Source organism: Corythoichthys intestinalis, chromosome 2 (genome assembly GCF_030265065.1).
Source record: "Corythoichthys intestinalis isolate RoL2023-P3 chromosome 2, ASM3026506v1, whole genome shotgun sequence".
In the NCBI taxonomy this organism is placed as follows: Eukaryota; Metazoa; Chordata; class Actinopteri; order Syngnathiformes; family Syngnathidae; genus Corythoichthys; species Corythoichthys intestinalis.
The window spans coordinates 9,552,555-9,674,450 of NC_080396.1; the positions used below are offsets into that span (position 1 = coordinate 9,552,555).

Sequence of the window (121,896 nt, forward strand, 5' to 3'; positions counted from 1 at the left end):
TTTTTGTATCCAAATCCGGCTTTAAACTTCTCCACAACAGTATCTCGGACCTGCCTGGTGTGTTCCTTGGTTTTCATAATGCTCTCTGCACTTTAAACAGAACCCTGAGACTATCACAGAGCAGGTGCATTTATACGGAGACTTGATTACACACAGGTGGATTCTATTTATCATCATCGGTCATTTAGGACAACATTGGATCATTCAGAGATCCTCACTGAACTTCTGGAGTGAGTTTGCTGCACTGAAAGTAAAGGGGCCGAATAATATTGCACGCCCCACTTTTCAGTTTTTTATTTGTTAAAAAAGTTTAAATTATCCAATAAATGTTGTTCCACTTCACGATTGTGTCCCACTTGTTGTTGATTCTTGACAAAAAAATTAAATTGCATATCTTTATGTTTGAAGCCTGAAATGTGGCGAAAGGTTGCAAGATTCAAGGGGGCCGAATACTTTTGCAAGGCACTGTATATACCTTTGATAAGGTGACGGGTACAATACCTAACTTCAAAAAGAGATATCCTCCAAACCCTTTTCGTGTTGGATGATATATATAAAAAAAATTTCTCACTATTTTGCACCTGTTTTGACCATAGTTTGTGTAAAGGCCAAAAACGCCTATGACCATACCTGCTACTTGTGTTGAATTGTCAAACCTAAAACTATTCAATCTTATTTTTGTCTATTGAATGTTTATCCTAGCAAGTTAAATAAATATTACCAAGCTTCAAAACGGTTGGTCGAGCACGTTTGGTTGTCAGTGGGGCATCAACATTACAAATTTTGAAAAAAGATTTTGGGATTTTTTTGTCTTTTTGGGTCCAAAATGTGGATTAAAATTGGTCAGTGAAGAAAACAAACAGTTTGGACATGTAGTTCAAGGTATCCTGAAAAAAAGGGACTCAACTCGGCCATTGTGAACAATTTTTTCTTTGAAATATAAAGGCTGCATCAAAGGCATGCAAATTCGGCCAAAATAGGCTTAGATGTTAAAGGGTTATAATAAACTGCTGTATTTTAAGGCAAAAGAACTGTTGCATTTGATAGAACAATATGTCCAGGGGTTAATTTGAGCCGGATCTTGTTCCGGCAAGATCCGGCACCTCTTGATTTTGGCTTCGCTGTGTTCCAGGACTTATTTGGAAAGATCTGGCACCTCTCGTGCATCTAAAATAATAATAAAATAAAAACGTTGGGGGGGGAGTCGTTGATGGCTTTCTCCACTTTATTGTGGCAACAATAAGAAAACAATAAGCAAAATAACAGTGGACTGCCGCCACATTCGACCGCGAACGCTTGCTTCTCGCCCGTCTCCCTCTCGCTTCCTACCACTCACAGCTCTCCAGTCCCAGCGTCTCAAACGGACTGTGCATAGTGTCTTGTTTTGAACTTTTCTTTTTTTGACAAAGGTATCGAACATACAACATGCTGACAACTTTGTTTCTTTATTAACACATGGAGCTAACAGCAGGTACACAGCTTGGGGCTCTCGGCAGGCTGTGCCTCTCTATCTCACTCCTGCATCACGTGACCAAAACAACAGTAACACTTCATGGTGCCTCGGACAACATAATATCAGAATATTACACTTAGTTACGGATATTTCAGTATAAAATAAATAATATGCATACATTCATTTACAGAACATATTAAAACATTAACACATTGAACACTATAAAAATTTAACGTTATTTGAAAGAGTCGGAGATTTGTTGATCCACTGAAAAGTTGGACCAACAAATCACGCCCCTGACATAAAAAAAAAAAAACCTTTTGAAGTTTGCGTTATCTGGAGAGCAAGCAGCCAGGATCAAACGGTAGTTCAACAAGCCAAAAAGACAATTGCATTTACTGTCTTTTTTCAAAAAGAAGGAAGATGTTTCAAAACGTGAAAAAAAAAAAAAGTCCCACTGCATGGCAAGTGGGCATTTGCGTTTTGTTTTCAGCACCATTTTCTGCGTATGTTCCGGGACCTGGGTCCATGTCGTCATCCCCGCGCTTTCATATGTACTTTGCGTTCCGGCACCTTATGATTTACAAACTAAGCACTGAATATGTCTATATGCTGCCATAGCAGATTCATGGAGCATTTAGTCCCCAAACTATTTTTAATTTGTCAGTTTTATCCTGGAAACCCCTGTTTACAGACGTCACGCAAACGCTTTTGTTTCAACCCAGCCATAAAAAGAAGGTAAGTAAATTTATTTTTGTTACTCAAAATGCCTGTCATTTTTAGCTTAGAATCACTGAGGTCTAATATTTAAAAAAAAAAAAAAAAAAACGACTTTATAAAAACTATTCGCTCGCATTTTTTAAACTTTTAAACAAATTACGTAGCAGATGAAAAAAGTGGTGTCTGTAAAAAGGTCACGGATATCTACCTCATAACTATTGCTTGATTGTATTTTTTTGTTACCGTCGCATTTTCACCAATATTTTAGATGATAAATGATCGATCCAAACAAAGAAATAAAAAGAAGTAATCGTATTTATTCCTCAAAATGTCTGACATTTTTAGCTTAGAATCATTAATTGATTATTAAATGATTATTATTAGTGCTCAGACCATACGCCGCACTTTACCTCAAATTGGTATGCATGACTGCCACCCCAGGAGGAAGCCTCTTCTGAAGACGGTACAAGAAAGCCCGCAAACAGTATCCTAAGACATGTCAACAAAGCACATGAATTACTGGAACCATGTCCTATGGTCTGATGAGACAGGCGGAATAACGATAACCTCACCATATGGCGATATAACAATTACAGTGTATGACAAAAGTGAGTACACCCCTCGCATTTCTGCAGATATTTAAGTATATCTTTTCATGGGACAACACTGACAAAATGACACTTTTACACAATGAAAAGTAGTCTGTGTGCAGCTTATATAATAGTTAATTTATTTTCCCCTCAAAATAACTATATAAATATAGCCATTATTATCTAAACCCCTGGCAACAAAAGTGAGTACACCCCTTAGTGAAAGTTGTCAATATTAACATACAGTACAACATGTCAACTGTCAATATTTTGTGTGTCCACCATTATCCAGAACTGCCTTTACTCTCCTGGGCATGGAGTTGACCAAAGCTTCACAGGTTGCCACTGGAATGCTCTTCCACTCCTCCATGACGACGTTGCGGAGCTGCCGGATATTGGAGACTTTGCGCACCTCCACCTTCCGCTTGAGGATCCCCCAAACATGTTTTATTGGGTTCAAGTCTGGAGGCATGCTTGGCCAGTCCATCACCGTTACCCTCAGCCTCTTCAGTAAAGCAGTGGTCATCTTGGAGGTGTGTTTGGAGTCATTGTCATGCTGGAACACTGCCCTGCAACCCAGTTTCTGGATCGAGGGGATCATGCTCTGCTGCAGTACATGTTGAGTTTATGTTTCCCTCAATGGAATGTAACTCTCTTGCATCTTCGTTCCAGGTCCGGCAAAAACTAACGCCGCAGTCAATCGTTCCCATTATATCCTATTGTTCAACGTGTACCGGCCGCGTCAGTCCTCCGGAGTGACTGTGGACCATCTATGGCGCGCCGGTGTTGTTGACGTGTGGGCGCTCCCGTCAGAAGTGACATTTCACGCGGGGCGGCTATTTTTCGGTACAACGCCGGATATTTACAACGAAGTCCCCCAAAACATTGTTACCGACTTGGCTGCTACGAACAACCTCGCTTTGACGATGAACAGCTGCTTCAAACTCGTCCTGTTTATGAAAGTCGATTGTCATATATGCTTGTGTCGTGTAGTAATGAGCAGACGTGACTTCAGCGGCGCTTGCTAACTTTTTTATTGAGCGCACACAGTAGATATCATGAAATGGCAAACTAGATGTGCTACGTCCCATGCCATTGGCTACGTGAGCCCAGAGTGATTATGGGACACGTAGTCCATATACTACATTGATGAATTCTAAACTGTCGTGACTGAATGGAAGTTAACCCTTGAGAGTCGAAGGACGCGCCGGCGCGTCCTCAGCGCACGTCGTCTTTGAAGCGCCCTCACGTTTTAATTACGTCACCCACATGCCGTTGGTTGGTCTCGTTTTAAAGTGCGGAAGTTGCGGTTTACTCTCGTTATTATTTGAAGTCAATCGACCAACTAAAACGTGAGCTATTGTCATTTAAGTTTTATAGTTTTATTGTCCTCTCAAAAAAACATTAAAACTCTGCATGGATCATTTGTTTATGTCTATATGTCCATCATTTCTTGTCCTTTTTCAAAACGGAAGCTCCATGAAAAAAACACAAATCAAACGAACCCTTTCGAAGTCACAGTGGAAGCACAAAATGCGTTTTTTTTTTAATAAATATAACTGCCGTGCGAGGTTCCACCGAACAAGAGGGAGGAGTGTTCTGAAGCAGCGAGGTGGCGAGCGACGCCCGTTTGGATCGAGCAGCGACTTTGTGTGACTTTGAGAATGAACGGAAAACTTAAGTTTTGCGCAAGCAATTGTGCTTTTTGATCAACTTGAGGAAGAGGATGGTCCAAATTCGTCATCATCGTCTTCTTCAGAAGAGTCCTCGAGTGAAGAAAGTGACAGATTTGAACACGTGGGTGACGCCATTGACGAGCAGAGGTAAGCCAACTCACTTTTTTTTTTTTTAATGCTGAAAAAGTTTTTTGAAAGTTTCTTTTGATATTGCAAGACAAAATAAATTTTGATGCAATATAAGTGTGTGTTTGTGTATATAATAATAAAATGTGCATATCAGATCAAAGTCGTACGTGCACTGTGTGTATCCCAGGCAGGAATTTATAGTTTGTGGTGTTATTCTTTCTATATGAAGATTAGGGATGTAGCACATATTCAGCTATGGTATTCTTTCTATTGTCAAACATATAGATTTCCATTATTATTTATTGCTGTATATATTTTTATTTTATACTTTATTATTTTCATAAATACTGACTTTTTTCATGTACATTTATAGTGACAATGAAAGTAAAGTGAAATGAAAATGGAAGGGTGGAAAGAGGACCGACACCCCATGGAAGTGTGGGCTGTGTGATGCAGCCCTGTGTCTAATTCCAGGACGAAACTGCTTTTCGGAGTGGCATGCCTGAAAAAAATTTAACTTGTTTATTGTAAATATTTTTGAAAATACTTTTTTCCCCAATGTTATATATATTTTTTTCTCCCACAATCAGTCTTCTCAATTTGTGTATATAAATGTGTGTTCAAGAAGCTTGATTGTGTGTACGTAGTTTTCATCAGGTGATGGGCCGCAATACCTAAACTCATTAAGAGATGGCCTCTAAACAATTTTTGTGTTAGATGGTATATATTTTTTCACTGTTCTTCACTGTTTGGTCTGCTGTATATAACCTGTTTTGACTAGAGCATATATAAAGGCAAAAAACGCCTATGGCTATACCTGTTGTTTATGTTGAATTGTCAAATATAAGACTATTTATTCTAAATGATTTTGGTTGAATGTTCATCCTAACATGTTGAATAAATATTACAAAGTTTCAAAACGGTTCGTTACGCATGTTTGGTTGTCAACTGCACATCAATATTAAAAAATTTGACAAAACGATTTTGGAATTTTTGGTCTGTTTGGGCCCAAAATGATGATTTATAATTGGTCAGTGAAGGAAACAACCGTTTGGACATGAAGTTCAAGGTGTCACAAAAAAAGGGACCAAACCAGGCCATCGTAAACAATTCTTTCTTTGAAAAATAAAGGCAACTTCAAAGGCATGCAAAATCAGACAAAATAGGCCCAGACCTTAAAGGGTTAAGAAGGCCAAATCAATCCATACCAGTGACCAGGGGCGGACTGGTAATCTGTAGTTTCTGGAGGATCACAGAACGGCCGGTGCTCTGGACGGCCGGCTGCCGCAATACATACATCACTGTTTTTATCCCCTCTATACTCTGTGATTATCTACAGTTCGCATCCAATCCGACAGGTGGCAGCAATGCGCCTGGCTGAAAGACTTGGTGTGGCCCATGAAAGGGAAGGTGTAGTGGACCAAACATACACGTGGACACTGGTGTTTCAACTTAGGTAAAAATTCAATTTAATAAAGTCACAAAACAACAGTTTAACAAAATATCTTGGGCCCAACATAAAAAAAGGCCAACATGACAAAATGCTTCAACCAAACTGACCTGACCTCCAGACACCTCTCTGTGGCCGTTTAAATCAGGGTGGACTCTACTAACGAACACCTGAAGGAGGTATGACAAATTAGCCAAACATTGTAACTTAATAAAACAATGACAGATGGAAATGTACATATAATCAAACAATAACTAATGTGCATTTAAACGGTGAAAACTTTACTCTAAAACAATCATAATTAACTTAACTTAAATAACCCCCCTTCAGAATGGTAGGTGCCAGATCTTACACAGCTGTGGTCGTTACCTCAAATTGGCAAATAAAATCTAGTAAGCATTCAGACAAATATTAACTAAAGTGTGCACCCATTAGAAAATACATGTCCAAAAAAATATCACATAAATAATTAACTAAATCTTGAAACACTAAATAGTGGTGGTAGTGGTAGCCACCACAGAATGATAGAGCGATAAGAGCTTTGACGGACTTTCTAGTTGCCACCGGGCTGATGGAATGAAGAGGGTTATTTGCTAGGTATATTGGCAATTGTTATCCACCAGGTAGCTACAATTTAAATGAAATAAAGGGCTAGTGCCAGCAAAAAACATTTTAGCTGTAAAACAACGTATGCACACGCAGCAGCAATATTAATTAAGAAATATAACAAAATATTAATAAAATGAATGGTTTTACTTTAAAGTTTAGGTAGTTAAATTGATATATATTTTTAATCATTTATATATCGTTTTGTTTTCTGGTTAATACTTTCCAATAAAGGTTATGTATACAGGATTTGTCTTGAAATGTTTATTGTATTTTCATTTAAAATTTATTATTGGTGTGGCAAGATTGATTATGGCATAAACAATTAAGTCATTTTATAGACACAGGGGATAGGTGTTATTATAATCAATTGAATACATAAAACCTGCTTTCAAAAATAAATTCTTTTATTTGTTTATTCAGGTTGATTATAGAGCTAGGGCAGAAAGATGAATCCAACTCCAGTTCAGCCTTGCAGTACTTTGAGCGCCCCAAGTCAGACAGTCACAGTCTAGACACATTTTCTTCATTTTTCTCTCAATGTGGACGAAATTGATCCATTTTACAATAAAATATTTTTTTAAATTCTCCGGGGGGGGGGCATGCCCCCGGACCCCCCTAGAGGGTCTGTGTACAGCGATTCTTGTGGGCTGGGCTGAGTCAAAGTCCAGGGCTGCTTTTTAGTCCCAGTCCGCCCCTGCCAGTGACTATAGATAATGTTGCAAATATTGTTAATTCAGTACATGACACAGATAGATTCGGACCACAAATAGGATGTCTTGCTCATGTAGTAAACTTAGCTACTAAGAGAGCTGTAGCAATCAACAGTGTGCCCTGCCTCACTTTACAAACAGTAAAGATTGTTCTCAGCACTTTTATACAAATTTTTTTCAGATCAGTAAGAAGTAAGCACGCAAATATTATGCACTAAAATGCATGTTTATATGATGGCAATTTAATTTTTACTCGTTAGCAAAAAAAGAAAAAATAATGTTGAGGTAATTATCGAGGTTTGATTGATTAAATATTTGCTTGATTGATTGATTGAATATTTCCTTGTGCTCATATATACCATAAATAATACATATTGCCATATTTTCTTACTAATATAACCAGTAAATGATTATTGCTTGCTATACCAGGTTGTAGTATAATGCTTAAGTGTTACAAAGAGTAAAAGAGGGTCGGGATGACAACTGCCTTGCTTCATGGCCGCATCATTGCATAACTAGACCTTCCGAGGCATCTTCAGCACCTGGCGTCTGGACTTTTGTCTAGACCTTCGAGGACAATTTTCCATCCGAGGACATCTTCCATGGCCGCAGCGTTGCATAACTGAAGTGTCTGGGTCATTTTGACTGTTTACATGATTGTTTTGACTGTTTACATGATTGTTTACATGAGCCCTTGCTTACACCCGTGTATTTACTTAGTTCCACCTACATGCACACACATATCCAATCGAAAACCACATGGGTGTCTCCAGCTTGCTCTCCACCTCCCTCAGGGCGGCATCCATTTTTTAGGACAAACCCCTAAATAAAATACCGAGGACGATTTTTTTTCTTTAGATCAATTTTGGTGACTGTCACTAGTCACGCTTTTGCTCTCCTTGGCCAAGAAAACTGAGTGTCTTCTCTCCTTGTTTTGGGGTAATTTTACAATGTCTACCTAAGGATCTATTTTTGAACTTGACACAAAACAACAACAACAACAACAAAAAAAACGAAACAAAAAATATAATCGTTTTTTTTTTGTTCTGCTTTGTTTTTTTACAGAGCATTAAATGTATTGAATCGGATCGAAAATCATGTCCCCTGTATTAAAAAATTGTACTTAACCATGACTTAACTGTATCGTTGCATCCCTATGGAACACCATTGCAGAAGCTATGATGGGAAAAGTTTTCGTTTGCCTAAATGCTTAAGTTATTAAGTGCAATTTTTTTTTTTTTTTTTTTAAACACATTTTATTTATTCTGTGTTTCTGTGCGGTATTAATATTGTTGTTTTTTACTTAAGAGCCATGGGCTATTGTTTTTAGTTGTGATTTCTTAAAAAGTATTTTTGAATTTAAGAGTAAATATTTATCGCGTTTAAATGGGTGTACTTGATCTATTAATATATACTGTATTCTCACCGTGTTATTGTAAATTGATTTTAAAAAATTGTGGGGGGGGGGCACGATAATATCGCATATCGCAATAATTTATGAGAATAATTATCGCACACTAAAATTTGTTATCGCGACAGGCCTACTCCTCGCCTGGTCGCTGCCACACATGCTTGAGACCATCGGAGCCAAACAAATTAATCTTTGTCTCATCAGACCATAGGACATGGTTCCAGTAATCCATGTGCTTTGTTAACATGTCTTCAGCAAACTGTTTGCGGACTTTCTTGTGTACCGTCCTCAGAAGAGGCTTCCGCCTGGGGTGACAGCCATGCACACCAATTTGATGTAGAGTGCGGCGTATGGTCTGAACACTAACAGGCTGACCCCCCAGCTCTTCGATCTCTGCAGCAATCCTGACAGGAATGTTCCCTGAGAAGCAATCGCGCACTACTTTTACGTACTCTGCGCACAAGATAATCTATGCTGCGCACAAAAAAAATTCCAACAGAAACATATTAGTTGCGTTGTAACTCGGGGAGTGACAGATGTCCAGCCAATGACACGATAAGGTTTACTTCCGCTACGCAGCCAATCATAGCATTGACATTGCGTGTGTATTGCCCAGCCTATAGGCACCGTGCAGGTTAGCAACCTGACAACAGTGCGTGAGTGCGGCGGAGTTAAGAGACGCAAAGGCCAACCCCTTATCATGGCGAAACGAACGAGCAGCGACACATCCATTCACCAAGCCAAAGTAAAAAAGAAATGCGGTTCATTTAAGATGGAGTGGTTGTCAGAGCACGTGCAAATAGACGAACAAGCGGTGAAACTGGGTGATATTTTTTCTTTTTCGAATGAGAAAGGTCTGCTCTGCAAAACATGCAGCGAAGCCAAAGTACCAAGTGAGTTTTCAGAGGGAAAATTGTGGACTGATTGGAAGTTGGACTAACTCAAGCGTCATATTCAGCAGAAAAGTCATTTGAAAGCTGTTGAAAATGTACAAAGACTAAAGTTGGGACAGGGCATTGGTACATTATTGCGGGAGAATGCAAAAGACCGACAGAAGAGAAACGAGCTATCACACAAAATCAAATCTGACCCGGAGCAAGTTAAAGTTCTCATTGACAATATTTTACTTGCCATCAAAATGAATGCATCAATGCTGTCCGTTCAACAAATCCACGATCACATGGAAAAGTATGTGCGTATAGAGCCTACCCACGTACCACGTGCACGCTGTATGGTTCCGCCCACTTGTCCGTCATTTTGACTCTGTATTAGCATTGTTTTCAATTGATGGCAGAATTTAAAATGCATTTCATGGAAGACCCGGTGCTTTCTGATGCCGCAAACTCACTGGATCTGTTGCATAAAAGGCGTTATGAGGAAAAGCTTCGTTCTATACAGTCGCCAGATCCATATTTGATGCCCAAATCGATGTTTTTCGACCCACTGTCTTCGCCCTGTCTGCCTGACATCTGCTACGCAGATATTTACAATTATCTTGTCCACACTAAATCAGCCTATTCTCACGAAAATATGAAAAACTTCAAGAGCTTGGAGGCTTATAAATACTTCGTTGCTGGTTGGGTGAAACAGGTCCTCGTCCACGAAAATTCGGCAGGAATCTATCTTGTGCTTGGAAAGGTGAGTTACGAAATTTTCAATTCAAAATCTTTTGTTATTGCTAACATCCACTGTCAAGTCTAATGTATTTCATGTCGTTTGTCAATGGAGTTAAGGCTTTTAATGTTTATATGGTTTAGCGATAGCACTCTCACTACATACATACGTGTATGTTGTCGGCGATTAGCCTAGCAATGATCTTAATTGTGGTTATTTGTCAGCCCCGTAGACGAGGCCAGTTTCTTTCACTTGGTACCAGCTAAATATTATTCAAAAAATAACGATGGTGGAAGAAAGGGAAGTCACAAACATCTTGAATTTGAAACTATGTCGTACTACGTCGTATGTTGTCGGCGATTAGCCTCGCAATGATCTTAATTGTGGTTATTTGTCAGCCCCGTAGACGAGGCCAGTTTCTTTCACTTGGTACCAGCTAAATATTATTCAAAAAATAACGATGGTGGAAGAAAGGGAAGTCACAAACATCTTGAATTTGAAACTATGTCGTACTACGTCGTATGTTGTCGGCGATTAGCCTAGCAATGATCTTAATTGTGGTTGTCAGGCCAAAACCCTCTAAATATATATTAAATGTCGAATTGCAGCCGTCCATTTCGCTCTCCTCTTTGGATCCCTCGGAATACAGTAAAACTTCAAGTCTCTCCTTCCATCTTCTCTGTTAGTGCAACCAACAGCCACACACGCCTTCACCATTTTGATTATTAATGTTAAGGAGCAGAAAAACACGCCGTAAATAGGAGAAATGTACGTAGCCGTAACAGGTTAACACTATGTTTTGACGGACAAGTGGGCGGAACCATACAGCGAGCACGTGGTACGTGGGTAGGCTCTATACCAGAAAGCTGGCGATGCAAAAAATATGCCTTTGAATTTGTAAACTCAATCAATGAGATAGTGGAGAATGAGACAATGTGCAGTGTTAAAAATGCACCCTGGTATACACTGATAGTAGATGAGAGCACTGACATAACACTACACAAAATGCTAGTCCTATATATTAACTATAGGCAGGAAAATGATGTTAACTATAAAACTGTGTTCGGTGGCATCATCCAGCTGACAGCATGCACTGCTCAAGATATTGTGCAGGCAATAACTCAGTTTTACTCCAAACATGGACTGGACATGCAAAAAATGGTGATGCTGACCTCTGATGGTGCCTCAGTAATGCTAGGAAAACACAACGGAGTTGCAGCTTTGTTAAAGCACCAAATACCACACCCAACTGAACAACATTGTGTTGCCCATAGAGAGGACTTGGGTATTGACGATGCCTGAAAAGAAGTACCTTTGATGCGAGATGTGGAAACTCTTCCTAGAGCTGTGTATTCCACTTTTTCTTGGTCCACTGTGAAGAGGGGGAAAATGGAGGACCTAGCAAAGATTCTCAATGAAGATACAGTATCATTCAGGCCTCCGAATGAAGTGCGACGGCTGTCGTGGCACCAAGCTGTCAATGCTGTTCTGAGGAACTACAATTTGCTTCAAGAATTCTGCAAAAGAGAATTCACTGAAAACAGATTCAGTGGCAAAGTACTGCTACAAAAAGCTGAGTGGTTCAAAGTTTAAGGTTACTGTCACTGCTCTGGCAGATGTTTTGGGTGAGCCAGTGGCGCCTCCAGAAATTTTTCATAGCGTTGGCCAGATGGGGCCACTCAAAATCTTGGGGTGGCCAAAACTAAAAGCCATAATTTCAGGTTTTCATTATATTATTGCAGTAAAAAGTTCAGGGGGAAAACTATAAGACTTAAGGACACGGCTACTGATATACTTTGGTGTATTATGTAATATTTGATGTTACTAATAGGGCTAACAAAATTATCGCATTAACGGGCGGTAATTATTTTTTTTAAATTAATCACGTTAAAATATTTGACGCAATTAACGCACATGCCCCGCTCAAACATTAAAATGACAGCACAGTGAAATGTGTACTTGTTGTGTTTTTCGGAGTTTTGTCACCCTCTGCTGGCGCTTGGGTGCGACTGATTTTATAGGCTTCAGCACCCATGAGCATTGTGTAAGTAATTATTAGCATTAACAATGGCGGGCTACCAGTTTATTTTTTTCATTGAAAATTTTACAAATTTTATTATCTTTTAAGGATTACAAGTCTTTCTATCCATGGATCGCTTTAACAGAATGTTAATAATGGTAATGCCATCTTGTTGATGTATTGTTATAACAAACAAATATAGTACTTATGTACCATATGTTGAATGTGTATATCCATCTTGTGTCTCATCTTTCCATTCCAACAATAATTTACAGAAAAATATGGCATATTTTATAGATGGTTTGAATTGCGATTAATTACCTCGATTAAAAATTTTAATTGTTTGACACTCCTAGTTACTAATGATTTAATGTGCATAGTCCATAACTGTCCAGTCAACATTTTGAGTTCCACAACAATTTTGTTTTATTGGGTTATGTATATATTAGGCAGAAGGTGTACATTTAACAAAACAAAATAATTACTGGGGGAAAAACAGATGCTAGCAGATTTGAATTTGGGATGAAATGCATTATTGATGCTACAACAATCTACGATTTAGTGGCTAGCAGGGTGGCCAGTGGGGTGGCCAACAAATTTATAGGGGTGGCCGTGGCCACCCCTGGGGGCGCCACTGGGGTGAGCTAGCACAACTCTGCCTCACTTTACAAAGGTATAACCTAACTGTGATGGAAGGACACTGCTTTGCTAGAGCAAAGATTGAGAAGTTGCGTTCCCAATACTTGAAGGAGAAGGATGTACAGTTGAGTGACCATGTCAAAGAGGCAATGGGGATCTCCTCAGATGATGGCAGAAATACTGGTGAGAATTCTCTTTTCATAAGTTAGCTATGTGATCACATGGATGCTCGTTTTCCAGAGGATGAGTTAAAAGAGTGGTCTGCGTTTGACATTGAAGCACTGAGCTCAGACGTCAGTTTTGACAATGGAATCGCAGATGTTGCCAGATTGGCGAAGAAGTATGAGGCCATTCTCCACCACCCACAGTCTATGGAGGCCATTAACAGTCAATACGCCGAATTCAAGTACATATTGAAGCAAAAACTTAAACAAGGGTCAATCAGCACATTCTCAGATATGGTTGATGCAACACTTTGATGCGAGGAGCTAAAAAAGATCTCACAGCTTGTGGATATTTGTGCTACTTTTCAAGCTTCCAGTGCAGATTCTGAAAGAGGATTTAGTTTAATGAGTCACATCAGAACAGCATCCAGAAATCGTCTTGAAGTGGCACACCTGGACCAGCTGATGCACATAAAGTCAAAGCAAGAAGCAGACGAAGCCATCAACCTGGACAAAGTGTACAGCCATTGGAGAAGTGAGAAGGCCAGACGTGAAAAATAAGGTACAAATTAAGTCAGATTTGTGTGTATTCTAGTGACATTTATTAAGCTTTTTAAATTATGGATATTAATCATTAAATGCTGTTACTACTAGATAATTTCGGGCAGTAGAAATTCTAATAGGCGTGAATAGGCGTGATACTGGTGTGTGGCCGCCATGTACACATCTGATGTTGCTCACCGTGGTCTGCAGTGTGCTCAGGGAGCTTGTGTGTTTGCTCAGACACATGAAAAATTAGAGGGAACATTGACTGACAGCACTCCTGTGACGATCTTTCAAAGAAAGCATTTGGATCTGACGCTCAGCACGTGCGCTCAGCTTCTTTGGATGACCAACCCGAGGCCTGTTTTGAGTGGACCCTGTTCTTTTAAAACGCTGGATGATCTTAGCCACTGTGCTGCAGCTCAGTTTCAGGGTGTTGTCAATCTTCTTGTAGCCTTGGCCATCTTCATTTAGCACAACAATACGTCTTTTAAGATCCTCAGAGACTTCTTTGCCATGTGGTGCAATGTTGGAACTTTCAGTGACCGGTATGAGAGAATGTGAGAGCTGCACTACAAATTTGAACACACCTGCTCCCTATGCACACCTGGGCCTAGTAACACTAACGAGTCACATGACATTTTGGAGGGAAAATTACAAGCAGTACTCAATTGGGAAATTTAGGGATGTGGTTTCTAAGGGGTATACTCACTTTTGTTGCCAGGGGTTTAGATATTAATGGCTATATTTTGAGTTATTTTGAGGGGGAAATAAATTAACCCTATTATATAAGCTGCACAAAGACTACTTTTCATTGTGTCAAAAGTGTCATTTTGTCAGTGTGGTCCCATGAAAAGATATACTTAAATTACTGGAGAAATGCGAGGGGTGTACTCACTTTTGTGATACACTTTCAATACATGGGTCAGGAAATCATTCTCCAATATTTTACTATGTGTACGTATCATATTGAATTGAGTTTATCACTAGCACACATCCAATTCGTATTGAACTCCAACTTCAAACCGAATGGACATCTATGGCGGGCAATGGCAACCAAAGAGTTTAATTTTAGGGCATTTCAGGTCATTTGCTGTTGATTTAGGGGCATTTATGGGTCACCTTCTGTTGACTTTGGGTTACAGAACAGGAAGTGACCTTGGAATCTCCCCAAATAAATAGGCACTGACTCAAAATCAACAGAAAGTGACCTGTAAATCCCCCGAAGGAAAAAAAAAAATTGGCTGTGAATGCGCTGGTTTCAGATGAACGAACAGTCGTTCAAAATTCATTCCGTCTAAATGGATTGGACGTCTATCGTCGTCAATGGCAGCCATTGAGATAACCGGGACAATATTCTCGTGGAAGATTTTGGTAGCAACTAGTTTTTTTTTTGTTGTTGTTTTTAACAGTGACATTTTTTTAAATGATGTATCGATTCTTTCCAGGAGTGTATGGATAACCTTTTGGTGTTATCATTTATATTTATATATCGTTGATTCTCACCTTCCAGCACCAACGTGTGCTATTTTGGTCTCCACCACACCGAGAATGGGCAGAAGACAAGCCTTAGTGAGTACTGCCCTCTTCTGGCGGTACTTGATTTTACAATTGTGGCTAAGCGGAAGAAGTCACCGAATAACTAAAAATTGTTGATCAAAAATTGATATCAAACATTGTTCTTACATAGTTTGGGGTGCTGAATCCGAATCTGACCTCATTTTTTTATGTAATCTCTTGTTTTGTTTTTTCCAACGCAAGATTTAGTTGTGTGCGTGGATGAGCGTGTGGGGGGCAGTGGTGAAATGTAACAAAGTAAAAGTACTTCGTTACTGTATTTAACTACAATTTAGTGTATCTGCACTTTATTTGAGTAGAAATATGAAGCAGTACTTTTTACTTTTACTTCATTACATTGTACAGCACCTATCTGCATTTTTTACTTCACTACTATTTAAATTGTCGCCTGTGTTAAACTTTTTTTTTTTCATTGTGGATTGATAGTTTCATTTTCATGCCTCCAGCGCATAGATAAACCCCGCAAAACTACTGTATACCGAAATTGAAGACTAGAGGCAGCAACATGAGCACAAACTAGATTAGGCAGGTGAACATGATATGGACTAATAAAACGTCAGATGAGTGCTGCACACTCTTGTACAGTAGGTGGGGGTATGCACCTGATAGTTAATTGCAATCCGCCATTAAGATAAATGTTGGGGTTTTTGAGCTTGTTAAGCTTCTGTTTACAGTGCAGTCAATTTTATTGCTTGTTTTTTTCATTCTGCTAAGTGAATTTTTTGGTTCTTTCCTTCAATACGGACTCAGATATCTGCATGTATGTATGGATGCATGTTGTGCTGTAATGATTAATCGATTAACTCAAGTAATTCGATTGAAAAAAAATCAAACTTTGCTGCTTTGAGTATTCGTTTAATTAAAATGGCTTAGTAATGGTTTGTTTTGAAATGGTTTGCATTTAGTTTTATTGATTTGGGTGGATACACTGCCCTCTAGTGGCAACAGTGAATATGACATAACTCATTTAACATGGCTGAATCCAGCTGCTCCCTGTTAAGACCAAGGTAGGTTTTTGTTTAAGATAATGTTTTTAATGCATTCGTAATTTAGTTTATAGGTATATTTAGCCGTTTTTTTTTTTTTTTTTTTTTTTTTTTTTAATGGGAATATGTGTTTGAATGATTTGTTAAGAGCATTGTAAAAAAAAAAAAAAAAAAAGTTAGCATTTTTAAGCTAGCGGACTTTTGGTGTGCAAGTTAGCCTGTTGTTCTTTTGTTTTTGTTATACCTAGTTCCTCATTTATTTATTTTTCATACCGTTTGAGGCTAAGCTCAGGTATTTTAATTTATTTTTAAATGAAAGTGCAATCCTGCATAGTTTGAATTTTATTTTGTATCCGCATTTAATGCTCTTTTGAAAGTGCAATCTTAGCAAGCCTATGTTTTATATCTCCAAAAATTGATTCTGCAACGCATTCAGTGTTCCTAATCTGATTACTTGAACATTCAAACTAACTAGTTGATAGATTAATCGACTACTAAAATAATTGATAGCTGCAGACCTTTATGTATATATGGACTATAAGCTGCAGCTGTCCTCACTGTATTATGGGATATTTACATCAAAAGATATTAACCGGTAACACTTTAATTGATAGCAGTATCATAAGACTGTCATAATACCAAATGAACCACCATGAAGCTTGGAACCAAATGGCTGCAAAGCTTCATTGTTTCAAGAAGCTTCATTTGGCCATCACCGCTCCCTTGGGAGACAGTCATCCTGCTGTCAACACTGTTGTCAACCAAAATGCCTTCTAGTATCCATTGCAGTGCTACAGATGTAAAAACCAATCAAAATTCATTTTCCGTACTATGATTTCTTCAGTTACTGTTCCGGTTGTTTCATTAATTGCTAGTTATGGTATTTGGTAACACTTTATTTGACAGCGGCGTCATGAGACTGCAATAAGACCGTCATAACTATGACATGACACTATCATGGGCATTAATGAATGCTTATGACAGATGTCATTTAATTTAATAAGGTACATTATCTAACTTTTGAGTGGATGTAAAAAATCTGAGCTGGACATAAATGGAGTGAGTGACATAATTTGCCAGATGACACTTAATGGCATCTGTCATAAGCATTTATAAATGCCTATGACAGTGTTATGTCATAATTATAACGGTCTTATGTCAGTCTTATGACGCCGCTGTCAAATAATGTGTTTCCTATTTACCCAAATAAATCAACATATAAGCCGCACTAGACTATTAGCCGCAGGATTCAAAATGAGGGAAAAAAGTAGCAGCTTATAGTCCGAAAATTACGGTACACACTGTACACAGCGATAGCATTGCTACATTAAGGCTAAAAGCAAAAGACAATGTATAGTCCCTGACGAAAGTCTTGTCGCTTATCCTTTTTGTAGAAACAATAGCTAATAATCCGACTTTTAATTATTCGATTGGTTTCAGAAATGGCTCATATGAAAGGTAAGACCCTCCCAAATGATGTTGAATGTTCAAAAATATATTTGTTTCACTGAAAAAATGATTGATCATTTAATGAAGAAATAAAGGTCCAATTTTGGCAAGAGAAAAGTTTGTCGCCTACAGAAAGTAGTGTGAAAATTGAACGAAAAATGTACTTCAAATACAAAAATATGTTACATAACATAAGCGAATTAAGTAGTGGTGCTGTGAGATCCAAATTGAATATTTTGTATGACTTCCATGGGCTTGAAGGACTGCATCCAACACCAAACTTCACTGTTTTCTGAGTGAATCTCGGATCCATGCGGGATCCAGTAGGTCTTCTGCAATATTTGCGGTGACTGTGGTATAATTCAATGGAAGATTCATCTGAAAAATCCACAAAAAAGTGAAGTTTGGTGGTGGCAAAATCATGGTCTGGGGTTATATCCAGTATGGGGGTGTACAAGAGATCTGCAGGGCGGAAGGCAACATAAATAGTCTGAAATATCAACACATCTTAGCTGCCTCTTACATTCCTAACCATAAAAAGGGACAAATTCTGCAGCGGGATGGTACTCATACTACAATCTCTATCTCACAGTTCCTCAAGGCAAAGAAGATCAAGATCCTCCAGGACTGGCCAGCCCAGTCACCAGACATGAACAGGATGAAAGAGGAAGCATGGAAGACGAAACCCAAGAATGTTGATTTAACTCTGAGAGGCATGCAAGACTGCTTTCTTTGATGTTTCTTATGAATTCATCGATAAATTGTATGAATCCTTGCCGTACCGCATGGATGCAGTCCGTCAAGCAAATGGAAGTCATACAAAATATTAAATTTGGATCTCAAAGCCCCACTACTTAATTCGCTTATGTTATGTAACATATTTTTGTATTTGAAGTACATTTTTTGTTCAATTTTCACACTACTTTCTATAGACGACAAAACTTTAGTCTTGCCAAAATTTGACCTTTATGTCTTTATGAAATTATAAATCTTTTTTTCAGTTATGACCATCATTGAGGATGTCTGGGGTAGGATGAAAGAGGAAGCATGGAAGACGAAACCCATGAAAGCTGATGAACTCTGGGAGGCATGCAAGACTGCTTTCTTTGATGTTCCTGATGACTTCATCAATAAATTGTATGAATCCTTGCCGAAGCCCATGGAAGTTATACAAAATACTATTATGTAACATATTTTTGTATTTGAAGTACATTTTTTGTTCAATTTTCACGCTACTCTCTGTAGGCGACAAAACTTTTGTCTTGCCAAAATTTGACCTTTGTGTCTTCATTAAATGATACATCTTTTTTCGGTGAAACATATATTTTTGTACATTCAACATAATTTAGGAGGGTCTTAACTTTCATATGAGCCATTTCTGAAACCACGAATATAAGAATATCAAAAATGCCTATTGCATGAAAGCTAAGCAACCAAAATTTGTATAGACTCAGTTAAATATATATATATAAATATATATAACAATAATAATAATAATAAAAAGGGACTTCTAACATGAAATGCAACTAATATTTTCAAAAGACTAAAGAGGTAATTTTTCTCAATTGTCGTCCAGTTCAGACTGGCGGTGAATGAACGTAATAAAAACAACAACAAGAGACGTATCAGAGACTGAATAGAACGTATCGCCATCATACTTACTGTGGAGGTACCGGAAATGTAAGGACATTATGCTTTTATCCTCCCCAAATTCATTATGGGAAAATGACAAAAGACGCCATTTTTGCTGTCGTCTCAATCGCCAACATTAGCAAAACAAAAGTAATGGAGGGGAGCAACGAGAACATAAGACATTAAAAATGTGGGGGAACTTTGGGCAAATTCGTCATATGATTTTACTTTGATGGTACCGGAAGTGTGGAGATTGTTTTTACCCACATTATGCCCACAATTCATCGGGAAAACCGTTGAAAAACTCGCGATGTAAGTTGTATTTCCATTACAAAGATCAGTAAAACTATGGACCTGTTTTTGGAAATAGTCACACATTCAAATGACTTGAAATTTAAACAGAATATAAAATGACCACTCCACTTAGCCAAATTCAGAAATGGCATTTTCCTAACTTGTCGTTTACACGAACGAAGACGAAGTTAATATAAGCACAGAGGTCGTTTTCTTTTCTTTTTTTTTTTTTTAAACGTTCCACGAATAGTTTTCCCTGTACACATTTCTCATGGGAAAAATGTTGAACACATTGTTTCTGAAATATGTTAACTTGAAATATGTTCACGTTTGATTGTAAATTTAATCTTCAAATCATCTGATTTATTTTGAAGGTACCGGATGTTAGTCCCTGAGTCACCCCGAAATTCTTCGGGTCAACGCAGGGAGAAACTTTTCCGAAGTCGTATAAATATTATTTAACGAAGACTACCCCGACTGTAAGTTTGTTTTACATTTATTATGTTTTAAAGATATTTTTTTAATATCATCTTTTCACGTTCGTTGCGATAATAGGCATTTTTAAGGTCTCGGTTGGTTTGTGTACGCTAACTAAAATCTGTGGGAACGAATTTTCCCTCTTAGAAATGGAAAAAACAACAATACGCTTTGTACTTTATGGTTTCTTACGAAATTACTGGCGCTTCTCTGACAAGTTTAAGCATGTTTAAGTCATGCGAACCCCGATTCCATCACCCATGCATTGTTCGTGGGATTAGCGGTACGAATTGAACAAACCCGACAACCATTTTCAAAAATTGTCCTCCTCGCGCTTTGCAGGTAAGCTAGCTGTTGCTAACGCGAAATGGTGGATTTCACATGTTTATGAAGCGGCATTTCTTTCCCACAGGACACAGTCTGAACGCTGCTTGTGTTGGGGAAGCATTGAGGTGATTACCTGCAGTGTTTGGATAACATTTGTCCCCTTCGGGAAGCTGGTTTCTGTTTCCACGGCAACGCGGCGTTTGTCCTCGTGGCTGCGAGAGGGCGGAACCACAGAGAGACGACGGCTCATCGGGAGTCCTGAATGATTCAAAGATGGTAAGGGATCCGGGCTAGAACAGGTAGATTCAAATTGACACGAAAATGCTACTGTCCAAAATGTAGGTCACTTTATTATGCGTGAATTGTTCAGGTTTGCGTGTCTAGTCACATGTAAATGGCAGGGTTTATTGTCTGTTGCAGCCATTTCAGGACGGCGTCTACTACCCCTACAGCAGTGACACCCAAGGGAACCATTCGTCAGCAGGGATCCCATCCCTCTTGAATTCCCCACTCAGCCAGCGCTCAGTAAAGGTCCAGTCTTTACTGGGAATGGCTCCATCCGGCGCGCCACCCGCCATTATGCCTTTTAGGTTCCGCCAGCGTCGGGAAAGTGTAGATTGGCGGCGGATCCACGCTGTAGATATTGACCAGGTGATCAGCCAGCTCGAGGTGGATGTCCTTCAGGAGCACATAAGCACCGTGACCTTCTGCAGCTTGGACGGGGAGCGGTGTCAGCGCTGTCAGAGCCCTGTGGACCGAGCGCTCATCAAGATCCTACAGCTGGCTCAGCTTACGGTGGAGTGGCTCCTCCATTGTCAGGAATGTCTCACAGTCAATCTGCAAGCAGCGGAGGAGAGGTTGGCGAGCGCCAACATGCAGCACGAGCAGCTACTGGCTCAGTTGAAGAAGCAGGACGACAGCATGATGGCGATGACGGCCGAGCTCAAGAACCGGAGGAAAATTATACGTAAACAGCAAAGCCTGTTCGCGCCACATATCACCAACAGCCAAAAGGTATTGCTGACTTGATATAGTCTCTTTATATTTATGTTGTAGTAAGGGTGTGACAAAATATCGAAATGGTGATATATTGTGATACTTTGTATTAAAGATGCCGATCGATCGGGTCCGATCACGTCATTTTCAAAGTATCGGAGTCGGCAAGAAAATATCGGACATGCCTTTTTTTAATATATATATATTTTTTAATTAAATCGTTTTCTAATTGTATTTCACGTTACAGACAAAATGTCTTACACTCATTCAGAGTCTTTAGTTTTGGCTTAGAGTAGGACAGTCAAATTTATCGCATTAACGGCGGTAATTAATTTTTTTAAAAATTAATCACGTTAAAATATTTAATGCAATTAACGCTTGCGCTGCACGACCCACTCACGCATTGTCGCGTTCAATCTATAAAGGCGCCGTTTTACCTATATATAGAGCTAAAAGGCAGTGTAAAATGAGTAGAGTGAATTTAGGCAGGCTTTGGAGCCTTTATTTAATTGGCTAAAGCATTAAAATCCCCCTCTCAACAATTATAAATATCGTGGGAAGCAATGTGGGGATGAAAGGTTGTAGTTGATCTTTTTCTTAATACCATATGTTATTTTTCAACGCAGAGAAGATATATCAGTTGGTGTCACTACGCACAGTCATGGTTACACTTCCCATCATGCATTTGGGCAGAACAGTTAAATGGCTAGAGTATAATTTACTGCAAGCTCAACAAATACACTAGATAGCAATATTTAGTCACAATATACAAAGTCACATTTATCCTTTAAGAATTACAAGTCTTTCTATCCGTGGATCCCTCTCACAGAAAGAATGTTAATAATGTAAATGCCATCTTGAGGATTTATTGTCATAATAAACAAATACAGTACTTATGTACTGTATGTTGAATGTATATATTCGGCCGAGTTTTATTCATTTTTTTTCTTAATGCATTGCCAAAATGTATATGATCGGGAAAAATTATCGGGAATGATTGGAATTGAATCGGGAGCCAAAAAAAAAAGCAATCGGATCGGGAAATATCCGGATCGGCAGATACTCAAACTAAAGCGATCGGGATCGGACCGGGAGCAAAAAATGATCGGAACAACCCTACTTTGTATCCCAAAAGGTTATCGATATGCTCCTGCCAAGAATCGAGATATCATTTTAAAAAGGTGTCAATGTTTAAAAAAAAAAAAAAAAAAAAATGGAACCAACAAGTTGCTACCAAAATCTTCCACCATAATAATGTCTCAGTTAGTGCTGCGATTAATCGATTAATTATTAATTCGAGTATTCCATTAGAAAAAAAAATCTAATTAAATTTTGTTGCTTCCAGTAGGCCTATTCGTTTAATTAAAGTGGTGTTGTAATGGTTAGTTTTGAAAGTGTTTGCATTTAGTTTTATTGATTTGCGTGGATACACTGCCCTCTAGTCTGCCTTATTTCACATTGCTGAATCCAGCTGCTCCCTGTTAAATCCAACATAAGCTAAGTTTTTGTTTTAACTAATGTTTTTTCATAATTTAGTTTATAGGTATTTTTAGCCGTTTTTTTTTTTTTTTTTTTTTTTTTTTTTTTTTTTTTGGTGGGAATATGTGTCCAAACCATTTGTTAAGAGAATTGTAAAATAAATAAACAAATAACTTTAGCATTTTATAGCATTTAAGCTAGCTGACTTTTGCTATGTAAGTTAGCCAATTGTTCATTTGTTGTACATAGATCCTCATTTATTTTTTATACCGTTTGAGACTCAGTTCAGGTTTTTAAATTTTTTTACGTTCCTTATCCAATTATTCGAACTAACTAGTTAATCGATTAATCGACTAGTAAAATAATCGACAGCTGCAGCCCTACTTTTAAGTGATGTGTTTTATCAAGCGTAATGACATTTTTAGGTAAGAAACAAGTTTTTTGTTGTTTTTTTTTATATATAAGAACTTAAGTTTATTGAGTGAAAGCAGTGAATTTGTTGTTTTATTTTTTTAGATGCAATTGTTGGCTGTTTTCAACAATGTACATCTAAAAGACTGATTGTCTAAAAATGGGTCAATATTAGGGGTAGTATCTTGTTTTCTCGTGTATTAATAATTGCTCCTTACCTTTAAAAATGTCTTATCCGATTACTCGATTATTCAATTGTATTTTCAGTAGAATACTCGATTACTAAAATATTCGATAGCTGCAGCCCTAGTCTCAGTTAACTCTAATGCTGCCATTGACGGTGCTCGACGCCCAATCCATTTAGACTGAGAACTTTTGTCCATTCAAAACCAGAGCATTCAAAGTAATTCGGTCCGATTTTCGGGGCATTTACAGGTCACTTGCTGTTCATTTTAGGGCATTTACAGGTAATTTCCAGTTGAGTTTGAGTCATTAAACGACCCAAAATTACCTCATTGCCTGGCATTGGATGCCACTGACGGCCGTCGACATTCAATCCGTTTGAAGTGGGAGGGATGGCAGCGAATGAACGAATGTTCATTCGCTGCCACCCTCCCAGTTCAAATGGATTGGACGTCTACTAGTGATAAACCGATTCACAGCAGAAGCTTGTTTTTCTGTTTATTAGTTGTTTGTAGAATATCCTAGAAAGATTTTCTGGCCAATGTATCGATAATCGTTGTATCGCCATATTGTCAGATCATCGATATATATTTGCGTTTGTATCGCAAATCGTATCGTGATGTACCAAGAGGTTCCCACTCCTATGTTCTAGTATATTTAATGAGTTGCATCACCCTAGAAATGAAAAGAAATCCAGTCAGATTTGCAGAACCTCCACTGACTTTATGTGTTTTTTGTTTTTTTTCAGCAATGATTAACAGAAAACCTTTGTTTTTAGACACTAGGGGTTAGATTTACAGCTGCCTAGCAGATGGTGAGTTCAATTGAGTTTTTAATCCACTTACAAAGGGGGGCCAAGTGCTATTGAATCTGGCTAGCTGTCTCCTGACACGCAAGCAATGACAATTCTATACTTAAAATTTTCCATGGCTTTTGTGTTTATGGTGTTCCCCTTTGCAATAGAGCAGTGCAGATTTCTTAAAGACTGTCTCTCAGACTGGGGCAAACAGTTGTCAAGGTGAAAGATTATGTGTCATGACAGGGTTGCTAGGTGTACACAAGCAGTTCACTAACAGTGACTGCTGAATAATTCATCGTAGGGATGTCCATGATCAGATCACAGGATCAGAAATGGGGCCTGATCACGTCCAGTATTGTTTTTGGGAGCCCTTTTAATTTTTGTTTAAGTTTTTGTCTTTTGGACCAAAGTACTTATTAGTCTCAGTCCTATTTTAGTCATTTTAAAATGTGTTCGTCTTCGTCTAGTTTTAGAAAGACAGTTACTCAAAATTAGGCATGTGCCGGTATGATATTCTGACGGGTTTCACGGTATCACGGTATTGCAGTTACAGCTGTAAAATATATTACTTTGAGTTATCTGGGTTTTAAAAAAAGGGCTGCAGCTATCGATTATTTTCGTAGTCAAATAATCAATGAACTAGTTAGTTCGAATAATCGAGTAATTGGATAAGGAACATGAAGTTCGCACGAAATTCGCACAGCCTAGCTTTAGACCAGTACTTCGCAATTATTTTATGTTACGCCCCCCCAGGAAGACTTAAACATTCCGCGCCCCCCCCCACCTCTCTGCCGCCTCTGTAAGTATTTACTGTAGTATCATTTCTATATAAAATTCTTGTAAGTACACCTCTGCATAACATTGTGAAAAAGGTAATATAGACCCTACCCACGTGACGTCACAACTCCGCTCTCCTGAATGGTACCGCCCAATTGTCCGTCAAAACATAGTGTTAACCTGTTACGGCTACATACATTCCTCCTATTTACGGCGTGTTTTTCTGCTCCTTAACATTAATAATCAAAATGGTGAAGGCGTGTGTGGCTGTTGGTTGCACTAACAGAGAAGATGGAAGGAGAGACTTGAAGTTTTACCGTATTCCGAGGGATCCAAAGAGGAGAGCGAAATGGACGGCTGCAATTCGACGTGAAAACTGGGCACCAAAAAATCACCACAGACTATGTAGTAGTCATTTTATATCTGGTAAGATGCATTTAAGATATACTTAGAGGGTTTTGGGCTGACAAATAACCACAATTAAGATCATTGCTAGGCTAATCGCCGACAACATACACGTATGTATGTAGTGAGAGTGCTATCGCTAAACCATATAAACATTAAAAGCCTTAACTCCATTGACAAACGACATGAAATACATTAGACTTGACAGTGGATGTTAGCAAGAACAAAAGATTTTGAATTGAAAATTTCGTAACTCACCTTTCCAAGCACAAGATAGATTCCTGCCGAATTTTCGTGGAAGAGGACCTGTTTCACCCAACCAGCAACGAAGTATTTATAAGCCTCCAAGCTCTTGAAGTTTTTCAAATTTTAGTGAGAATAGGCTGATTTTGTGTGGACAAGATAATATCAGCGTAGCAGATGTCAGGCAGACAGGGCGAAGACAGTGGGTCAAAAAACATCGATTTGGGCATCAAATATGGATCTGGCGACTGTATAGACCCTACTCACGTGACGTCACAGCCACGCCCCCGCGCCATGTTGTCCGGATACTAGTCATGTTAATGCATTAGCGCTTCGTAAATTCCTCCTATTATGGCGTGTTTTTCTGCTCGTTAACATTAATAATCAAAATGGTGAAGTCGTGTGTGGCGGTCGGTTGCAAAAACAGAGAAGATAGACGGAGAGACTTGAATTTTTACCGTATTCCGAGAGACCCGAAGAGGAGACCGAGATTGACTGCTGCAATTCGACGAGAAAACTGGGCTCCAAACGACTACCACAGATTATGTAGTAGTCATTTTATATCTGGTAAGATGCATTTAATATATATTTAGAGGGTTTTGGGCTGACAACCACAATTAAGATCATTGCTAGGCTAATCGCCGACAACATACACTCAGACGTTGTGAATGAACTACCTGAAAATATATAATTATAAGGGGATAATCAGACAGTTGTCATACAATTAATTTACAATTTCACTATTGAGGTCAAAAGCCAAAAAATAAATTCAACTAGGGACAATCTGGAGTAGTGCTATCGCACTTCATATTTATTACGTATTATATATGTATATAGTGAGAGTGCTATCGCTAAACCATATAAACATTAAAAGCCCTAGCTCCATTGACAAATGATATGAAATACATTAGACTTGACAGTGGATGTTAGCAAGAAAAAAAGATTTTGAATTGAAAATTTCGTAACTCACCTTCCGAGCACAAGATTCCTGCCGAATTTTCGTATACGAGGACATGTTTCACCCAACCAGCAACGTAGCATTTATAAGCCTCCAAGCTCTTAAAGTTTTTCAAACTTTCGTGAGAATAGGCTGATTTTGTGTGGACAAGATAGTTGTAAATATCAGGATATCAGATGTCAGGCGAAGCCAGCAGGTCGAAAAACATCGATTTAGGCATCAAATACGGATCTGGCGAATGGATAAACTGAAGCTTTTCCACGTAACGCCTTTTATGCAACGGATCCAATGAGTTTACAGCATCAGATAACACCGGGGCTTCCATGAATTGCTCTATAACTTGCTCGACTAATTGAAAACAATGAGAATAGGTCTGAAAAAGAGGTACAATATGGCGGCCGGAAACAGCGACACGCCCATTTTGTGACGTAGGTGAGTAGGGTCTATAGAACGAAGCTTTTCCACATAACGCCTTTTATGCAACACATCCAGTGAGTTTACGGCATCAGAAAGCACCGGGTCTTCCATGAAATGCATTTTAAATTCCTCGATCAATTGAAACCAATGCTAATACAGAGACAAAATGACGGACAAGTGGGCAGAACCATACAGCGAGCACGTGGTTTTGTGACGTCGGTGGGTAGGGTCTATAGATCAACTTACAATAAAGCGTAAAAAAAACATCCAATGAGAAAAATATACTCAAGATATTTTTGACCGTTTCATACTGAAAAATAAAAATTTAATAAAATCGATAAATAATAATAAATTCAAATTGATTAGCAACATTAACTCAGGAGGACAATATGTCGAACAATTAGACCGAGAAAACAAAAAATAATAGAACAAAACGACAGTTTCATTGGACAGAGGGACAGTTTTTATTTTTGCTGCTGGCAGTATCAGCTCCTTTGCTATGGTGTAGGGTTATTTTGCACAAAGCAACTTGGTATGCCACCTTATACGATGCTGACAGTGCTCCCTGGTTTACTGATGTAACATTGACAAACCAGGAGGATTTTTGGAATCCTGCTGTCAGCTGCGAACATTTTTAAACAAAGTAAATAGTCTGGTCTTTCCATGTCTCCCACTGTAATAAAAGTCAAAGCCAAAAGCTAGATGCTACATACGCTTAGTCACATTTCCCTGTCTAAGCTTTTCATATCTCCAGTGCTCTTCTGTGTGCTCTTGTTTGGTTCAAAAATACTGCGCACACGCTGAAAATGAAAGCGGCACTGCCACCCACACTTTATTCTAGTACGACAGTAAGTATGTTTCCCAAGGTCACATGCGCCACCCCCAGCATCTCTCTGCGCCCCCCTGGGGGGGCCCGCCTGTTTTACGAAATTTTTACGAAATTTCCGGATCACACTTTTATGAAAGAAATTTCGTTTCAGGTTCGCAGTGAGTCAGTAACAGGCACACTTTTGCGAAATAGACAATGTTTATTGATTAGAAATTGCAAATGAAACTTTGGTAGGAAAACGAAGAAAACAAATATAAAGCAAACAACAATAACGCTACGCGCTATGGTTAAAGAACAAAGCAAACACAACAACGCTAGATATAGATTGTCACTTCTAAGATCCCCGCGCTACACACACTTTTGTGAACGCTAGATATATAGATTGTCACTTCTAGATCCCCGCGCTACTGTTACAAGATATTCCTTTGAGAATAGCAATCAAAACCCTTAGCGTTTGATAAGCGGGCGGAGAGTTGACACCCCCGGCAGAGTTTACAAAGGAATACAGGACAGGCAACCGCAGGAACATCCATGGCCCCAACGACTCTAGCTACTCTAAAGACTCTAACGCGGCCCGAAAATGTCCGGCTATTTATTGGCGCATGTCACGTGGGAACAGAGGTGGACACACTGCCTGCAATCTTATTGGTTCACTTGTTGTTTGAATCTCGTGTCCAAATATGATTGGTTTACTTTAATACATAGCCTAAAGGCACTCTCTAAGGCTCTTTATTGTCAAAGGCAGTTGTTGTAATATATGTGAACTCGCTGTACTCCAATACACAGCTGTACTTTTATACATAGCCCAAAGGCACTTTGTTGTATATACAGTGCCTTGCAAAAGTATTCGGCCCCCTTGAACCTTGCAACCTTTCGCCACATTTCAGGCTTCAAACATAAAGATATAAAATTTTAATTTTTTGTCAAGAATCAACTCAATGGCTGCAATTGACCGCAGTAGACGTCCAATCCATTTTGGCTGGGAGGGTTGGCAGCGATTGTTCGATCACGCAACAAGATCACTCAATGACAGGTTTCCCTGTTCAAAGGAATTTAACGTCTATCTCTTTGAATGGCAGTGAATGAGTTAAGGGCTATAAGCAATAATCCAGCGGTGTGCCCTGCAGATTTATAACGTCTTAATCAGTTTATTTTTCTTAAATCTAGTCAAATCATTTTCTACATCTCGTTTTGATTGTTTAAATCCAGTTATCATATTAATGCATCAGATTATTCCATTTACGTTAAGTATTGCTATTTGTTCTTATTAAGACCATTCATCTAAAAGTTGGTCATTTTTCACCTAAATCAACAAAAAAAATGCTTTCAAATAATGTTTTGAACAATATCTATTCTTGAATTAAGAGCATTTTTGACACACAAGTTTTTTTAAGATTAAATATACAAATTTATTGTGTAAAAGAAGTATGTGAAGCTTATTTTCAGCTAGCTATTTTTCTTTCAAGAAATCTGAGTAAAATTTCTTGACTGGCAGATAATTTCACTTATTTGTAGTAGATTTACACTGAAAACAAGGGAATTTAGTTAGTTTTAAGGAGGTGTGTTTTTACGATTCGAGATGTCGCCAATCCGATCACGCGATTAGATATCGTGCCCAAGCACATCTGAATTGGGTGAAAAAGATTGGGATTTTTATGATTGTTTTTAAATTTAAGGGCTACAAACCAACAAAATAAGATTGTCTTTTTAATTTTTTTTTTTAAATGGCTAAACGGCATCAAAATAATCAATGATAATGTCAAAAAAACAAATGCATGTTTTGTAATAAATTAATAAATTGCCACGGTATCTGAGTATTCAGAAACGACTAACAATGACAAACATCAAACTTCAATGAGCTGTATTGTGCCTTATTAATACCCGTTTTTATTGTCTTTTAGTGTGCATTTTGTAACAAGAAGTTCCTCACCACTTCATTTCTTCAGAGTCACATGCAGAGGCGTCACCCTGACGAGAATGATATGCGTAAGTCATAGTCCTTTGAAAATCCTTTTGAATGTAAAACAATTCAGTTGCCCTGTAATTACCTTTTTTTTTTTTTTTGCTCTTGTGTTTTTTACTTTTTAAACCAGAGTTACAATCAAACAGTGAAGAGAAATCACAGATACACTACTTGAAATCGGAGATGAACAGCCTAAAAGAGCAGATTATTCAACAGCAACAGACACTGGAAGCCAAAACGGCTGAAGTAAGATGGCGCAAAATATGAAGCAGTGTGTTTTATTTGAGAAAAAAAAAAAAAAAAAAGTTAATGAAAACGAAATTTTTTTCCTCCACAGAATCAAAAGCTGCAACGACACATAGAAGAAAGTGAACTACGTGAGTCAGCTTGCAATTTGGCGATTTATTAGATATGAAGACCTACCATAAGGCTGCAACAACTAATTGATTAACTTGATAATAATCGATTAATAAATTTGTTGCCAACAAATTTGATGATCAATTATTGAAGGCAACTAACTGTGGGTGTACTCCATGTAGGCGCATGACCAGAGGCGTGCGAAATTTCCGATTCTTAGATTAATCGCAATTCGGCCCTGGAAGATGCGAGAACGATTCACAAATATCCAAATTCCGATTATTGAATTATACCAGGTAAAGCGGAAGTAAAACACAGTCAGCACGGTCTTTGAGACGCAATGACGAGAGTAAATATCATGTTCAACTCATGCCGGTAGATTAAAAAAACAATCATACCTGACTGCGGCCGACAGCCGCTACAAACAACACCCAGTTGCTAGTTGCTACAAACATACGGCTACAGTAGATATCATATATATATGTAGAACTAGATGCAAAATTACAGACGAAGTCTGTGTTAGAACATGTATTATTGAACAGAGATGCGAAATGACAGACTTTCCGGCGAAAGTAAACAGCCGCCATCTTAAAGCAGTAGACCTCTCGAGAAGACTGTTTTAGTGAACCTAATTAACTTTTTATCTAAAATACTCCTAAATCGGCAGAATCTTGTCTTGAATCTATCTTTAAATGATGAAATAGTGTTAAAACTTTGACAAACGTAGACAGAAGGGAAATTATGGAATAACGGGAGCAATTTTGAACAACTAACAGTTGATTCACAACATTAAATTAATTTAATGTAGTTTAAAGCTGCTGATACTGAATGGGGACTGGAGTTTTTTTATTTACTCTTATTTTTGTATATTTGTTTACTGTTATATGTTAACTTGATACTGAAATAGTTGTTTGGTTTAGCCTGAGAGGATTTTTGAACAATTTTGGAACTAATGTACAAAACATTAAAAAAAAAAAAAAAAAGGAGGGGGGTGCATCAATAATCGTTTTATAATCGAATCAAAGCCTCTGAATCGTAATCGAATCGTTAGGTGCCCAAAGATTCCCAGCTCTAGTACAGACTGTAAATTAATACAACAATGGCAGCGTCGAGTGACTCGAGGCACACGATCGTCCTAAAACATGGCAACATTTCACTTTAGATAAAGTGAAGCAAAGAATCACCTGGAATATTTGCCAAATGGACTTTGCTTGGCATGTATCATGTAATTTGCACTATAAAAACACGAACGTGGATGAAGTAGTACAATAATAATAGTAGCCCTCTAGTGGAGAAAATAGTTCCTAGTTTGAATAATGAAGTAGTATAATACTAATAATAATAATTAGAGCTGGGAATCTCTGGGCACCTAACGATTCGATTACGATTCAGAGGCTCCAATTCGATTATAAAATGATTATTGATGCACCCCCTCCTTTTTTTTCCTCTTTAAAAAATTTTTTTTTTTTTTTTTTAAATCTTTTGTAGATTAGTTCCAAAATTGTTCAAAAATACTCTCAGGCTAAACCACACTACTATTTCAGTATCAAGTAAACATAGAGCAGTAAACAAATCTACAAAAATAACATTAAATAAAAAACTCCAGTCCCCATTCTGTATCAGCCGCTTTAAACTACATTCAATTAATTTAATGTTGTGAATCAACCGTTAAATTTGTTAAAATTGCTCCCGTTTTTCCATAATTTCCCTTTTGTCTACTTTCGACATGTGAAAGTTTTAAAACTATTTTAAAGATAGATTCAAGTCAATATTTTACCGATTTAGGAGTATTTTAGATAAAAAGTTAATTAGGTTTGCTTGGAAGGTTCGCTACAACAGCCTTGCAGGGAAGTGTACTGCTTTAAGATGGCGGCCGTTTATAACGCTCGCATCTAGCTTTTTGTATATGTGCTGCTAACACTACCAAATTTGTATTGCATCTAGTCCTATATAAATGATATCCACCGTAACATTATATGGATGTACTTGTAGCAGCTTTTCGGCAGCAGTCAGGTATGTTTTTGTGTTTTTTTTATCTCGTTGCATGAGTTGAGCTAGAGCCGCGAGTTGAGCATTGGCATTACCCGAGGGGCCGGGTAATGGGAAGCATGATGTTTAGCTACTCTTGCTCCGTTCCGTCCCGAAGACCGCGCGGCGCGCTGAGTGTTGTGTACTTCCGCTTTACTTCGCATATTTCAATAATCGGAATTTGGATGTTTGTGAATTGTTCTCGAATCTTCCACGGCCGAATCGCGAATAATCTAAGAATCGGAAATTTTGCACACCTCTAATAATAATAGTAATAATGAATGTAGTAGTAGTAGTAGTTCATAGTTACTATTATGAAATTAAAAGGATCATATCTCCAGTTTTCCGTGTTCAATCGGTGCCAAATAAAAATTGGGAGACAGATTAAAATCCACGCTTTCAATTCATGTTGAAGGCAGCGCTCTATGTCAAATACTTTATTTGTTACGGTGCTTCAAAGACGCCATGTGATTGAACAGGCTGGCGTGATCATAGAACGGTAATATTGCGTCTGATTGGTGTAATGGAGTCATGTGATTATTGTTGCGACGTCTCGTTGGTGAAATTAGTAACGTAACTCTTAGCAATAGCATGGCTAGCAAAAAAAATAACGAATCCAATATGAAAAATAAAGAGGAAAAAAATACAACAACTCTTGTGTAGCCCAAAGTAGCGGTGTAAGAGTAGCGTTTTTTTTTTTTTTTTTTTTTACTTCACAAATTTACTCAAGTAAAAGTAAAAATAATGGTTTAGTAAAAGTTCTTTTAGAAGTTATTATTCTCCAAAAATTACCCAAGTAAATGTAACAGACTACATGTAACGCGTTACTACCCACCTCTGGGAATAACGTATCACATGGATGTATTGAACCGTTTTGATTTTGTTTTATGCATTATCTTCCTCATAAAATTTATTCATAGCTCGAGCTAAGCAGAACTGTAGTCCAGTAACAGTTTCTGCACCGACACCGTTAAGTGTCCACTAACCAGGGGCGGACTGTGCTGCGTGGCCTGGGAGTCATTGAAAGATCCACTTCATGGACGGTGTTGGACGCCATCCTGTTAGCAACACAAAGAGGTCCACTACTAATATTCACTAATCTTGACCAGAACTTATTCAGAACTGTGGATTTTCCACAAAAATGAGAACTGTAACCTGTAACAAGACTAAAAATTGCATAGTTTTGACTTGAGTATGGGAATAGTCAGAGAGGTCAACTACTAACATACATCAACCTTAGCCAGTACAGTACCTATTCAGATTTGTGGATTTACAGTATCCCAAAAAAGAGAACTGTAACCTACCATCTACTAAAACGACCCGTTGCTCAGGGGAATTGCATATTATTGTACTGACGTGATGGCACACGTAACGTACATGTAGATTGTAAATGATGACAATGGTGGCATTACATATTTTAGAGTGTTGAGTGTTGAGCTCGCTGCATTTACCGTAATGCTTGGATTACACAGGGGCGCTAATTTTAGGGTCTGCTCATATAACCACGGCCCCACCGAGAAAATCCACCCTTGAAACTTACTATATCATGTTTCAAAGACATCAATGTTTTGTTAATTATTTAATTAATGTTGGGAGTAAAAGTTAAGTTTTAAGTAGGGCTGTCAAACAATTAAAATTTTTAATCGTGTTAATCACAGCTTAATAATGAATTGTAATTAATTGCAATTCAAACCATCTCTAAAATATGCCATATTTTTCTGTAATTTAATTTTTAAATGGAAAGATAAGACACAAGACGGATGTATACATTCAACATACTGTAAATAAGTACTGTATTTGTTTATTATAAGAATAAATCCACAAGATGGCATTAACATTATTAACATTCTTTCTGTTAAAGGGATCCACGGATAGAAAGACTTGTAATTCTTAAAGGATAAATGTGACTTTGTATATTGTGACTAAATATTGTCATCTAGTGTATTTGTTGAGCTTTCAGTAAATGATACTGCAGCCATTTAACTTCTGCCCAAATGCATGACGGGAAGTGCACCCATGAATGTGCGTAAGGGCACCAATTGATATATCTTTATTTATAATAATTATATATATTTATAATTATTATTATTAATTATTATTATATATAATTATTTATATATATATATATATTTATAATAATTTATAGTAATTTTATATTAAAACCCCTCTTAATGTTTTCGTTTTAATAAAATTTTTCAAAATTTGATACTTATGTTTGTTGTGAAGGAGTTGCCGAAGTTTATGCCAATAAACGGCGCGGTCCAATGAACACCTGTGTCCACTCCACTCGCCTTTCTCTGCCTCTTAGCTCTCAATTTGCAAAAAAACGGCATCATTGTAATCTGTTTGAGGCAATACATGAGCGGGTCATTCTGCGCGTGCGTTAAATGCGTCAAATATTTTAACGTGATTAATTTAAAAAATTACTGCCCGTTAACGCGATAAATTTGACAGCACTAATTTTAAGTAAAAGAAATATATGTGAATTATTAATCATATAGTATTTGACTTCAATGGAAATGTGTTACTATTTAGCTTGACAAATGTTTGTCCATTTATAATCAAATGTATGTTGTTTAGTTTGTTTACAAAAAGTAATTGACACAATTTTGCCGACAGAGGAAAAATGTCAATCAACAGCACTTTTTTACTAACCGTAATTTTATATAAGCAGCGACTTTTTTCCCTCATTTCGAATCCCGCGGCTTTTAGTCCAGTGCGGCTTATTTGTTGTTGTTTTTTTTTTTTTTTTTTGATAGGTAACACTATATTTGACAGCGGCATCATAAGACTACTACTTATTTACTTTTTTCTTTCTAGCACTATCATGGGCATTAATGAATGCTTATGGCGGATATCATTAAGCGTCATCCGGCAAATTAGGTCACATACTCCATTTATGTCAAGCTCGGATCGTTTACATCCATTCAAAAGTGAGATAATTTGCTGGATGAGACAAAATGACATCTGTCATAAGCATTCATTAATGCTCATGGCAGTGTCATGTCGTAATTAGGATGTTTTTGTGACAGTCTTATAGGGCCACTGTCAAATGTGCTCCAAAAATACCATAACTAGCAATTAATGAAACAACTGGAACAGTAACTGAAGAAATAATTAGCACAGAACATGAATTTTGATTGTTGTTTACATCTGTAGCACTGCAATGCATGCTAGGAGGCATGTTGGACAACAACAGTGATCACAGCAGGTGGCAGCAGAGATTGACTGTCTCCCCCAAGGGAGCGGTGATGGCCAAAAACAGCTTCTTGAAGCAATGAAGCTTTGCAGCCAATTAGTTCAACGCTTCATAGTGGTTCAGTTGGTCTTATGACAGTCTTATGATGCCGCTGTCAAATAAAGTGTTCCCGGTTAACATCTTTTGGAGTAAATGTCCCATAAAACGGTGAGGACAGCTGCGCCTTATAGTCCAGTGCGGCTTATTTGTGAACAAATGCCGTTTTCGTGTCAAATTTGTTGGGTGGCGGCTTATAATCAGGTGCGCCTAATAGTCCAGAAATTACAGTAATTGAACAGGACTTTGCCTGATTTGTGTACTAAGGTTTTGTTTTATACTCGGAACCTATCAACAAATTTTAAATACTTAAAAGAGTATAGTAGCACAGTTAAGTCAGAGAGCGATAATAAAATATTTTTGAAGGAAGTAGTCATTCATTTTGTCTTCATTGTTACTTAGAACATGCCACAACTTCAACTTAAATTACGAAGGTAATTAATTGTCCGATTAATCATTTATGAAGGACTCGTTAGTTGCAGCCCTAACGTACGAGTATTAGTATCCAGAAATAACCAAGATATTTCATTCATATCTTTTCAGAGATACGAGAAAGTGAGAAGAAATCTCAGATTGAAAGCCTCAAACAGGAGATTAAAAATTTAAAGGATCTTATTCAACATCAACACATCATACAAACAAGAACAGCAGAGGCAAGGAAAATACAGTTCTCAAGTTCTCCCACTTGAAAATATTAGAGAGGCCTGTAATTGTCAACATTGGTAAACCTCAACCATGAGAGACAGAATGTGGAAAAAAAAAACAGAAAATCACATTGTTTGATTTTTAAAGAATTTATTTGCAAATCATGGTGGAAAATAAGTATTTGGTCTATACCAAAAGTTCATCTCAATACTTTTTTATGTACCCTTTGTTGGCTATAATGGAGGCCAAATGTTTTCTGTAACTCTTCACAAGCTTTTCACACACTGTGGCTGGTATTTTGGCCCATTCCTCCGTGTAGATCTCCTCTCGAGCAGTGACATTTTGGGGCTGTCGTTGGGCAACACGGACTTTCAACTCCCTCCTAGCCCCGTGGCGTCAAAATGATAACAAGAACGAGGAGCAAAAGTCCCAGAACCACACGGCGGGGGACCTAGTGAATGACCTACAGAGAGCTGGGACCACAGTAACAAAGGCTACTATCAGTAACACAATGCGCCGCCAGGGACTCAAATCCTGCACTGGCAGACGTGTCCCCCTGCTGAAGAAAGTACACGTCCAGGCCCGTCTGCGGTTCGCGAGAGAGCATATGGATGATCCAGAAGAGGACTGGGAGAATGCGTTATGGTCAGATGAAACCAAAATAGAACTTTTTGGTAGAAACACAGGTTCTCTTGTTTGGAGGAAAAAGAATACTGAATTGCACCGTACCCACTGTGAAGCATGGAGGTGGAAACATCATGCTTTCGGGCTGTTTTTCTGCAAAGGGACCAGGACGACTGATCTGTGTAAAGGAAAGAATGAATGGGGCCATGTATCGAGAGATTTTGAGTGAAAATCTCCTTCCATCAGCAAGGGCATTGAAGATGAGACGTGGCTTGGTCTTTCAGCATGACAACGATCCCAAACACACAGTCAGGGCAACAAAGGAGTGGCTTCGTAAGAAGCATTTCAAGGTCCTGGAGTGGCCTAGCCAGTCTCCAGATCTCAACCCCATAGAAAATCTGCAGAGGGAGTTGAAAGTCTGTGTTGCCCAATGACAGCCCCAAAACATCACTGCTCTAGAGCAGATCTGCATGGAGGAATGGGCCAAAATACCAGTAACAGTGTGTGAAAAGCTTGTGAAGAGTTACAGAAAACGTTTGGCCTCCGTTATTGCCAAAAAAGGGTACATAACAAAGTATTGAGATGAACTTTTGGTATTGACCAAATACTTATTTTCCACCATTATTTGCAAATAAATTATTTAAAAATCAAACAATGTGATTTTCTGTTTTTTTTCCCCCACATTCTGTCTCTCATGGTTGAGGTTTAACCATGTTGACAATTACAGGCCTCTCCAATATTTTCAAGTGGGAGAACTTGCACAATTAGTGGTTCACTAAATACTTATTTGCCCCACTGTAATTACATTGATGTCTTTCATGGTCACGTTCTTTCTTTATTAATTTAATTTCTTCCACTTCCAGGATGAAAGGCAGCAGTCCAAGGACAAAGACGTGCTCAAAGAGTTGGATCATTTCAAAGCAGTGGAAATGGTACACATTCAAGCCATTCAAAAGCTGGAACAGCAACAAAAACAGCAGGTATAGCTGAATATTGTGTTTTATACCATCCCTAAGAATATTTCACTAAAAAGTATCCTCTATTAGGACAAAAAATGGGAGTCCAGGCTTGGAAAAATCACATCTATTCACGAGGCAGAAAAGAACGATGTACAGTAGTATTTTCTTTTTTTTTTTTCCTTTTTTTTTTTTTTTAAATCTCAACTTTTAAGTATAACTCTGAGTGAACCGTTATCTTTTCAGTTGCAAAAAGAGTTAAACAGATTGCAGTCAACTGTGATGGAGCGCCAGGAGCAGAGCAAGAGGCAGCTGCAGGAGATGCGGAGGAAGTTGCAAGAGAAGGAGCAAACCATCCGGGATCAAAGGGAGCAGGTTGGTTAACTCTTAGTCGCGATATGCAATAAGTCAATTAGGGGCAGTTTACATGGCGACTCTGCAACACGAACATGCAATGACTGAGTAGCGGAATTGCCTCGCGTGCATATGGTGTCAGCGAAGACGAACATTTCTGAATCCTGCCTCCAAAGTGGAAGAATTCGATTGCGGGGGCTCCGCATGCATATCAAAAGCTCCTGCCTCGGGGGATCCGCACCGATAACGTCAGCACTCGTATACGTCACATTGGGCGTGCGCAGCGGTGCTATTAAACATTAAAAACAGCTAATGGCGGAAGGTCTGCTTTAATTTGCTGTTTTGATAATATTTTTAAATTATGTTGAATTTATCCATTTTTGTGCCTTTTTGAACAAAAAACGCCATTGCTTGGAGTGGGCAGGCATATTGTCTTCCGGGCTGAGGAGGTCAAAGTGCATCATTTGCTGTCGCCTTGTAAATCTGCACTGCCATCTAGGGCCTGGCATGAATACTACATTGTTTTCATGCGGAAATGGGACATTGTTCGAATGGAGACGGAACCATATAAATGCAAATTTGAAATTTTTCGTCTTTTCGGAGATTCACCATGTAAATTGCCCCGTAGTCGCACGTTAAATAAAAAAAGGAGGTCAGTAATTTTCCTAAATTCGGTTTATCCCTGTGTGTGTTTGCGCGCGCACTTGGCACATGTGCGTGTTAAGTTCCTTTCACAGATGTTTATTGTTCATCAACACACTGTAGAACTGAAGTTCAGACGCAAAAGCACATACACATTGTACAGCGTTAGCATTGCTACATTGAGGCTAATGACAAAGGACAAGGTGAAGGTACAGTTTTATACAGTATTATATACTAGTATATGGCAGAAAACACTCAGGTGACTTTAAGTTCCACTCTGAGATCCTCAATTTGGCCAAATTTCAAAACGGTCTTACATGCATTTGTGATACATAATTGGAAAGCTTAAAATCTCAACAATCAATGTTTTGAACAGGAGAGTGTTTAAAAAAAATTTAAAACCCTTAAACCCTAACTCAAGGTGAGACCATGAGAGAGCATAATTAAAGACACCATGATTTTAATGAGGTATTGCATACTTACTTTGTTTCGATCCAAAAACTGTGTGTAGCATGTCTCACTGAGTGTCAAGACATAGCTGTGAATGGACACAGTGGGACTTTTTGGGGATTTTATGGGTGAAAAACGGTAATATAACAAGGGTGGCAATGCAGAAATCGCGGACTTCAAGGAGTGGTTGAGATTTTCTTTTTCAAATATTTACCCTTTTAAAGTCCCCCCCCCCCCCCTAATTTTTCTTTGTTTGGATCGATTATTTATCATCTAAAATATCGGGGAAAATGTAACAGTAACAAAAAAATACAATTACGCGATAGTTATGAGGTAGTTATCCTTGACCTATTTACAGACACAATTTTTTTCATTGTGACGTAATTTGTTTACTAATTCAAAATATGCAAGTGAATAATAATAAGTCGTTTTTATTTTTTAACTAAATATGAGACATCGATTAATTATTCTAAGCTAAAAATGATAGACATTTTGAATAATAGTTATAATTCTTTTTTTGGCTGGGTTGAAACAAAAACAGTTGTGCGGTGTCTGTAAACGGAGGTCTCCAGGGTAAAACGGACAAATTATAAAAATAGTCCGGGGGCTTAATGCGCCATGAAACTGCTATGGCAGCATATAGACATATTGTTCTATCAAACACAACAGTTCTTTTGTCAGAAACTTCTTTTTCAGCCTTGTCTGTGTTTTCCGCCAAATATATATATATATATTTATATAAATGTACAATAATTTGGCAAATATGCAATAATTTATGAGACAAAATATCACTCATTGAAATTTGTTATCACGCCTAAGGTTAATACTGTTTGGCCTTCATCAATGTTCACTGTAAGTGTGCATTGTGGGGAAAGCAGAGTGGGACATCAGGCCTTGTTCAGGATATCCTGTATTTGCTGCATGAGATGAGTGATATGATGATGATACTGTACATTGGACGGAGGGCTTAATCCACAGGAAGCTCTTACGTTTCCTGGAATAGTTCCGTTAAAAAAAAAAAAAATCACACACCACGCAAACTACAATATTTCACAAAATTGATAAGAGCCAATAAGCATGTTATACCTATTAGTGTCTCGCATATTTAAAGCGACAATATGTAGTATTTGCACTTAAAAACCTTAAAATTTCAATAGACATTAAGGAAACACAGTTTTCAATGGCTAATCTGAGATTTTCCCATTTTAAAAAGTTAACACCCAGAATGAGTTATTGTTTTGTTTCTGTTTACATTGGATGTCCCACCCTCAACCAATCAACAAATAGCATACCGCACTCAACACGACACTTATTATCATTAATATTCATGACGTTAGCAACTGTTGCTAGGCGGGTCAAGCTCACATTTGCCCCTCATGATAAATGCATGTAAATAGTGTATGAACGGGATGTTTACTGAGCTAAACCTACCAATTCTGTCCGAAAATGATGTCCCTGGTGCCAAATTTACTGTGAAAGATGTGGAAGAACATACTAAAGTGCAGTTAAAGACATGGCTTCAGTGTCGAGGGCTAAAAAAGACGGGAAAAAGAGCCGACCTGATCCAAAGGTAGCTTTTTTATCGACACATTTTTCTTGTGTGCATTGCCTTACGCCGCTGACGATAACATTCTCCTTAAAGGAGAGTACCTTTTCTCGTAGACACCGTCTAACCGTTTGCATTATTCTAACACGCTTAAAATAATCAATCAGGGAATAGTATCGTTTCTCGTATTTACTGTTTGACTGTTTGTATTACTCTAACACACCCAATACAAAATAGATAGCACTTATACCATAGTTTAAGGAAAACAAGCAGAATATAGGGCATAAGAGATACATGACGCCTTCTTATCACGGAAGCCAAATGTGTGCTTCATGCAACTGACTGAGCAAGATTGACACTGACTCTCGCAATCACTTCTCCCGGACAGTCCAGAACAAATGGCAAGACGCCCTGTCCCAACACAAGGAACACCGGAGAACGCCTGATATCCAACTGGTAGCATGACTGATGAAATTCCAAGAACCCCTTTAATGCTGAGGTGGTAAAATCCACAATCCTCGTTGCCCTGACAACAGTAACTCCCGAATCCTCCTGTCCAATCCACAAACAGACAATAATCCTAAACATCGCCGAAACACACCCTTCTTCTGCCCACAGCCCGCCCCGTGAGAGCCATCAAATAGACTGAATGTTTAACTAAGAATTTTTCTCGGGAATCTTTTGTTGACGTGTGATATGGTGCCTCTGAATCCTCGCCTGAGTTTATTTTCTGTTTGCCTTACCATTTGATCGCTGTTGACCTAAATAAAACTGTCAACTTGTGCTTCGAAGCTTTTTTCCTGCTTTCAAAATGGAATCAGTACAAGGGGTTAAGACTAAAGTGAACGCGTGGAGTTTGGCCTTTTGGCCGGAATGTAGGTATACTGTCGGCCCGGGTCGCTGGAGCTGCGCCAGTGCGGGTCCGGCGGTTCGGCTGGCGTGATTCCGGCAATCTAGCTAAAAGGTCAGATTCCTTCATTCTGTTTCAACAATCTATCCTTTACCACCATATGCCCTGTCTTTCTTATATATTATATCCTCTGGTTGTCTTGCATCTCTGACCGTTCTTGGGGGATAATTTATATTGCTTTTTTTGTGTAGCGATCGCAATGCTACTCAGTGAGAGCCAACGAACACTTTTAATTTTCTAAATTAATAACATCGTTAATTCTATTAATTTATATACACTTCCCCCTTACTAAAGTTTTTTCTTTACAACAAAAAAGATGGCAAAACAGTGGCCGTCAGATACCATCTTAAATTTTTTCAGGTCATTCATTGTCAGACAGAAGCAGCACTCAAAATGCCACGCTAAAAAAAAAGTAAAAATATCGAAATGGCTTACCTCTTCGGTGCAGGCTGTGGCAGGCAATGGATCTGTAGGACCATGGCCCCCAACAAAATGTTTACTGCATATGAAGGTGAATGGCTTCACTTAGCTGACGTTAAGCTAGTCTTTTGGACGTCCGCACAAGTTGATCCATTGTTCACAATTTTTCCTGAGTTTTTGGCTTCGGGAAACGTATAAAGAAAACATCCTTCAAATGTCGTAATGTCTAGAGTCATTTCTACAAGCTCCATAGCAGCAGTGTTTACTCTACATGTTCTTTTTTGAAAGATTACCGGCAGAAAACAAGCAATACTAACATACGTTGTATGCGAGGATGCTTCGATGTTGACCCACTTCTGGTTTACGATGGTGACGTCACACAGCCTTGCGGTCTAAAAATACCATTCGTGCGGTACGCTATTACAAGACAGGTTCCTTGTCCAGGTTGCAAGAACTCTTAAAGCATTGTAAACTAAGGTTGCAGAAAAAAGACAAGGGTATGCATATACAGCGGGGCAAATAAGTATTTAGTCAACCACCAATTGTGCAATTGTGCCCTACTTGAAAAAATTTGCGAGGCCTGTAATTGTCAACATGGGTAAACCTCAACCATGAGAGACAGAATGTGGGGGAAAAAAACACAAAATCACATTGTTTGATTTTTAAATAATTTATTTCCAAATTAGAGTGAAAAGTAAGTATTTGGTCACCTACAAACAAGCAAGATTTCTGGCTGTCAAAGAGGTTAACTTCTAACGAGGTCTAACGAGGCTCCACTCGTTACCTGTATTAATGACACCTGTTTTAACTCATTATTGGTATAAAAGACACCTGTCCACAATGTCAGTCAGTCACACTCCAAACTCCACTATGGCCAAGACCAAAGAGCTGTCGAAGGACACCAGAGACAAAATTGCAGACTTGCACCAGGCTGGGAAGACTGAATCTGCAATAGGTAAAACGCTTGGTGTAAAGAAATCAACTGTGGGAGCAATTATTATAAAAATGGAAGACATACAAGACCACTGATAATCTCCCTCGATCTAGGGCTCCATGCAAGATCTCACCCCATGGCATCAAAATGATAACAAGAACGGTGAGCAAAAATCCCAGAACCACACGGGGGGACCTAGTGAATGACCTACAGAGAGCTGGGACCACAGTAACAAAGGCTACTATCAGTAACACAATGCGCCGCCAGGGACTCAAATCCTGCACTGCCAGACGTGTCCCCCTGCTGAAGAAAGTACACGTCCAGGCCCGTCAGCGGTTCGCTAGCGAGCATTTGGATTATCCAGAAGAGGACTGGGAGAATGTGTTATGGTCAGATGAAACCAAAATAGAACTTTTTGGTAGAAACACAGGTTCTTGTGTTTGGAGGAGCGAGAATACTGAATTGCATCCAAAGAACACCATACTCACTGTGAGGCATGGGGGTGGAAACATCATGCTTTTGGGCTGTTTTTCTGCAAAGGTACCAGGACGACTGATCTGTGTAAAGGAAAGAATGAATGGGGTCATGTATCGAGAGATTTTGAGTGAAAATCTCCTTCCATCAGCAAGGGCATTGAAGATGAGACATGGCTGGTTCTTTCAGCATCACAATGATCCCAAACACACAGCCAGGGCAACAAAAGAGTGGCTTCTTAAGAAGCATTTCAAGGTCCTGGAGTGGCCTAGCCAGTCTCTGGAGTGAGTTGAAAGTCCGTGTTGCACAACGACTGCACCAAAACATCACTACTCTAGAGGAGATCTGCATGGAGGAATGGGCCAAAATACCAGCAACAGTGTGTGAAAAGCTTGTGAAGAGGTACAGAAAACATTTGGCCTCTGTTATTGCCAACAAAGGGTACATAACAAAGTATTGAGATGAACTTTTGTTATTGACCAAATACTTATTTTCCACCACGATTTTCAAATAAATTCTTTAAAAATCAAACAATGTGATTTTCTGTTTTTTTTCCACATTCTGTCTCTCATGGTTGAGGTTTACCCATGTTGACAATTACAGGCCTCTCTAATATTTTCAAGTGGGAGAACTTGCACAATTAGTGGTTGACTAAATACTTATTTGCCCCACTGTACGTCCACTTGTACTACAAGTACATTTACTCATCCTACAAGAACGTGTACTTCACTGTACTCAAATATGGTCATTCTTACTACAAGTACTTGTACTACAAGTTTGTGTACTTGTACTAATTTTATTAAAACAACACTAATAGCAATTGATTTAACTGGGTTCCAATTTACCTAAAAACAATATGCTTTCATGCCCTTATGCATCAATTATACTGTTTTCATTGTGTTTCTTCTGCAGATCCTGACTGCATCTTCAAATCCTGCTACTAAAATACTCAAAGTACCAGGTAACTATTCGGCTTTGAACAATTTTCTCACCAGGAGTCCATAAGTGATGCATTCTTATCTGTTTGTGGTAGCAAGTGCACCAGCCCCTGAGCCTAAACCAAAGAAAGTTATACTTGGTGAGTTCCGTAGCTCAATGGTGAAGTGACCATGACTTGCCAGAATGTCTGCGCATGGACTTTGTTGCATGATGGATTATTGAAGGAATACACCCACCCATCTCCTGTCCCTCTTTTCTTATAACCCCAATTTTATCTCCCTGACTTTCAATGACCCATGAAACTGCTCTGTTAGAGGAGCTCATCTCTGTTACTCAGCTGGATCCAATACAAGAGCTGTCAGAAGAGGAGCAAGGTAAAACAGAACCTGAAATGAACCAGAACCTGTGCATGCCGTTTGCATGGATAATCATCATGTATAAGTCCGCTGAGCTGCCGTTCTCTCAGCTCTTGTTGCGACTGTGACCATTAGTTGATTTCTTTTGTTTTCCCCGACCACCCTGATATTTTAACTGTTAATAATTAGGCTGTTCAATCTTTTCCAGACTTGACCAGCATCCAGGAGAAGAAGCCGGTGGAGAAAAAGCCTCAAACTTTTACAGAGAAGAAAAACAAGGTGTCCACTAGAAAGAGCCCAAACAAAACTGAAATCAAGCAACAAATTGAGCAGGATGTAATGACGAAGCTTGAGAGCCTGGGAATGAAGCCGGTAAGCCACCTATCCCTTATTTTGACAAAGACTAAGCCTGTCGGATTATGCAAGAGGTCAATTAATCGCATGGTAAATGAAAATGAGTTCAGTAATTTTCCTGGCTGTGATTTCTCACCACCTGCGTGTGCCGCATGTTAAAACTCCATCCCTTGGTTGCATATGCAGGGTACCCGCGGGTTATTAAAAGTATTAAAAAAGCATTGAATTTAGTTTTCCATTATTAAAGGTATTAAAAGTATTAAATTAGCTGTCGTAAGTCTGGAATTTTTTCACCGTGGTTTTAATTTTGAAGAACATCTCACTGCAACTTAAATTATATCCGTGACAAAGTTTTTTGTTTTTTTTTTAAATCCATAACGAAGATGACGCGTAGAATTTTTACGATGCACTGCACTACAAATCATAATGCACCTCGTGCGTGCGTGCGCGCTGTTAGCATCATTAGCATCTACATCACAACAGCAGGCAATCGCACAGTACTGTGTGCTAACGTAAGGAACTGCTCAGATGCCTTAGTTGTTATGTTCGACGAAAGCCTCAACAAGACAACCAAGTCCAAACAGTTGGACCAGCATGTGAGGTATTGGATCGGCGACCAAGTCGCATTCAGATACTTTGGGTCGCAGTTTATGGGTCATGCGAAGGCAGTGGACCTGCTTAACATTTCAAAGTAAGTTGCCAATTTCTCCAATTGAAATGTGTTAGATGCAATAATGTATTTCTGCACGGTTTGCCTTTCGAATGAATGTGAATTTTGTAGCTTTTACTCAAGAGTTAGCCATGTTCAATGGGGTATTGGCAGGTGCACTAGCCTTAGCATGGATAAACCGGAGTTGTAGATCCACCGTCACCCTCAGATACACAACACGGTTGACACTATTATTGGAACGGGGTAACGTTGATCTGAATAACATGGCATGGTGATAGGCAAATTATAATGTAGGTGATAGTAAAACACCTCCTGGTATATTTAAATGTTTTTCTTGATTGAATAAGAGTATGGATTTTCTCTATCTGATTAAAAGAAATGTCTCCAATAGCTAGAAAGGATTAACATGTGTTTTGTATACTTCTTGTAATGTGATTAGAAAAAAACAATTACCAAGGGAAATGGTCATGTGTAGCTTTTTTATTTTGTGGTAATTAATAGTAAACTACTACCATTTAGTGGCTGTTTTTTAAACTTTCACTGCCAATTGCAAGATTTTCCCAAGCACTTTACAGTTAAGGTGACCAACTTGACAATCACCAACCTACCACCTTGACTAGGTCCTCTTAAAAGGGAAACCTGTTGTATTGCAAATGTAATTTCTGAAGTTGCTTTACAAAAATAGTGTAAAATCCATTTTATCCTGGGGGAAAAAAATCTGAAAGACCTTATATTTAAATATGTTTTAATTGTATTTTCAGTAAATGTGCATTCTGTTGTCAAACACACTTAGTAATTGAGGTTAAATTTGATGTTCAGTGCTTTATTTTTTTAATATGATTCAATATTATCTAAATAATTTGTGCGAGAAAAGTATTAATTTACAGTTGAAATGGCATTAAAAAAGGTCTTAAAAGTCTTGAATTTAGATTTATCAATCCTGGGGGGACCCTCATATGAGACATATGTTTATTGGTCATCAACACACCGTAGAGCTAAAGTTCCAATATACAAAATAAGAAAACACATATATATTACCCTAATCTTCGCACTATAAGGCGCACCTGACGATAAGCCGCTAACCACCAAATTTAACACGAAAACAGCATTTGCTCGTAGATAAGCCGCACTGGACTATAAGCCGCAGCTGTCCTCACTGTATTATGGGATATTTGCACCAAAAGATATCAACCGGTAACACATCATTTGACAGTGGCATCATGAGACCAAATGAACCACCATGAAGCTTTGAACATAATTGCGGCAAAGCTTTATTGCTTCATGAAGCTTCAATTTGGCGGAGACAGTCAACCTCTTCTGCCACCTGCTGTCAACACTGTGGTCGTCCAATATGCCTCCTAGCATGCATTGCAGCGCTACAGATGTAAATAACAAATCAGAATTCTGTGCTAATTATTTCTTCAGTTACTGTTCTAGTTGTTTCATTAATTGCTAGTTATGGAATTTGGTAACACTTTATTTGACAGTGGTGCCATAAGACTGTCATAAGACTAACATAATTATGACATAACACTGCCATGAGCAATTATGAATGCTTATGACATGTTATTTTGTGTCATCCAGCAAATTATCTCCCTTTTAAATAGATGTAAAAGATCCGAGCTGGACATAAATGGAGTTAGTGACATAATTTGCTGGATGACACTTTATGACATCTTTCATAAGCATTCATTAATGCCCATGATAATGTCATGTCAATAATTATGACGGTCCTATGGTAATTTTATGACACCGCTGTCAAATAAAGTGTTACCTATTAACCCAAATAAATAAACAAATAGGCCGCACTGGACTTGAAGCCACAGGATTCAAAATGAGGGGAAAAAAGTAGCGGCTTATAGTCCAAAAATTACGTTACACACTGTACAGCGTTAGCATTGCTACATTAAGGGTAATAGCGAAAGACGATGTATAGTTGTACTAACCACTAGCGATGGGTCTGACAACACTGAAACCTTGCCGCATGTGTTGGACAAACAAGGCGACACCTCGTGTCACTGCGTGTAGCACTTTGGTTGTAGAAGCGCCAAATTATATTTGATAAAGGAGACAAAATGTCGACACTAAGATTGTAACGGTATTTGTATTCGTCCCGTATTGTCACGTTACGAGCGTCACTGTTGGGTGCACGCAGTCAGACTGCGAATATGTTCGAGTAAAACGGGTTTTTTACGGGTATCAGCAAATCTCATTTAAGGCTTTTGAATGTCACTTTTATTGCCACTTTAAACTAATTGAATGCCCATGGCCAACTGCTAATAGTTTCACACACACAAATTGTAAGTAGAGTTGTCCGATAATGCCTTCTTACCGATATCCCGCTATTGTCCAATTCCAAAAATCCAATAACGATATCAAACCGGTACCACCATATGCGGTCTTGGGCTTTACATATTTTCGCCAATTGTATTGTGTACCCCAACTGGGTACTTTATTCATGATAAATGTAACAACTTCAAGATTTTCAAATAAGCATTCTGTGAAAAATAAGGGAACAACTTCTATTAAGGTTATGGAGAAAAAGCGCCTACGGTATATTGCACCACTATATTTATTGTTGAAATCAAAATAGTGCAATCACCAGTTTTTTGCCAGTAAGGCACTGCCACATCACTTCTGGCTCAAAATAACAACAAAGACACACAGCCGGAGTACAGTGAATGAGGTATGTAATGAGATAATTTATCATTTTTCAATCATTTATTGTTCATTTAATTTTTGCACCATGAATGCACATGGTCTGCCAACATAACAAATCCCAAGCCTCTTAGTTTGGAGACATCTAATGGTCAATAAGTATGACTGCTGTGACCAGTCCTTAAACAAAGGGAGCAGGCTGCTACAATTACTTTGAAGGCGACATGCATATTGACCCAAAACCGATGTTGATATTATTCGATATCATTTTACATTTTATACATTGATAACCCAAATAAATTATGGGGAGGGGTGGTTAACCATCAATTTTATATAATTTTTGATGCCTCGAACATTTGGTGTAATGCTTTTTAAGGTCTGAATTTTGACAAAATCCATTTAATGACTTTTAATGCTTTTTAAATGAATGACCCGCATAAACCCTGTAAAAAAATGCATCTATACAGTCATCCCTCGTTTTTCGTGGTTAGTGGGGACCAGAACCCGCCGCGATAATTGAAAAACCATGAAGTAGCACTACCCCACCACCACCACCAAAAAAAAAAGTATTTTTTGTGTTCAATGTATTAATTCAGACTTAGCATTGGAAAGGGAAACGTATAAGACATGTTTTTTCACTTTTTTTTCCCCAAATTATAAAAAAAAAAAATAGTTACATATATATTTATATATATTCTAAAAAAAATGGGTTTTAAGCACTTCAAATGTAATAATTATGATAAGTTTTAAACATGCTACTGTCTCACCGAATTATTTTTTAACAAGAATAAAGTACTGTAGTAGAAAAATGCTTGACTTTATTAAATGCTTCATTGAGTGAGTCCACTCAAACTGCTCCCTGACAATGAGTTGCCTCAGCAACTGTTTAACAAGTTAAACAATGATTGACGCATTCGGCGCTTGAAGCCTACGGCTCTGGCCAGCTCAAACCCAAACATTAGTCAACATTGTTAACTTCAATAAGCAACTCCAGTGCATGAGCTGGCAAACAAAGAGCAGAGGGAGGGAGCGAGAGTGAGACTACGCGATCGGTTTCGGACAGCTCATCTGTATTTTATTTCATTTTTTAATTGAAAAAAAAAACACGATTGACTCTGGGTGCAAAGTTTGAAGCGCGAAGTTGCGAGGGATCACTATATATCTATGTCCGAGTTAGTCCTCCTTTAATCCAGGGGGCGGTAGAGGTCAGGCGTTTGAACCATCAACTGACCTTACGGCAAAAAGAAAACAAACCAAAACAGACGGAGAAGACGTTATCATTGATCACAACTAGGAAGGTTATGGCAAATGTACAAAGTTGGAATTGTTAAATGCAGTATTACTAACACTTTTCTAAGTATATTTAATATTTTCAAATCAGAAAATGATTATTTTGCTCTAGTCCTAGGTTAAATCTTATATGGTAGTGTATGTTCATTGGTAATGGTTTACAGTTAGCTGTGTGTAATCCAACATTGAAAATGGTAGTATTTGGCTCTCAACTATTAAACTAAATTAATATGTTTAATTACTTAAATTCAAAGTGTCAATGCTCACAAAAGACTCAAATATTTCACAGGAATCTACCGTCCCCCACTTTTCTTACATACACATCAACCTACCAAACCAGAGATTTTGTTGATTTTTTATTAATTTATTCTTTCATTTCTCTCTCTACCACTTTTGCCAGGAGCAGAATAAACTCAAATCCAAGGATCTCAGGTCCATTCTTACAAATTTGCGCACAAAGCAGCAGAGCCTTGGAAAGCAATTGCCTGACTATTGGCGCCATCGTGTGGACATAATAAACACTTTAGAGCGGAAGTTGGCCCTGAAGTGGAAGGACAGCCACCAGTCTCCAAACAAATCCAGACATGCTTTTCAGGGTATGTTAAAGTCATTGCGCAAGCCTCATAGCATTGCCAGCCAAAACACCCATTAACAGCAATAGACGTCTAATCCATTCAGTCAGCGGCCAATCATTGCCAGAACTCTCAGTCAAAATTGATTAGACGTCTAATGCTGCAAGTGGCAACCAAAGATTTAGTAGATGACATCATCTCGCTTAATTCATTAATCTTAAAAGCCACTGTAACACTGAGTTCATTTTGCGAGAGCTTCTTTGGAACACTTGTTTTTAGTAAATGACATCATCAAGCCTAATTCAGCTATCTTATTAGCACTATAAAACCCTGACTCAAGTTTGTGAAAGGTTATTTTCGCCACACTGACAAATTAAAGCCTTTATAGTTCGAATCCGAGCGAGAAGAATCTTGTTTAATAATTTGATTTTTCATTTCATTGTCAGCGTGAACGAGCAAAATGAATGGTATTCAATTAATGAGTCTTGGGTTGAACTGTTCGCCTATTGGTTGGTAATTTAGATGCTAATGTTATGTAGATGCTAATGGCTAGGGCTACACTAACATGGACGCTATTTGCTATAGTGCTGCAGTGATTAATCGATTAACTCGAGTATTCGATTAGAAAAAAATATTCGAATTAAATTTTGTTGCCTCGAGTATTCGTTTATTTAAACTGGCGTTGTAATGTTTTATTTTGAAAGTGTTTACATTTAGTTTATTGATTAGGGTGGATACATTGCCCTCTGGTCTGCCTCATTTCACATGGCTAAATGCAACTGCTCCCTGTTAAGGCCAACGTAAGCTAAGTTTTTCTTTGGGCTAATGTTTTTTAATGCATTCGGTATATATATTATATGTATATTTAGCCGTTTTTTGTGGTAATATGAGTCTGAACCATTTGTGAAGAGCATTGAAAAAAAAGTTAGCATTTTATAGCGTTTAAGCTTGCGGACTTTTGTCAAGTAAGTTAGCCAATGTTCTTATGTTTTACATACAGTGCCCTCCATAATTATTGGCACCCCTGAAAAAGATGTGTTTTTTAGCTTCTAATATATATATTTTTTAAATTCAAATAATATGGGACCTTAATGGAAAAAAAGAGAAAAATCCAACCTTCAACACAAGTGCATTCATTCATTGGGGAAAAAATCCCACATAAAGAAAAAATTATTTGACATCAAATAATGTGTGTCACAATTATTGTCACCCCTGCTGTTAATACTTTGTACAACCCCCTTTTGCCAACAAAACAAGGTCTGGGGACTGAGATGGCCATGAGAGGAGCTTGATTTTGTGTCTGGTGAACCATTTCTGTGTAGATTTGGCCATATGTTTAGGGTCATTGTCTTGCTGAAAGACCCAGTGACGACCCATCTTCAGCTTTCGGGCAGAGGGCAACAGATTTTGATTTAAAATGTCCTGATATTTCAAAGCATTCATGATGCCATGCACCCTAACAAGGTTCCCAGGGCCTTTGGAAGCGAAACAGCCCCACAGCATCACTGACCCACCCCCATACTTCACATTGGGTATGAGGTGCTTTTCAGCATGCGCATCTTTCGTGGCACGCCAGACCCACTTAGAGTGTTTGTTGCCAAAAGGCTCAATCTTGGTCTCATCTGACCAAAGCACACAGTCCCAAATGAAGCTTGGGACCGTGACCTTTTTGGCATCAAACACTAAGTGGGTCTGGCGTGCCACGAAAGATGCTCATGCTGAAAAGCACCTCATACCTACCCACTGTGAAGTATGGGGATGGGTCAGTGATGCTGAGGGGCTGTATCGCTTCCAAAGGCCCTGGGAACCTTGTTAGGGTGCATGGCATCATGAATGTTTTGAAATATCAGGACATTTTTAATCAAAATCTGTTGCCCTCTGCCCGAAAGCTGAAGATGGGTCGTCACTGGGTCTTTCAGCAAGACAATGACCCTAAACATATGGCCAAATCTACACAGAAATGGTTCACCTGACACAAAATCAAGCTCCTCCCATGGCCATCTCAGTCCCCAGACTTTGTTTTGTTGGCAAAAGGGGGTTGTACAAAGTATTAACACCAGGGGCGCTAATAATTGTGACATACATTATTTGATGTCAAATAATTTTTTCTTTATGTGGGATTTTTTCCCCACTGAATGAATGCACTTGTATTGAAGGTTGGATTTTTCTCTTTTTTTCCATTAAGGTCCCATATTATTTGAATTTAAAAAAAATATTAGAAGCTAAAAAACACATCTTTTTCAGGGGTGCCAATAATTATGGAGGGCACTGTATGACGCAATACACACCCCTAATAATACCATTTCATATAGACGATGTTGTTCTGAGAAAAAAAATGTGGCTCATTACTTTTTTACTTGCACTTGGTAACTTTTTTGAGGATGACTACTTCAGTAATATTTTTTTATAACACTACTCTGAGTAAAATTTTTGGCTACTCTACCCAGCTCTGACGAAAATAGTTTTCGCTCCGTTATTCGTGGATGGATCAAAATGAAATGTAACATTTCTAGGGATATATACACATCAATCATCACAGCCTGATTTTTTATTTGGTTTTTATTCAGGACTGATTAATTGTTATGCAGTCACTACAGTTATCCAAAAGATGGTAGCATTGTGTTGTGTCGCATCTTGTTTTGGTACCGGGCGGTTGTAGTTTATTTGAATTTTGTTTGTGTTTTAACATAGTTCTCTCCATTGTCAGAGGTCTAAGAAATTCACCATTTGCATTCACATGAAGATAATTTAAACAAAGTGTTGTCTGTCCCCTTAAGCTAGCGGTGGCTAAACATCTGTTTGTGCGGACATGATCTTTGGTTCTCTCTGTATAGTGTTTCAGACGCGACCTCGAGCCAGCAGTTTACCCTCAAGGGTGATCAAGGGTGTCTCTGAAGTTGTAGCTCGACAAGCTAAGACCCCCCAACCTGCTCCAAGAGTCAGGACCACCATTCAACCAAATACATCTACACCCAATTATAAAGCTGCTCAGAGAGAACTTGCTCACAAGTAAGTTGTTGTTTTTATTGTTCTTCAGTCCCTGACAAAGGTCTTGTCGCTTATCCATTTTGTAGAAACAATTGCTAATAACCTGACTTTTAATTATTCAATTGGTTTCAGAAATGGCTCATATGAAAGCCAAGACCCTCCCAAATGATGTTGAGTGTACAAAAATATATATTTGTTCCACTAAAAAAGATTTATCATTTAATGTAGACATAAAGGTCAAATTTTGGCAAGACAAAAGTTTTGTCGCCGATAGAAAGTGTGAAAATTGAACAAAAAATGTACTTCAAATTAAAGTTGCACCGATACCAGTATCGGCAAGGGTCACCGATCCGGCCCGAATTGGTGGTATCGGTATCGACGGGTAACAGCATTTCAGGCGCCGATACTATCTACTGGCATCACTTGAGCGCAAATGAACTGTCCTCCCCACGTGAGCTAACTTCCCAAATCCCGATGCATGACATCTGTATGTCTTTGTCTCGAAATTACTAAACGAAAATAACACCTTCGTCTTCAATATTAAGGATATTCACTACAACGCATATCCGCGATGTTATGCTGCTTTTCTAACATGGCATTCACAAACGATTAGCATGCGTGAGCTAACGCCTGCTGTTGTAGCGCCGATGGGATCAGAAAGGTTAAGACCGTGAGAGACTAAGCAAACTCATGGTTTCATGATGAACAATGAGTGGCAAATTAAGAGTGCCGTACTTCAAACTCGTCCTGTTTATGCAAGTCGATTGTCATATGCTGGTGTTGTGCAGTAATGAGCAGAAGTGATTTCTGTGGCCAGAAAACACTCAAGCGGCGCAGCGCGCACACTAGATATCATCAAATAGCAACCTAGATGTGCTACATTAGATCTCATGCCATTAGCTGCGTGAGCCCAGAGCGACGTGTTGTCCATATACTACATTGATGAATTAGAAACCGCCATGACTGAATGGAAGTTAAGCAGGCTAAATCAATCCATACCAGTGACTATAGATAATGCTGCAAATACTGTTAATTCAGCACATGTTACAGATGGACTCGGACCACAAATAGGATGTTTTGCTTATATGGTAAATATAGCCGCTAAGAGAGCTGCAGCAATCAACAGTGTGCCCCACTTTACAAACAGTAAAGATTGTTCTCAGCACTTATATACAAAATTTCTTCAGATCAGTAAGAAGTAAGCACATAAATATTGTGCACTAAAATGCTTGTTTATATGATGGCACTGTTATTTTTGCTTGTTAGCAAAAAAAAAAATAATAATAATAATAATAACAGTTGTATTTTCTGTTTTAGAGCATTAAATGCATGCAATGAATTGTATCGAAAATCGTACCGAACCATGACTTAACTGTATCGTTGCACCCTTATACGTAAATATGTGTATATATATATATATATATATATATATATATATATATATATATATATGTATATATATATGTATATATATATGTATATATGTATGTATATATGTATGTATATATATATATGTATATATATATGTATATGTATATATATATATGTATGTATATATGTATATATATATATATATGTATATATATATGTATATGTATATATATATATATATGTATATATGTATGTGTATGTTTTCTTTTTTGCAAACAGAGTGGTATCGGAATGGTATCGCTATCGGCCGATACTGCACAGCCAGGTATCTGTATCGGTATCGGGCCCAAAAAATGGTATCAGTGCAACACTACTTCAAATACAAAAACAATATGTTACATAACATAAGCGAATTAAGTAGTGGTGCTGTGTGTGTTTTAAATGTAATATTTTGTATGACGTCCATGGGCTTCGGCAAGGACTGCATCCATGTGGTTCGGCAAAGATTCATACAATTTATTGATGAAATCATCAGGAACATCAAAGAAAGCTGTCTTGCATGCCTCCTAGAGTTCATCAACATTCTTGGGTTTCATCTTCCATGCTCATGCTCAATGATGTTCATGTCTGGTGACTGGGCTGGCCAGTCCTGGAGGATCTAGATCTTCTTTGCCTTGAGGAGCTTTGAGGTAGAGATTGAAGTATGCGATGGAGTACCATCCTGCTGCAGAATTTGTCCCTTTTTATGGTTAGGAATGTAAGAGGCAGCTAAGATTTGTTGATATTTCAGACTATTTATCTCTAAGGGTGCAGACAATTAAAAAAAAAACGTGTGGCATTTGCCAAGGCCCACAGCCTGTCAAAAGGATGGACGCTGGAAAAGTGGCAAAAGGTGGATATTTCAGATGAATCTTCCATTAAATTACACCACAGTCACCGCAAATATTGCAGGAGACCTACTGGAGCCTGCATGGATCTGAGATTCACTCAGAAAATATTGAAATTTGGTGGTAACAAAATCATGGTCTGGGGTTACATCCAGTATGGGGTTGGGCGAGAGATCTGCAGGGTGGAAGACAACATAAATAGTCTGAAATATCAACAAATCTTAGCTGCTTCTTACATTCCTAACCATAAAAAGGGACAAATTCTGCAGCAAAGTAGTGCTCCATCGCATACTTCAATCTCTACCTCAAACTTCCTCAGGCAAAGAACATCAAAATCCTCCAAGACTGGTCAGCCCAGTCACCAGACATGAACATCATTGAGCATGAGCATGGAGCCAATGGAAGTCATACAAAATATTACATTTGGATCTCACAGCACCACTACTTAATTCGCTTATGTTATGTAACATATTTTTGTATTTGAAGTACATTTTTTGTTCAATTTTCACACTACATTCTGGAGGCGACAAAACTTTTGTCTTGCCAAAATTTGACCTTTTATGTTGTCATCAAATGATAAAGCTTTTTTCAGTGAAACAAATATATTTTTGTACATTCATCATCATTTGGGAGGGTCTTAGCCTTCATATGAGCCATTTCTGAAACCAAATGGATAATCAAAAGTCAGGTTATTAGCAATTGTTTCTCCAAAATAGATAAGCAACAAGACTTTTGTCAGGGACCGTACAGTCAAAATGACAAATGTGATTTGAGGGTTTAATTTGAACAAGACTTTGGTTCTGCCTTAGAACGCCACCTTTCAGTTCTTTTGTGGATTCAGACACAGAGGAGGATGAGCTCCTTCACCATCAGTGGGGCAGACCTTCCCAAGCAAGAGTACTTAGAGAGGATGCAATTGAAACCAATGCAAGAAAACCCAATTTGATCCAGGCGAGACCGGTTCCAACTGGGCTCTCACCCTCCATAAGCCAACTGGCCGTAGGCGTGACCAAGACGGCGATCATGGAGCTAGGGAATGTCGATGATGATGAGGAGGATGATGGTGACGACGATGATGATGACGATTACGCTGATGACTTCTCAGACGTCAGTGAGTTGCAAGAGATTGTTCCCGGGCAACTCCAGAGTTTCAAAGACCAGAATGGTAATGTAAAAAAGACAAGCTTTGCAACAGGTAAGCAGTTCAACTTCTGTATTTGTTAATTGACCAAGTAATGCTAACTATTCATTTGTGGCTGTGTCCTTTTTTTTTTTTCAGAAAACAAAGTCAGTGACCTCGCAAGGAAAATTGAGGAACAGGTTTTAAATAAATCGACAAAGAAACCAGTAGGTGGAGTAAGCATCTTACCGGAGTTGAAAGATGAGGTTCAGGAATTCTCTGTAAGATAGTGACTGTGAACAGCAATGTTTGATAGCTAAAATTTAATGACAATTAATGTTTGACTATTTGGACAGTCTTCAGATCTCGATGAGAGCAGCGAATATGCATTTGATGACAAAAAAGATAAGAAACCGCCTCACAACTCTGGAACGATGATGAAAAGCCAGGACTCAGTCAGCACTAGCGTGTGGGAGTCCTCCACAGGAAAAGACACTTCCTTGGGAAAAGCTCCCAAATCAGGTGAGTGCTTTGCCCATGCACCTAACTGGCTTTTTTCACCCTTTTTAAGCCAATGGATAGAGTCTATGGCTCAATTGACCTTTCGCAAACTCAACGGCACATCGACCAATCGTACGTCCTCGAAACCGTTGTCAAGGGTGCATGATCTGACAAACTATCAGATGCCCCATTGTTTGTTAATTGATTGATTTGGTGTGATTGAGATAGCCAACAGCCATCAGACCTTACGGAAAAGACGAAAAGTATCAACAAGCCGCGAATGTTCAAAGTGGTGAAGCAATGTGCCGATGGAATATCAACAGTGGTATGAAAAAGTATCTGAATCTTTTGGCTCTGATCAAAATCACACAGATGAAAAAACAGTGTCTGATTTAACTAAAACCACCCAAACATTTATAGGTTTTCATATTTTAATGAGGATAGTATGCAAACAATTACATTTAATAATTTGTGGTCCCCCCCTTTGGCAGCAATAACTTCAATTAGACGCTTTGGCCCATTCTTCTCTACAAAACTACTGTAGTTCAGTCAGAAACCTGGAATGTCTGGTATGAAGCGCTGTCTTTAGTTCATGCTACAGCGTCTCAATGGGGTTCAAGTCTGGACTTTGACTTGGCCACTCCAGAACGTATATTTTGTTCTTCTGAAACCATCCTGAATTTGATTTACTTCTGTGTTTTGGATCACTAGCCACGTTTACATGCTGACTTTTATTCATACCGATTCAAATAATTCCGAATGGAAATTTCACATCAGCTGTTTACATGTCACTTCATCTATTCCGATCCAGCGTTTACATGTGACTGCCTTTATTCCGAAACGACGTTTGACAACTGCCGTCTGACATTCGCAGATTAATCAAAACAAAGCGTCACGTTGCAAAACATGGAGCTCGATCGTCAGATCAGCTGCTGTTTTAACTTTTCGAGTGGAAACAAAACTTCAGAATGATACGCCGTTCATTTAAAAAGTTGTGTGGGTGCGCTGTGCGTGTGCTTGGAAGCCATGTTGCAAGTGACGTAAGTAACGTCAGTACGGAGCATGTGCAGAAAGAACGCAACCAGACACCATTTCCGCTGTTTACATGATATAATTTTACTTCTAATCGGTTTGGGAAAAGGAATATTCCACCCCTGTGAATCGGAATGAAATTCCATTCGGTTTGGGCCTGTTCATTCCGAATGAGGTGTTTATATGGAACACATTTATTCGGTTTGAACAAATATTCCGATTGTAATTGGAATATTTGGCTCCATGTAAACGTGGCAACTGTCTTGTTGCAGTGCTCTTTTTAGCTTCAACTGTCTGACAGACGGCCTCAGGTTTTCCTGCAAAACATCCTGATAAACTTTTGAATTCATTCTTCCATTAATGATTGCAATTTGTCCAGGCCCTGAGGTAGCAAAACATTCCCAAATCATGATGCTTCCTCCACCATGCTTCACGCTGGGGATGAGGTGTTGATGTTGGTGAGCTGCTCCATTTTTCCTCCACACATGACGTTGTGCAGGGGTGTCCAAACTTTTTGCAAAGGGGGCCAGATTTGGTGTGGTAAAAATTTGGGGGGCCGACCTTAGCTGACATCCTTCACGTAGAACAATATATTTAATCAGATTTTAGCAAGACATTCTGTGTGTCACATTTGCTTTATTATTCTTTTAAATTAATAATTTCAACAATCTCGCAACTAGCCTTTGTGGCGTTCTCCTTCGACTCTCGGGCTCTTGTGAAATACCGCAGCTGTAAAATTAAACTAGCTTCAAGTTGTTTGAATTTCTCGCTACGTATCTTCTCTGTAATCTTGTCGTACATGTCAGCGTGTCTTGTTTGGTAATATCGCCTCACATTGAACTCTTTAAAAACAGCGACAGTCTCTTTGTGAATGAGGCAGACACAGTTGATGCGTATTTTAGTGAAGAAATGTTCCAATTTCCACCTATCCTTGAAGTGTTGGCCATCGCAGTCAACTTTCTTTTTTGTTTTTTTTTTTTTTTGTTGGTAGTCGTTATTTTAGAAAATTGGGATTAAAGGGTCAACCTGGGTATTGTTGCTTAGAGTGCTGCTGCCTTTTAGTGGGTGAATGAGGAGCAACATTTAGTGTGTAAGCTACTTCATATGCTGGTAGCAGTACTGCTGACCAATTTATTAAGCCTGTGTGCGGGCCAGACATGATTGATTTTATGACAGAGGCGGGGGGCCGGATGAAATTTGACAAAGGGCCGCATTTGGCCCCCGGACCGGACTTTGGACATGTCTGACGTTGTGTATTACTCCCAAACAATACAGCTTTGGTTTCATCTGTTGACAAATTTTTTAGCCAAAACTTCTGTGGAGTGTCCAAGTGCCTTTTTTAAAGAATAATACACAGATCCTGCTTACACAATTAAATTTAATAATTTCTGTGTGGCGCTCTAACTTGAGAAAATCCACCAATCAAGCTTTTGAAAACCGTTCATAAGAAAAAAAAAATTCATTGAGGCATTTCATTTGTAAAATACATGTTAAAATCTTTGTCATTGGGATTGCTTTTCTCTTTAGCAAAGGACTTCTTTTTTCTTCTTTCTTTCAGAAAGAAAGCTGACCAATACGCGGGGTCTGAATGGCAAATTGTTGTTGGATTATTATCTTTAAATACCCGCTACTTTTTGATCAAAATTCTAGCTTTGTATAGGCTACTTTTCCTATTGTTGAAAGCACAAAAGTGTGTAATAAACAACTAGCACATTTATATTTTGCATCTTGTTTTCTTACTGTACCAAAAATGAACTGAACCGTGACCTCAAAACCGAGGTACGTACCGAACTGAGATTTTTGTGTACCGTTAACACCCCTAGTATTTTACCTTTAAGTGAATATGAACTTATTTTGTTTTTATTTTTCATTAACATTTTGTGAACGCACACCTTAGTATCCCAACCCTTTGCTTTACATTAAGTGTTGAACCTGAATGATTTTGCCTCACTAGCTGCAATTTTTTCAAGCCCCAGATGTTGCGCTGGTTTTGCTCTAAAATAAATCACTTAAAACTAGGGTTGTTCCGATCATGTTTTTTTGCTGCCGATCCGATCCCGATCGATTTAGTTTGAGTATCTGCCGATCCCGATATTTCCCGATCCGATTGCTTTTTTCTTTTGCTCCCGATTCAGTTCCAATCATTCCCGATAATTTTTCCCGATCATATACATTTTGCCAATACATTAAGAAAAAAATGAATAAAACTCGGACGAATATATACATTCAACATACAGTACATAAGTACTGTATTTGTTTATTATGACAATAAATCCTCAAGATGGCATTTACATTATTAACATTCTTTCTGTGAGAGGGATCCACGGATAGAAAGACTTGTAATTCTTAAAGGATAAATGTGACTTTGTATATTGTGATTAAATATTGTCATCTAGTGTATTTGTTGAGCTTTCAGTAAATGATACTGCAGCCATTTAACTTCTGCCCAAATGCATGACGGGAAGTGCACCCATGACTGTGCGTTGGGGCACCAATTGATATATCTTCTCTGCGTTGGGAAAGAATATAGGGTGTTAAGAAAATGAGCAACTACTAGCTTTCTTCCCCATATTGCCTCCCACGTTATTTTTGATTGCTGAGAGAAGTATTGTAAGGCTTTAGCCACATAAAAAATGGCTCCAAAGGCTGTCAAAAGTCTCTCTACTCATTATATGCCGCCTTTTAGCACTATCTATAGGTAAAACGGCGTCTATAGATTGAACACGACGCTGCATGAGTGGGTCGTGCAGCGCATGCGTTAATTATTTAACGTGATTAATTTTTAAAAAATAATTACCGCCGTTAACGCAATAAATTTGATAGCCCTGCTTTAAGCCAAAACTACTCTGGATGAGTGTAAGACATTTTGTCTGTAACGTTAAATACAATTAGAAAACGATTTAAATTAAAAAAAATATATATATATATTAAAAAAAGGCATGTCCGATATTTTTTTGCCGATTCCAATACTTTGAAAATAACGTGATCGGCATCCCGATCAATCGGGACATCTTTACTTAAAACACTCTGATATACTTCTGCCTGCAATGGTTTGTGCCTTTGGAGTCGCATCTTAGCAACTGTATTTAGGGGGGCTGGAGCTTCTGTGAAAGGTCAATTCAATTCACTCATTGCCTGCCCTTGACAACGATAGACGTCCAATCCATTTTGACTTGGAGGGTTGACAGTGATCATTCGTCGCCCGCCTCTCCCAGTCAAAATTGATTGGACGTCTAGCGCTGTCAGTGTCAGCTAATGAGTGCACTACAAAGAGTCAAAAATTGTGCTGTTTTCTTGTGCTTGTAGGATTGCAGGAAGCCGGAACAGGAAGCACCTTCAAGAGCAGTCTGGACCTCAGTGACTCAGAGGATTTAAACATTTAGCAAGATTGCACACTTGCTCATTAGAAGCTATTAAATCGGGTAAATTGGAGCCGCAAAGCACCGACAACGCCAACCTCAAGTCCATATATGATGGGAAATGGACACTACAGAACAATATTAGGTTAGTCTTAGCATTTTCAATATTACTCCACGTGCCAACTGTTTTACACCTTTTCAAGGAAAAAACAGTCATCCATATGAGTAATTTTTGAAATTATTGATTTCTTTTTTTTTTAAGAATACACGTAACTAGCAGTGCAACGGTTCGCGGTTCAAAACCGAACCGAACGGTTCGCCCTGTTCGGTTCAATACGCCTTTATGAACCGCGCCTTTTTGGTTTTGCAATTACAGTAATTTATTCCGAACGCTTGTGGAATGAATTGGTCAAACTCTGTGTGCCTGTGTGTGACGTGAAGCGCAGCTGTGGAGAAATTCCCGCCCCGCAAGTAAATGTCCAATTGCTGTCAAGCACCTGTGTAATAGCAGCCGAGTAACGCCCTCTCTCGCTTACGAGCGAGGTGAAAGTGAAACAAGAAAGAAAACAAAAAAAGTTATGGCGAGCGGAGGAGTCGACAGACCGAATTTTGAGGAAGCACCGGCTTCTTTCAAATCTGCGGTGTGGCAACATTTCGGTTTCCCCGTGGACTACAATGCAGACGGAGAGAAAATATTGAAAAAAACATAAAACAATTTGCAAGCATTGCTCAGCGCTTGTTCCCTATGCTAACGGCAAGACTTCTAACATGACTCAGCAGTCAGCACTTCAGCCGGCATCACCCACAGACATCGTTTTCTCAGAGCAGGACAACCCCGAAGATGACACCAGTGAAAACACACGGGTCTATAGAAGAGGCGTTCCAAAAGCCTTACAATATCAGGTCAGAAAAACACAAGAAAATAACCCATGTAGTGGGGATTTGCATTGCAAAAGATATGCAACCATATTCCGTGGTTGAAGATGCGGGCTTCGTTCATTTAATTGCAACGCTTGACCCGCGTTATATTGTTCCCTCGCGGACATATTTCGCACACAACATAATCCCCGACATTTAAGAAATGGCACGCAAAGCCATTGAAGATGATTTCACGAAAGCACATAGTTTCGCCCTGACCGCTGATAGTTGGACGTCCCGTGCTACAGAGTGCTACTACCTAACTGTGACGGTCCACTATAATTCACACCTGTCAAGTTGTACGGTCTCGTCGTAATTTGTACACGTGAGCACTGGTTTTTAAATGTGTACGCCGTCCGTTACGTTCAAAATCTGCATGTTTTTCGTGCATTGCGTTTTTGTTTTTTTTTCATCCGTTCGGATTTGGTCACCGTTTCTGCAAGGAGCCAATGTTCGTTAATACTTGAATGACACGAAAAAAGTCAGACACGGAGAGGGAAGAGTGTTTGTTGAGACGCTGTAGCAAACGCGATGCTAGGCTAGGTGGCTCCAATTTCCTGACCGTGGCCGACATCATACAATCTACGCCTAGATATCTCATGCATATAGAACCACAAGCGAAATGACACTCGGTAGCGTTAGTAAACAGCCGCCATTTTAGAACAGTATACGTCTCAGAAAGGCTCTGTTGTGGTAAACCTTCCGAGCGAATCTAAGCAACTTTTTATCCAAAATACTCCTAAATCGGCAAAATCTTGACTTTTGAGTCTATCTTTAAAGGATGAAACAGTTTTCACATGTCGAAAGTAGACGGAAGGGAACCAAGGCAAAAACGGGAGCAATTTTATCAACTTTATCGGTTGATTCACAACATTAAATGACCTCCAAACATAGCAAAGGTTACTGTTTTTTTTTTTTTTTTTTTTTTTTTTTTTTTTTAATGAAAAAAAAAACATGAACGGTATCACCAGTTACTTTGCCAAGTAACTTTTTTACTACTGTGTGTGTATTTCAGTAGTCAGTCACTAGACTTGCCAAAGAGCTAAGAGGCATTTTAACAGTCTAAAATGTTTACATTTTAAGTGTTTATTTCATTTTTTTTTAAAGCAAAATAAAGGCAGTTTAAAAAAAAAAAAAAAAAAAAAAAAAAAAGCAAAACACAAACCGAAACCGAACCGAAACCGTGATCCCAAAACCGAGGTTCAAACCGAACCGTGGGCTAACTGAACCGTTGCACCCCTAGTAAATAATCTGCTGTCTATCAGGAAGTAATAGTGTGCCTTACTGTTTTGCCATTTTCTATTTTTTGAAAGTAACATGTTATTTGTAGATGACAATACTTTTTATATTCTGGCATCAATCATTTGACTTCAATCACAGACCCTTTACGTGTATAAATACAGTGCTACCTCTACATACGAATTTAATTCGTTCCAGGACCTGGTTTGTAAGTCGAAATGGTCATTTGTCGAGCGTGATTTTCCCGAAAAGAATACATTATAATTCGATCCTACACTATCATAAACACCACAGGTACAATTACAAACAGCAATTACACATAGCAAAACCATTAAATTATAAATGCAAATCCGATTCCAGGTAGTCCCCGGTTTACGAAGGAGTTCCGGTCCCACTCTGGTGACGTAACCCAAATTTCCTCGTAAATCGGAATTAATCCTTCAAGTACCCCGAAATACCCTCTAAATCTCAAAAGAACTATTCAAAAACATGTAATGTACATCATTTTTCTGTCCTCATAAAGACATTGGAGCTAAGTCCTAGCTTGACAGCAAGCTAAACTGTAATCTTTTCCCTCTCTCTCTCTCTCTCTCTCTCTCTCTCTCCCTCTCTCCCTCTCTCCCTCTCTCCCTCCCTCCTGCCTTCTTCGTGAGCAAATGCGCTCTTTTTTGTGTGTGTGCAAATACGTTATTCGTCTTGTGTACATACGCTCTTACTCACTACCTGCGCCAAAATAAAGGCATTCATCACTATGGTTGGGCATCGAGCATCGAAGGGATCCGGGACTAACACTCCGGTTCTCCCGGAACCGTTCAAATTTTTTCATTTCCATGCCAATTTTCGATGCCCTGACTGCCAACCGGAAAAAATGGCTGACGAATACCACGAAGAAGAAGGCACATGTCGCTTAGCTCAGTTATGAGCAAATCATATGAAGTGGCTATTTTAGCTTAGCACAAAAACGTGTTGCTTCGCTTCACATAACTGACAACAAACTAGGACAATAAACACATCGAAATGATATCAGACCCTCTGTTAATATGTGCAAACTTACAGATTTGTTTTTTTTCAAGGGTTCCCAACAATGTGTCGTGCAGAGGAGGTGTCTCGTCTGTATACCTTAGGGATTCTTTTCCCAGTAAAGTACCGTATTGGCCCGAATATAAGACAGTGTTTTTTGCATTGAAATAAGTAGAGCTGTCCCGACTAGTCGACGTCATCGATGACCTAAATGTGTCGACGGGCAAAACATACCGTCGACGAGTAATGACGGGTGAAAAAAAAAATTATATGTGGATAAAGTTTAGAATGGCGGGCGCTTGCGATGCAAGCGGTTGTTACTAACTACCCCAAGGGGACCGCTGTTATTTCAATGTGACCCGCATTGTCAGATTGAGCAAAGAGGAAGAAAGTGGGCGAGCGAGAGAGAGGGAGCGAGAGAGAGGGAGTGAGATCGGTGATTTGGGAAAGTGCGCGGGTAGCGCGGAGTTAAGTGGCTGTACCCCCTACATTTTTGTTTTGGTCAATAAAAGTATCCATAAAGAGCCATCCGACGCCTCTTGGTGTTTTTATGCATGCAGCCGCCTTCCTGAGGAGGACATGGGCCGGACCGACGACAACGAGCCAAGTGAATCGTCGCTTCACTCCTCTCTATGGCGAGGAGTTGAAAACACTGCCAATTGCCAAAAAGGGCAGAATTGGTGACACGTGAAAGTGGCATAAAGCCAAAAAAGAGGACCAGAATAGCCAGAGCCTGGAACAATTTAAAGGAAAATATGGAGGGTGCCACTGTGTGTACTCTTTGCTAAGCTGAGCTCGCATACCACGGTATCACGTCGGTTATGAACGAACACTTGAAGCGCCGTCACCCAAGTATAATTTTCGAAGACAACAAGAAACAACAAGCTAGCGGATTGTAAGTCCATACAACTTTCTTTTTTTTTTTTTTTTTTTTTTTTTTTTTTTTTTTTTTTTTTTAAACCTGTCCTGTTCATCTGTTTGACACAGAGAATGGAAGTCTAAGTGCCCGGATTCTGAACAGTTTTAATGTTTCACATGGAGAGTCTGACATACTCCCATTGTGATCATTCAAAATACCTTTTTATTATGACAAAGCAGCGAACAGGAAGGGATTATGGGGGGACAGAAGAAAAGAAATACAAGAGAAGAAAGAAAAGAAACACATACACAAACAACAACAAGAAATACATTGAACATCTAAACTAGTTACTAATATGCTGGTGCTATCGTCAGCGAGATGTATTTCCGGTTTACACCATGTGGGGGCCAATTGGCCAGTGAAAGAGGAGAATGGGGGTGGGGGTGTCTATAAGACTATAAGCTAAGTGATTGAAAGGGGTAGCGTGTACACAAATCAGTTCTGTGATCTAGAACCCAGTAATCGTGTGAATCTCTTATGAGTGTAAGCCCGTTGGCGACCAACCCTACGCCGCCACATCGCCAATCCCGGCACCGGAACCCCCAACCCGAGCATGCCCTACCACATCCAGCAGCACGCAAGCCCCACCGGGCGCGCGACAGCCACGCAGACGGGCGGAGAAACAGCGCGGGCGCCAACCTAGGGCCACGGCCCCCACCCAGCCAGCCCGGGGAGGGAGGGCGGGCGGGGGAACCATGCGCAGCCCATCCCTCCTCCCGCCGCCCAGCAAAGGAGCCACCGTCTCCCCCCCGGGACCCAGGGTGGTCCCCCGGGCCACCCGTGTGCCCATCAACCGGCCTTCAGGGATGGCAGGAGGGGACGCATCACCAAACCCACGCCTACACCCACCCCCGCCCGCCCACCCGGGCCATGAGCCACAGCCACAGCCCCCCAACCGGAACGGCACGCCACGGGACCCCCAGCGGCCCACCAAGCCCCAGGCAAGGCAGGGTCCCCCGCCGGTGCAGGCGACACCCCGCTGATACACCGGCGCCCAACCAGCGACCCGCGACGGAGCGCAGGGCGGATGCCCAGCCAGAGAAGAGAGGGGAAGGCGGAGGCAGGAGAACGCCCAGGAACTGCCACGGGGCGATGCAAGATCGGAGACCCGACCCCCCAACCCACTCCCACGGCCGGCAGCCGAGGCAGAGGGGAGGCCACACCCCGGGAGCCACGCCATATAGAAAAAGTGTGGGACCCACCTACCACCCTATTACTGTGGCTGCCAGGTTCCCGACTGGCAGCCATCACCCAGCACCATGATGGGGGTGTGAGGGGAGGGTAGTGCAATGTATGCATTAAAATAGGAGAGCTTGGCTTGGGGCAGTGGGACCGCAGCATGGAGTTTCTGTCCAGCCGCCCGTCCCACCGCCCTTTGCCGGAGCTCTCCTGCGGAGTATGATGTGTGTGGTGCATTTAAAAAAGGTGCAGGGATGGCGGGGCCTGTGGTGAGGAGGCAGCCGTGAGGCCCCCCCCCCCCTCCCCCAACAGGTCCCAACCATCCCACAACCTTGGTGTGTGGTGCATTAAAAACAGGGGGGAGTCGGGCTGGGACTGTAAAGCCCCGTCCCAACTCTCCCCGGAGAAATGTATGAGCATGTAAGTGCCAGGGTGAAAAATATTTACAGTGCCGAAGTGAGAAGTGCGTGAGTTAAGAGGCAGGCTCCCGCGGGCGTGGCCCCGTCCACCAGAACCACCGGCCCCAGGGCGGAAGAAGCGTCAGGGCCCCGATCAATCCCCGCCCCAGACCACCCACGGCGCCTCCGCGACCGCCCACCCCCCTCCCACCCACCGAGCACCCACCCCGCACCCCGAGCAGGCGCCACACCAAGCGCCGGCGACCAGGGGGCGTCCACCCCACCGGCAAGGGACAGCAAGCCTCACCCTAGGCCCCGCGGGCCCCAAGAGGCCCCGCCAACGACCCCGCCGGCCGGGGGGCAGCCGCGGCCGCCACGGCCTAGGGAGGCGGACAGGGCCGGAAACAGACCAAGGGGAGGGAAGCGCACCCCCCACAACCCACCCCCGGGCCAAGAGGGGCGCGTGGTATGGCACCAGAGGGCACCTCCCCGGCACCCAGTACAGGGAGACGCGGCTCCGGCCGGGCGGACCTGGGAGGGAACCATGGCTGCCGCATACACCCCCCCATGCAACTTTCTAACGATTTTTTGAAATGGAAGTTACCTTTATGTGCGTCGTATCAACGTGCATTTTTATTTAATAAAATAATCTATATATAATATAATTATTAGGGCTGTCAAAATTATCGCGTTAACGGGCGTTAATTAATTTTTTAAAATTTATCACGCTAAAATATTTGACGCAATTAACGCATGCACTAAATGACCCGCTTGCACATTGCCTCAAACAGATTACAATGAGGCCGTTTATGGACATTAAGAGAGAAGAGAACGCCACCAGCCGCTTGGGGGCAGCGCCATTCCATACTCATGTTAATTCTTCTAAATGTGGGAGAATCAGTAGTTGTGAGACGTTCATGCTGTATTCACAATGCAATGCAAATTGCTATTTGTGCTCCACACATATTTCGGTAAGTTTTCTTTCTTTTAGTGGCAATTATGTGTCTCTTGTTGTATTTTGGGTAAGATAAGCACAACAAAAATAATATTCCTATCTCTCCCCAAAAAAATAATGTTCACAAAAAGAAAAGCACTTCAGTCTATAGTAATGAAGCCCCATTCTGACACACAGTTAAACAACAATGGAAAATGAACTGGCATTCCATATCAAAATAGCTATGCAAAATACACGTAAAACTTAGACTTTGGTCACTCTATTTTTATTATTGTTATTTTTATTCCTATTATTATTATATTAACTCTACTATTGATTGAAAATTTTACAAATTGTATTAAAACGAAAATATGAAGAGGGGTTTTAATATAAAATTACTATAACTTGTAACTATAACAATTATCTTTTAAGAACTACAAGTCTTTCTATCCGTGGATCACTTTAACAGAAAGAATGTTAATAATGCCATTTGTGGATTTATTGTTACAATAAACAAATTCAGTACTTATGTTCAGTATGTTGTATGTATATATCCGTCATGTGTCTTTCCATTCCAACAATAATTTACAGAAAAATATGGCATATTTTAGAGATGTTTTGAATTGCAATTAATTGTGATTAATTACGATTAATTAATTTTTAAGCTGTAATTAACTCGATAACCGAGTAATATCGATTTTAACACCCACACTACGCTCATATTTTTCTATCATTTCAATCCTATCTTCAATGGTAAGCGACTAAGCGTCACATTTCCTCCTTTTTTTTTCACCACCTGCACTAACCTTCTTGGGAGCCATGTTGATTTCTCTCACAAGAAAATCCACCATGCGTCAGTCTTGCGGGAAATTGCGACGCTATCGTAAATCATCGTATTTCAAAAATTTAATATGTCGAGACAAATGACGATTCAACTTTAATGTCGTATGTCAAGGTACCACTGTATTTTAAAAAAAAAAAAAAAAAAAAAAAACAATGGCAGGTATCATTAAGCCAGGGGTCTTTAAACTATTCCACATCGAGCCGTACTGGGTGCAGGATTTCTTTCCAACAAAACAGGACGACACCTTTGCACCAATCTGGTGTGCTACAAGTTTAATCAGTTGATTGTAGTCAGGTGCTGCTTGTTTTAGCAAAAACCTCATTGGTTAAACGGTGTGTCCTCGATCGGTAGCAACAAAAACCAGGACCGGTTTTGGCACCCCTGATTGAAGCAAATAATAGTGTTCATCTAATAAATCTGTCAAGCACTTGTTAATAATCCATTGTTAAAATGAACCTTTATGTATTTTTCTATAGAGAAATATTTTTGCAAGAATTGCATTTTTTTTTTTTGAAGAATTGGTGAATTCATGTCTGTAAAGAAATTCTTACAAACATTACATGACTTTGCTGTTGCTTTTTATGTACAGTCGTTATATCACCTTCTGCTATGAGTTGAAATGGGTTTATAATTTATAGATGTCCAATCCATGAGAAGTGTGAGGGATTGCAGCAAAAGAACGAATGTACCCTCCCACTTCAAACGGCTTGGACTATGGTCGTCAAAGGCAGCCAAGGAGTTGATTTTGGGGCATTTCACATCATTTCCTGATGATTTTGGGTCACTTTCTGTTGAATTTGGGTGATTTGTGGATCACTTCTTGTCGATTTTGGGGCATTTACAAGTCACTTCCTGTTAGCACTGAACGATGTAGGAAAAACCTGACGTTGCGATTTTTGGGGGGTTCACGATACACACTGCTGGCCATCAGTATTCACAACCCTGCAATTCTGTCAGATAATGCTCAATTTCTGTCAGAAAATGATTGCAATTACAAATGCTTTAGTAGTACTAGCTTCATTTATTTTGTTTGCAGTTAAAAACAAACACAAAAGATAATGGGAAAAAAAATTAAATCATGATCATTTTACACAAAACTCCCAAAATGGGCCGGACAAAAGTATTGGCACCCTCTGCGCAATACTTGGTAGCACAACCTTTAGACAAAATAACTGTGAACACCCGCTTTCGGTATCCATCAATGAGACTTACAATGCCCTGCTGGAATTTTAGACCATTGTTCTTTGGCCAGCTGCTCCAGGTCTCTGAGATTTGAAGGGTGCCTTCTCCAAACTGCCATTTTCAGATCTCTCCACAGGTGTTGTATGGGATTCAGGTCTGGACTCATTGCTGGCCACTTTAAATGTCTCCAGTGCTTCTCTCAAACCATTTTCTAGTGCTTTTTGAACAGTGTTTTGGGTCATTGTCCTGCTAGAAGACCCATGACCTCTGAGGGAGACCCAGCTTTCTCACACAGGGTCCTACATTATGTTGCAAAATTTTTGGTAGTCTTCAGACTTCATAATGCCATGCACACGGTCAAGCAGTCTAGTGCCAGAGGTAGCAAAGCAACCCCAAAACATCAGGGAACCTCAGCCATGTTTGACTGTAGCGACCGTGTTCTTTTCTTTGAAGACCTCGTTTTTTATCCTCTTAACTCTATTTTGATGCCTTCTCCTAATAAACTCTGCTTTTGTCTCATCTGACCAGAGAACATTCTTCCAAAACGTTTTTTACTTACTCAGGTATAAAGTTTTGGCAAACTCCAGCTTGGTTTTTTTTATGTCTCTGGGTCAGAAGTGGGGTCTTCCTGGGTATCCTACCATAGAGTCCCTTTTCATTCAAACGCCGACGGGTAATACGGGTTGACACTGTTGTACCCTCGGACTGCAGGACAGCTTGAACTTGTTTGGATGTTAGTCAAGGTTCTTTATCCACTTTCCGCACAATATTTTGTCGAAATCTCTCGTCAATATCTTTTCTGTCCACATCTAGGGAGTTTAGCCACACTGCCGTGGGCTTTACACTTATTGATGACACTGCACACGGTAGACACAGGAACATTCAGGTCTTTGGAGATGGACTTGTGGCCTTGATATTGCCCATGCTTCCTCACCGTTTTGCTTCTCAAGTCCTCAAACAGTTCTTTGAGCATAGAGACAAGAAAGAAGACCAATGTGGTACACACCAGGACACAGGACAGAGGTTAAGTCGACTTTAATCCATTTTAACTGGCTGCAAGTGTGATTTAGTTATTGCCACCCTCTCTTATGTGCTAGAGGTTAGTCACAAGTGCTGTTAATTAAACAAATTAGAGAAGCATTACACGATTTTTTTTTTAAAGGGTGACAATACTTTTGTCCTGTCAATTTTTGGAGTTTTGTGTAAAGTGACAATGATTTAATTTTTTTCCCCCATTCTCTTTTGTGTTTTTTCTTTGCAAGCAAAATAAATGTAGATATTATTAGCAAAGCGTTTGTAATTGCAATCATTTTCTGGGAGAAATTGAGCACTATCTGACAGAATTGCAGGGTTGCCCATACTTTTGGCCAGCAGTGTACATCTCCCATAATGCTTATTGGGGAAACAGCATGCTTTCTCGACAATGTGTCTTCCACTGTTGATTGTTAATATCAAACTAGGCCTGCAAGCAGGACTGAATGGGCCCTCGCAGTTTGGCGCAACTCGGATGTCACGCAACTCGGACGGCACGAAGGTCAGAGTGGTGGCAGTTCCGCCACAAAGTGTCTCCCACTGTTGATTCAATTGTTTTTTGGTTATATAATTAAAATATATAAGTTGTATGGAAAAACACGGTTGTCATTTAGGTTGGTTTTTATCAAACTGGCCATGTTTTACGCAGTGACTGGACTGGAGACTCTTTACCATCTGGCAACCATGGCTGTAACCTATATTATTTGAGCAAATCGGAAGCGTGAATAAGGTAATTTCCAAATCAAGCACAATAACAATACACAAACTATAAATCAATATTATGGTGTATTGTAAGTTCCAACACGTTTATGTTAGAAGTACACACTTAATTTTTTTGTCCAATCTCAATGGTCAAAAATCAGGATAACATTGCTTTAAAAAACACTTTTACTCAAACAAAGTCATCCCTGCTGAAGGTGGCGGTCGTCTTTGTTGCAACTCTGCTTTGTCGACTCTTCCTGCCCTCATAAAACAGCGGTGGCCCCAGAGTCACCCTGGAGGAGGTAGGTGGCAGCATGTAGGACTTTCGGGTCCGGGCGGTGGCGTAAGTGGCTGGTCGCCGTGGGCGGTTTGAAGAACTGTACAAGGAACAGATTTGAAGATTTATTGCATCAGTGAAAAGCTGTATCAAATTAGAATTATATGGCGGAAAACACAAGAGTGAAAAAGCAGTTTCTGCTCTTGCAACCCTCTTTAAAATAAACTGCTGTATTTTATGCCAGAAGAACTGTTGTGTTCGATAGAACAATACGTTATATGCTTCCATAGCAGATTCATGGCACAATAAGCCCCCAAACTATTTTTAATTTGTCCGTTTTACCCTGGAAACCCCTGTTTACAGACGTAGTGCAACCGTTTTTGTTTCAACCTAGCCATAAAAAGAAGGTAAGTAATCATATTTATTATTTGAAATGTCTGTCATTTTTAGCTTAGAATCATTAATTGATGTTTAATCTTTAGTTAAAAAAAAAAAAAAACGACTTCAAAAAATTATTCACATTTATTTTGTCACAATGAAAAAATTGGCGTCTGTAAAAAAGTCACAGATGTCCACCGCATAACTATTGCTTAATTGTATTGTTTTCGTTACTGTCGCATTTTCCCCAAAATTTTAGATGATAAATAATTGATCCAAAAACAGAAAAATTGGGGGGGGGGGGGAACGTTTAAAAGTGTAAATATATGAAAAAGAACATCTCGACCACTCCTTGATGTCTGCGATTTCTGCATCGCGACCCTTGTTATATTACCATGTTTCACCCATAAAATCCCCCAAAAATCCGGCTGTGGCCATTCACATCTGTGTTTTGACACTCGGTGATACATGCTACATGGAGTTTTTGGATTGAAACAAGGTAAGTAAGCGATAATATCTCGTTAAAATCATGGCGTCTTTAATTCTGCTCTCGCATGCTCTCACCTCCAGTCACCTGAGTGTTTTCCGCCATATACTCTGTATACTGTATATATACAGTATATATAGGATATATTTTTTTTTACCTTGATGGAAGGCCTTCTTTTCCAGAAAAGTAACTTAACACCGTCCCACCAGAGAGCAAGAGGACAGAACCTCCCCAGCCGACGAAAACTGCAGCTCCAAGCTCAAATCTGATTTTTGATGTAAATGGTTTATGATATATATTTTCACCCAAACAAGCATACACATGTTTTTCTGCAAATATACTTACTTTTGAGCTCTGAAATTGGGGTCAAGAAATTCTGTGATGACTCTGTTGGCCCACCACGAGTAAGTGATCATACCACAGAAGCCTAGCACAAAGATAAAGCATCCATTTTTTTTTTCATTTCATTCTTTCTATTTTTGGCCAAAAGCAATGGTGGAATTTTACGACATGAAAGTACTTTGTTACTGTATTTAAGTTCACTTTTATGTAACTGTATTCATAGACTTTATAATGATAATGACGGGGCGTGGGGCCGATTAATAGGGGGCCTGCATTGTTGGCGTGGCCATCAAAGCTGACCGAGTGGAATCAGAGCTTTTTTGTTGAAAATTCTTGTGAATAAATGCTTAAATCCCTGGATTCTTTATAGACATGGAAGTAAAACAGTCTCGATTCTTGGTTAAAAGCAAAGACTGTTGCGTTAGCATTTATGTAACGTAAATATGTTGAAGTACGATGATAGTCTGTCAGTCAATGTGGCGGCCGCCATTTCTAAACAAAGCTTTTCCGGTGAAATTTCTTGTGAATAAATGCTTAAATCCCTGAATTCTTTATAGATATGGACGTAAAACAGTCTCGATTCTTGGTTAAAAGCAAAAAAAAAAAAGACTTAGCATTTATTTTACGTAAATATGTCAAAGTACAATGCTAGTCTGTTAGTCAATGTGGCGGTCGCCTTATGTAAGGCAAGGCAAGGCAAATTTATTTATATAGCACAATTCAACACAAGGCAATTCAAAGTGCTTTACATCACATGAAGATCATAAAAATCACATTTAAATCAATACAACGTTAAAACCAAGACAATCAAAATCGGAAATAAAATTATACATAAAAATAGCATTTAATCACAAATAGAATAAAAATAAAACAAAAACTACTACAACTACTAATAATTGAAATCAGCAATGGAGATAAGCACAAGAGGAATAGAAAGCAAGTAGATTGAAATATATAGACAGTTATGGATATGCAGTGCTAAACAAAAGCGTTTTAAGCCCTGATTTAAAAGAGCTAACAGTTTGAGCATACTTCAGACGTTCAGGTAACTTGTTCCAGAGGTGAGGAGCATAATAACTAAATGCTGCCTCACCCTGCTTGGTTCTTGTTCTTGGAACATGCAGGAGACTGGTTCCAGACGACCTTAGGGGTCTAGATGTCTCATAGGAATCTAACAAATCAAGCATGTATTTTGGTCCAAGGCCATTAAGTGTTTTGTAGACGAGCAGTAGTATTTTATAGTCTATCCTTTGACTCACAGGAAGCCAGTGTAGCGATTTCAAAACCGGTGTAATGTGGTCCAGCTTCCTTGTATTTGTGAGGACTCTGGCTGCAGCATTCTGTACTAGCTGCAGCTTCCTGATTGATTTTTAATCAAGACCTGTAAATATACCGTTGCAATAGTCCAATCTGCTGCAAATGAATGCATGCATAAGTTTTTCCATGTCTTGTTGAGTCAGAAGCCCCTTAATTCTGGTTATATTTTTTAGGTGGTAATAAGCAGATTTAGTGACGGACTTTAGATGGCTATCAAATTTTAGGTCTGAGTCAATAATTACGCCAAGGTTTCTGACTTGATTTGTAGCTGTAAGTGACATTGTGCTAAGTTGCCTGCTTATATTTGACCTTTCCTTTTTTGGCCCAAAAATGATCACCTCTGTCTTCTCCAAATTCTGGCACATCCATTCATTGATTTGATGAATGCATTTACTCAGGGAGAATAACGGACTATAATCATGTGGGGACACAGAAATGTACAGTTGTGTGTCATCTGCATAGGCGTGATAGGAGATGTCATACTGTTCCATTATCTGAGCTAAGGGAAGCATATAGATGTTACATAAGAGTGGTCCAAGAATTGACCCTTGAGGGACTCCACACGTGAATTTGGTTCGTTCTGACTGATGGTTTCCGATTGACACAAAGAAATCCTTATCATGTAAATAAGATGTAAACAGAGCTTTTCCGGTGAAAATTCTTGTGAATAAATGCTTAAATCCCTGAATTCTTTATAGATATGGATGTAAACAGTCTTGATTCTTTATTAAAAGCAAAAAAAAAAAAAAAGCGCAGTTAGCATTTATTTTATATAAATATGTGGAAAAATGATGCTAGTCTGTTAGACAATGTGGCAGCAGCCTTACAACAAAGAGCTTTTTACATTGAAAATTCTTGTGAAAAAACGAAAAATATAATAAATGACCTTGAATCCTTGAACAAATCACTCCTGAGGCAATCCTTCCTGTTTTTGTGCGGTGCAGCTTTCGTACTTTTTCAACATAAATCCGGCGTTTTCCACCATGATTTGCAGATAAATTCTTTAAAAATCAATGTGATTTTCATTTTTTTTTTTCCCACATTCTGGCTCTCATGGTTGAGGTTTACCCATGTTGACAATTACAGGCCTCTCTAATCTTTTCAAATAGGAGAACTTGCACAATTGGTAGTTGACTAAATACTTATTTGCCTCACTGTAAGTAAAAAGTGGTGCTTAATTTACCTGAAGCCAGATAGGTGATTCCTCCCGCAAAGGTCACTCTTGCATTTGCAATTTCTGATCCGCCTATTTTGGTGCACTTCATTCCAATTAGGGTGAGAACGCCACCAAAGAAGCCAGTGATGACTGCACAGACTGCCAAAGCTCGGCAGGCGTGCAGGAACGCTGCAAGGAAATCATGCATAATGAGTGGTAGGTAGTCATGCTTTACATTTACTTGTGTAACTTTGAGAAAAATTCACTTACTTTTAAGAGTAGTTTTACCACATTAATACTTTTTACTTGGCTACACCAGAGTCGTTACATTTTTCTTCTTTATTTTGCAAATTAGATTTGCTATATTTTTGCCAGAGATGCCTAGTTTCACCAATGAAACGTCGCAATAGTAATCACATGACTCCATGTTGCCAATCAGAACAAAACAACAAAGAACAAAACAAGTCCTATGATCACCGCGGCCTGTTCAATCACGCGGTGCCTTTAAAGCGCCGTAAAAAATTATTTTTATTTTTATTCATAATTTATTACTTTTGCTCTTTGTAAGTGATATCTGCAATAGTAACATCAGTATTAAGAATTTAGTGTAGGTTTTCGGGCTGTGGAACAAATTCATGGATATATAATGTATTGTTATGGGAAAATCATGCTCAACATGCGACCATTTCGACTTACAAACAAGGTCCTAGAAAGAATTAACTTTGTATGTAGAGGTACCACTGTACTGTATTTTGTTTAATGGTGGAGAATTTACTGCCCTCTGGTGGCAGCGTTGGCAGAGGCGTCACGTCCCATTAGGCAAACCAGGCATTTACCTAGGGCCCCCAGCCAGCAGGGGCCCCCAGTGGGCCAACATGTTTAGCACATGCAGCTTTACTGCACTGTCGCAGCGACAAGTGTAGGGAGTGGTTCAATACCATGGAATCATTTGGCAGATTATCTAACGATTGTGTTATCTATCCCAGTCAGCACAAACCATGTCACATAGACTATACATGTTTAAGAAAGTCCAACCAGCTATCAATACCACATGACTGTTTTAAGAGTGACTCACCAAGTACTCTCTGAAAAGTCCTTGCTGAGTTGTTTTACGTTGATTTTCAAAGGCCACCTCATTATTCATGTGACTACTTAAAGAAATGGGGATTTTTCCAAAAAAGTCTATTAATGGGTCTATCGTATTCCTCGTCAAATACTCTATAAGAAAAATATAACATATGCATCTAAAACAATCCTAAACAATTTTATTAGCAATTTTAATACTCCTTTTAGCAAGGTTCCTTGGGTACAGGGTTTGCGTTAACCGAATATTTTCCGTCGTTGACCGTTTTTTTAAAACGGTGACGGAAAAAACTGAAGTCCATCCGTCATTTTGACAGGTTGCAATTCACACCCCAGACCACAGGGTGGCGAGTGAGCATATTAATTAGCTATTGTCTCTCTTGACACATGACGTCGTTGGCCTTACTCGGAAAAATGTCAAGGCAACTGAGTGTTTGCCTGGCACGGCCAGACTGTTCTCCCTGTATTTTTCAAACACTGAGAGAAAAGTCTGGGACACAGCCTCTCGAGTAGGTACAAAATCAATCGACAAATCAGATTTGTTAATTTGCGTGACGTGTTCTTCACGAGCAACGTCACTCTTGCGCGCCGAAAGTGGTCTCTACATCAACACGGATGGCGACAGGAGAGCCGAGAATATGTTCCAACCCGCGGTAAATTCAGTTTTAAATGAGCTAAAACACATCGACACGAGTCATTGACAACAGTCTGTCTCGCGCTAGCCATGTTGAATAAACTCCGTTCTCCTCGTATGTTTACTTCCGCGCGCAAGTCCCTCGTCCTGCCCTCGTCGCTTTGCTAACGGCACGTCTGCCTGTCGCTGATTGGTGCACTCCGCTGTCTGTTTGCCTCTTGTTAAGCTTGTTCGGACGGAATATTAATTAAAAATGAATGAAAACTAAATACTATTGAATATGTCATTATTATCATTTTAAAAATGTAAGTGACGGGTAAAAATAGATTATGACCGGATTTTTATGACACTGTCAGTCAAAATGACACACAACGAAAAAGTCTAGCGCAACCGCTGCTTGGGTATGCTTACGTTCCCATAGCAACCAGTCCTGTTATTGTCCTACGTCACAAGGGCTGCGTATTCTAGGAGCGAGAATAGGCGTAAGGTGCGCATTTCGTGCAGAGGACGGCCACCTGTTAAAATGTGTGCGTCCATGAACGAATATAAGTACTTCCATATGAGTCAGTGCAAAGTGCTAAATTTTCGCCACTTTTATGAATCATGCAATGGGGGGGGGGCACTTTGAGTGTCCTAAAAAGCGCTTAGGCGTTATTAGACTTTTATTAAATATGCTATTGCTCCAATTCCAACTGTCCCCGTTACTTGCACACGCTCGAAGGTCCCCATGTTAGTTGTTGCCTGGGGCCCCCAGGGACCCTTGCTACGCCTCTGAGCATTGAGGCTGGCTGGACTGTAGCCTTGTATGATTGAGGAGCAGAGTCGTCTGACATGGATGAAGGACAGACAGCTGCACTTTGGTTTGGCCCACATCAGGCTGTAAGTTGTTTCAGCTATTATACTGTGTGTTTGTGTATGCATTTGTTATTAAGTTTAGAGCGACACTTTGTGGAGTTATGTGTGAACGATTTGCTATGAGATTTGTAAATACGTTCGCATTCATGCTAGCGGACTTTTGTTAGGCAATTTAGTTGATATAGACAGATTATCGGCCGGGCCAATTATCGGCACTGATATTTGGAAATTTGACGTGTATCAGTTTCGGCCTTTTCTTTTAATCCGACCGGCCGATATGAAAAAAAAAATCTTTAAAACTGTGTTATTTCGGCTCAGATGCAGCCACGCCTCTCTCTCCTGCTTGCTGTCTCATGCACTAGTATTTACCCCGTCTGCTGATTGGTTAAATGGTAACGGTAAATGGAGTTACACTTGTATTGTGCCTTTCCACCTTTTTAAGGCTCTCAAATATGGAGGACCAGGAGCGCAAAAATTAAATAAATAAATAAACAATTAAATACATAATTAAAAGTGTCATTAAAATGCTTTATTCTTTTTCCTATTTCAACATTTATTCATTTAAATATTTATTTATTTCAATTTATATTTATTTTAATTTATATTTTTATTTTTCACTTTTTATTTATTTATTCCAATTTATAGTTATTTATTTCAATTTATATTTTTTCCATTATTATTGATATTTTTCATTGTTTATCTATTTATTCTAATTTATATTTCAATTTTTAATCATTTATTTCAATTTAAATTCCATTTTTATTTATTTATTTCAACATTTATTTTTTTGTTCCAATATATATTTTTTTATTTCAATATTTATTTATTTCACTCTCATTTATCTACTGGTGACGCAGCACCAGAGGCAACGTGGGGTTTAGTATCTTGCTAAATGATACTTAGACGAGGTCATCAGGACTTTCTTTTCTGTGGAAAATTTACAGAGAGCTATTTATTTAACCCTCTATTCAAGATTATTTATTATTATTACTTATTTTATTAAGGGACGCTTCTGAGTCTAGGAAATTCAGGCACTTCTGGGGCTATTATTTTCTATTTGTGTGATTCAATCAAATGATTTAGGCATTTTAACGAAGTTCAGTGTTTGCATTATTTAAATTTTTACGCCCATTTTTACACTTTTACTGCAAATTAATATCGCCTCCAAAAATTGCTTATTGGCCCTCCTGACTATTAAATATCAGTATCGGTCCTGAAAGACCTATTTCGGTCGATTTCTTACAATTTAGGCATAAGTACATATAGGAGTGGGAATCTCAGGGCACCTCACGATACGATACGATTCGCGATACAAGGCTCACGATAACGATTATATCACGATACAGCGATTATCGATATATTGGTCAGAAATTGGATACATGACATTCTACGATACAACTGTTGAAACGAAAAAAAAAATTTAAAAAAAGATTTAAAAATAGAAAAAAATACTGTTTAAGTCATTTATTAAACAGTGAAACCTTTTCTGTGCAACATTGCTGTAAAATATAAATCTACTGCAAATTGTGCCCCTGCACATATAGAGGAAACCAACCACGACCACTGATATCGCTTGGAGAGATCATGATGAATGGCACCCTTAATTTCTTTAAAGTTTTAAATCTTAAAAAAAATAAATAAATAAAAAGTGCCGTAGGTGTCAGCAGTTGAGCTTGGAGTGGGGCAATGACAAAATTGGTGGGTCTTTTCTTCGTATATGACTTTTGTTGCTTGGTTTGAGCACTTCCGCTATCTGCTTCAGCATTTAAGATGTCAGACTTGCTCAGTCACAGTCTTCCTCACCTTAAAAACAACAAAATAAAACAAAAAATATTAGTACTTCATAGCGTTTGAGTTGAAATCCTGATTTTTTTTGTGTTGGAAGTATTGAATTTAAAAAAATATGAATTGAATGTATAGAAATTAAAAATTCAATAATTACCTATTTTTAATATGTAGGCTACAGTAATTATCATGCACATCACTATATATCTTGGAACCTATTCAAACCATTTTTATAGCTTATTGTATCAAAATGACAGTAATAACAGTTTGTGTAGTAAACTAGATGGAAATTGGTTCTCAAATAAATCGGTAAATTCATGTGGGCTTGTTCGATATTCATTTTCATCCAGTTTAGGGTCCTGGTTTATTTTATATCATTCAACACCAAATGTCATCAAAATAATACATGTAAATTAAAAAGTCAATTACATTGCAAAACTTTCTTACCTCAAGTGATGAAAGCGAAGCTCATAAACTCCAGTGTCCACTACGTCACCAGCTCCCAGTGAAACTTATTTTTCTTAGACAATTCTTGCATACAGCAAAGTCCTTGTTCACCTTACTTCCTTTCTTGTTGGTGTAAAATCTAAAGTGTGTCCCCATGTGTGATTTGTAGCGATATTTTTCTCATTTTTTCCTCCACCGTTCTCACGGAGCTTTTTTATTTTTTCAACCCACTTGGAGCTCCCTCTCTTCTTCTCTAGACAACTTGTGCGCACTTTACCCTCACCGCCACTCCCGAGCGCCCCTAGTGGACCGCCAAGGAATTGCTCAACAAGCATTGAGCAGTTTACAGCATCCATACTCCATTGTATGGCCAATATGTTAAATAAAAGTATCGATTCTTGGCGGGAGCATATCGATAACCCATCGGATTGCAAAATATCGCGATATATCGCCGTATCGAGATATTGTCACACTCTTAAGTACATACGTGTGTTGCAGAACTGCCTTGTTTGCTTTCTGCAAGCTGATCAACTTGAAGTTTAATGGGGACAGAACATGTCATATTAATAAAGTAAAGTTAATTAATAAGATAATGTGAGGTACAAAAAGGTACTGTTTAAGCGACTCAAAAAAAAAAAAAAAAAACACGACTTGAGACAAATGGTGGACGAGACTCTGGCGTCATAAAGTCGAAATCATGTAAATTGAGTACTTCATGACCCGGAAATTACCTGTATTTGACATAGACCTCAAGGTAGGAAGTGTTTTCTCCACTAGAGGGCACTCATGCTCCTTGGAAGGGTGATGTTTCATTTCTGTGGACTTTTCCAGTCGGAATTCGATGATTTTTTTGATTTTGATTTTTTTTTTTTTTAAGTACATGATCTTGTAATAAGTTATTATTAGGGCTGTCAAAATTATCGCGTTAACGCGCGGTAATTAATTTTTTTAATTAATCACGTTAAAATATTTGACGCAATTAACGCACATGTCCCGCTCAGAAAGTATTCTGCCTTTTGGTAAGTTTTACAGCAAGGCTTTTTGTGATGTCCAACAGCGAACTCTTGTGGTCGCTTTGCGACATGGTTTATTGTTTTCAATCCAGTTCAATATGGCTGCACGACGTCTCGGGCTGATAATGTTGTGCTTATATGATCCTTGGACAAGATTTGTCCGTAAGTATGGTTGTTATAAAGAATGTACATATTATGTTGGTAAGCGAAATGTTATTTTTTATATGTTATATTTATATTTTATATATTTTTTATATTATTTTTTGTATGAGACGCTTTTTGTTTATGTTTAGTGAGCCTGTATAGCGTGCTAAGCTAACGTTGTTGCTAATGCAATGCTTGTGTACTTTTTTTTTGTAGTTTTACGACAGTCTAAAGAGGACAATGGTTTGAGGCCATTTTTTTAATAAATCAGATGAAAAAGGAAGAAGTCTAATTATTAAGGCGTCGTTCACTAGCTGTCTAGCTTTGGAAAAAGTAGACGCTTCGGAGTGAGGACAGCATAGACAGATTTAAATGATAGTAGAGTGAAATGCCCACTACAGTCCTTATGTACCGTATGTTGAATGTATATATCCATCTTGTGTCTTATCTTTCCATTCCAACAGTTTATTTTACAGAATATATATATATAATTTACAGAAAAATATGGCATATTTTATAGATGTTTTGAATTGCGATTAACTAATTTTTTAAGCTGTAATTTACTCGATCAAAAATTTTAATCGTTTGACAGCCCTAGTTATTATACAATATAATAAAAACAATTCATATAGATGACATTGTGCTGCGGACTTGTCCTTGAGTAATTTTTTGTCACGACCACTCTTGCTTGAGTAATACTTTTTGAAGTAATGCAACTCTTACATAGTAAATTTTTTGTCTACTCACTTCTGTCTGAAATTGTAAAATGGCAGTTGACCCAGTCCAGATTTTACAGCGCGCTGCTGACAATCTAACATGGTAAATCATGATAAAACATTTAGAATGTAGTAGCTAACCATTTATCATGGTTAAAAGTGCTGCAAAACATTTGCCAAAGTTCTAAACTAAGCAGAACATGGACTGTCAGTATCATACCAGGTAGAGCCAGCATGGAGGGGTAGTCTTTGCAGTCGGACACCCCGGTGGTGTCTGAGATGCAGTCCCTCCACAGGTTTGAGTAGTAGTTGGAGGTGGTCAGCACAATACTGCCCACCTCAGAGAAAGTCCAGTACTCCGTGGGAAGGGTGGAGCACACAAGGATCCAACCACAAAGGCAGGAGACGAAGCAACCAATTTCGGTGTACATTACTACAGTCCTGTACTTCATGATGAATGTCAACACTTAATTTTTCTTTTTCACTCCTCTGCTTTCAGTGGCAGTACAGTTCTGGAGCTCTGACTGTCTGTTTGTTTTTTTCCTATCCCATCTTATCTTTCAGAACAGTTTTGCCCAGTCAGCATCCTTTATGTTCCCAGAGCTCAGGTCACCAAACTTGTGTCTTCTTTGGTTTGCCTGCATGGGGCACTTGGCAGACAAACTTGAATAACAAGAGTGGAAACTGCTCTCACGTTTTGGAAATTTAAATATGCACCTAACCACTAATTGTGCAAGTTCTCCCACTCGAAAATATTAGAGAGGCCTGTAATTGTCAACATGGGTAAATCTCAACCATGAGAGACAGAATGTGGAAAATAAAACCAGAAAATCACATTGTTTGATTTTTAAAGAATGTATTTGCAAATCATGGTGGAAAATAAGTATTTGGTTCATCTCAATGCTTTGTTATGCACCCTTTGTTGGCAATAACGGAGGCCAAACGTTTTCTGTAACTCTTCAAAAGCTTTTCACACAATGTTTGTCAGGAAAACCGGGCAGGCAGGTGGTGTGGACCCAAATGCAGGGAAACAAAAGGCAGCAAGGCAGGTGGCGGTGTACTCAAAAAAATGTTTTAATAATAACTAACAAAAGCACAAAGTACAACCAAAAGTACTGGGGATCAAAAATGCAAGGTTCAAACAAAACTTACTTTATCGGAGGGACTAATACACGAGGGCTTGGACAGGACTTCAACATCGACATTGACATAGACAATGATGCAACAAGGAGTGAAAAGAAACTGGGAGCTTAAATACACACACACAGACAAGGGGTAACGACACAACGAGGAACAGGTGAGCACAGGAGGATGCAGATTGGAGGATACACTAGGAGGCACAACAGGTGAAATCAATGGGCAATCACAGGGACAAGTCACACTAGAAGAAAACCAACACAAAACCTAACACTGTTGCTGGTTATTTGGCCCATTCCTCCATGCAGATCTCCTCTAGAGCAGTGATGTTTTGGGGCTGTCGCTGGGCAACACAGACTTTCAACTCCCTCCACAGAATTTCTATGGGGTTGAGATGTGGAGACTGGCTAGGCCACTCCAGGACCTTGAAATGCTTCTTAAGAAGCCACTCCTTTGTTGCCCTGGCTGTGTGTTTGGGATCATTGTCATGCTGAAAGACCCAGCCATGTCTCATCTTCAATGCCCTTGCTGATGGAAGGAGATTTTCACTCAAAGTCTCTCGATACAAGGCCCCACTCATTCTTTCCTTTACACAGATCAGTCGTCCTGGTCCCTTTGCAGAAAAACAGCCCCAAAGCATGATGTTTGCACCCCCATGCTTCACAGTGGGTATGGTGTTCTTCGGATCAAAGAAAGCCTGCAAACAGTTTGCTGAAGACATGTCAACAAAGCACATGGATTACTGGAATTATGTCCTATGGTCTGATGAGACGGGCGGGCTTTCTTGTGTACTGTTTTCAGAAGGAAAGAAAGGAAATTAAATATGTCATCTACCAACAGAGCAACAAAAACTACAACAAAAATCAGGAATGAGACAAGGATATACAGTGGTATGAAAAACTATCCGAACCTTTTGGAAATTCTCACATTCATGCATAAACTCACCATCAAATGAAAATCACACAGTTGTAAAAACAGTGTCTGCTTTAACTAAAACCACCCAAACATTTATACATGTTCATATTTTAATGAGGGTATCATCCAAACAATGACAGAAGGGGGAAATAAGTTAGCGAACCCTCTGACTAAGGAGACTTAAAGAGCAATTGAAACCAATTCTTACAAAACACTTTGAGTCAGGTGTGTGCCCAATCCGTGATAAGTGGTTTAAAGGTGCCCTGCCACTATAAAACACACACCTAGCCAGAATTGTCTTGATGAGAAGTATTGTCTGATGTGCATCATGGCTTGGTCAAAAGAGCTGTCTGAAGACCTGCGATCAAGGGTTGTTGATTTGTATAAAGCTGGGAAAGGATACAAAACCATCTCTAAAAGTCAGGATGTTCATCAATCAACAGTCAGAGTTGTCTACAAATGGAGAAATTGTGGCACTGTTGCTTCTCTCCCAAGGAGTGGCTGTCCACCAAAGATGATGCCAAGAGGTAAGCGCAGAATACTCAGAGAGGTAAAAAAGTTGCATGGCACGGCCAGACTGTTCTCCCTGTATTTTTCAAACTCTGTGAGAATAGTCTGGGACCCACCTCCTTAATGGCCTCTCGAGCCAAACGAAATCATCCGTGCAATTCGATTCGATTATTTGCGTGACGTGTTCGTAACGAGCAACGTCACTCTTGCGTGTCGAAAGTCGTCTCCGCAAGAACAGAGATGGCGAATGGGAGAGCCGAGAATATGTTCCAATCCACGGTAAAATCAGTTTTAGAATTACCAAAAAGACATCGACACAAGTCATTGACAACAGTCTGTCTTGTGCTAGCCATGTTAGATAAACTTCTCCGTTCTCCGCTCGCGCCGCGCTGGTTTCTTGTCGCATCACATCACATCTGCCCGTCGCTGATTGGTCCACTCTGCTGTCTGTTTGCTGTGGCTTGCTCCGGCCTGAGAATTTGATCCGCGGGACGATTGCTAGACTCAATAGCTGGAACAGCATTGAGTCTGGAGTTCCAGGCTAGTAAAAAAGAACCCGAGAGTGTCTGCTAAAGACTTACAGAAATCACTGGCACAGTCCAATATCTATGTGTGCACACATCAACTATATGTAAAACTATGGCCAAGAATGGTGTTCATGGGAGGACTCCACGGAAGAAGCCACTGCTGTCTAAAAAAACACATTGTTGCTCATTTAATGTTTGCCAAAAGGCACTTGGACACTCCAGACACGTTTTGGCAAAATATTTTGTGGACTAATGAAACCAAAGTTGAATTGTTTGGGAGTAACATACGTCATGTGTGGAGGAAAAATGGAACAGCTCACCAGCATCAGCACCTCATCCCTACCGTGAAGCACGGTGGAGGGAGCATCATGATTTAGGGCTGTTTTGCTGCCTCAGGGCCTGGATAACTTGCAATCATTAATGGAAGAATGTTTTCAAAAATTTATCAGGATGTTTTTCAGGAAAACGTAAGACAGTTAAAGCTTAAAAGAGGATGGATGCTGCAACAAGACAATGATCCGAAGCACAGAAGTAAATCAAATTCAGAATGGTTTCAGAAGAACAAAATATATGTTCTGGAGTGGCCAAGTCAAAGTCCAAACTTGAGCCCCATTGAGATGCTGTGGCATGACCTAAAGACAAGTGATTCATGCCAGACATCCCAGGAATCTTTTTAGAGAAAATGGGCCAAGATTAGTCCTCCTGATCGATTCAATTCAATTCAATTTTTATTTGTATAGCCCTATATCACAACAGGGTTGTCTCAAAGGGCTTTGCAGAGGCAATATTTTACACAGTCAGAAGCAGTAGATGAATAAAATAAAGTTCTAGTCCAAGTCCTGGGCATCCTTCATCCTTAGACCCTCCATGTCGGCAAGCAAAAACTCCAAAGACCCTTGGGGAAAAATGAGAAACCTTGGGGAGAACCACAGTCAGGAGAGATCCACTCCCAGGACGGATAGACAAGATGCACCAGGACTGCTAACAGGAATTAGCAGATGGAGTTAGAGTTTATAGAGATGCAATAGAGTGAGGGAACAAGAGGAGGTCCATCTAGCCAGATGAGACAGGGGGGATGAAGAGACTAGTCAACTAGATATTAATATTAGAAAAGAGAAATAAAGTAAGACAAGTGGTAGGTAGAGTGAGAAAAAGGAGATAGGACTCAGTGGCTGTACTTCCCCCAGCATTATAGCTTCTAGTGCAGCTTAGACTGAACTGTGAGTTAAGTCCGATTTCAACTAGCCTGACCATAAGCTTTGTCGAATAGGAACATTTTTAGTCTAATCTTAAATGTACAGACTGTGTCGGCTTCTTTAATACTAGCTGGAAGCTGATTCCATAAGACAGGAGCTTGGTAGCTGAAGGCTCTAGCATCTACTATACTTTTAGAAACCCTGGGAACTACCAGTAGACCTGCATTCTGAGAACGGAGTGTTCTGTTGGGGCGGTATGGAACCAGAGCATCGGTGAGATACGATGGCCCCAAACCATTTATGGTCTTAAATGTAAGAAGGAGGATTTTAAATTTAATTCTAAATTCGACTGGAAGCCAGTGAAGGGCCTGGAACACAGGGGTGATGTGATTTCTTCAATTAGTTCTTGTTAAAAGTCTTGCTGCTGCGTTCTGGACGAGCTGAAGACCTTTTAGAGAACTTTTAGGACAAGCTGCAAGTAGGGAGTTACAGTAATGCAATCTAGATGTAACGAACGCGTGAATTAATTTTTCTGCATCCTTTTTATACAAAATATTTCTAATTTTGGCTATGTTGCGCAGGTGAAAAAGGCTGTTCTGCAGGTTTGTTTAATATGAGCTTTAAATGATAAGTCTGGGTCAAATAGAACTCGTAGGTTTTTAACTGTGGTTCTGGAGGCTACACTTACATTGTCCAGAGTGAGTATCTGGGCAGTTAAAGAGTCTCTCACACTTTTTGGGCCTATTATAAGGACTTCTGTCTTTTCAGGGTTAAGTAGAAGATAATTAGTGCTCATCCAAGTATTTATATCTCGGACGCAGGTGCTTAGTTCGATGTGCAAGACTCATCTGAAGCCACAGGAAGCGTCTTGTTGAAGTTATTGTTGCCACAAAATATAAAATCTGATCGTTCACTTACTTATTTTCCCCCTTCTGTCATTGTTTGCATACTATCCTATTTACAATCTGAAAAAACTACAAATGTTTTGGTGGTTTTAGTTAAAGCAGACAGTTTTTTCATCTGTGTGTTTTTCACAAAGATCAGATCACATTTGATGGTGATTTTATGCAGAAATGTGAAAAATTCCAACAGGTTCAGATACGTTTTCATACCACTGTACATTGGAGATGCATTCCATCAACACCTTGATTTTGCCTTGACAGGTGATGTAATTTTGAGTTTGAGTCTTACATTCCCAACCATAAAAAGGGACAAATTCTGCAGCAGGATGGTGCTCCATCGCATCCTTCAATCTCTACCTCAAAGTTCCTCAAGGCAAAGATCAAGACCCTCCAGGACTGGCCAGCCCAGTCACCAAAAATGAACATCATTGAGCATGTCTGGAGTAGGATGAAAGAGGAAGCATGGAAGACGAAACCCAAGAATGTTGATGAACTCTGGGAGGCATGCAAGACTGCTTTCTTTGATGTTCCTGATGACTTCATCAATAAATTGTATGAATCCTTGCCGAAGCACATGGAAGTCATACAAAATATTAAATTTGGATCTCACAGCACCACTACTTAATTTGCTTATGTTATGTAACATATTTTTGTATTTGAAGTACATTTTTTGTTCAATTTTCACTCTACTTTCTGTAGGCGAGAAAACTTTTGTCTTGCCAAAATTTGACCTTTTGTCTTCATTAAATGATAAATCTTTTTTCATTCATTTATTCATTTTCCATGCCGCTTTTCCTCACGAGGTGCTGGAGCCTATCCCAGCTAACTACAGGCAGTCGGCTTCTGTGAAACAAATATATTTTTGTACATTCAACATCATTTGGGAGGGTCTTAGCTTTCATATGAGCCATTTCTGAAACCAATTGAATAATTAAAAGTCAGGTTATTAGTATGGTTGTTCCGATCATGTTTTTTTGCTCCCGATCCGATCCCGATCGTTTTAGTTTGAGTATCTGCCGATCCCGATATTTCCTGATCCGATTGCTTTTTTTTGCTCCCGATTCAATTCCAATCATTCCCGATAATTTTTCCCGATCAGATACATTTTGGCGATGCATTAAGGAAAAAAATGAATAAAACTCAGACGAATATATACATTCAACATACAGTATATAAGTACTGTATTTGTTTATTATGACAATAAATCCTCAAGATGTTATTGACATGACATTATTAACATTCTTTCTGTGAGAGGGATCCATGGATAGAAAGACTTGTGACTTTGTAAATTGTGACTAAATATTGCCATCTAGTGTATTTGTTGAGCTTTCAGTAAATGATACTGTAGCCATGCCCAAATGCATGATGGGAAGTGGAACCATGACTGTGCGTAGTGCTACCAATTGACATATCTTCTCTGCGTTGGGAAATAACATAAGGTGTTAAGAAAAAGATCAATTGCTACCTTGCATCTCAACATTGCTTCCCATGATATTCCTAATCGTAGGGAGAGGGATTCAGATTCAGAGTTTATTTGTCATTGTCAAGATAACAACGAAATTCATATTGTAAGGCTTTGGCCAATTAAAAACGGCTCCAAAGGCTGCCAAAATTCACTCTATTCATTTTACGCTGCCTTTTATCTCTCTATATAGGAAAAACGGCGCCATTACAGATTGAGCGCGACAATGCATGAGTGGGTCGTGCAGTGCATGCATTAATTGCATTAAATATTTTAACGTGATACATTTTTTAACGCCGTTATCGGGATAAATTTGATAACCCTTCCTTAAGCCTAAACTAAAGACTCTGGATGAGTGTAACATATTATGTCTGTAACGTTAAATAAATACAATTAGAAAACGATTTAATTAAATTTAAAAAAAATATATATATATATATATATTAAAAAAAGGCATGGCCGATATTTTTTTGCCGATTCCGATACTTTGAAAATGACGTGATCAGACCCGACATCTCTAGTTATTAGCAATTGTTTTTACAAAATGGATAAGCGACAAGACTTTTGTCAGGGACTGTATATTTTTTACATTAAAAACCCGATCTTTTTCCCCCGATTCCGATCCTCTGAAAAATGCCGCGATCCGCCCGACCATGCTGGTCTTCTAGTCTGTGTTTTTCAAATGTAGGAGTTCCTTAGGAAAGATGCCTTCTGAGTCTTTGAGCTGCCAGACACCGATGACACTCGACTGGTGCTGCTGTCCGACCCGGATATTGTTGATGCGCTGTATCTGGACAAGAGGCCAGACTCCGAACCTGACGCTGATCTGGCAGAGGCGGTTGTTCTCTTTGTGTTCAAACCGCGGTCAGACTTGGCAAAGCCTACAGATGTTGATCTTGAAGAGATGGTGGATAAGTTGGAACGCTCCGATGACAGCTCGGATACCGTCGACACCTTGGTCTTGGAGGTGATTCCAGACACTGAGGACAGTTCTGTGGTGGATTTTGTTTTGGGGTCTTTTTCCGGATCGGGTAATTGTCGGATAATCACTCTGCATGGAAATAGGAGCACAGTTGTCATGATCGTTTCCATAGCTATATACTCTATTGCGTTCTGACAGGCAGCATTATGTATTGCATTGGTGGAGTTTGGTTTATCCTTGACTCACGTTTCTTCTTGTCCACACAGTGGCCCGCAAACTGACCACAGATAGAAGAAACCACCAGCCATCTGAAAGGCGGAGCCGACCCAGCCGAGGAACAGCGGGGTGCCAAGATCAAACCTAAGGTCGATTGTTGGTCAAGTTAACAGTTTATTTTGTCATTTTTTATGGCAGCGTTTTAAGAATTTTGACTTACTTAAGCCCATCAAAGTTTGGGTTGAAATATTCTACTGAGACATATTGTGCATATACAGCGTATCCACTCGTGGAGAGTAAACCTGCACACGTACATCAGAAATATTTTACAAATAGAATATGTCATGATACAAAATTGGGCGAGATTCTCAGTTTTAACACTTTAAAGAGGAATAAAATGTGGTATGAAAAAGTATCTGAACCTTTTGGAATTTTGTTTCTGCATAAAATCAAATCTGATCTGATCTTTGTCAAAATCACACAGATGTAAAAACAGTGTCCACTTTAACTAAAACCACCCAAACATTTATTGGTTTTCATATTTTAATGAGGATAGCATGCAAACAATGACAGAAGGGGGGAAAAATAAGTAAGTGAACCCTCTGCCTAAATAGGCTTTAAGAGCAACTGAAAACAATTTTCGCAAAACAATTTACCGTAATTTCCCGAATATAACGCGCACTTTTTTTCCCCAAAATCGACTTGTAAAATCATGGTGCGCATTATAAACGGGTACATGGATGGAGACAGAAATATATATATATATATATTACATATATATATATATATATATATATATATATATATATATATATATATATAAACCGATTTTTTTTTATTGACACGGCCACGTTGTGTTGAAGAAACGTATGCGGCGATCCGTTGCCGACCATTACGGTACGTGACGTCACCATTTTGTTTCGGTAATACTTCACTCTAATCGGCCGAATGATTTCGTATGTGTTAAATTCTGCTTTTTTCACTCTTCATAAAGCACAGAATTTAGTTTCTTGAACTCATTTGAGTCAACGTTTATTGCAGCTCCGCAACTCGGACCATAACAATCGCAACAACACAGACTTCCTGTGTGTGTCCGTCAACTATATCTGTCCCTCGGGAAACTCAAACCCAAATAACAATAGTTCCTATTGTTAGTGTCGTGTCGACAGCGATGAGCTCTCTCTGATTTCTGATTTACGTTCTCACTTTCATTTTACCGTATCAATCCATGGAAGAAACATTGATTCATCATGATGAAACGAGCAAGTTATACAGCAGCCTTTAAAAGAAAAGTCACATCTGTTTTGTTTTCTCCTAGATTCTTATAAGTTGGAGAACTTGTCAAATTATATTATTACCGTAAATATTGTTAGTTTATGGTAATGTTTTGAACTACCGATGTGCTATGCTTGTGCTGTGTTTCACCAGTCAGTAAAATGACACTTTCTGTATCAGTACACGAGCTCTGTTTTCTTGTATTCTTCTATTTATTGGTGCGAAAATTAGGGTGCGGATTATAAACGGGTACAATAATTTTCCCTAGATTTTACAAGTAAATTTGGGGTGCGCATTATACACGGGTGCGTCTTACATTCGGGAAATTACGGTAAGTCAGGTGTGTGCTCAATTACTGATGAGTGGTTTAAACCTGCCCTGCCCACTATAAAAGACTGACCAAGTAAGAATTGTCTTGATGAGAAGCAGGGGTGAACGTGGACCAGAGCGGTCAGGAACGCAGTTACGGTATAAGATTCAGGGCTGGAATGCTGTTCCGGTACACGGTGCTTTGATTCCAAAAATATGGCGGCAACTGTCAAAATAAAAAAATGTAAAAAAAAAAAACAAAAAAAAAACAAGCTGCCACACATGCATTTCATCTCCAAGAAGAAAACAATCTATCAACGTCAGATTTACATACAGAAGTGTTACAACAAGCATAATAAACTGCTTGTGTAGCGTAATCCGTTTCCATCGATATTTATTTTATTCCACGGACGGCATGGAGGTTTCCCCAGCTGCTGCAGTTATCCGAGTCTCACGATGACAAGTCAGGTCTATGTGCGAATGAACGCAGCAAAGCAGAACGCCTTGGCTTATTTATCCGTTCAATTGGCTGACATACTGACATGTGATCAGCAGAGATAGTTAGCTCAGATTGGTTCAAATGTGCATGTTTTCTGGAACAGCAAAAAAAAAATAATAATAATAATAATAATTGAATTGATGCGACAAAAAAAGGCAATGCAACATAAAATGGATCAAATCTTTAAAAGCAACAAAAGATTTGAGGAGGCTTATTTATCATATTTAGTTTTATTTGCTCTGATGGGAAGGTTCAGAACATCTTAGCTGTCAATGTGCCATTTGGACTTATATTTGTTCATTAAATTTAGGCTACTTATTAATTTCCTTATGATTTAAAAAAGTCAATGTTCAAACTATATTTCATTTTACTCTGCATAATATGTCATTTGTACTTATTTTTCTGAATGTATGTTACTTATATCTTTATTATGCAAAAAAAAAGGTAAATGTTTACATTAACTTCATTTTTAATATACTTCCTGTGTTCTTAAGTAGTTAACATTGAGATTTGGCATTTAGTATGTGAGGAAATGGGGGAAAATTAAAAAATTAGAAGATGGAGGTTTGGGTTTTTGCTGTTTTTTTTTTTTTTTTTACTTTTATTTAGCAAATCATTGAAAAAAATATAATTTTGAATGAAAATGAGTTTTTGTATGTGTTATAGAAATAACTGTGCTAAAACAGTTTTCTTTGCATTTCAGTAGTTTAAGAGGTGACCAAAATAAATAAATAAAAATTATGGCTCCGTGGCGACCTTCACGTCAGGGAGTTCCGGCAAGAAATTCTAGCCACTTTCACCCCTGATGAGAAGTAGTCTGATGTGCATTATGGCTTGGTCAAAAGAACTTTCTGAAGACCTGCGTTAAAGGGTTGTTGATCTCTATAAAGCTGGGAAAGGATACAAAACCATCCCTAAAAAGTCTGGATGTTCATCAATGGACAGTCAGAGAAGTTGTCTACAAATGGAGAGAGTTTGGCACTGTTGCTTCTCTCCCAGGAGTGGCTGTCCACCAAAGATGACACCAAGAGTTCAGGGCAGAATACTCAGATAGGTAAAAAAGAACCCTAGAGTGTCTGCTGAACACTTCCAGAAATCACTGGCACAGTCCAATATCTCTGTGCACACATCAACTACATGTAAAACTGTGGCCAAGAATGGTGTTTGTGGGATGACTCCACAGAGGAAGCCACTGCTGTCTCAAAAAAAAAAAAAAACATTTTCTCTCGTTAATTGTCCACAAAAAGACACTTGGACACTCCACAGAAGTTTTGGCAAAATATTTTGTGGACTGATGAAACCAACGTTGAATTGTTTGGGAGTAACACACAATGTCATGTGTGGAGGAAAAATGGAACAGCTCACCAACATCAACAACTCATACCCACCGTGAAGCATGGTGGAGGGACCATCATGATTTGGGGCTGTTTTGCTGCCTCAGGGCCTGGACAACTTGCAATCATTACTGGAAGAATAAATTCAAACGTTTTAGGATAATTTGCAGGAAAACCTGAGATCGTCTGTCAGACAGGTGAAGCTAAAAAGAGGATGGATGCTGCAACAAAACAATGATCCAAATCACAGAAGTAAATCCATTTCAGAATGGTTTCAGAAGAACAAAATATACGTTCTGGAGTGGCCAAGTCAAAGTCCAGACTTGAACCCCATTGAGATGCTGTGGTATGACCTAAAGACAGCGATTCATACCAGACATCCCAGGAATCTGACTGAACTACAGCAGTTTTGTAGAGATGAATGGGCCAAGATTAGTCCTGATCGATGTGCCAGATTGCTCTGCAGCTACAGGGAGTGTCTGGTTGACGTTATTGCTGCCAAAGGGGGCCACAAAATATTCAATGTGATGGTTCACTGACTTATTTTTCCCCTCTTGTGTCATTGTTTGCATACTATCCTCATTAAAATATGAAAACCTATAAATGTCTGGGTGGTTTTAGTTCAAGCAGACACTGTTTTTTTCATCTGTGTGATTTTGACAAAGATAAGGTTCAGATACTTTTTCATACCACTTTAACTATATGAATCTATCTGCACGAATTGTTTTACAATGAGACTGTACCGCTGATAATATGACAGCAGCCACCGGTGTAGATCTTCCTGTACTTTGACTTGTCTTTCCCACCTAGAAAAGTGCACTCCATGCCCAACATGCTAAGCACGAAGCCCAGCATGCCTACTGATAGTGCAGCCATCAGCAGACCGCGGACAATCTGGATGTGACCTGAAGTCACACAACAAGACACAAATGAATAAGCAATCTTGTTAAGGTTCAGTTTAAGGCTTCTCCAACAACGTGGTACTCACCCTCCACGGACCAAAGCACGGGGAAGTCGTAGCAATTACTAACAGCTGTTGAATCTGTAAAGCAAGATCTCCACAAACTGGACCAGTACCACGCCACCTTCAAGATGGAGGAACCTCCCATTCCTCCGACAGAGGTGATCTTCCAACCTTCCATGGCCATTGTACACGCCACAAAGATCCAGCCCAGTACCGTCATCAAGAAACCCCAGATCTGAACCACTCGGATCTGCATCCCTGGGCTTCTCAAAAGGCAGGTACCACCAGATCCTATGTAGGCCTTGGTTCGAAATGTTCTTCTATTTGCCGTTAAGTTCCTACAGCGAAAAAATAATGTTGTGCTTTCCTCCAAATACCAACAAATGTTAAGTTTAGGCCAAGTGAGTTGCAAATACAAGGCAGGGCTTTGTGGTTGTTGTTCAGCAGGTTTTTTTTTGCATGTGGGTGGGAGATGTCATACCTTAACGTTCCCACTGTCATAGGTGACAGTTTTGAGATTAGAAACTGGACTGAGAGTGCTCATGTAAGCATTCATCTCAAATTACCGAAGATTTTTTGCCAAGTAAGAACATGTAGTCGATGTGGTTAATGCTAATTTCACCAAAAACTGCACAATGCTACTCATTGTAGCATGTTTCAGCCAAGGCTGCTTGTATTATGGCTGGGGTTGCCAGATGGGAAAGACAGTCTCCACCCAATCACAGTGTAAAACCCTGCTAGTTCAATAAAAAAACAGCCAAAATGATAACCAAGCTAACATGTTTCCCTTTTGCAATCCTATGTTTATTTTTGTATTATAGACAAGTTTCCTGAGTGAAAATTGGGCGGCGCCGTCTTTGACATTTTCTGCTCTGGACTTTTGGTTTAGACAGAACACCATAAATTGCAGTTGAAGTAGACAAAGCTTTACAGTGTATCACAAAAGTGAGTACACCCCTCGCATTTATTCAGATATTTAAGTACAGTGGGGCAAATAAGTATTTAGTCAATGACTAATTGTGCAAGTTCCCCCACTTGAAAATATTACAGAGGCCTGTAATTGTCAACATGGGTAAACCTCAACCATGAGAGACAGAATATGGAAAAAAAACAGAAAATCACATTTTGATTTTTAAAGAATTTATTTGCAAATCATGGTGGAAAATAAGTATTTGGTCAATACAAAAAGTTCATCTCAATACTTTGTTATGTACCTTTTGTTGGAAATAACGGAGACCAAACGTTTTCTGTAACTCTTCACAAGCTTTTCACACACTGTTGCTGGTAGTTCGGCCTATCCCTCCATGCAGATCTCCTCTAGTGCAGTGATGTTTTGGGGCTGTCATTGGGCAACACCGACTTTCAACTCCCTCCACAGATTTTCTATGGGGTTGAGATCTGGAGACTGGCTAGGCCACTCCAGGACCTTGAAATGCTTCTTATGAAGCCACTCCTTTGTTGTCCTGGCTGTGTGTTTGGGATCATTGTCATTCTGAAAGACCCAGCCATGTCTCATCTTCAATGCCCTTGCTGATGGAAGGAGATTTTCACTCAAAATCTCTCAAAACATGGCCCCATTCATTCTTTCCTTTACACAGATCAGTCGCCCTGGTGCCTTTGCAGAAATAACGCCCCAAAGTATTGATGTTTCCACCCCCATGCTTCACAGTGGGTATGGTGTTCTTCAGTTGCAATTCAGTATTCTTTCTCCTCCAAACACGAGAACCTGTGTTTCTACTTGAAAGGTGGAAAAGCGCTATATAAGTATAACACCATTTACCATTTACCAAAAAGTTCTATTTTGGTTTCATCTGACCATAACACATTCTCCCAGTCCTCTTCTGGATCATCCAAATGCTCTCTAGCGAACCGCAGACAGGCCTGGACGTGTACTTTCTTCAGCAGGGGGAGGAGTCTGGCAGTGCAGGATTTGAGTCCCTGATGGCGCATTGTGTTACTGATAGTAGCCTTTGTTACTGTGGTCCCAGCTCTCTGTAGGTCATTCACTAGGTCTACCCTAGGTTCTGGGATTTTTACTCACCGTTCTAATTATCATTTTGACGCCACGGGGTGAGATCTTGCATGGAGCCCCAGAACGAGGGGGATTATCAGTGGCCTTGTATGTCTTCCATTTTCTAATAATTGCTCCCACAGTATATTTCTTTACACCACGCGTTTTACCTATTGCAGATTCAGTCTTCCCAGCTTGGTGCAGGTCTACATTTTTGTCTCTGATGTGCTCCGACAGCTGTTTGGTCTTGGCCATAGTGGAGTTTGGAGTTTGACTGACTGAGGTTGTAGACAGGTGTCTTTTATACCGATAATGAGTTAAAACAGGTGCCAATAAGACAGGTAACAGGTGGAGCCTCGTTAGACCTTTTTTAGAAGAAGTTAGACCTATTTGACAGCCAGAAATCTTGCTTGTTTGTACGTGACCAAATAATTATTTTCCACTCTAATTTGTTTGATTTTTAAAGAATTTATTTCCAATGTGATTTTCTGTTTTTCTTTTCCACATTCTGTTTCTCATGGTTGAGGTTTACCCATGTTGACAATTACAGGCCTCTCTAATCTTTTCAAGTAGGAGAACTTGCACAGTTGGCGATTGACTAAATACTTATTTACCCCACTGTATTTTGAGTTATTCTGAGGCGTAAGTAAATTAACTCTATTATATAAGCTGCACACAGACTACTTTTCATTGTGTCAAAGTGTCATTTGTCAGTGTTGTCCCATGAAAAGATGAGAAGTCGCGAGCCGAAATGCGGAAGTAAAGCGGAAGTACCTTGGAAACTTGTCTATAACCTAAAAAAGTCAACAGTTATGGACACAACGTAGTGGAATCTGTTTTGCAGATAAGCATCATGAAAGATGTAGTTCTTCTGAGAAAAGGTTCCACAAATTGTATTTTTTTTTTGTTTCAATAAGCTGCCTAATTAATAATTAACCATATTTTTTAAATCATTATTGAATGACAATAATATATGTTTGTCAACCAGGGGTCGCGTTAACCGAATATTTTCCGTCGTTGACCGGTTTTTTAAAACGGTGATGGAAAAAACTGAAGTCCATCTGTCATTCTGACAGGTTGCAATTCACACCCCAGACCACAGGGTGGCGAGTGAGCATTTTAATTAGCTATTGTCTCTCTTAATGCATGACGTCGTTTGCCTTACTCGGAAAAATGTCAAGGCAACTGAGTGTCCGAACTAAGTCGTCTGTCCGAGGCAAAAGTCCAAAACCTCATGACAATAGCCTCTGAAAGAATCCCACTTGAGACATTTGATTATGCACACGCGGGCACGCAATTCAAGTCTATGCGCACCAAGAGGAAGACTGCGTTCAGGCCACAGCAGGTGAACTGTTAATTTCATTGTTCCATATATAGCCTACCTACTGGGGCCACAGTCAGCTGTTTTTGTCACTGCGGAGAAAAAGTTACATATTCATATGCTTGATGGCACGGTGTGGATTCTGTTAAGCTTGTTCGGACAGAATATTGTAACGTCACTGGGGTCTGGCGGCGGCATCGTGATTGATACATCAACGCGAGGTTCTTATTGGTGCACCCGGTGTGCCAGCGCGTCATCCAATTGGTAGACTAGATTGCCGCCTGTGTATATAGTTGCCTCTTTTTCTTTGGGGGCGGAGTTGTTGTTTTGTTGGTGTTGCTGGCGGTAAGCAGAGTAAAAAGAGGGAGAAAAATACCACGACTTCCGTGTCTAATTTTTCGCCGCCAAGCGAGCATTACAATATTAATTAAAAATGAATGAAAACTAAATACTATTGAATATGTCATTATTATTATTTTTAAAATTTAAGTGACGGGTAAAAATAGATTATGACCTGATTTTTATGACCCAGTCAGTCAAAATGACGGACAACGAAAAAGTCTAGCGCAACCTCTGTTGTCAACAGAAATAATTGTCGAAGTACTGTACCAACTTTGACAATATTTTCCAGAGCTGATTCTTAAGTGCATTCTGGGAGTATTTCTAAATAGATTGGTGTCAAAAGCAGAAGCAAATCCACCTGTCACGAGTAAACGATTTAAAACACACAAAAATATGCAAAAAAAAGTGCATAAAAATACAGTGCACGTGGATTAAAGTTCTCCGTCGTAGTGACTAAAATCTGTCAGCAGGGAGCGCTAGTGGGTGCCAATGCATAAGGAAATAGAGGCCTATGAGAAAATTTACAAGCGTTAGTGATAGTTCTTTTTGAATCCTGTTTATGTATAAACGTTTTTTTCTGCCGTTACAGCCCTTTGCTAGCTTCTAATGTCTCTAAATAAATTAAGCTCTATTTTAATAAACCAACAAGATTAAGCTACCCAATTGGAAAGAATCCGGTATGTGCATGCAGTTTGCCAATTTCCAGGTTCTTATTTTTGTCGTTGGCCTTTGGAATAGACGGGGCTAGAATATGCCTTCATTTATAAGTTCATATTGTGCTACTCATTTTCATTGATTCACAAAAAATGATGCGGGTTGTAATAGCTCGGTTTTAATAGCCCTTTTTAAGCGAACATGTGTTGAAATATTGTATTGTTATTAAACTCCATTTAGGGGAGAGTGGGGTAAGATGAGCCTAATTTTACTTATTTGGTTCTGGATTCAAGGAAAAACTACATAGAGACAAAATGAAAACATATTCCTTTATTTCAGGATGTCTACTATAAAATGAAATCATCAGAATGCATTTCTGACAAAGCTTCACAAAATAATGACCTTTCCAACAAAATAATGACCTTTCCAAAAAAAAAAAAAAATGGTATTGAGTCCCTGGTGGCGCATTGTGTTACTGATAGTAGCCTTTGTTACTGTCATCCCAGCTCTCTGTAGGTCATTCAATAGGTCCCCCAGTGTGGTTCTGGGATTTTTTATTTTTATAAAAAGAAAACGTAATAAAACGTAAATAAAATAAGAAAATTTTAGTGGTTCCACCAAAGGCAAACAGAACCAAATAGCTTTTATTTATTTGAATTCAATTCAATCTGTATATTCATTTATGTATTTATTCTAAATTGTTGAATATTATTTCTTTTTTTGTATTTATATTAATGTTTACTTTTAACTATGGCTGTCAAACGATTAAAAATTTTAATCGAGTTAATCACAGCTTAAAAATTAATCGTAATTAATCGCAATTCAAACCATCTCTAAAATATGCCATATGTTTAGTCCTGCACAGATTAATCGATTAACTCGAGGATTCGATTAGAAAAAAATATTCGAATTAAATTTTGTTGCGTCGAGTATTCGTTTAATTAAAGTGGCGTTGTAATGTTTTATTTTGAAAGTGTTTACATTTAGTTTATTGATTAGGGTGGACACATTGCCCTCTGGTCTGCCTCATTTCACATGGCTGAATCCAACTGCTCCCTGTTAAGGCCAACGTAAGCTAAGTTTTTCTTTGGGCTAATGTTTTTTAATGCATTCGTAATATATTTTATATGTATATTTAGCCGTTTTTTGTGGTAATATGAGTCTGAACCATTTGTTAAGAGCATTGAAAAAAAACGTTAGCATTTTATAGCATTTAAGCTTGCGGACTTTTGCCAAGTAAGTTAGTCAATTGTTCTTTTGTTTTACATAGATCCTCATTTATTTATTTTTAATACCGTTTGAGGCTCAGCTCAGGTATTTTAATTTTTCCTTGTTCCTTTTCCCTTTACTCGATTATTCGAACTAACTACTTCATCGATTAATCGACTACTAAAATAATCGATAGCTGCAGCCCTACATGTTTCTGTAAATAATTGTTGGAATGGAAAGATAAGACACAAGACGGATATATACATTCAACATACTGTACATAAGTACTGTATTTGTTTATTATAACAATAAATCCATAAGATGGCATGAACACTGTTAACATTCGTTCTGTTAAAGGGATCCACAGATAGAAAAACTTGTAGTTCTTAAAAGATAAATGTGAGTACAAGATATAGTAATTTTATATTAAAACTAGCGATGTCCCGATCGATCGGGTATCGGAATCGGCAAAAAAATATCGGACATGCCTTTTTTAAATATATATATATATTTTTTAATTAAATCGTTTTCTAATTGTATTTAACGTTACAGACATAATGTGTTACACTCTTCCAGAGTCTTTAGTTTAAGGTTATCAAATTTATCACGTTAACGGCGAGAATTAATATTTTTTACATTTAGCACGTTACAATATTTAACGCAATAACGCATGCGCTGCACGACCCACTCACGCATTGTCGCGTTCATTCTATAATGGCGCCGTTTTACCCATACAGTATATAGAGCTAAAAGGCAGCGTAAAATGAGGAGTGAATTTTGGCAGCCTTTGGAGCCTTTTTTTTAAATGGCTAAAGCCTCACAATCCCTCTCCCAACGATTAGAATAATCGTGGGAAGTAATGTGGGGAAGAAAGGTAGTAGATGATCTTTTTCTTAACACCCTATGTTATTTCCCAACACAGAGAAGATATATCAATTGGTACCACGACGCACAGTCATGGTTGCACTTCCCATCATGCATTTGGGCAGAAGTTAAATGGCTACAGTATCATTTACTGAAAGCTCAACAAATACACTAGATGGCAATATTTAGTCACAATATACAAAGTCACATTTATCCTTTAAGAATTACAAGTCTTTCTATCCGTGGATCCCTCTCACAGAAAGAATGTTAATAATGTAAATGCCATCTTGAGGATTTATTGTCATAATAAACAAATACAGTACTTATGTACTGTATGTTGAATGTATGTATTCGTCTGAATTTGATAAACACAGCAAATCAGTTGAGCGTACTTCAGAAAAATAGTGTTTATTACATCAAGGATTCATCTGAATTTCAGTGCTTTATGGGGTAAGTTGAACCACTGGCTCAATTTACCCCAAAACCTTGGGCTCAATTTGCCTCATAGCCACCATTTTGTGAAAAGCAGGCTAGCTTAAAAAAATTTTGAAGTAAGTGATTCACATGTTTTTACTAGGGCTGTCAAACGATTAAAATTTTTAATCGAGTTAATTACAGCTTAAGAATTAATTAATCGTAATTAATCGCAATTAATCGCAATTCAAACCATCTCTAAAATATGCCATATTTTTCTGTAAATTATTGCAGGAATGGAAAGATAAGACACAAGATGGATATATACATTCAACATGTGGTACGTAAGGACTGTATTTGTTTATTATAACAATAAATCAGCAAGATAGCATTAACATTATTAACATTCTGTTAAAGCGATTCATGGATAAAGGGACTTGTAGTTCTTAAAAGAAAAATGTTAATACAAGTTATAGAAATTTTATATTAAAACACCTATTAATGTTTTCGTTTTACTAAAATGTGTAAAATTTTCAATCAAAAAATAAACTAATAGCCCGCCATTGTTGATGTCAATAATTACTTTCACAATGCTCATGGGTGCTGAAGCCTATAAAATCAGTCGCACCCAAGAGCCAGCAGAGGGCGGCAAAACTCCAAAAAACACAAGTAACAAGTTGGCATTGCACTGCGCTGTCATTTAAATCTGTCTGAGCGGGGCATCTGCGTTAATTGCGTCAAATATTGTAACGTGATTAATTTAAAAAATTAATTAACGCCCGTTAACGCGATAATTTTGACAGCCTTACAATAATTACTTACACAATGCTCATGGGTGCTGAAGCCTATAAAATCAGTCGCACCCAAGCGCCAGCAGAGGGCAACAAAACTCCTCAAAACACAATTAACAAGTGAGGTTTTCATTGTACTGTCATTTAAATCTGTCTGAGCGGGGCATGTGTGTTAATTGCGTCAAATATTTTAACGTGATTAATTTTAAAAAAAATAATTAACGCCCGTTAACTCGATAATTTTGACAGCCCTAGTTTTTACACCTTACAAATACACCAATATGTGTAACATATAATTTTAGTCTTAGATAATCTTGTTTGACATAACTCTCATTTTACCTAAAATGCAGAAAATTTACATTGACAGTCAAAAAACAACTTTTCTAGTAAAAATAGGCTTACCTATTTTCCAAAGTGCTTTCTTTCACCACAGCAAGATGGCAATGGTGAGGGCTTCCTGCCATTGTGGTCACATGACCACATATAGCACGGTTGCTTAGATACAAGGGGTGGGTCAACTTACCCAGTGGCTCATCTTACCCCACTCTCCCTACATTAAAAACATCATTATGAATGTCCAATGAATGAAAATAAGTTGATTTACCTAAACTGTTAAAAAAAAAAGTTTCGGTCAAATTATTTTTTTTCACTTTGACCCATGAGTGCATCTAACACATTTTAATTTTGGGGAATTATTTTGTTGAATTTGACTTTGTACTAGGGCTGTCAAAATTATCGCGTTAACAGGCGTTAATTAATTTTTTTAAATTAATCACGTTAAAATATTTGACGCAATTAACGCAGATGTCCCGCTCAGACAGATTTAAATGACAGTACACTGCAACGCTCACTTGTTGTTATGGAGTTTTGCCGCCCTCTGCTGGCGCTTGGGTGAATGACCATCTCGCATATTGCCTCAAACAGATTACAATGAGGCCGTTTATGGACATTAAGAGTGAAGAGAATGCCACCGGCCGCTTGGGGGCAGCGCCGTTCCATGCTCATGTTATTTCTTTTAAATGTGGAAGAATTAGTAGTTGTGAGACGTTTATGCTGTATTCACAATGTAATGCAAATTGCTATTTGTGCTCCACACATATTTCGGTAAGTTTTCTTTCTTTTAGTGGCAGTTATGTGTTTCTTGTTGTATTTTGGGTAAGATATGTACAGATATATGTTATACAGTAGAGGCGTTCTTTGGACCGCGCCGTTTATTGGCAACTCCTTCACAACAAACATAAGTGGGAGAGATAGGAATATTATTTTTGTTGTGCTTTCACTAAAGGATACTTACAGTGGGGAGAACAAGTTGGCAGTGTATCAAATACTTGTTCTCCCCACTGTAAGTATCATACCTTTAGTGAAAGCACAACAAACCAACTTGTTCTCCCCACTGTAAGTATCCTTTAGTGAAAGCACAACAAAAATAATATTCCTATCTCTCCCCAAAAAAATAATGTTCACAAAAAGAAAAGCACTTCAGTCTATAGTAATGAGGCCCTATTCTGACACACAGTTAAACAACAATGCAAAATAAACTGGCATTCCATATCAAAATAGCTATGCAAAATACACGTAAAACTTTTCACTCTATTTTTATTATTGTTATTTTTATTGTTCTTATTATTATATTAACTCTACTTTTGATTGAAAATTTTACAAATTTTATTAAAACGAAAACATGACGGGGTTTTAATATAAAATTACTAGTAACTATAACATTTATCGTTTAAGACCTACAAGTCTTTCTATCCGTGGATCACTTTAACAGAAAGAATGTTAATGCCATTTGTCGATTTATTGTTACAATAAACAAATACAGTACTTATATACAGTATGTATATATCCGTCGTGTGTCTTATCTTTCCATTCCAACAATAATTTACATAAAAATATGGCATATTTTAGAGATGGTTTGAATTGCGATTAATTGCGATTAATTAATTTTTAAGCTGTAATTAACTCTATTAAAATTTTTAATCATTTGACAGCCCTACTTTGTACCTACAAATCCGTAATGACATGCAGTTTACAGCTCATGTGTTGTGAGGCGCTAAATTTCAAGGTGTTAGACATAAAAGCTGTTCAAACTAATCAAAAAAGCCCTTCCAAAACCACTGAATTTTGTCAAAAGTAGCCCAAATTTGATCAACCCACCTAATGCATTTCTCTCCCGTCTTTGAAAATAGCCCAATTTGGGCGGGAACCTTTGGCAACATGGCATCAGTCATTCCTGAAGGCTGCTGATGAGTCATTTCATTAAAATCTCACTGTTCCTTCACATTTATAATTAAAACACGCCATAGCGGCTTAATGTCAAAGTGATCTGGCTAGTAATTAACATTCTGTCATCAACAGTGAATTGCCCAGTGTGACTTTAACAGCCTTGAGTGTAGTACAGTGAAGCTTTTGTGAACTGACGTACAGTTAGTAATTTCATTTAAAATGTTGGCTTTGTAAAAACAGAGTTTTAAAAAACAATTGGCATCTCCAGTGGCGTTCCTAGCCTGGTGCCCAGGACGACAAGACACTTTGGCGCCCCCATCCTCCCAAAAAAACACTAACTGCAAAAAACTCAGCAACGGTTGACCCAATAAATACAGTACATGAAGTATACTTAGCACTAACCTAACCCTATCAAACCATTTGAAAGGGCACAACTATAAATATGTGCAAGAGAATATTACTTATTACTCACATTACAAACATTATTAAAATAATGTAGAAACAATAACCAGTAAGGGCGTGTGCGAGAGATCTGCAGGGTGGAAGGCAATATAAATAGTCTGAAATATCAACAAATCTTAGCTGCCTCTTACATTCCTAACCATAAAAAGGGACAAATTCTGCAGCAGGATGGTGCTCCAAGGCAAAGAAGATCAAGATCCTCCAAGACTGGCCAGCCCAGTCACCAGACATGAACATCATTGAGCATGTCCGGGGTAGGATGAAAGAGGAAGCATGGAAGACGAAACCCAAGAATGTTGATGAACTCTGGGAGGCATGTAAGACTGCTTTCTTTGATGTTCCTGATGACTTCATCAATAAATTGTATGAATTCTTGCCGAAGCCCATGGAAGTCATAGAAAATATTAAATTTGAAACTCACAGCACCACTACTTAATTCGCTTATGTTATGTAACATATTTTTGTATTTGAAGTATATTTTTTGTTGAATTTTCACACTACTTTCTGTAGGCGAGAAAACTTTTGTCTTGCCAAAATCGGACCTTTATGTCTTCATTAAATGATAAATCTTTTTTCAGTGAAACAAATATATTTTCGTACATTCAACATCATTCAGTCATCATTGGGAGGGTCTTAGCTTTCATATGAGCCATTTCTGAAACCAATTCAATAATTGACTTTTGTCAGGGACTGTATACAGTATATATGTATATGTATGTGTATATTTGTATGTATGTATGTATATATATGTGGGTGTATGCATATGTATATATCTATACTGTATAAACACATTAGTGCTGTCAACTTTATTGCGTTAATTGGCGGAAAGTAATTTTTTCAATTAATCACGTTAAAATATTTGCCGAATTTGACGCATGCGCAGAATGACCCGCTAATGCATTTCTTCAAACAGATTACAATGATGCCGTTTTTTGCACATTAAGAGCTAAGAGGCAGAGAAAGGCGAGTGGACACAGGCGTTCATTGGACCGCACCGTTTATTGGCATAAGCTTCGGCAAATTTTTTTTATTTGATGTGACGGCAAAGCTAATCGTTAGTCACTCATAGTTTTCCAACCTTAACAACATTTTTTTTCTTTTGATGTGAGAAGAAGCTAATTTACCAAACATGAAACGACACAAACATATGTTCAAATTTATGAACCTATATATTATTGAACAGCAAATTAGATACCTAAAAATAACATAATAAATAAAATGAAAACGTATATTCGTACACAGTGGTATGTTTTATTACAGTATGGTTTTTAAAACCCATGCTGATACTGTATTAACTCATTTGCTCCCAAAAACGTATAAATACGTTCTATTTGTAATTGCTTCAGTGTCCCAAAAATGTATTTACATGTCTTTTGCATTTTTTTTTTCTATAGGTTCCCATCTATCTAAGATATAATGCACAAAGCTTAAAACCCATTTTAAAGCAATAAAACTGGCCACTGGAGGTCAGTAGCGCATTTGGTAATAACTCAACTCGGGCTAAGAAAGGAAGTGAAGAAAAATATTCAGGAAACAGAAGTTGGAAGACGAGTGAGAATTTGAGAAAAATGTGGAGAACGATCGGGGGAAAAAAAGGCAAAGGACACTGGAGGAGTGTTTTGAAAAGAAAACGAAACCATTGTCAAAGAAGGATTCAAAAAAATCTATCTTGATGAGACAGACTGTGACGTCCACAACAGCGTCAGGTTCCACACGCGTAGTGCGGAGCTCACGTTGCGGTACTTCTTAGCCCGAGGTTGAACCCAATGATGAAGATGATGAAAAAAGTGAGACTGATCTTCATCTGGACTCATCTGATTACTGGGAGCCACCTCATTCAACCGGGAGCAGCCGAGAGCCTTCCCCATTGTTATGTGCGCAAATAGTTTGACAGTTCAATAGTTTAGTTATGTGTAAATAAATTGTTACTTAGCGATAAAAAGCTCTATTGGTCTTGTTGTTTATATTATTTTGTAGAACGAAAACATTATTTAGTTGTTTGGGATGTAACTAAAGCAAAAAATAGCTGTGTTAACCCTTTAACACCTAAGCCTATTTTGGCCGAATTTGCATGCATTTGATGTTGCCTTTATATTTCAAAGAAAAAATTGTTTACAATGGCCAAGTTGGGTCCCTTTTTTCAGAACACCTTGAACTTCATGTCCAAACTGTTGTTTTCTTCACTGACCAATTTTAATCTACACTTTGGACCCAAAAAGACAAAAAAATCCCAAAATCTTTTTTCAAAATTTGTAATGTCGACGTCCCACTGACAACCAAACATGCTCGACCAACCGTTTTGAAGCTTGATCATATTTATTGAACTTGTTAGGACAAACATTCAATAGAAAAAAATAAGATTGAACAGTTTTATGTTTGACAATTCAACACAAACAGCAGGTATGGTCATAGGCGTTTTTGGCCTTTACACATACTATGGTCAAAACAGGTTATATTTATATATATACAGTGCAAAATAGTGAGAAAAAAATTATATATATCATCTAACACAAAAAGGGTTTGGAGGATATCTCTTTGTGAAGTTAAATGTTGTACCCATCACCTTATCAAAAGCAATCAAGCTTCTCGAACACACATCTACATAAAAATTGAAAAGATTATAGTAAAGAAAAAACTTATATATAACATTGAAAAAAAGTGCTTTAAAAAAATATTGACAAGTAGTTCAGTTCAATTCAAAATTTTCACATTTTTCAGGCATCCGACCCAAGAAAGTTTTTTTTTTTTTTTTTTTTCCTTTGGGCCGAGACGCCGACTCAGGCAAAGAAAAAGACGACAAATACAGCTCATCTTCCTCCTTGAGTTAATGAAATAATGCAATAGCTTGCGCTAAATGTAGTTTTATATTCATTCTGCACGTTTCAAAGTCACTCGCTCAAACCAACCGGCCGTTGCTTGCGTTGCATGTCTCCCTTTCATGAGTTGGCGCCTCGTTCGGAAATTTATTAAAAATGATCACATTCAGTTCGTTCTTCTTGACATCAGAACGGCTCTTGGGATATGTACTCTTTTGTGCTGCTTTTGGTTTTGAAAAAGAACAAGAAATGATGGAAATATGGAGATAGATACATGGTCCATGCAGCATTTGAATGCATATTTATGAGTGCAATAAAACTATAAAACTCAAATGACATTATCTCCCGTTTTTCTTGGTCGATTGACTTCAAATAAAAACTGGTGTGGACATCAACTTCCGCACTTTCAAATGAGACCAACCAGCGGCACGTGGTTGACGTAATTACAACATGACGAAGCTTCAAAGACGATATGCGTAAACACGTCGCTGCCGACACGTTCGGTGTTAAAGGGTTAAAGTCAAAGTTATGTTTGAAATGTATGCTTTCACAAAAAGCTCAATGTCTCCGTTTTTTCATCAGAAATTGGAAAATTGCTCAAACCAAGCTTTTTTCTTATGCTGATTTCTAAAGAATGGAAAAAGATATGAACTAACTTTTTTTCTGCTGAAAGAAGAGTATAATCTTTCTTTTGGTGGGTTCCATGTTTATATAGTAATAGAACAGAATTTTCTGTGGGCCTTGCAAAATCAGCCAAAATCCAGTAAAGCGGCCGGGAGCGAAGGGGGTTGCTCCGGTGAAAACGGCTGGGAGTGAATGAGTCAAAAACCACAACACCACCTTTCTGCAATGCCATGAACACTTGACACTTGTTTAGGAACACGTGTGGGGCGCTGCCTGAAGTTTGTCCTGATGATTATTCAGAGGTGCAGATTGATGGCTTATTGGTGGGGAAACCGCCTGTCAAGTCTGCTGATTCTCTGACAGATGTGACCTAGTGGTCCATGGAGGTCATATCATTCAGGATAGAAATCCAATGAAAGACACTCATACAACCCATCTTTCTGCTTTGATAATATGAACAGAAGCTCACCTTTCATCATCTTGACAAGCAACTGTTGCTCATTCGTGCCTGAGAAAAAAACTAATCTTACACTTAAAAACAAACAAACAAAATCACATATAAATATCATGTGTTACAATATTTCGCTTTCAAAATTCATGTCGCGTTGACCAGCAATTTCACACATAAGCGTTTCTTCCGAACTTCCTCGATGGCTCCAGAAGCTCTCTTTGGAGGCTGTTGTTGGCTTTGCTACGCTCTCCATGAGTGTGCGTGAACACGGCAGCGCCCCTTGAAGAGTGATGGACTCTGCAAAGATCAGGAGGAATTAATTCAATTGAACATACAGTTGTGGTCAAAAGTTTACATACACTTGTGAAGAACATAATGTGTTGGCTCTCTTGAGTTTCCAGTTATTTCTACAACTCTGATTTTTCTCCGATAGAGTGATTGGAACAGATACTTCTTTGTCACAAAAAACATTCATGAAGTTTGCTTCTTTTATGACTTTATTATGGGTTAACAGAAAAAGTGATCAAATCTGCTGGGTCAAAAATATACATACAGCAACACGAATTAGCAATTTCTTGTGAGTGATTATTGACTTGAACAATCATTGACTTGAACAAGTAAGGAAAGTCACTTGGAGCCATTTCAAAGCAGCTGCAGGTCCCAAGAGCAACAGTGCAAACAATTGTAAGTATAAAGTGCATGGCACTGTTTTGTCACTGCCACGATCAGGAAGAAAACGCAAGCTATCACCTGCTGCTGAGAGAAAATTGGTCAGGAGGGTGAAGATTCAACCGAGAATCACCAAAAAGCAGATCTGCCAAGAATTACAAGCTGCTGGAACACAGGTGTCAGTGTCCACAGTCAAGCGTGTTTTGCATCTCCATGGACTGAGAGGCTTCCGTGCAAGAAGGAAGCCCTTGCCCCAAAAGCAGCACCTTAAGGCTCGACTGAAGTTTGCTGCTGATCACATGGACAAAGATAAGACCTTCTGGAGGAAGGTTCTGTGTTCAGACGAAACAAAAATCGAGCTGTTTGGCCACAAAGCCCAGCAATATGTTTGGAGGAGAAAAGGTGAGGCCTTTAACCCCAAGTACACCATGCCTACCGTCAAGCACGGTGGTGGTAGTACTATGCTGTGGGGCTGTTTTGCTGCCAGTGGAACTGGTGCTTTACAGAGAGTAAATGGGATAATGAAGAAGGAGGATTACCTTCAAGTTCTTCAAGATAACCTAACATCATCAGCCCGAAGATTGGGTCTTGGGCGCAGTTGGGTGTTCCAACAGGACAATAACTCCAAACACACATCAAAAGTGGTAATGGAATGGCTAAATCAGGCTAGAATTAAGGTTTTCGAATGGCCTTCCCAAAGTCCTGACTTAAACCTCATTGAGAACTTGTGGACAATGCTGAAGAAACAAGTCTATGTCAGAAAGCCATCAAATTTAACTGAACTGCACCAATTCTGTCAAGAGGAGTGGTCAAAGATTCAACCAGAAGCTTGTGGATGGCTACCAAAAGCGCCTAATTGAAGTGAAAATGGCCAAGGGACATGTTACCAAATATTAGCGCTGCTGTATGTATATTTTTGACCCAGCAGATTTGATCACTTTTTTCTGTTCACCCATAATAAAGTCATAAAAGAACCAAACTCCATGAAGGTTTTTTGTGACAAAGAAGTATCCTAACTTTGACATGCCGTATGTATTCCCGTCATACGTAAGATTTGCACTTCAATTACTCATTAAATGGCCCTAATACTTCAATAGAAATACTTCGAAAACAGATCTCAATTGATAAGCCAATTGTCAGCCCCTAACCAGATAGTTTGTCTTCATGCAGGTTGCCAGAGCTCTGTAGGCAATGGCGGTTCCTGGCAAGGACGGGTTGGGCAATCGACTTGGTTAAGAGTGGAAGGGCCGGTGCTTGAGCACCACATGGCGTCTATGTGTGCATCGTATCTGGCAGCCAAAAGGGGGAACGAAACAGAATTTGTGTGCTTCACTACAGTCCCTGACAAAAGTCTTGTCGCTTATCCATTTTGTAGAAACAATTGCTAATAACCTGACTTTTAATTATCCAATTGGTTTCATAAATGGCTTGTATGAAGGCTAAGATCCTCCCAAATGATGGTGAATGTCCAAAAATATATTTGTTTCACTGAAAAAAGATGTATCATTTAATGAAGACATAAAGGTCAAATTTTGGCAAGACAAAAGTTTTGTCGCCTACCGAAAGTAGTGTGAAAATTGAACAAAAAATGTACTTCAAATGGAAAAATATATTACATAACATAAGTGAATTAAGTAGTGGTGCTGTGAGATCCAAATGTAATATTTTGTATGACTTCCATGGGCTTCGACAAGGATTCATACAATTTATTGATGAAGTCATCAGGAACATCAAAGAAAGTAGTCTTGCATGCCTCCCAGAGTTCATCAACATTCTTGTGTTTCATCTTCCATGCTTCCTCTTTCATCCTGTTCATGTCTGGTGACTGGGCTGGCCAGTCCTGGAGCATCTTGATCTTCTTTGCCTTGAGGAACTTTGAGGTAGAGATTGAAGTATGCGATTGAGCACCATCCTGCTGCAGAATTGGTCCCTTTTTATGGTTAGGAATGTAAGAGGCAGCTAAGATTTGTTGATTTTTCAGACTATTTATGTTGCCTTCCACCCTGCAGATCTATCGCACACAGGGTCCCCCCAGGATTGATAAATCTAAATTCAAGACTTTTAAGACCTTTTTAAATGGCATTTCAACTGAAAATTAATACTTTTCTCGCACCCATTATTTAGATAATATTGAATCATATTAAAAAAAAATAAAGCACTGAGCATCAAATTTAACCTCAATTACTAAGTGTGTTTGACAAAAGAATGCACATTTATTGAAGATACAATTAAAACACATTTAAATATAAGGTCTTTCAGAGTGTTTTTTTTCCCAGGATAAAATGGATTTTACACTATTATTGTAAAGCAACTTCAGAAATTACATTTGCAATACAAAAGGTTTCCCTTTTAAGAGGACCTAGTCAAGGTGGTCGGTAGGTGATTGTCAAGTTGGCCACCTTAACTGTAAAGTGATTGCAATTGGCAGTGAAAGTTTAAAAAACAGCCACTAAATGGCAGTAGTTTACCATTAATTACCACAAAAAAACAAAACAAAACAAAAACACATGACCATTTCCCTTGGTAATCGTTTTTTTCTAATCACATTACAAGAAGTATACAAAACACATGTTAATCCTTTGTTAGCTATTGAAGACATTTCTTTTAATCAGAATCCATACTCTTATTTAATCAAGAAAAACATGTAAATATACCAGGAGGTGTTTTACTATCACCTACATTGTAATTTGCCCATCACAATGCATTGTTATTCAGATCAACGTCACCCCGCACTCGTTCCAATAATAGACAGTGTCAACCGTGTTGTGTATCTGAGAGTGATGGTGACTCTACGACTCTGGTTTATCCATGCTAAGGCTAGTGCAAAAACTGCGAAATTCACATTCATTCGAAAGGCAAACCGTACAGAAATACATTATTGCATCTAACACATTTTAATTGGAGAAACTGGCAACTTACTTTGAAATGTTAAGCAGGTCCACTGCCTTCGCATGACCCATAAACTGCGACCCAATGTATCTGGATGCGACTTGGTCCAATACCTCACATGCTGGTCCAACTGTTTGGACTTGGTTGTCTTGTTGAGGCTTTCGTCAAACATAACAACTAAGGCATCTGAGCAGTTCCTTGCGTTAGCACACAGTACTGTGCGATTGCCTGCTGTTATGATGTTGATGCTAATGATGCTAACGGCCCGCACGCACGAGGTGCAGAGCATCGTAAAAATTCTACGCGTCATCTTCGTTATGGATTTAAAAAAAAACAACAACTTCGTCACGGATATAATTTAGGTTGCACTGAGATGTTCTTGAAAATTAAAACCACGGTGAAAAAATTCCAGACGTTCGACAGCTAATTTAATACTTTTAATACCTTTAATAGTGGAAAACTAAATTCAGTGCTTTTTTAATACTTTTAATAACCCGCGGGTACCCTGGCACACCCCCATACTGGATGTAACCCCAGACCATGATTTTGCCACCACCAAATTTCACTGTTTTCTGAGTGAATCTCAGATCCATGCAGGCTCCAGTAGGTCTCCTGCAAAAATCCACCTTTTGCCCATTTTTTCAGCATCCATCCTTTTGACAGGCTGTGGGCCTTGGCAAATGCCACACGGTTTTTCAATTGTCTGCACCCTGAGAGATCTGCAGGGTGGAAGGTAACATAAACAGTCTGAAATATCAACAAATCTTTGCTGCCTCTTACATTCCTAACCATAAAAAGGGGCAAATTCTGCAGCAAGATGGTGCTCCATCGCATACTTCAATCTCTAAAAGTTCCTCAAGGCAAAGAAGATCAAGATCCTCCAGTACTGGCCAGCCCAGTCACCACACACGAACACCATTGAGCATGTCTGGGGCAGGATGAAAGAGGAAGCATGGAAGACGAAACCCAAGAATGTTGATGAACTCTGGGAGGCATGCAAGACTGCTTTCTGTGATGTTCCTGATGACTTGGATGAATCCTTGCTGAACCGCATGGATGCAGTCCTTCAAGCCCATGGAAGTATTAAATTTGGATCCCACAGCCCCACTACTGAATTCACTTATGTTATGTAACATATTTTTGTATTTGAAGTACTGTACATTTTTTGTTCAATTTTCACACTACTTTCTGTGGGCGACGAAACTTTTGTCTTGCCAAAATTTGACCTATATGTCTTCATTAAATGACAAATCTTTTTTCAGTGAAACAAATATATTTTTGTACATTCAACATCATTTGGGAGGGTCTTAGCTTTCATATGAGCCATTTCTGAAACCAATTGATAATTAAAAGTCCGGTTATTAGTAGGGCTGCCAAAATTATCGCGTTAACGGGCGTTAATTATTTTTTAAAATTAATCACGTTAAAATATTTGACGCAATTAACGCATGCACTGAATGAGCCGCTCTCGCATTGCCTCAAACAGATTTCAATGAGGCCGTTTATGGACATTAAGAGTGAAGAGAATGCCACCGGCCGCTTGGGGGCAGCGCAGCGCCGTTCCATACTAATGTTATTCCTTCTAATAGTGGGAGAATTAGTAGTTGTGAGACGTTTATGCTGTTGCTTTGTGCTCCACACATATTTCGGTAAGTTTGCTTTCTTTTAGTGGCAATTATGTGTCACTTGTTGTGTTTTGGGTAAGATATGCTCAGAGATATATCTGTTATAAAGGCGAGTGGACACAGGCGTTCTTTGGGCTGCGCCTTTTATTGGCATACGCTTCTGCAACTCCTTCACAACAAACAGAAGTATCATTTAGTGAAAGCACAACAAAAATAATATTGCTATCTCTCAAAAAAATAATGTTCACAAAAAGAAAAGCACTTCAGTCTGTAGTAATGAGGCCCTATTCTCACACAGCTAAACAACAATGCAAAGTGAACTGGCATTACTCAGAGTTTGGTCACTCAATTCTTATTATTGTTATTTTTATTCTTATTATTGTTATATTAACTACTTTTGATTGAAAATTGTACAAATTTTATTAAAACGAAACGAAAACGAAAATATGAAGAGGGGTTTTAATATAAAATTACAATAACTTCTAACTATAACATTTATCTTTTATGAACTACAAGTCTTACTATCCATGGATCACTTAAACAGAAAGAATGTTAATAATGCCATTTGTGGATTTATTGTTATCATAAACAAATACAGTACTTATGTACAGTATGTTGTATGTATATATCCGCCTTGTGTCTTATCTTTCCATTCCAACAATAATTTACAGAAAAAATATGGCATACTTTAAAGATGGTTTGAATTGCGATTAATTACGATTAATTAATTTTTAAGCTGTAATTAACTCGATTAAAAATTTTAATCGTTTGACACCCCTAGCAATTGTTTCTACAAAATGGATAAGCGACAAGACTTTTGTCAGAGACTGTATTTTGGTCCTGTTGCAGTGCCATTTTTGGTATATTGTTTTGGCATATTGGTCCTTTAATATAAATTTTGCTAAGAACCGTCGCCCATAATCTGTGAGTACTTCCAATCGTTACATTGAACTTGCCTGAGGTTGGAGCCCGCTGATAGGGAGAGACAGAAAATCAAACCTCCCAAGATGCATAACACAGATCCAGCCCAGCCGATGAAAAGCGCAGCTCCAAGTTCAAACCTGCCAGAGAAATCAAAAAGCTAAAACACGCAATTGCATTTTGACTAAGACTTTGCACTGTAGAGAATTTCATTTCACACTGCAATCAAAGGCTAAAAAAATCCATTTGCATTTGGTACCATTCGAAAGCTCTAAATGTCATGTACAGAGAACAAATTTGAACAATTAAGATGTTGCAATTACCTACTTTTGAGCAACGAAGAGCGGGTCAAAGAAGTCCGTAGTGATCCTGTGAGCATATAAGGAGCAGGCAGTCATGCAGCACAAGCCTATAGATGCAGTTTAAGAGGAACTCCTTTAATTTCAAGGGCAGAGCTAAATTTCACTCTGGTGTTTAGGATAATAACTTTTACCGCTGACGATGTAATGAAATCCTGCAAATACTGCCAAGCGAGCTTTGGTGGTCTCTGAGCCTCCAACTTTTGTGCACTTCATTCCAAGAAGCGCAAGTATGGCACTGAAGAAACCCAGACACACAGCTGCAATCATCAGGCCCCGACATACTTGGATGTACGCTTGATAACAAGAACAAAGGTAATGACTGACCTAAAATTGGTCCCTTATCAGACGCGAATTAATACAAAAAATATGTCATTCGTTTGCTAGGTTTGTGCTGAAAAAAAAAACTGTTTGTGCTGCTATCGTTTTTGAGTTATCAACAATTTTTATAAGTCAATCTAAGGTTAACCAGACCCCCATTTTTATTAAAAATGGCTAAAAATGGTTTGTTTATTGTACATTTGTGCTGTTATCGTTTTATCGATATTGAGACGTGCCAGGTGGTGCTCAAGCACTGGACCTTGCCCTCTTAACTCATTTGCTCCCAAAAATACGTATAAATATGTTGTATTTTTAATTGTTTCCGTGTCCCAAAGATGTATTTATACGGCTTTTATGTTTTTTTTTCCTTAAAAGACATCTCTGGGTTCTGATTCAACTGAGCCCCAAAGCACAAAGCTGAAAATCCATTTTAAAGCAATAAAACTGGCCACTGGAGGGCAGTAGCGCATTTGGTAAGACCTGCAACCTGTTACAACAGCAACGAACAGCTGGGCAGCACGGCCGGGGCGCTGACGCAAGGATGCCAGGCGGCGGACGACCGAGCAGAACAACCGCGAGGACACCCAGGATGCCAGGCACTGGACGACCGAGCAGAACGACCGAAACCACCAGTGCAGCGGACAATGAGTTGAGTCCATGCTGCTCACCGAGCAGACCCCACAGAGACTCAAAAAAAAAACATCTTTATGAGACACGCGGCGATGAGGGAAAAGTTAACCCAGCTGTCGCGCCTACAACAGCATCATCTCAGTTAGTTATGTGTAAATAAATTGTTACTGTGCTATCAAAAGCTCTATTTGTCTTGTTGTTTATGTTATTTTGTAAAAGGAAAACATTATTCAGATGTTTGGGATGTAAATTGTGAGAGAATTTTATTCATGCTTAAAACACAACCCATATACATCATATTTTGTATGCGTTTTGTTATGCTTGCTTGAGAACATTATAGCATTAATCTGTTGAGTGTGCCTTCTCATGGCCTCGACTGTATCACCATATGCCCAAATATGGAGTGTTGTGTTCCTATTTTTCAATATGCCCTGAATGAATACAAGGGAGGACTGTGTTATCTTATCGTTGTTCCACCCGGGACCGGTGCTCAAGGGCTCAGCTCAAAGATGTTTTTGTATGGAAAAATACCCAGGCTTGTGAGATGATGAGTTTCATTTCTTGGTAAAGTATCGTTTCACGGTGGGCTTCGGCACCGCCGTTTTCAACATTATAAATGTCCAGCCTCTATTGTACTGCTTCGTGCTTTCTGGGTGATTACAGCTCCTGGCTGGGTCGCATCATTTTGTACCCAAGAGCTCTTGTTTATAAAGTCTTCGAAGAAAAGCAATCTATGGTTGGGGTCGTATTCATTTCTGTAATCAAGCTTTCGAGGTAACACTTGTCTAGGAGTTCAAATTTGAGCTTTCCTGACATAACTAAAGCAAAAAATAGCTGTAGTCAAAGTTATGTTTGAAATGTATGCTTTCACAAAAAGCTCAATTTCTCTGTTTTTTCATCAGAAATTGGAAAATTGCTCAAACTAAGCTATTTTGTAATGCTGATTTCTAAAGAATGGAGAAAGACAGTAACTTATGTTTTTCCTGCTGAAAGAAGAGAGTCTAATCTTTCTTTTGGTGGGTTCCATGTTTATGTAGCAATAGAACAGAATTTTCTGTGGACCTTGCAAAATCAGTCAAAATCCAGTAAAACGGCCGGGAGCGAAGGGCCTTGCTCAGGTGAAAATGGCTGGGAGTGAATGAGTTAACTGAGCAAGTGCCCTTATCAACGTTATTAAGTCATGATCATTATTATGTCAGTAATGCATGTGTCTCCCAAGCGTTGTAGCCATAGTCACTGTGACAGCGGCCTCTGTCCTCCAAACGCAATTACATCCATTCACACACTCTCCTCACCCCCGCCTGCAGCCCCTAGGCAGAGGTATGGTGTGTACGTGCCCTCCTAAACCTCAGTTGCTTAACTATTTTTCTCTTGAAATAGCCCTTCTCTGTGTGTAACACTCTAAGCTGATTGTTATCACTATCTCCCTCCCAACCTGTTCTCGCTCTCACTCCACTTGCTCACACGTCCAGAGCGTTAGACAGTTACGGACATTACATTATTATAGCTCAATACTTAGTAATGTGTTTGTATGTTTAGTACTAGTGTAACGGAAAGCTAGGAGCGAGGGGGCGTGGCAGGACAAATGTGTATGAACTTTTCCCCCCAGGTGCTCCCAATCGTGCTTGAGTAACACCTGGCTAGGCGGATTGGTGGAGAGGAACACTCAGCGGCCATTTTGACAATGCTTTTCTTTAAGACAATTCTTACCAGGTGTGTGTTTTATAGTGGGAAGGGCAGCTTTAAACCACTCATCAGTGATTTTTGAATCTTCTCCTCTGTGTGTTTGCAAAACCGCATGGTCTTTTTTTATATTAAACTTTCCCAGCGTTATTTCGTTGTGTAAATGAATTTATAATGATCATAAAAATATGTAGACTATTTAAACATTAAGAAAACTTGCGTTTTTTTCTGCCAACTCGAAGAAATGAAAATAAATTGCTGCTGCTGCTTTTTTCCCCCCGCGTCACTCCAACAAAAAAACAACAACAAAAAAGCGGGCCGTGTCGGGTCGGGCTGGATTTTTTAGGCGCGATCTGACCTCTATTGCACAAATATAGTGGGCTAGGCCTACATTTTACTTTTGTTCTACATTGCAATTTTGTTGATGTTTTGTTTGCAACTGAACTGATCCCTGGATTGATATTGCGATAAAGATGCCGCTGCACTACAATATTTTCTTTGTCGTTTTCTTTAATATTTACTTGAATATTTTTATTGATGGGTCGTTGTGACTAAAATACAGTGACTGTTATTACTGATTTTGCACAGGAGTTCAGATCTTGCACTGTGTGAAAGGCTGCTACTGTGTGTAAAAAAATGAGAAAGCCCTGGTCTCATTCAAAGCAATAATTAAATGCTGTGATCAGTTTTTTTTAAAGAGATCCTCTTTTTTTAAGACAAGTAATTCTTAAAACATAAATGTTAGTATGAGTTATAATAATTTGATAATAAAACCCCTCTTAATGTTTTTGTTTTAATAAAGTTTGTAAAATTATTTTAAGTGATAGGTCGCCATTCTTGTTACGTCGCAGTGCGTGACGTCACTGGCCCCGAATGCCAAAATTCCAGCTTGTCACTCGTTAGCTTTCCCAACATGTCGTCAGTTCTACCCTTCCTATTTGACCAGATCTGAAAAGTGAAGAGCAGGACAGCACTGTCGGTCGTTCACAAGACGAGCTTCAGGGAAAAATGCGTGCAGCAAATACCTGATAAGACAAAAGTTGGGCAAAACTGGTGATGCGAGAGAGTCCTGTTGGGAGCGAGAGTGCATGCTGTTGGGATTCGGGAACTCCGGTTTTATTAGCAGATATTCAAGGTAAGCATATTGCATTTTCAAACGTTTTCCCAATATAATTATGTAGATTGTTAGCATCCAGAGCTGTCGTGTGCTTTACATACAGTACAGGCCAAAGAGCACACCTTGTGTAATCTAGGTCTTGTACATTGTAATGCGTGGTAGCTAGGATACGTGTATAAAAGTACCAGAAAGGGGCGAAGCTTCCACTTATGCACATTTATTCACAAAAAATAATATTTCCACCTTGACCACTCTTCACTCGGGAGCTCAGCAGTACGTAAGGTCCACGTCAGAGTCACTGTCGTCACTGTAGCGTGCCATAGTGCTTTAATTATTTAGTATGATTTGGGGAAAACTCCCACAAAGAATAGTCAACAAAAAAGACAGCAATACTAATCCAAATCCGCGTTTTTTACTCACTCGAAGATCCAGGAATTAGACCGATCCCATGGCAATATCGCAGCAGCGATTAGGCCGTCGATTCCACAAAATAGACTGATCCGAAAAGCCGCTGTGGGACCGACGAATAAAAATAAATGGACAGATCCAAAACCATTATTGCAGACGCGATGGGACTCTTACTTGACTGAGGATCCAGGAAAAATGTTCGGGCGCCAGTTGTAACGCGTGGTGGGTAGGATACATGCATACAGGGACCAAAAAGGGGGAGAAGCTTCCACTTATGCACATTTATTCACTAAAAATAATAATTCCACCTTGACCACTGACTTCACTCCCCCTTTTTCCATTTGACTGGAAATTGCATCCAAAAGCAGCACATCGTGGCATTTTACTTCACAAGTTTAGGCAGCAACAAGGAATTGCTGAACACATTTGGAAAGATACCAATGACGTCATCACTGCAAGCCCGCAAACCATGGCGCCAACTAACGGTCAAAATATGGACTAAATATTATAAAATATTGCCATTGATTTAACATTTTATGTGTTTCTAACAACATATTTTAGTACAAGAGAACAACTGTGGTTTATTAGAGCCTACATGTATTTAAATCAGAGGATCACTTTAAATATACTGTATACAGTGGGGAGAACAAGTATTTGATACACTGCCAATGGGTTTTCCCATTGTCAGTGTATCAAATACTTGTTCTCCCCACTGTGTATCTGAAAGTATTTTCATTTGACTTCAACCAGGAGTGACACAAGAGCCAATAAAAAGTTGTTTAATGTCTGATCGCTTATGTTGCCTCATGATTCACGAAAAATATGCTTTGCTTTAGAATTTTAATGCATCCCAAGCTTTAATGCATCGTGATGCATTGCCGAATTGAACCGAATCGAATCGTGGCCCTCCGAAACGTAATCGAATCGTCTGGGCAGTGCCGATGCACACCTTAAGTTGGTATGCTCTGTCAGCCATGACTGCGGAGCAGCGATTGACGTCATCACTCGAAAATAATATCTCAATATCTATAAAACGATAGCAGCACAAACGAGAATTTTTACAGCACAAAAAAACACAAACACAGCACAAACGATTGACACCATTTTTAGCCATTTTTAATTTGTAAACATGGGTTGGTTGACCTCAATTTGACCTATAAAAGAATTGTAAATATCTTTAAAACGATAGCAGCACAAACAAAACCTTTTACAGGACAAACATAGCACAAACAATTGACTTCATTTTTATATCAATTCACGTCTGATAGGGGGCCAACTTCACAGAGGTTTGACCTAATCACCTTCTTGTCAAAGGTTGGAATTAAAACAGCTTTCAACCTAAAGATTATGGCAGAATTTGAACTCGACTCACCATCCAAAGCAAGCATTGAGGGAAAGTCCTTGCAGTTGGACACGCCAGTGGAATCGGTCACGCATGTTTTCCACAGGTTGGACCAGAAGGTCGCCGTAGTGATAACTGTCCCGTCCACTGAGGAGACCTTCCAATAGTCGGTAGGAAGTGTGGATGACACCAGGATCCACCCTGAGATATTCAGGAGAAAAGCAACAATTTCTGTCGCCATGGAGCTCATTGTTTCTCAAATTTGGACGCAAAAATGAAATCAGGCCAGGAAATTGAAGGCTCTTGATTGTGAGACAATCATAAATGACTGAGCAGCTCTTGGTGGGTTGGTCCAGAACTCGTGCGTCAGGGTTGGCGTGAAATTACTTGAGGCTCTGTTAAGGTTGGCTGACATACAATAAGAAGTTTTGTCGTCGGACATCAGGCGTGCTCATCACTCTGCACGGGGTCCAATGGGGTCTACGAGGTAATAGGAAGTCCTTAACTGACAGGATGTGAGGGGTCTCTAGCAAGGTACACACGATGAGGAAGACAGATAGCATAGACCTGTTAAGTGCTTGGAATATGGAGGACCAAACCTGCCATGATTAAAAATCAACAAATAAATGAGAGTCAAAGTAAAAATAACAATAAATACAAAAATAAGATTAAAACATTAAAAAATAAACACAAAAACAGTTATGGAAATACATAATTAGTTAATAGTAAAAATAAAAAAATAATATAAATGCAAAAAATACATAATATTCAACAATTTCAAGTATATACAAAAATTAATATATAAAATGAATTAAATATGAATAATCAATTCTTCACATATATACTCAAGTAAAATTAATATGTACGGCGCGGTCAAACTACTCTTAGAAGTACATTGTTCTCCAGAAGTTACTC

General features: G+C 38.9%; 5 protein-coding genes across 13 annotated transcripts; 2 read left to right on the forward strand and 3 right to left on the reverse strand.

The window, feature by feature from the left end:
• The first annotated feature begins 19,336 nt into the window (after positions 1-19,336).
• dzip1 (DAZ interacting zinc finger protein 1) lies at positions 19,337-78,740 on the forward strand. 9 transcript variants are annotated; one of them, XR_009061775.1, is made up of 24 exons: positions 19,337-19,685; positions 20,042-20,146; positions 20,557-20,747; positions 20,892-21,485; positions 29,870-29,954; positions 30,062-30,177; positions 30,269-30,308; positions 36,155-36,264; positions 37,744-37,860; positions 37,927-37,989; positions 38,083-38,211; positions 44,479-44,527; positions 44,600-44,644; positions 45,070-45,233; positions 50,240-50,429; positions 53,240-53,414; positions 56,461-56,846; positions 56,931-57,052; positions 57,128-57,293; positions 61,611-61,808; positions 71,757-71,830; positions 71,978-72,058; positions 72,246-72,332; positions 73,355-78,738. XR_009061775.1 is itself a non-coding variant. In XM_057826273.1 (21 exons), the coding sequence occupies exons 3-21, from the start codon at positions 20,745-20,747 to the stop codon at positions 71,978-71,980; spliced, it is 2,637 nt and encodes an 878-aa protein (XP_057682256.1). In that variant the 5' UTR covers positions 19,337-19,685; positions 20,042-20,146; positions 20,557-20,744; the 3' UTR covers positions 71,981-78,740. The 9 variants fall into 9 exon arrangements, 2 of the variants coding, with proteins under 2 accessions (XP_057682256.1, XP_057682245.1); XR_009061777.1 differs by having other exon boundaries at positions 19,339-19,685; positions 20,557-20,809; positions 50,234-50,429; XR_009061769.1 differs by having other exon boundaries at positions 19,339-19,685; positions 50,234-50,429; positions 73,355-78,737.
• On the forward strand, positions 65,810-71,588 carry LOC130909607 (proline-rich protein 2-like). The gene is made up of 2 exons (XM_057826292.1): positions 65,810-68,307; positions 71,110-71,588. Exon 1 carries the CDS (start codon positions 66,237-66,239, stop codon positions 67,020-67,022), a length of 786 nt encoding a protein of 261 aa, XP_057682275.1. The 5' UTR covers positions 65,810-66,236; the 3' UTR covers positions 67,023-68,307; positions 71,110-71,588.
• On the reverse strand, positions 67,956-83,173 carry cldn10d (claudin 10d). The gene is made up of 5 exons (XM_057826306.1): positions 82,885-83,173; positions 76,015-76,176; positions 73,518-73,599; positions 73,330-73,437; positions 67,956-72,407 (listed from the first exon to the last, which is right to left on the reverse strand). Exons 1-5 carry the CDS (start codon positions 83,114-83,116, stop codon positions 72,221-72,223), a joined length of 771 nt encoding a protein of 256 aa, XP_057682289.1. The 5' UTR covers positions 83,117-83,173; the 3' UTR covers positions 67,956-72,220.
• Positions 83,174-89,072: 5,899 nt separating this feature from the next.
• cldn10e (claudin 10e) lies at positions 89,073-95,245 on the reverse strand. The gene is made up of 5 exons (XM_057829468.1): positions 94,857-95,245; positions 94,612-94,773; positions 90,672-90,753; positions 90,482-90,595; positions 89,073-90,364 (listed from the first exon to the last, which is right to left on the reverse strand). Exons 1-5 carry the CDS (start codon positions 95,086-95,088, stop codon positions 89,992-89,994), a joined length of 963 nt encoding a protein of 320 aa, XP_057685451.1. The 5' UTR covers positions 95,089-95,245; the 3' UTR covers positions 89,073-89,991.
• A 13,716-nt stretch (positions 95,246-108,961) lies between these two features.
• On the reverse strand, positions 108,962-121,231 carry cldn10a (claudin 10a). The gene is made up of 4 exons (XM_057829465.1): positions 121,012-121,231; positions 115,615-115,776; positions 115,449-115,530; positions 108,962-109,314 (listed from the first exon to the last, which is right to left on the reverse strand). Exons 1-4 carry the CDS (start codon positions 121,229-121,231, stop codon positions 109,185-109,187), a joined length of 594 nt encoding a protein of 197 aa, XP_057685448.1. The 3' UTR covers positions 108,962-109,184.
• Between the last annotated feature and the right edge of the window lie 665 nt (positions 121,232-121,896).

Bases quoted from the DNA above. Each gene is read 5' to 3' on its own strand.
- cldn10d (XM_057826306.1), bottom strand. From the start codon at position 83,116: ATGAAGTACAGGACTGTAGTAATGTACACCGAAATTGGTTGCTTCGTC. The intron at 73,438-73,517 runs GTAAGTATATTT...ATCAAAAATCAG, and splicing joins CCCAATTTCAGAGCTCAAAA to ATTTGAGCTTGGAGCTGCAG. The intron at 72,408-73,329 runs GTAAAAAAAAAT...TTCCTTGTACAG, and splicing joins AAAGAAGGCCTTCCATCAAG to TTCTTCAAACCGCCCACGGC.
- cldn10a (XM_057829465.1), bottom strand. From the start codon at position 121,231: ATGAGCTCCATGGCGACAGAAATTGTTGCTTTTCTCCTGAATATCTCA. The intron at 115,777-121,011 runs GTGAGTCGAGTT...CTTGTTATCAAG, and splicing joins CTCAATGCTTGCTTTGGATG to CGTACATCCAAGTATGTCGG. The intron at 115,531-115,614 runs GTAAAAGTTATT...CTGCATCTATAG, and splicing joins ATTTCATTACATCGTCAGCG to GCTTGTGCTGCATGACTGCC.
- cldn10e (XM_057829468.1), bottom strand. From the start codon at position 95,088: ATGCAGATCCGAGTGGTTCAGATCTGGGGTTTCTTGATGACGGTACTG. The intron at 90,754-94,611 runs GTACAGTCTCAT...GTACGTGTGCAG, and splicing joins CTGCTGTCATATTATCAGCG to GTTTACTCTCCACGAGTGGA. The intron at 90,596-90,671 runs GTAAGTCAAAAT...AATCGACCTTAG, and splicing joins CCAAACTTTGATGGGCTTAA to GTTTGATCTTGGCACCCCGC.
- LOC130909607 (XM_057826292.1), top strand. From the start codon at position 66,237: ATGAGTGTAAGCCCGTTGGCGACCAACCCTACGCCGCCACATCGCCAA.
- dzip1 (XM_057826273.1), top strand. The intron at 36,265-37,743 runs GCAAGGAAAATA...TTCCACTTCCAG, and splicing joins TACAAACAAGAACAGCAGAG to GATGAAAGGCAGCAGTCCAA. The intron at 53,415-56,460 runs GTAAGTTGTTGT...GTTCTGCCTTAG, and splicing joins CAGAGAGAACTTGCTCACAA to AACGCCACCTTTCAGTTCTT.